Source organism: Xiphophorus hellerii, chromosome 19 (genome assembly GCF_003331165.1).
Source record: "Xiphophorus hellerii strain 12219 chromosome 19, Xiphophorus_hellerii-4.1, whole genome shotgun sequence".
Taxonomy (NCBI): domain Eukaryota; kingdom Metazoa; phylum Chordata; class Actinopteri; order Cyprinodontiformes; family Poeciliidae; genus Xiphophorus; species Xiphophorus hellerii.
Window position 1 is genome coordinate 3,324,517 of NC_045690.1, and position 101,281 is coordinate 3,425,797.

Below are 101,281 nucleotides of genomic sequence, written 5' to 3' on the forward strand. Positions count from 1 at the left end.
AAATAAAATGGCACACTTAAATACCAATCTGCATTTCAAAATCCAGTTTTTTCTTTTAGTTTGTGCCTCCTGTAAGGTTAAAATCAACAGCCATGATAACACTGGAATGATGTAAGCTAATTACAAGTTATGCTAATGATAGCAGGTATGTTACACCTATAAGGTAGCTTAGGGATGATGAAGCACTTTGAGTTGAGTTGTTGGTGAGGGACTCCCAAATGAAAATCTGCTTAGGGCCCTGAAAAGTCTTGGGCCGGCCCTGACTGTAAAGAAACTCAGATCAAGGTTATGAACTTTATCATAATTCTGTAGTTATCATCCATCTAACAAAAACAGTGACTCCATTCCGCTTCCCCCTCACAGCCTTGATCTACCACTTCAAGGCTGATGATAAAAACTGAGAGGATAAACGTCTCTGCTGTGGTTTTTAATTTAACTGCTTTCAACATTCGGTTCTAATTATAAATATATATATATATAAAAATAAGAATGTCCATGTGGGTTTTTGTCAAGTTTGGTTTCTGATTTGGGTTGGATTTCTTGCAGTTTTTATGGCTGGCTTCCTGTCTTGTTTTATTGGCGTCACATTTTGTGCCACTATCAGCGTTTATAAGCTACAATAAAGAGTTTTCAGTTCTTTATTGTTCTTCATTTGGGTTCAGTGGCTGATCCTGAAATATCTTCCCTCAATGCAAAAACACTTTTGTCTAATTTCTAGTTCAGAATATCTTAGTTTTCTCTTATTACAAGTGTACTAACTTTCAAGAAACGTTTTGGCAAGATAGGAGCATCAATAATATTGATGAAAATGCAGTAGACATTTTCCCATGTTAGAAGTTAAATAATCTGCCAGTGTAACTAGTACATTTTCATCTATATTGAGGAATTATGTACTTAAAATAAGCTCCTGTATGTTGCCAAAAGATTACTTATGAGTTTGTATTGTTTCAAGTGTGTAAGATATTTGACCTGGAAAGTAGACAAAAATATTTGGTAAGATTTTGTGTTTTTACAGTGCTCTGCTTGTCTGCTTGTCTACTTTGGACAGACATGCAGTGAATCCTTCTAAAACTCTTCTAACTGCCCATTTTATTAGTTTAAGCACCAAATTTATATTAATGTACATTAATATGCACAGTGGAAACCTTCCACAGAAGCTAATATCTACAGTCTTTCTTATTTCTTCACTTCGTACAGCCAATCAGAACCCAAGGAAAATAAATGGAGCTCTCCGGTTGGCTGCTTTGCAAACGGCAGGCAGTAGCGTGCCATGTAGCATTGCAGCTAGCTGTTTCAATTCCTGAATTTGCAGGTTTTATTTAAAGTATTCTAGATATTCCCTATGGAAAAATCTGCAAATACAGAATTCTCAAAGAATAATTTGGAGTCTCGTTCCTGAGAAAAAGTTACAAACACTTAAACTGTTGTTATGGTATAAAGTCATTTTAAAAAGACAATGTGCCTGAATTTTTCTCTGGGTGCAATAATGCACTCCTGTCTTTTCCCAACTACTGTACTACACTTTTTCACTGTTCCAAAATTAACAAATTCACCTGTTTAGAAATATTTCAATATATATGATCAGTCATGGTTTGGAGAATCACCCAAATCTGACAAATTGTTTATTATATTGGCTGTAGTTGGAATAAATGTTGTTGTTTTTTGCATCAATAAATTCACCAAAAAATCTAAATTTCCTTTAATCACCTTTGATTGTTGAGCAGTAAGTGAGTAAGTTTTTTTTTAATCTTCCTTATTCAATAAATGCATCCAAATGTAGAAGTAAGCACATGAAACAACAACTTGAACTTTTTTAGTTTAATAAAGGTCAGATGAAGGTCAGGAGCAGCCTAACAGACCGGAGCAGCGCTCACTTTAAAGCAGACGAAGCACAAATCCATCTGTAGTCCCTTTTAAAAATATATATAAAATCAGAATTTGATAGGTGCATCTCGACGTTTCTGTTTTTATTGACAGCAATCAGTTTATGCAGCACATTATTGCTGCAATCTTCAGTATAAAAACCCTATATCATACTGCGAGTTGCATAAGCTATATAATTTATCATGCTGCAGGTATCTCATATCGACTTATGACTTATGTTAACTTAAGGAAGTTATGTTCTATAAAATTATATTAGAGAGCCTTAAATTTACTTTGTTTAGACCTCACACTGCTCATTGTTATGCAGCCTCAACACAAACGTTATAATCAACAAATGTAGAGAAACAGTGTGTGTGAAAACTGGAATAAAGTCTGGCAGGTTTTATCTGAAGAACTTGATCAGTAGTTTTATCACCAATCTCTTTGAATGTCCAACCCCTGAAGATGAATATCAGCTATTGTTGGGTTATAACATCTATTACAAATGTTTATAGCTGTTAACGTCCAATCAGATTGTTTTTTTTTAAGCAGAAATTAACCTCCAGTGGAGCAAGAGAAGCGACTTTGTCATCTTTCACTGTTTGCTGATGTACCAGAAACTTTGGAATCCAAAGTTTCCTCTTGGAAATCTTGTTTGTAAAATTAAATTAAAAAAGTTAATAATTGTGTTAAAATCGAATCAAAATTAGCATGTTAAAGTCCCGGCCATAATAAGAACGCAACATTTTTACATGATCATGGAAATTATGCCAGTGTCTTCATCAAATACTGTGATGACAACATCAGCAAATTAATATGCAGTAATTTATAAAATCAGTTGCTATTGGTCACATTTTCATCACCTATATTTTTCTCTTTCATTGCAATGCGTCCAAACTATCTGCAACCTTTATCAGCATTGGCTCTCACATCTGGGCAGTGTGTGGCTATCTGCTCCATCCAACAGGCTATGCTATTAGCATACAAAGCATCACTTGGAATATAAGTGCCAACAAATATCACCTTTTAAACAGGCTTTTTATATTAACACATCACTGCATGTGCTAAATTTACCCACTTTGAACACAACAGCAGTGTTCATAGTGGAGTATGTTCCTATATGTCAACATGATATCCTTTATGCTAACAATAGCATATTTAAGAAACATTAGCATGTTACCTAATTTGATATAAAATCGGCTAACAAGTTATATCAATGTTCAGTAACATTGATATAATTATCTAGCATTATAAAGAGAAAACGTTTGCCAACATGCTAGTGATAACCTGGAGCATTTTAGCTAACATTAGTGTTTTAGTTCATTTTTTTTTGTGTGTTTTTGCATACTGAATGGACTATGTTACTGTTTGTCAACATGCTATCGTTTATGCTAATATTAGCATTTTTAGAAAACATTACCTAATTTTAATTAAAAGAAAAACTAAGCCTAACACACTGAATCCAGTGAATAAACTGTTAGTTGACATGCTAGCGAAAGACAGAAAGGCAACAGTGCTCCATGAAGCCCAGATTTAAAATATGAGAAGCAGCCCAGTTAGAGGAGAGATGTGTTACTCTGATCGCCCTTGCATTAAATCAGCTTTAAACAGAATGAACAGTAACTTTAATAGTTTTAAAGCTGTAACTATTTAAATCCGGTTAACTATTCCTGATAATCTTCATTTGGGATGTTCATGTGGGGTCACCTGAGGTCATGCTACCCCCTGGAGTGATTTCAGGAACCCTGCGGGGCGTATTCCCAGTCACATTGGACTGGGAAATCCTCTCTTATAAGATCAGGAGGGGAATAACAAGTTAGTGGAAAGAAAAGCAGACAGCAGCAGCTGGTCCAGTCCCAATCAACTAATGCAAAGGACTGGGAAATGTCACTGCTGACATCATTGAGAGTTCTAGTAGTTACTCTGATGCGGTCTTTCTGTTTCACGTAACAGATTGCAGTCAAATGATATTAGAAAATGTGATTTAGAAACATATAGAAAGCTGATAAAGAAGGTCCTGGGTTCAATTCCCGGCCCTGGGGCCTTTCTGCACGGAGTTTGCATGTTCTCCCTGTGCATGGTGGGTTCTTTCCAGGGTACTCCGGCTTCCTCCCACAGTCCAAAAACATGACTGTCAGGTAAACTAGTCTCTCTAAATTCTCCCTAGGTGTGAGTGTGTGTGTGGTTGTTTGTCTTGTCTGTCTCTGTGTTGCCCTGCGACAGACTGGCGACCTGTCCAGGTGACCCCGCCTCTCACCCGGAACGTAGCTGGAGAGGCAGCAGCTCCTCCCGACCCCATTAGGGACAAGGGTGTAAGAAAATGGATGGATGGATGGATGGATGGATGGATGGATGGATGGATGGATAGAAAGCTGATATAAATCTGTTTAGTATTAGATAAGAAATTTGGTGAGTGGCACTATTAACTGCACTGCAAAAACACAAAATCTTACTAAGTATTTTTGGTCTAATTTCTAGTGCAAATATCTTAGTATACTTGAAATAAGACAAAACTAGATATAGGAGCTTATTTTAGCTGAATAATTTATTAATATTGATGAAGTATGCCAGTTCCACAGGCAGATAATTTAATTTCTAATATATGAAAAATATTTTGTTATAAGTAAAATAATGAGCCAATGGAAATAGCACATTTTTACCAATATTAAGGAGTTTTTGACTTAAAACAAGCTACTATCTATATCTTGCTTACTTAGAAGTTTGTTTTTCTTATTTCAAGTGTTCTTAGATATTTGCACTCGAAATTAGACCAAAAGTACTTGGTAAGATTTTGCCTTTTTGTAGCTCTGATAACAGACTGAAGCGTCTTTGTGCATTTGGAAGTTAGTTAATTTTAGAAGCTGAGAATCAGGTTTGGTTTTATGAACTGATGTAAAAAATGCAAATCTGTGTGTCTAACTTTGCATATTTCTACAAAAGCAGGTTCTTCTTCTATTTGTTACCCACCTTCCTGTTCCTGTCGCTCTCTCCCCAGCGGTGCGGCTCGGCTGAGCAGAGGTGAAGCCATGGAGGACGGGAAGCCAGTGTGGGCGCCCCACCCCAGCCGACGGGTTCCAGCTGGGCATCATAGTTGACATAGGAGCCGAATCGCTCACTATAGAACCGCTGAACCAGAAGGGCAAGGTGGGTCATCGCACTCCTGCGCACAAACTGTGACTCTCAAGCAAGTTTCGCTCCGAACATGCAGCGAGAAAGATGATGTGCATCGGTTTGATTTTAGTGCTTTGGTCTCAAAAGTGTCGCCACTCCGCTGTCAATACAAGGTTTTCAATGAGGCGCTTCAAGGTTTTGGAAAGTGCTTAATTTCTGTATAAAGTGCTTGATATTCAAACTGCACAATTTTGTAATAAAGTGCAATTTAACATTTGATTAAAAGCTTAAATTTTGAACAGTTGAAACAAGATATTTTCATAAACCAATTAAAAAGACACAAGCTGCGTTTCAATTGATATAATTCTGCAAATTGGAATTAGGAAAATACATTTTTCTTAATGGAGACACGGCAGGTCAAAAAAGTTTCCGGCTCTATGAAATTAGTGAATTTTACAAAACTGGAATGGAAAGACTTTTTTTTTTCCATCACACGAGTCAAGTGATCAAAAAATGATTTGTGTTACTGGCGGAAGAAGACAAGAGGAAATGATAGAAGGATATTGGCGCGATACGGTTTTTTAATTACTTATCACATGAAAAAATGTATTTACATGTGATTTTTTAATTGCATTTTTAATGTAAAGGAATTGTTTTCACGACGTTAGTGGACTACCGACAAAGTTTTTTGTGCATTTGTATTGAAATTGCTGCTACTGACTTTTTTTTCTTGTTTTAGGTCAGTTAGAATCAGCAAAATTATTTCTATTTCCTAAATGCCAGAAAACTAAGAGAAAACATTTTTTAGACATTTTTATATTCTAACTTTTTTGTATTTGTGTAGTGGCATTTAATTTAACTGTAGCATAGTTTGCATAATGAATATTTATTATTCCTAATGCTTCAGTGACTTATATAAAATATGAAATTTTGCCATTGTTTTGTTTACCTGGTCTGTGCTACAGAATGTATAATACTATTACAATACTACAGGAAATTATATCATATAATAATTTAAACTGTATTTTTTAGTTCATTTGTATTGTTTTTATCTCCAAAGTGGAAAAGATTAGAAAATTTACATTGAAACTCATGGATTTAGGGAAAACATTTTCCCCAAAAAGTAAATTCTGTGAATAAATATTTCTGTAACTTTCCTTCAGCCAGTCTCCAGTGTGATTTCAGGCTTGAAGGCGTCAGCACAACAATGTGCATAATGGGAGAAACACGAGAGACCGCATGTTCAGAAACATAAATAAGTAAAGAGCAGCAGCAGCAGGTGAGCTGATAGCGTTGCCTAGAGAGAGAGAGAAAAGAGAGAGAGCAGCTCATTAGGAGGTGAAGGCCACCTGTTGCACCTGAGTCACCACCGGTCCACAACCTGCAGCCATCTGATGTTTACAGCAGCTGCTAAATGCCTCTTATTCTTTAAATAATTTCATAAATCTTTTTAAATTCTGTCTTAATGTTTTGCTAGGAGCCCTTACTTAATCTGTAAGGTGTCGTTTATACGGAAAAACAACAAATTCAGAGTCTATTCCTAAAATGAGAGTGTGATGTGTTGCAGCTTTTCTACAAACACACCAGACAATTTTATGCTAAATCAGTTTAGCTATCATACAACACAGAAAATAAGATAAGACAAAATAATTTTTTTGTCTCCCGTAGGAGAAATTTGTCTAGGAAGCAGGGGCAAAAACTGCAGTAGAACAATAGAAACAACACATGCAAAATGTACAATAGCTGCGAATAAATACGTAAAAGCAAAAAAAAATAAAAAAGGATTATGTTTGCATAATCTTATTGAGATTTGACACATTAAAATGGAACAAATGCAGATATGTTCAATAATTTAAAATATCCTCAAAAAAGTTTATTTCTATTTTCTACCAGATGTTAATTTAATTATTTACTTTTTGGTCATTTTTAACTTTACCACAAGTAAAAAAAAAAAAAAAAAACACCACCACACACAATGCTGAAAAAAAAACAAGACAAACATTTTTTTAATTCCTCTCAATGGCAATAACACAAAATGTTGACTTAAAGAATTGTAGATAGAAGTTTAAGCATCAGCAAAATCAATAATTTATTTTAAAAATGCTGAAACTCCTATACAAAATACACAGATTCAATATTTACAGTTATAAATTTGAAATAAATAAATTATAAATTATAAATTTGATGGTTATGACTTTCAGCAAATAAAACCCCCAAATTTTATTTATCAGAAAATTTGAATATTACATGTTAATTTTATATAATTTTATTTATTTCTGTATAATACCATCAGCTTGAAATTATTAAAAAGAATGTCATTATATTTTATCAGTAAAATCAACAATATTACATAATAAATAAATTCTACCTAATGGAAACTCCTGTGTTTTAATTGTCATACATTTCCAAATGACTGAAAATTAAAATAAATGTACTTCTATTTTTATTTGATTATGTCACGTCAAACTGACAACGATCAGGAAGTAGAAACATCCAACAGCACCATCCCTTTCTCTCAGCTGAATTTACATATTTTACTTCAGGTAATTTGTTTAATAAGTTCCCGGGACGCCGGCTCTGCATTTTTTACCTCCGCTTTACTGCTTCCTGTCAGCTTTTCCTGCTCCTATGAAAATTATACATTTGCAAACCATCTGAGCTGGAATGTTTTCAGGATAATTAATATTTGTTTGTGTGATGAAAAAATCCCTTTGAAGTTGAAAACATCTTTGTTTTAGAGCCTGATCCCCTGAAACATGTCAGCAGGCTCATTAGCGGCTGTGTTTCTGCGTCACGTTTTATTGGTTAGCCGTTATTCACGCAGTCGTTATCGTGGATGACTGTGTCTGTGTTTGTGCCAACATCCTCCAGGAGGCTCACAAAGCTCCCCTTGTTTATGATCGCCGGCTCCCTGTGGTAATAAACCATGCAGCTTTGTGCAGCCGGCCGGATTTACGCTGCCAAGCATTAATATAGAGATGTGGAGGAAAGCCATTAAATATAATGGAGAATATAATGGAGTTTATGAAACCAAAATATATTGTAGGAGTAAAATTTATGTTTGTCTTGATTGATTTGTCACCATTAATAATAGAGCTGCTTCATTGGTTCCCATGAGTTCAGCTTCATCATCATCAGGGCTGAACAAAGCATTTTTAGGGCCCTGAGCAAATTGTAATGTGGGTCCCCCATTTTAAAATCAACACCAGATCCCTCGTCATTTCTAGGTTACTCTGTATGTAAGATACGCTTCAAAAACACAGTGAATATACCCTGAATAATTGTCACAATAAGCAATAAATCAATTAATCTTACAGTAAATTAAAATTCTCAGTTTCCTTTTGCATGATTTATAATTTTTCTTTTTCTTTCTCTTTCTACCAAAAAGTGGATGACAAAAGTTTTCTATCTGGTTCTTTGGTCTCAACTGGCCATTTTTTTAAGGACAATTTTGTTTACAGAGACTTCAATAAAATGTATTTTATTTGTTATTTATGTTGTTTTGTTTATTTATTTTGCATAAGTAAAATGTCTTCAAGTTCTAGCGTTAAATGTTCATTAGAACTTAAAGTTTATTGATCTTTGAGAATGTGTTCTTGCATTATTATGTCACTAACATTATATCACTTGATAAAATGGTCTCAAAATAACAATATTATCGTTTATTGCAATAACTTTTGGTTGGTTATTGTGACAGGCCTGCCTGAAATACAACACTATTATAACTTATAAGTTACTTTCCAGCACAAAATAGAAGCTTGTTTGAAGAAAATAATTCATTAATATTGATGAAATCGTTCCAGTTCCACCGGCAGGGGAAAAACATTAAAATCATAATAATCTGCCAATAAAAAGTGTGCCATATTATTTTAACTATTTAAACACTGAATTTAGAAGAGAAACCTATTAGAAAAGTACCAACTCTAAAAATAATGCAGTTTTTTTCATGTGTAATAGCATTTATTTTGTATTATTCAATGTTATTCAAAAACAGAGATAATTTTATCACGCTAGCTTTTTGCTCTGGTGGTGTAGAGTCCCTAAGCAGCTGCTTAACTTGCACATGCCTTGGGCCGGCCCAGGTCATCATCATCATCGGCTCCTCACTCAGTCCACTCACCGACTCAGTCAGGTGTTCAGATCCTGTTGCTCTCCCTCCAAATTATTCATCACGCTGCCATGTCTCCCCTTGTTTCTCTCACAGCCGACTTGTTCCATTGAGTTTATTTCCATTGACTCAGACTCAGAGACAAAGCAGCAGAGCAGCAGTAACTAACACATCCATGCGGCATTGAACGTCATTACAGCCGTCTTTAAGCGTGATCAATCATGTTTATGCCGGATTGATTTGATCTTCTCTGTGCTTAACACACATCTGGCTTTTATGCCCCAATAAATATGTTTTCTACTCTGCAAAAATGTAAAATCTTACCAAGTATTTACTACTACTTACTACACTTAAAATAAGACGAAACTAACTTACAAGTAAATTTTAGCAAGATATAGCAGCTTGTTTTAAGTTAAAATTTATTCATATTAATAAAAAATGTCTAATAACATGGGGGAAAAATATTTTAAATGAAATAATCTGCCAGCGAATTAGTACTTTATTTCATGAGTATTCAAAAATTACTGATTTAAACTCGTCTATCTTGCTGAAAAGTTACTTGTAAGTCAGTTTTGACTTATTTGACATATTAACACTAGAGCCTTCACCATAAATACTTACTAATATTTTGTGTTTTTGCAGTGTAGCATCTAATAAATGGTAAATATTTTTTGCATAAGTGAACCAAACACACCTTGTGTTTTTTTTCTTGTAAATGTCGTGGTGTAAATGTTGTGGTTCATATTTCAGACGTTTCTGGCTCCTATGAACCAAGTCTTCCCAGCAGAGGATGATGTCAACAAACACGTCGATGACAACTGTACGTTTCCAGTTTTAAAAATTTCACTTTGTTCTTCTATAATTTGACTTGAATTGTTCTTTTTTTTCTCTGTGTTCAGGTTCCCTCATGTACCTAAATGAAGCCACTCTTCTCAACAATGTCAGAGTTCGGTACAATAAGGACTACATCTATGTATGTTTTTACTTCTGTCTATAATTTACAGCCTTGAAAATATTATGTTTTACTATAACGATTAATAGATCAGGATTCTGTGGCAAATTTTTCATATTTTTCAAAGTTTTGATCTGTTGGTGCTGATTTCTCTGTAATAACTAGAATATAAGAGCAGAATTCAGGAGATTCATCACATTCCTTCTATTTTAAGTATTTTATAAGAAGCAAACTCTCACCTCTTGGAAAAATGGCTACCTTATAAAACACAACATTCAGAAAAATATGAAGAGAATTTTGAAAAAATGCATGTCTTGCATTGCTATATATATATATATATACAGTATATATTAGATAAGTTTCTCTGCTGCTGTTCTTTCAATGTAAAAGTTAGAAAAGATCCTAGCTTGTTAATAAGAACCTATTGTATATCAGTACAAAATCATTTAGATCATGAAAAACAGTCTTCATGTGTTTACAGTGGAGTCCTTGAAAGTAATGGAGGAGACAAAATGTTGCAAAAATAATATAAATATTTGTCAATTTTAATGTTTTTGGATCAAAAACAAAATGAACCATGTGGAAAATGATGGACTTTAACTTTTGACTATGTTTTGCTGCTAACATTTAGTTCTGTGGACTAATAGAAACTAAATAAGCTAAAATCATTAAAAATAGGCAGCTTTGTTTAGCCTTCCTGTTATCTGTTGAAGTCTTGCTCTCTCTTGCTTTCTTGCAGCCTGAATGAATGACAAACATGTGGTATTAATTTCTCTTTACATACACATAGGCTGTTATTATTGTACAAAAATGTTAGTATTGACTTGGGTTAAGTAGCAGATTGCAGAGCAGAGAGACAGGATCTCCATCCTTGACTCCCTTGGGAAGAACTTCCAGGTGGTACTGGGGGGAGGTCAGACCCGGGTCAGACCGGGAAACCCTGCCTTTACCTCACTGACTCACTTAGGAAATTAGAAACAGCTGGTAGATGAAAAATTCAAGACATGAAAAACGGTAGAAGGTGTGTCTTGCTCGCTTTCAGTCCTCTCTCTTTCACTTCTGTTATTGTTTTTTGTTGAGGAATCTAAATTATGCATCTGCAGTGGCTCTAACCATGCATGTGCTTCTCCTGCAGACGTATGTGGCGAATATCCTGATAGCCGTTAATCCTTACTATGACGTACCGAAACTGTACGGGCCTGACGCCATCAAGTCGTACCAAGGAAAGTCGCTGGGAACTCTGCCACCCCACGTCTACGCTATAGGTGAGAACTCGCCTGTCAGACTGACCCCTTGCAGGTTAATGTTTGCAAAAACGCCGTGTAAACTTTGAACTTCCTGCTCAACGAGGATGACACTGAATGTCCACGTAGCAGAAACAGGCAGGAAGGAGGACGGATGCGTTTTGAAAGTCTTCACACGCCGATGTTTGAGTTCTATAAACTTGTTCTATATGTTCTGCACTATAGTTTCATAAGTGCATAAATGCATTATTTCATTTCATAGATTTGCATGGATGGCAAATGACACAATCAGTGTTCCATTTTGTTTGTTGTAGCGGATAAAACCTACAGGGACATGAAGGTTTTAAAGATGAGTCAGTCCATCATCGTTTCTGGTGAATCTGGAGCTGGAAAAACTGAAAACACCAAGTTTGTTCTCAGGTATTTCCTCTTTCTTTCCTTCCTGTTGTGCTCTGATTTATTTCAGGTTATTTTTAAAACAGTTTTCCGATTCTTCATAAAACCATTCATGACCTTCAGAACATTTTTACCTTGAGTGTATAAATGCTTTAATGCATTTTATTTCTATTTTGTGCTGCAGACCAATAAAGAAAGTAGTGCATTGGAAAATAGTTTGTTTTCAAACATTTGAACAAATACAAATCTGAAGATTAAACTGCATTTGTGTTTAAGTAAAATCCATTTGAATCTGCCAGTCTCCTAAGTACATAAAACACACTTTTACTTTTTGAAAGTTTTTTTATCTGACAAACACTTTGGTGTTCAGTTTAACCATAAACCATTTTTAAAAAGGAGAAATTCTTAGTTTAACTCACAATGTTTGAGTTCATTTTTAGAAAAACAAATTTGAAACACTTTTTAACACCTTTAAAACCACTTAATGTTCAAGAAATCTGCTATATTTTCATTATAGTAAAGGTCGACCTCATTCCCACCATATTTGGTTAATTTTTTGGATTAATAAATATGATTAAAAAGGAATTCAGAACAATAAAAACGGAAAAAGTGGAATTTAAGAAAATAATAATACCATGGCACACATTTCAGATTTTTATAAACAAATTTTAACAATCAACAAATTAGTTCTAGTGCTTCATTAAATGGCATCCAATAAAATACTTAATAAGAAGGTTTTGTTATAAAATATAAAAACTTTTTATTCTCATGAAGCTAACAATTTAGACATTTTAAAGATTAAAAAAACTTTTAAACAGATGTTTTTTTTTCTGTCAGTCAGAGAACAAAATCTAGATTTTAAATCTAGAGTTTTATCACCTGAGATGTGAAGTTCTTCCTCAGACTGTAAACCGGCAAACCAAACAAAGACAAATTTACTTACATGAATAACAAAATTAGAAAATCTGAGGTTGGGAAAACAAATCCAACATTAAGACATAAAACTACTGCTTCAATACTTAATAAACATAATAAATAATATCATCATGTCTAACTTCATTGTTGACTGTGCAGCTGATTACCCAGCATGCTTTGCATAACCACCATCTGTGTTTATTTTTCTGCTTTGTGCTCATCCTGCAGATACCTGACAACAACATATGGCAGTGGTCAAGATATTGATGAAAGAATTGTGGAAGGTAATCCATGACCACGTCACTGCTGGATTATGTGTGTTTTTGGAGTAATTCTCACTGTGATTTTTACACTTTATGCTCCAGCAAATCCCCTTCTGGAGGCATTCGGAAACGCAAAAACTGTCCGTAACAACAACAGCAGTCGGTTTGGGAAGTTTGTAGAAATTCACTTCAATGACAAAGTAAGTGAGGATGACTTCTTCAGTTTTGTTTCCATTTAAAGAACTTTTGGTTTAATTTGTAGTGTAAATATCTTAGTACATTTAAAATAGAACAAAACTAACTTACAAGGAACTTGTATCAGAGCTTGTTTTAACACAATAAATCTTTAATTTTGATGAAATAGTGCTAAGTGAAACAAGATGTTTATTCCATATTATAAGTTAAAAATGTCCACTGGTAGATTATTTAACTTATAAGAACTACTTTTTCATCAATATAAGGAATTATTTACTTAAAACAAGCTCCTCTACCTTGCTGAAAAGTTACTCAGAAGGTTTCTTTTGTCTTATTTCAAGTGTACTGGGATATTTACGGTAGAAACTAAACTCAAAATACCTGGTGAGATTTAGCATTTTTGCAGTGTCTAGGTGATTATTCATCAACACACCTGCTGTAAAACTTGTCTTGTGCGTCACCAGAACGCTGTTGTGGGTGGATTCGTCTCCCATTACTTGTTGGAGAAATCCAGGATCTGTATGCAAAGCAACGAGGAGAGGAACTACCACATCTTCTACCGGCTGTGTGCCGGGGCGTCTGAGGACCTGAAGAAGACGTTACACCTCGACTCGCCCGATAACTTCAGGGTCAGTGTGCAACAACCAGCTTCTTACATAAGTGTTCATGTCCTTGAAGTTTGTCATGTTTGGTCTTTTTAAAACCACAGATAAGCAGATTTCATCACTGCGACTATTTTGGGATCCGTCTCTACGAGCTTTATGCATCAAAAGTTTTTTAAAGTTTTTGTTTCTGTCCAATCTACTTTGGAAAATAGTAGATTTTAAATATGCAATATATTTGGGAATTGCATATTTAACCATTTTTCATCATGGGCATGGCACTCCAAGTTAATTGTCCACACCTAAGTTCCACATTTATGCAAACCCAAAATTAAAACACAAAGCTACTCTTATGATTGCTTTAATACCTTGTTTAGTTTGAGAGTTGGTGCAGCTACTTGCAATAAGGACACAGACTGTGACTGACAGGTGAGAAGAAACGGAGCTAGACGTCCAATTAGCTCGTTAAACTAGCATTAAGTGGGATTGTGGGAAATGAAGGAATAAGTCATGTGAATCGCACAGCTCACAAAATAGCTGTGCCTGAGTATATGCAAGCTTTAAGGCAGCGTTTCCCAATTCCGGTCCTCAGGCCCCCCTGCTCTGCATGTTTTAGATGTGCCTCTATTCAAGAACAACTGATTCAAATGATTGCATGACCATCAAGTGCTGCAGAAACCTGTTGATCACCCATATATTCAATCCAGGTGTGTAGCAGAAGGGAAACACCTAAAACATGCAGGGCAGGGAGGCCTGAGGACCGGAATTGGGAAACGCTGCTTTAAGGGAATCTGAATAAAAATGCACACCGCACGTTTCAGATTATTTTTTGTGAAAACCTGTGAAAACCATGCAACTTATCCAGAAACTTAGCAGACAAATTTTGTAGCCAACCAATATTGTGTCGACTGACATTCTAATTTCATGACTGAATATTTTCAGTTCAGCTATTTAAAATATAAAAAGTGATTCTTTATTTTTGTTCTGAGACCAGAGCAAACCCCGCCTCCGGCTGTTCCTGTAAATGTTTACCAGCATCAAATCCCCAACGCCTCTTCCACATCAGCAGAAGCCGCTTCGTCAGGCCGTTTTCTTCTAGTTATTCAGAATAATATTGCAATAAATCAATCAGGATTTCTCACCAACGATGAGTTTAATATTTCCTAATCTTGACATTATTGAACAGTTTTTTTCTGGATTGTTTTTGCAGTACCTGAACCGAGGATGCACCAGATACTTCGCCAGTAAGGACTCTGATAAACAAATCTTACAGAGCCGCAAGAGTGCTGAGGTAACTTTCCTCCTGTGTCCCTCTAATGTTCAATTTTTGGTTTTTCTAGACCATAAATGAAATGAAATATTCTAGTTTCAGCAGTAACAGGGATTCTCTAAAGTGCAAACTTACTTTTTAAGACAAATGATTATGCAGTCTTGAGTAGCAAAGCTTTTTAATTAATATTATAAAATGATACGAAAACCTATTTTCCTCTCCAAGGGACAAATTATTACATTTTTTCTGTAAAAACTGCAGAGTTTTGGTGAAAATAGATGCGTTACGCACAGCATGATGCATTTTAAGGGTTTCATTTTGTTCATTTAATATAACAAATGTAGCTAACAGCTAATGAAAAACCCACAATATATGAAAATTACATCAGACCAATTTAAAAAGAGGCTTTAATGCAGAAACACCGCTGACTTGGAAAACTGCAAAAACACAAAATAGTACAAAGTATTTTTATTTTACTGCGCAGTAAATATCTCAATACACTTGAAATAAGACAAAACTAACTTATAAGTAACTTCAGCAAAATAGAAGATCTTGTTTTAAGTCAATAATTCCTTTATATTAATGGAAAAAGTTCAGGTTCCACTGGCAGATTATTTTACTTATAACATGGAAAAAATGTAAGTGAAATAATCTGCCAGTGGAAATAAAATTTTTATTTATTCCCTAACAACAACCTTGGCTTCATGACTTGCACGCCATATTTTTGCCTATTTCCTGTCTGCATACTTCAAAATAAAAGTGAAAAAAAATCATTTCCTATTGGTCTGATGTAATATTAAAATATTCAGGGAAATTTGGGGTTTTTATTAACTTTATGCCAAAATAACCAGAATTAACACTTGAGATAATTAAATAAATGAACTTTTCAGTGAGATCCTAATAGATTGTTTTTTAAACCTAAAGGATTATATTTGTACCTGTAATAATAAAAACTGTTTCATCTGACATCAGTCTTGTTAATCATATTGTTTGCTTATAATGTCTATAATCAGTAATTTAATGATGAACGTCCTGTGAGCTGTGATGTAAGTAAAACTGATTTATTCGTTCCTGATGATGTCATTTCCTCTCTGTCCCGTCGCTCATAATAAACAGGAAAATAAGGTGATTTGTTTTTCCTCCTGTTTTTTCTGACTTGCCGTCGGAGTTTTCCAGGCTCTCGCTTTTAGTGAAAACAGGAAATGGGTGCATGAAGTTTTTTTCTTTCTTTTCTTTTTGCATTTGCATGCCAGTTTGGATCTGGGTTTGGTGTGGCTTAATTATTCAGCTGTCTTCAGACCTTAAAGGCACGGCTGCAGAACTTCATGCAAATTTTACATGCAGCCATGTCACCCTCTTAGAAAAATAAACATTTTTCCTCCTTTTTTAAATATTGAAGAACAATTCATCTTCAGTGATCACTTTACAAGATTTATTGTGATGTAGAACTATTCTTACATATTCATAGATTATTATTTTATTCTTATTGTAATATTTTGTTGTTTTTGTTGTTCCAAAGGTGGAAAAATAAAGTAAAAAACACATGTAGAGATAAACCTGTTGTTCCATAAAGTTTGCTGAGTTCTGCTGGTGGAGGCATTTCTTTGATTTTCATATTTCAAACCTGTTTTGTAGTATCAGTGTGAAGTTTGAAGTAGGGATGCACAATATATGGTCACTAACATCGGTATCGGCTGATATTAGTTTTAACATATCGGTATTGGTTCAATTAAACATAAATAAACTGGGCCAAAATTAACAATCTTTCCATCTTGTTGCCATTTATTTCTGGAGGTTTGTCAAGTGACGGTAACAGTAGCTGCATTTCCATTACAAATGTGCACAAAACTTCAGTTGATGGCACATTAATGTTAAAAAAATACAATTTCACATTTGCAGTGTTTCCATTAAATACCAAACTCAGTTAAAATCACAAGTGAATACGTTTGTTCAAATCATAAATGAACAATAAACATCATCCTTCAACTACATCCTGTTGTTTTCTACTTCGTCTTCTTGCTGCTAGGCAACAGTGCTACTGTGCAGCCCTATTGTACATAACAGCAGTATTTATATCAATATCGGTCCAGATTTTATATTTGTGCATCCCTGTGTTTGAGTGTTTGACTGAATTTTTTAACTTGACCTTTTGTTTACTTTCTGACTCCTCCATGTTTCTTGCAGCATGTGAAGCTGGGTGCTCTCCGCGACCCCCTGCTGGACGACCAGGGCGACTTCAACAGGATGTGCGTGGCCATGAAGAAGATCGGCCTGAACGACACGGAGAAGCTGGACCTCTTCAGGGTCGTCGCTGGCGTTCTGCATCTGGGAAACATCGACTTTGAAGAAACTGGGAGCTCCTCAGGTGAGAAATGAGCAACAATCAGGAATATTTTATTATTTAGTCTCTAAAAAACAAAAACCCTGGATTGGATAATCAGTTCATTCCACGGCTTTATAAGGCATCATTCATTTCCACATTTGATTTTTCTTCTGGTTTTTATGACTGATGAACATGAAGTAGTTTATTTTGATTTATACCAGCGTTTTTCAACATTTCTTCTGTCATATTTGGACACAAAACTTCTGTAAACATCCATTTTAAAGTCCTGCCATAGCTTTTTCAGTTAGATTGGGTTCTGGTTTCATCTAAACCACTGCATTGTTGCTCTGGCTCTACTTTTTCTGCTGGAAGATTAACCTTCACCCCAGTCTCACGTCTTCGGCAGCCTGTAACAGGATCGTCCAGGATTGTCCTGGATTTACATTTGTTTATCTTTCCATCAACTCTGACCAAATTCTCCTCCACTGCTGAAGAAAAGCATCTTCACGCCATAATGCTGCCACCAACATGTTTCATCATAGCGATGTTTGCTGTGGTCTACATTAGCTTTCTTCTTCTCATCCTCCCATAAAGTGCAGATTTGTGCAGTGCATGACTTAGATTCCCACATCTCAGAGTCGAATCTCTGCAGCTCCTCCAGAGTTGGTATCCAGAAAATAATCTAAATCCAAATGTTTGGAAAAAAAATGTAGGTCTTTATTTGTAAAACAAAAAAAAAAACATTTGAAATTTATGTTTTTTCCCCACGATTATACACTATTTTCTGTTCTAGCTCCTAAAATCCCAATAAAATACTTTGAGTTTGGGTTTTAATACAACAAAATTTCTTTTCTGCAATTATTTTCATGAATAAATTCAAATCAGCTCAACTTCCATTTTGATGTTTAATGTCTTTTGAACAATACTCTACTTTATATCTGGGTTTCGGTTGTGTTTGGTTTTTGTTTCAGTTTTATTTATTGCTTTTGGTTGTCGTGTTTTATTTTGGATTTTTAAAATATCTTTCTGTTCTGGAGTTACGTGATCTTTAAAAAATTAAACTTTATGGTGAACTTGCATTATTATTCTATTATCGATATATTATATTAAAAGTAATATATTGTCTATCACAATAATTTATTGTCCAGTAAAATTTGATATTGTGACTAGCCTAATCTTTCAAAACGTTGTGTATATGTTGCATTTTGTCATGGTTTTATTTCAACTAAGTAGGATAAAAGTTGTCTTTTTAAAAATCTAAGTGGCATTTTCATACATTTTTGTAACCGAAAAGTAATTGTAGACCTTCAATGCCACTGCAACTTAGTCAGAGAAGGTAATAAAAATGGAGATGCTGCTGTTGATCTCTTTACTTTTACTGGCCAGTTTCATTTTGTTGTCCGTTGTGAAGGCCGTGTCTCTGTTTTGAGACTCCAGTAAAAGCAAAACACTGTAAGGACGTCTCGGATTACGAGGTTTTGTTGTTCATTTATTTACTTTATTGCTTTTGCTTCCAGGCGGTTGCACCATTAAGAAACAGTCGGACCAAACGTTGAAGTTCTGCGCAGAGCTGTTGGGTCTGGACCAGGACGACCTGCGGGTCAGCCTCACAACTAGAATTATGCTCACGACAGCAGGGGGCGCCAAAGGCACGGTTATCAAGTAAGAAAACCAATCCTGCTTCAGGCAAAAGGATAAACTTTAAGGTGATTTCAGTGAAATAATAAGAGTTAAGCTAAAGGAGATGTTTCTCTTTTTCCTAATCTGTCTTTCTAAATGCCCTGTGAGTTAAACGAGCATATGCAAATGAGGATATGATATTAACACTGCTCCTCTGTACTTTGGTGGTGATGCCATGTTTGGTAGATGAATATTTCAGAAGGGGCCAGCTGCTGGCCTGGCCTGGAAGTGTTTCCTCCACATCAATAATGCAGCTTTTGTCTGAGGAGGCAGGGGAGCATGGCTGCGGTGCGCTGAAGCCCCGGTGTCTGGGGAGCAGGTGGAGCTTTGTTACCAAGCTGCAGATACATCCAGGCGTCCCCTGGGAGGGAAAAGTCTTTTAACTCATCAGATGAAACATTGGCAGCTGATAAAATTACCTGTCATTGAGAGTAATTGTTTGTTTGTAAGTTTAAAACAAGAAAATCTGCTAACAGGCTGATTGTTTTAAATGGGCTTTTGTATCTTAAAGGCTTTCGGAGCCGAATAACAAAAGGAAGTAGAAGGAAAAGAGATAAAACGGCTATTTTAAATTAAAATTCAGCTTCTTCCCAGCTGGGACAGCTCAGTCGAACTCTTTGACCTGCGCTTTGTGAGATCAGGCAACCTCTGTGAATAATTCGAACATGAATGGTGAGAAAAGCGCCATTAGAGATTCAGGTAGGGTTCAAAGTTCAGGTTTCTTTTAAAACTAAACTCCTAGCTGGAATATTAAGCTCCAAGCAACTTGAAAGATGCCACTTTAGAAATGGGGCTGATTTGGAAAAAGTGAAGACAGAGCGGCGCTGTCCCAGTTAGACTTTCTCTCACTGCCCCATTTTTTTTGTGTCCCTCCAGGGTTCCTCTAAAGGTGGAGCAGGCGAACAATGCTCGGGACGCGCTGGCCAAGGCCGTGTACAGCCGCCTCTTCGATCATGTGGTCAAACGTGTCAACCAGTGCTTCCCCTTCCAGGCGTCCTCCAACTTCATCGGCGTGTTGGACATCGCTGGGTTTGGTAATGACAGATCCGCTCTGAGGACGCAGGCTCACTACGGCCGTTAAAGATGGAATAAAAGGAGTAAAGTTCTGCCAAAAAAGTTTTCTAGAAAAAACATTAAAATGTCTGGGTTTGAAAAGTGGAAAATTTGCGAGAAAGAAAAAAAAAATTGTAATTCATTTCAAAAGTTTTCTAGAAAAACTTGAAGATTTCTGAGCTCCAAAAGTCAAATATTTGCAAGAAAAAAAAGTTGAAAGATTTTAGATTAATCTCACAAATTTACTAGAAAATTTTTTAAAATATCTGAGTTCTGAAAAAAAAAATGATTTCAGAAATTTTCTAGAAAAACCAAAGAGCTTAAAGACGAAATTTCAGGGAAAAAATAACGAGATGAATCTGAAAAAGTTTCCTAAATAAAAAAAATTGCATTGCTGAGCTCCAAAATTAAAAAAAATTCTAAAAAAAAAAAAATTCAGAAATAAATGTCCAGGAATTTTTTGATAAATCTGAGAAAAATGTGGAAATTTCTGAGTTCCAGAAGTAAAAAATTTTAGCTCAGAAATTTTCTTGTTTTTTCTAGAATTTTCTGAGATTAATCTCAAAACGTCTGTGTAGTCTGGCAGAAATGTAATCCCTTTTCTTTATCTTCAGCATCCTTAATACGTTGTTGTACTTTTTACCTGCAATTTGCCAAAATTAGCATTTCTTTTCTCTTGTCTCTTGTTGAGAAGGATGTTGCCTGAGTGTGTGGCCTGATTGTTAATTTAGCTAATGTGATGCGTAAACTCATGCCTCACCAGGCATCTTGTTGGAGAAACTCATTTCCCCGTTCCTATAATTAATATCAGCTTTGCATTTATTTGTCAGGGTTTTAATTGAAATGTATCTTCTGTTTTTTGATCCTCTCAGAATACTTTGAGCACAACAGCTTTGAACAGTTCTGCATCAATTACTGCAATGAGAAACTGCAGCAGTTCTTCAACGAACGTATTCTCAAAGAGGTGGGTGATGAGCCAAACGCAAAAAAAGGAAACATTGTTTGCATGCAGACGATTTTTCTCTCACTTTGCTTTCTTTTTCGCTTTCTACGCCCACATTTCCTTTGAGCTTTCCCATTAAAGTGCTAATTTCAGCTTTTTTCCTCTCCTGTAATGTCATTTAATTAGTGGCTGTCAATTCTGGTTCTGCTCAGTACTTATTATATAAAAGTTGTTAGTTTGAAGCTTGTTGGATTGTTTGAAAACCTGGAAGAGTTTCTTTCAGTGTTTGATTTCTGTGTTTTCGGTCATTACAGGAGCAGGAGCTCTACCAGAAGGAAGGCCTGGGGGTGAACGAGGTGCATTATGTGGACAACCAGGACTGCATTGGTGAGTTTCTGACTGGTTTTAAATCCTCAAACTTTTAGGATATTTACATTTATTTGGCATCATTATTACAGTTATAAATTCATCATCAGTTCTGTTTTGCTCTTTGTAAAATGCGCATCGTTACACTCTGACGGTTAATTTGTTTTCTCGCATATTAATTTTGTAGTAGATTCAGTTACATTGTTCTGTTGTTATTAATTATGTGCTTCACAGCAAGCGATCTCTACTACAAATATGAAAAAAAACCATTATCATCTGTTTTTGTGTTATTGATAAAATTATTTACATATACTCTAGGGCTGCAAATAACAATTATTTTAGCTATTCTTTAATCCATTGATTATTTTTGATGATTTTCTGTTTAAATCTGTTTTACACAACATTGGAAATACATTAAAATATGCACATAAACAAAAAAATATTAAATTCCTTTTTTAAATAAGAAAATAAAAGAAATTAACGTAGCAAATGATGCATCTGCAGCTAAAAAATGTTCCTCATATCAATATGGAGAAAAGCTAATTGTTGATGATATTCCAGATTAAGAGATTAAAAGCTGGACAGCAAAAGATAATTATTAGAAGATTTATAACAGAATTTTAACCAGGTGAAGCTAACATATTTACAAAGTTTTTTTTATTTCATCCTAAATGCAAAATGTTTTTTTGCAGTTTTGGGTAATTACTTCTCTGAATATGTTGTTCACTTTTTTAGCTCCAGTTAATGATTAATCAATTACTAAATTATTTCAATAATCGATTTAAGCAATAAATGATTTCAAGTGAAATGTAATTTCTATGCAAACAGACAAAGAATTGTTTTGAATGTACAGTGAGAGATTTAAAGAAAACTTTTATCCATTGACACAAATGGATAAATCAGAACTTCAAGTATACAAACAAACTGATTTTAAGAAGAAGAAACCTAATTATTCAGAAAAGTCCCCCAAATACACCGCTGCCCAGTAGTAAAAAAAATGAAACAGAATGATGCTGGTTCAATGGGAAGATAAAAATATACATTTTTGGAGTAACTTAAAACAAAACTTTATGGAATAACAATGTTGATGCTTCACATAAAAGCATTTATTGCAACATAAACATGTTGAGCAGCTAACCTGAAATCAGCTAACAGTTCATCTTCCTGATCGACCATCACTTGGTGCTTTTTGATTTATTTTCTCCTCTTTCTATTTGTTTCTGAGATCTCGTGTTTCAAATATAATTTATATTTATACTGTAAATATAACATTTACAGTATTAATGCTGCTTTAATCATGTACAGTGGAAATCATGTAATGGAAATTAAAGTAACAAATACATAAAATATTAAAGCTAACTGTCAGAAATGTTATCTTAGTGTCCATTGACAATAACTATCACTGAGAATTTGACTTCTGCTTTACATGCATGCTAATATTATTAGAAGATGCCAGTAACGAAGCTTAAGAAATAGTGTTTCTATAAAGTGTTGAAATGACTTCATCCCTCATATCCGCCCAGCCACCAGCGTTCACCTGAATCCTTCCTCTGGGATCCGCGTCACAGCCGATAAATAAATACGTGACAGAAACGCAGACGTCCTGTTACTCTCAAAGCGTGCGTGTCTGTTGGACTGAAGGGAGAAGGTGCGATAAGTTTCAGAGGGTTTTACGGCCCTCGGCGCCGTGAGGAGCTCAGATTACGCTTCTTGTTTTGGTTCCGTTTGTCCTCGAATCAATCCTGGAATTAATGAGTTGAAGTCGTCCACGCACCAAGGTGAATGAGTTTGATTTGTATTTCAAAGGTTGTGATTATTCAGGTGTGAGGCTAACTGACAGCAGTGAATAACATTTATGACTTGCAAATGACCGTTTGGGATGGCCATTAATTCACTCATCAATCTTCTCCATTTATGCACAGGTGCTTGCTCATGCTAATTTTTCTAAGGTCCTTGGCTGTAACATTATTCTCTGAACAGCGTGTTGGATGAATAATTCAAACATGTGTCTAAATGAGCATCCAGGAACATATTTTATACTTTTTAAATAATCAAATTCAGAAATGATGAGCAGTGGAAGTCTCAATGAATCCCAAAGTCAGAAAAACATTTTGTGATTTTGTAATTTCTTTGTTTATAAATGATTGAAAACTGAAAATGAAGCCACTGTTGCATCATTTACTATCTAGGAAACAAACTGGATTTTTTTGCACCATCAAGTTTGTCTTTCTTTCTTTTTGTGTTCTTCAAATTTGAATAGTGCATGTTCTTTGGGATCAAGGGAGTGGAGTTAATGTCCTGCTGCAAAAATAGCAGAACAAAGTACATCTAAGCCTGTCACAATAATCAATTAATTGCATAATGAAAATGTGCTCAATAATTTCCATTCTGATTAATATTATTCTTTCGAAGGACAATTTTGATTGCAGACTTTCTAATTAATATTATTTACGGTTCTGTCTGTGTGTTTTTATTTCCTTTTTAGTTTTTGGTTGTTGTTTTATTTTGGATATTTTAAATGTCTTTCAGTTCCAGTGTGGAGTTTTCTGTACAAAATTAAAGTTTACTAGTCTTTGTTAGGGCAAACTTGCATTACTATGCCATTATCAATCGAAAATGGTCTCAAAAAACAATATTATTGTTTATAATTTCTGGTACATTTTTGTTGCTGCATCACCATCTTATACTATTTATAGTTTTTGATCATATTGAAGGATTAACAAACCATCATAGATTAAATTTTAATGCTCCATGAGCTCTAAGTGTTCAGATAATTATTCGTTGAAATATTAAAAAATAGGTCATGTTGGCAGTTTCACTTTCAGTTCCAAGTTTCCAGAAACTTGATTGAAGACGGAGCGCCGCTATCTGTCTTATCTGATGATGAAATTGTTGAGACTGCAGTGATAAATCAAACTTAGGTCAGATTTGGACAAAGTTTATAAGTATATATAAAATACTTTAATAACATTTTAACTTGATTCTGGTGCATTTTTCCTAAATAAGCAAAGTACAAACTATACTATAAAAATCTAAACAATTTTCTTTTTTTAAATGGAGTTGAGAAACAATATAAAAATAAAACAATTTCAAGATGGAATCTAAAACTAAAGTATTGGTTTTGCACGCTACTATTGATCCAATATTGGTATTGATGTTATCGGTATTTTGGATGGAAGTCTGTTAAATTACTTTGGACAGTATCCAGGTAGTTTTATTCTGATGTATTTAGTTTTATTTTGATTAATGTCATTTATTTGACACAATCATAAACCCAATTTATTGAAACTGGTCTGAAAGTTTATTTCAGATGTAAAACTTTGATGTCTCACAATATCAGCAAAGCAAAGCATAATCCCTAATTAGCATAAGTTACTGGACGTTAAGTGTAAACATAAGCTGAATTCTGTGGTGGATCTTTACATTTCGGTCCAGATCTTGTGGAGGCGAAGCTGGTGGGAATCCTGGACATTCTGGATGAGGAGAACCGGCTTCCTCAGCCCAGCGATCAGCACTTCACCTCGGCCGTTCAGACCAAACACAAGGATCACTTCAGACTGACGGTCAGACTTTTGGGCTTCTTTCTTTTGGCCTCATTTCTGGTCTTATTGGTGTTTTGGCAAGATGTGACCTCACTGTATAATAAAACATTCAGTTTGATGGAAGATTTCAAGTGAACGTAACTTTATTCTCATCCACTTGTTGTTTGAACTCGACTTAAACAAGTGGCGTGAACTTTTGGATGAAAAAAATGCTTAATGAGTTAATCTATTTAAGTTGAGTCAATTAAAAAAAGTAAAGTATTTGGCAAATTGGGATTATTTTGGAAATGGTTAATGCTTTATGTTACAGATGTTACTCCATTTCTGAAAAAGCAAACCTGCAAATCAAAGAGAAATAATTTCAGCATTGAAAGATAGAATATGCTCTGATGACACCATGTTCATTTAATGTATATAGGTTAAATACAATGTTGTTGTTGGTAATAATCAATTAATCACATGATAAATTAAAAAGAGATCAATAATTTACATTTGCAGGATTTATAGTTTTTCTCTTTTCTTTCTTTCTACCAAGAACTGGATGACAGAAGTCTTTAGTCTGCTGCTTTGGTCTCAACTTGTCCTTTTTTTGAAGGATATTTTTGCTTACAGAGACTTTATAATTCATTTTATTTGTTGTTTCTGCTGTTCTGTTTATTTATTTTGCATGTTTAAAATGTCTTCCTGTACATTGATCTTGGATTACTATTATATTACTTGAAAACTTTTTCATCCAGAAAAATTCCTGATCATGACAGGTCAGTCTGAGCTTCTGCACAAGTAAACTAAACGTATCAATCTATTTTAGGTTTGCAATACTGAAATCGCACATCGTAACTTCACTGTTTAGTTGCGTGTTGCAAGGATTGATTCTTTTGAGTCAACTGGTTTGCATAGGTTTAAGTACAGAGAGCCTATTTTCTGTTCTTGGTGTCGTTGTGATCAGTCAGTTCTGCAGTTCTGTGAGTGACGCACGGGCCCAGTCCCTCCCCCGGTCGCCGTCTTTGTCCTTATTGTTTGCCAGTCTGCCTGATTATCTGCCAACATAAAATTCTTTAAAGAATGTAGCCTTGACACTTATTCAAGCCCAGCATTAGAGGTGGCTGGCTGCAGCCGTGCCATTGTTGTCTTTTAAATGAAGACTATTCTGCGCATCTAATAGGGTGAGAAATGAAAATGTGCTGTGAGCTAACATTTGTACTCCACATCTTCTGCAGCTTTTCAGAGGCTCGTTTTTCCTCAATCTTCCAGCAATTTCTGCCTCCGATTTTTTTTTTTTTCCATTGTTGGTTCTGAAGAATGATCAATGTTTGGACCCTTTCACAGCACTTAAACTCGACAAGATGAAAGTGGCATTCAGAGCTGTATATTCAAGCACACTCATTGAATAAGTACAACGAGTCCTTGAACAAAGTTTGAAAGAATGCGCGTATTCTTAAAGTGTAGCTCTCTGCTCAACACCAAGGACATAATAACAGCTCTGGCAAAAATTCCTCCAATCCAGATGATGTTAGCCAAAATGTGTGTTTCTTTCCCGCTCAGGTGCCCAGGAAGTCAAAGCTGGCGGTCCACAGAAACCTTCGAGACGACGAAGGTTTTATGATCCGCCACTTTGCAGGAGCCGTCTGCTATGAAACGGTATTTATGACGTAAATACTTTTTACCAAGAGTTGCTATTTGTGTACAAGTTTTAACACACTTTGTTTTTTCATTTTAATGTATTTTATTGAAGTTTGGTGTGACAAAGCAACACAAAATGGCGTAAAGGTGAAGGAAAATAAGCTGAAAAGTGTTGAGCAGCTGCAGGTCTGAGGATCTTTACTAGCTTTGCTCATTTTGAGATTTACATTTTTTGCCGTTACGTTTTGCAAATTAGTTTGGACTCGAAATGTTTGGACAGAAATTTAAGCAATTTTAAAGACTTGCTGTAAATTTTTCATCTGATTTAGAAACATTTAATTGTTTATCATTAGAATAAATTTCTTATGATAGAAATTCTGATTTATCGTCACAATAATTTATAATTAATTATGTTTAAAAAACCCCAAAAACGTCAAGGTTGGTAATTTCACAATTTTGTTCCACTATTTGTTCAACTAGAGAATCAATAAAAATCAATACATTTAAAATATGATTAAATGCAGATACAGTTTTCTATTTGGTGACATAAATCACACTTTGTGGGCTTATTTACACGTTGGTATGTTTTTCAAGAGATGCATCTGAGTTTGTGGGTCTAGAAAGAATTATAAATATTTCTTATGGTCACTTTTGTTGTTATCACAATACTATCACACGATATCGTGTTAAAATGTAATTTATTTTCCCTCCAGGATGAATTAGTAGCTATGAAATGAAATTCATCTCCGTATCGTCCACCAACCCATTTAATCTGTTGATTCTCCAACCTTAGACAGACGGAAATGTTTGCTCAAAATACTTCTGACAACTACTGTGTTCAAATACGTTTAGCAACAGATTCAAAATTGGACTTTGACTAGGCCATTCTGACACATGTATTTGCTTTGATTTAATTAATTTCATTTTAATTAAACAAAAAATAAGTCCGATTTTTATAGAAAAATGAATGTATAAATCACTATAGATCCAAAACGCATCATTTTGAGTTGGTGTGTCAAATCCTGACGTTTGGGGTAGTGAATATTTTGAGTTATTGAATATTTCCGTCACATATAGAAACTTGTTGGTACGTGCAGAACGTATCCCATTCTTCACTGGGTTTAACGCTCCATCAGTATGTGGCAAACGAAGCCTTCCACTACATAAATGAATGCGAATACGCTTGTGTTGACAGACGCGGTTCGTGGAGAAGAATAATGACGCCCTCCACATGTCCTTGGAGAGTTTAGTGTGTGAATCAAAAGACAAATTTGTTCGAGAGCTGTTTGAGAACTCCAGCACCTCCAAGGACTCCAAACAGAAGGCGGGCAAACTCAGCTTCATCAGCGTCGGCAACAAATTCAAGGTCAGTGGCGCAGGTCGCACCTTTCTGCACCAATCAGCAACTTGGAAAAACTCTGAGGTCATAATTTTCTCTTCTTTTTTTTCAAATTAAAAAGTGAAACATCACTGTATCCTGACTTCTTTCATTTTCGCCGGCACAAAAACAAATTAAAGCTGTCATATTTTTGTGAAAGAAGTAGAAAAGATTATTGTAGGTCTGAAAAAGCCTCAGGTGTTTAATTTTTTAACTTTTTGTACTAAATGTTTCCTATTTTGGTGCCAAAAGATGTTTTCAGTTACAAAGAGGAGAATTTTATCCAGGTTTAGTCTTGATTTTGACTAAAAAGTTTGTGGTTCGACTTACTAAGATACAAAAATGAGAGCAAGAAAAACAAACAAACAAAATGACTGTATAATAAAAAGAAACTGTTTAAATGACAAACATCTTCTAACTAAGAAGCTATAAGCTCATCAATGATCATTTTATTTTCTAAAGGGCCACAAATGGCTCCTCGGTGGCTCCTGCGTTAGACAGTATTTTAATCAACACCTGCTAAAAAGTCCCTCTGAGTTTTGTCATTTTTTGCAATGAAAATCACTGAAATTGTGGCGCTACTGTTTAAATATGTGCAAGGAATTATTTTGTGATATTTTTTTCCGTTAAAGCTCATCCAAAATTCACATATAGAAAAAAAAGATGAGAAATTTGTATTATTTAAACGACTTAAGTAAGCTAAATTATTTTTACTCGCCACATCGATCCTTGACATTAAGTAAGACTGAGGCAGCAGTGGAGTAGAAGTAAAACATACTGCCACCTGCAGGTGGGAGGTAGCATCACATAAACCAAATGTTTTAACAATTTTTACAAAGAAATGAGCAAAAAACGTGCAGCTATCCATTAGAGAAAAAGAAGCGTGAGCTGTTGATTTTGTGTAAATTTCTGCAATTGCAAAAAACTGGAGGGACTGAACATCTATCTCAAATGATAGAATAATGAACTTTTATTGTTTAGTTTTATCTGTTTTTGGGTCCAGTTTTTACTTTTTGCCTTTAATAATTTTTTTTATCTGATTTAAACATGAAACATTTCATTTACAGATATCTGATGTTTGTTAAATCAGAATGTGAAATCCACCCATTTTCACTTTCTCTCTGTTTTTTGCTGCCTCTAATCTCTCTCAGCTTCTTTTCAGACTAGTAGAAAGTGAGCTATCTCTAATCCTTCTCTCCTCTCCACTTCCTGTTTCTCAGTTTCTTGTCCTTAGTTCGGACGCCCCTCTTAGATTTCCTCCAGTCTCACCTCTTTCCTCTGAGAAAACCTTCCTTGGTGGATAGGATCTGGAAAAAGTCAGCTTGAGGTATAAAAACAGGGAGTTTTAAAGCAACAGCAATGGAAAGTAAAATAAAACAGTGTTTTTTTGTTGTTTTTTGTAGAAGCAGAAGAAATCAGCTTTCATTCAGATCAGTTGCATTTTAAATAAGCTCTAAGCTGAGCAACACTTATTTTGTCATCAACATTTATGTTCATCTCTTTATTCCTTTCAGGAAATGTTTGTAATTATATTTAGGACTAAAACAATGAATCGGATTAATTATGATAAGTTGATTATTGAAATCAAATTGTTCAAATTCTGTTAAAAAATATTGTATCTTGCTTATTTCCCCCAAAGTCTTTGTGGGATTTTGTAAAAGTAGGCCAGGAACTCGCAGAACATTCATGGAAACTCTGAAAGTAAGTTGGGATCTTGCAGAAATATTGTTATATCTGGCAAAACGAAGGAAGAAGTTTTTGAAGATCTGAAAAAAGCAACTCAAGATCTCACAAAAAAAACCTTTAAATATGTGAGACTTCAGGAAAAAAAAACTTAGGAACATTTATGAGATCTTCCTATAACAACTTAAGATCTAAAAAATGTAATGTGGGATTTTATTAAACTGTTGTGGGATCTCAGAAAAGTTACTCAGGATGTTCACCTGCAAAGACATCAAATCAAATACCAAAAGTATTTTTGGTCTAGTTTTTAGTTTAACTACCTTCTTACACTTGAAATAATACAAAATCAACTTAAAAATAACTTTTCAGCAAGAAATAAAGCTTGTTTTTAGTCAATAATTAATTATTATTTCACTTACAGCACAGGAAAAAGCCAATAAATGAGACTAAACTCTTTTAGGTTAGTTAAGAAAATTATTTCTGTTTACTAAATAACAGAATAAACAAATATATAATTTAGTATTTATTATTAATTTAGGTAGAATTTGGAAAGTTACATACTTCTCCTCAATACACTGCAAAAATACCCTTTCCAAAGCAAATTAAAAACTACAGAAAATAAGAAGTTTTTTCTGTTATAAGTGAAATAATCTACCAGTGGAACAAGCACTCTTTCTTCAACATTAAGGAATTATTTACTTACAAGAAGCCTTTAGATATCATTTTTTCTAGTGCACTAAGTTATTTGCACTAGGCCAAACTAGATAAGATTTAGTTTTTGCAGTTTAATAAACCCCCTTCTTTTATTTTACAAAAGTGACCCAGGATCCCTCAAAGTAACTTTAGTCTTGCTCACTTTTGTGACATCTTTCAAAATTAACTCTGCACTTTAGAGAAATATATCTCTTTTTTCTCCTTGAACTATTTTATTTAATTTTAAAATCTTTATGACTCTTATTTTAAAACTTCTGCCTAAAGTTTTTCGTCTTGCACAAACAGACACAACTAAACCTGCTCCTTGAGAAGCTTCGCAGCACGGTGAGTCCAATGTTTCTTACTGTTGAGTTAAAAATGAGGCTGGTTGTCACCGCAGCAGCCTGAACTGGATCTTCTTCATGATTAATTTTTGTGCAGGGCTCCAGCTTCATCCGCTGCGTGAAACCAAACCTGAAGATGGTCAGCCATCAGTTCGAAGGAGCGCTGATCCTCTCGCAGCTGCAGTGCTCAGGTAGGAGAAGGGAAACTAGTTTATGACAAAAAACAGCTCAGGAATTACATCTTATATAAACGATAAAATGCACATATAACTTTTTTATTTGATATGTTGAATTTAAATTAAAAAGCTGTGGAACGCAGTTACAGCTTCAACTCTTCTGATAAGTTTATGCTTTGGGAAATGCATGTTATTAAACGAAGGTTTTTAAGTTTCACATCAACAATTTATAGAGACAGAAAGATGCTTTTATTTCACTTTTTATTTTCTTTTATTTTGTATTTTATTTCATATCTGCTTTTGTTATGTGGCTTTCATTCTATTTATGTGAAGAGAGAGAAGAAAAAACTTTATTTGTAAAATGTTTAAATCTGACCTGTGACTCTGTCCAAGTTTTTAATTTGGACCCATTTTGGTCCTAAATTACAGTGAAATATTACAGTCGCTCTAGGAAACAAAAAAAAATACACGGATAAGTTATAATATTACAGCTTTATTCTTCTAAGTTTATAATTTTATCCTGGTTTTATTATGACTTTATTCTCGTATTATTTTTGACATTTTTTCTTGTAGTGCTATGATTTTATTTTCATATGAGTTTATTCTTATAATTTTATGACTTTATCCTCACAGTTAATTTTTTTTATTAGAATGGCCCTCTGTCATAGTAAATAGAAGCTTGTAATTTTATTCTTTTGTGATTAAATCTCCTAGAATTGGTAAGTCACTGCATTGTTGCAACTTTGAAAAAAATAAATAATAAAATAAAGATCAGTTAATCAAACATAAATTCATAAACAAGCATCACTTGAATCTGTTGCTGCTGCTAAAATCATGTTTATATGGATTAATAATCCTGCACCAAAACTTCTGTCTTAATAAATTTGGCGAGTCGATTCATCCTGATGCGAACATGTAAAAGACGTTCAGCTGTTCTGCTGTATGCATGTTGGATAGATGAAGGTTTGTTTTTGTGTTTGGATCTGTTAGGAATGGTTTCGGTTCTGGACCTGATGCAGGGCGGCTTCCCCTCCAGGGCGCCGTTCCACGAACTCTACAACATGTACAAGGCATACATGCCAGACAAACTCACACGGCTGAATCCTCGACTCTTCTGCAAGGTCAGCTCATCTGTTTCTCTGTTTAGTTGTTGATTAACTTGTTTGTTTAAAAGTGATTAAAAAATATGTTTAAATGACACATCACTGTCGATCTGATCCTTTACAGGCTTTATTTAAAGCTTTGGGACTAAATGAAAGAGACTTCAAGTTTGGATTAACTAAAGTGTTCTTCCGCCCAGGAAAGGTGATGTTTTACTCTTAACGTGTAGCAGAAATTCGTCTCCATTAAGAGTCAAAGTGTGACGTGTTTCTGTGCCTCAGTTTGCTGAGTTTGACCAGATCATGAAGTCCGATCCAGAGCATCTCGCTGAGCTGCTGAAGAAAGTCAACAAGTGGTTGTTGTGCAGTCGCTGGAAGAAGGTCCAGTGGTGCTGCCTGTCTGTCATCAAACGTAGGTCCACAAAACAGCTGTGGTGTGAAATTCTCCAAACATTGAATTAATGTTTAGTCATTCATGTTTGTACTAAAACTGCTTAACACGTCATATGAGCAATGACTATGAATGAAAAAAAACTTTTTTCTGCTTTTTGCATAAAATTATAGAGGCAGTGTTGGACAAAATCAACTTTTTTCAGTTTTACATTATGTTATAATGTTATTCCCTTTTCTAAAAAGACAAAGCCCCAATTTCAAGGCGTTAAATTACAAAGTTTGATTTATTTTAAGTCATATTTGATGCATATAATCTTTTAATAACCTCTTGATTGTGCTTCCATGTACCTGGAAAACACATGATCCTTCATCTTTAACTGTATTTATGTAAAGATAAATAATTGAACAGATTTTAATTTATGAATAATTTTTAGTTACGTATAGGCACAGAGGTGTTTTTGTTACAGCTCTGCAGTTAAAATGAATTTTTTGTAATGAAAAACACAAGCTGGTATTTTTAACAATCATAAACATTATTTATAGATGATTAGCTCAATTAGTTCAGTTAGCAGGTTAGCTTAATCGCTGATTTGTGTCCCCTGGACTGATTTTGTGCAATAGCTTTTTATTTTTAATTGGGACAGAAAGATTTAAGACAAATTGAAATCTTATCAAAATACAAAATATTTTTAAATAACAACACTTTTTACTTTTTTTTTTTGTGAGGACAAAATCTGTCACAGTGACAGGACCTCAATCCTGCTTTTATTTTATTAAATTTCTGCAATTTTTTCAATAAACACCCAACAAATATTTATTTTAATCAAGGAAATCTGCAAAACCTTTAAGTTTCTTTCAAATAAAACAAATCTGACCACTACTTATAGTTTATTAAACACTTTTACATTATCAAGTTGTAAAAACATCACAATATAAATTGACAAAAAGTTTGGACACCCCTGGATTTAAATTTTAAATCAGAGTAAATATTTCCTGTTTAGTTTGGTTTGAATGCTCAGATTTACTTCAGTTTGCTTAATGCCTGAATGACGAGAGAAAAAAAATCTTTAATTTTAAAGTTAACACAGTAGGACTGCTGTACCTTTAAATTGCTTTGGAAGATGATAACCCAATGATTTTAATAATTTTAAGCTCCTGAGTTATAGTAAAGTGTGTTACTCAGTTGCACCAGTTCTGTCAGAATTACAACAACTACTAGGAAGTTAGTCAACATGTTTGACCTACTGTAAGTCCTTTACTTTAAAGACAATAATACCAAATACTAAGCAAAATTATAGACATTTTTAAATTCTACCAACATTAGAAATGACATCTTTCATTATTCTGTAAGCAGAAATAATTTTCTTAGCCAATCTAAAACATTTAGTCTGATTTAATGCCAGTAATTGAGGGAACAAGTGGTGAGTTTTTAAAAATAATTTTAAAAAACTTAGTTTATGTCTTTAGCGGTGAAGCTAAAGCTGCTAGTTTGTAAAGTTGGTATTCTGTGTGTTTTACTGTAGCATCAAATGCAAAGCGGCCTGTGGCTGTCCGCCATTTTAAATTTACCACTTTTCATTTCTGTCTGAATTTTAAAGCGAGCAGCCTCCAGCCTCAACACCACGGAAAAGCACAACCTGGTTATTTATGCTCAGCACCAAGCTGCTGGTTTTCACTGTTTCAAACAGAACCGCCCGGGTCCAGCTTGTTTTTAAGCATCAAATGACCAGACTCTGCTGCCAAGGCAGACCTACAGCCGCGCATTGTTCTGTTTTCTCACATTTCTGTTTCAGTGGAGTCAGATTACATTCTCCTTAAAATCAAAGTAAGCAGCTGATGACACTGAGTATTTTTGTTTCTTTGCAGTGAGGAATAAAATGTCTTACAGAGCGTTGGCCTGTATTAAGATTCAGAAGACGGTCCGCATGTGTCTGTGTAGGAAGAAACACAAGCCGCGGTGAGTTTCCTCTTTCCTTTCTGCTTTGTTTGCTTCTAAGGCTCCATTCACACCAACCACATTCAGTCCACTTTAATCCAACTCCAGTCTGTTTGCCTGGAAAGTCCGGTTCGTTTGGGAAAGTGTGAATGCGTAAAAAAGTGAACTCTGGTCCACCTATAAACCTCGGTCTCTGTTCAGTTGAAGTGAACTCTGGTTCGATTCGAATGCATATGTGAACACCAAGCAGACCAGAGACCGCTCCAATCTCAGAAAGTGGACTACAGCGCAGGGCATTCTGGGTAAACACAACCAAAACAAACGTGTTAGCCTAGCGCTAGCAGGAGAAATGGCTTATGGTCTTTAGCCAAAAACTAAAGAGAAATCCTACAACTACTCAAATCTGATGCCACTCCATTTTTATTTACATTTCATGAAGAAATTTTTGGAGGTGTTTGTGTCGTTTTCGTCAGTGGTTCTTGGTGCAGCGCCCCCACAGGCGAGGAGGAGAACAGGTTGCTCAAAGGGTTTGGTTTGACTCAGAGCAGAGAGAAAGAACCACAGCAGCTGGAATAAAAAGCAGTTTGGTTTGAACCCAAAACAAAAAGGTCTTTCCTTTGTTATTGTTTATTTTGTTTTGCGCAGTAATTTTATTTACTCAGTTACATTTACTTGAGTAACATCTTGGAAAATAAAAACTTTTAGAACCATTTTTATACCCTGTACTTTTTACTGTAACTTGAGTATTGTTATAATGAAGTAACTGTAAAATGTACTCTAGTTCTAGAGTAGAGTATATTTAATTCAGTTCTATTAAATATTAACAATTGTAGATTTTATAAAAGAATCCAAAAAGGACCTGAATTCTCCTTTGATTTGTTTATTTCGATTTAAGTTGCGTCTATATGATTTTAGTAAATGCTTTGTAGCAGACTTTAAATCATGGAACCATTTTTGATATATAAAAAATAAAGTAATCAGCTTTCTGCTCAGTGATCTGGTTAAAACACTATAAATACAGGTTATTGATGCATTTGAACCATCTAGCAACATGCCCACTGATGCATGGCTGATTTACTGCTAACATTTATTTGCATAGAGACGTTAATTATATCTGAGTGCAAACGGAGTTTAGAATAACTTTTAATATCCAAACAGAAACCGATTGAAATGAAACAAACATAAAATGCCTGTAGTCCTTCTTTCATTACAGAACATCTATATTAAAATAAAGGCTTTTTATGAACTGTAAGTTTCATAAAAAGGTAATTCTTTTACTCTGTTGATTCAGGATTGAAGGTCTGGTGAAAGTCCAAAAGCTGAAGAAGCACATGGAGCGTTTCAACGAAGTGGTGAACAGACTGAAGGAAGGGAAGCAGGAGATGGCCAAGCAGGTTACAGAGCTGGCCACAGCCATAGATGCTCTGTCAGCGAAGATTAAGGTAGAAACTGGAACTAGAAGCAGCTTTTTGTGTCAATATCCAATGACATTTATTGTATGTGAAACTAATATTTTAAAAGTGCACAATAACAATTTAGATTTGTATTTCAGTTTCATTATTGATTCCTCTCAAATCTTTGCTGGTTTGTGCTTCTTTTTCCAAGTTTCCTGATTCTCTGTTTTTGGTTGTTTTGTCCTCAATATCTTGTCTGTTTCTAACATCCTGCATCTGACTGAAAACTTTTAACATTTTTGACTTTTTAAAGTCACTTAAAGCTGATTTTACATTATAAATAGAAGCTTTGAACTTCCTTAATAATTGTTCTCATGGTGTATTTTAAGTGGAGCAGCCATTTGAATTTATTTGAAGTTATTTATCTGAACTTTAAACAGTCAGAAATTTGCAGACATAATGTGTTTAATTTTTTCTTTTCAGGTAATCGGGTTATTGATTGATGTATCTAAAGTAAGGCCTTAAAATGTCTGAAATTTATTTACGTTTTTAAGTAAATCGGCCTTTAATATGTTAACCAAAGGTCTTAAATTTTGTCTATAGGACTTTTCCATCTCATATATTTCATGTATTTTTTTCAGTCAGGTAAAGGAGTAAAAGTCAGACATCTACATGCATTTGTGATGCAGTTGAGGCTAATGCTAACTAGCTGCTAACATACCATTGCTAGCTAGCAAGTTTTTTCTGCAAATTTATTGCCAGTCAGATGGACAAAATTCATACATTTAGGTGGAAATATAGGTCTTAAATTCCATCCTTAATGGTCTTAAAAAGTCTTAAATTTGGCTTGGTGAAACTTGCATAAACCCTGAATGTTTACATTAAACGGTTTGAGTTTTAAAAACATATTTATTCATGGAAGAAAAAGGTCATTTTTTTCTTTAAGCCTCTCTGACTCATATTTATTTGATTTTATTTTCTGTACATTCGGAGATGCAGATGTAGACGAAGCCCTCATCCTTGTATAACAAACCATAACCTTTTTTAAGTGTTTTGTGCCCTTTTCTCATTCTTTCTCTGAGAATCAATGTTTTCAATCACCTGAGGCGGAGAAAAGCTTGTGAAAAAGACTCCAAAAATTTAACTTATTGAATTTGTTTTGCTCAGTGATCAATCACAGTTAGTTAGGTAAATCCCAGCTCTCCCCATGCAATATGCCCCTTTTATTATTGAACCCTTAAGGTGCAGCAAATAATCAGAAACATGATTTCATGCTATTTGAATTTGGTGCTCAAAATTCTCCAGTAGCAATGATACCATTTTTGTGCGCTGCAGCTTCCTGTATGTAATTACCAAATGTAATTATGGTGTTCATTGGTATCCTGATTGACACTAAGGAGCCACTGACCTGGTTTCTTACTCTCTCTCTCCGCTCCAAACACTTTTTCCATTCTAACTGTTGATTTATTAGCATCCCTGCTGTCAAACACACATGTTACTCTGAAGGTTCAGCAATTGCTGTTGGCGTGGCGTGAATAATGCATCAGATGCCAATGGCTGTGGTTCAGCCCTCTATACATCTGTCATCTCACCTCTTCATGACACAGTTAGAGACTCATCCTAATGAATCCCCATAATGCCTTGCAGATATTTAGAGGAACTGGACACCACGCCTGCAAAGTGCAACTGACAGACTTACTGTCACTCTGTAACACATGGCCTCATGGGAAACATTTCTAATCAATACGGCTATTATGATTGATCTCCGTGGTGTTTAGTCCTACAAATTCAAGATAACAATGTTATATCCATGTAATATTTGAGTTTAAAAATAAAAACTAAATGAAATTCTTGTAGAAATGGTCGATATGACTGAAAAATGTATCACATTATAAGCCTTTCATATCAGTCGATATTGACAATTATTGATTATTTTTTTCTTTTAAATATTCTTCATGTTTTAACCACAGTTTTCACTTCACTGTTTATTTTTAAGTAGGAAAACTTAAACTGCTGCTGCAGTTATTCAACAGGTTGTTGCTAGGTAACCAAAGAGTGAGTGTGTTGCTAGGTAACCAAAGAGCGAGTCAGTTAGTTGGTGCCACCAACCTTCCTTAGCTCGCCGTTAGAGGTTGAGCAGAAAAAGTCAATTTTTAGATTGAAAAGTCAAAGATTTGCTGGAAAAAAACTCAGAAATGTTGAGATTAATCTCAGAATGTATTTATTTATTAATTTATCTTTCTTTTTTCTGAGTTAGGAATTTTTTGACTTGGAAATTTTCTAAGCTTCAAAAATTTACATTTTTCTACTTTTGAAACTCAAGTTTTTTTCTAGAAAATGCCTAAGATCTCAATTTCTGACACAAAACCCTCCAAAAATGTGTTTTCCATTTAAGAAAGTATTCTGCAGGAGTTTTACAATCAGTGGAAGAGCTACTGTAATTATACTTTATTTTTAGTTTTCAGGTTTTCTGGCTCTGAAACATTTTGATTTTTAGCCTTCAAGACTGAATTCTTCAGATTTTGGCTTGGTTTTGTTTTTATTTCCTGCTGCTTGTTTTGTAACCGTGACCTTTAATTTGCGCCTGTTTGACCTCCAGGCCACGGTGATGACCTGGAAGCAGATCGACACCGAGTACCAGGCGCTGGTGAAACGCTCCGAGCAGCTGCTCACCTCCATGCAGAAGAAGAAACGGGAGGAAGAAGAGACGGAGAGACTGAAACACATCGAGGAGGAGATGCAGAAGGAGAGGAAGAGGAGGGAGGAGGAAGAGCAGCGACGTAAACAGGAGGAAGAGGACAGAAGGCTGTGAGTGGAAAAGATCCAAATATAACTGATGACATGTTTGTAAATAAATAATAAGTAAGTGATGGATTTGATTCTTTTCAATGAGAAAAACTTTTTGTTTCAACATTTTAGAAAAGCAGAGATGGAAGTGAAAAGAAAGCAGGAAGAGGAAGACAGGAAGAAGAGGAAGGAGGAGGAAAAAGTTATTCAGGTTTGAAATGTTTTGTCTTTTTCAACTTTGACTAAAGGTTTCCATGCAATGCTGACAAAATTAATTTTAAAAAAATCTGATTAATTAGTTTTATTAATTCCCTGCTTTCAGCTTTTTATTGGCCTCTTCTGCACAGCAGGGAGAATAAAACTAGTGAAAGAAACCTGTGGAGTTTAAATATTACTGTAATTATTACAAAATGTCTGACACACAAAGCAGCATCAGTCATTTTACAGGAGCATGTTTCTGTAGCTCAGTGGCTCCAAACTTTCTGCCATTAGAGCCAAAACTGCCGTGCTGAGAAAACCCGAGATCCACATCATGTTTTTAATATTTTAATGAAGAAAAGTGGTTTAATTTTTGTAGAAAAATGAATCTGTAAATCAATCAGGTTTATTTGTGAAGCACATTTCAGCAACACGGCAGTTCAAAGGGCTTTATGTCGAGAAAACATTAAAAACAAACAAACATGTTGTATCATCAGCAGTTGTGAAAACTAATAGCGAACGTTGTCTCTTGTCATCAGTACACATTGAATATGTTGGTTAATTTTCTATTTATTATGGTTGTAAACAGGCAGGTTTTTAGCCTTGATTTAAAGGAACTCAGTGTTTCAACTATTTCACAGTTTTCTGGAAGTTTGTTCCAGATTTTAGGTGCATAGAAGCTGAATGCTGCTTCTCTAAATCATTGTTGATCCAAAATATAAACCAGGTTTTTCCACATTTTCTATGTTAAATCGCTTTTTAGACTTTTGTTGAGGTAGATAAGATCGGCTTCACGATCGGCCGATCGCCAATCTCTAAAAATTAAGAAAATTGGTGCACCCCTCATAAAAATCTCAAAATGAATCTCAAATTCGCACCATTCTTGTATTATGACTGAGTGGCCTAAGAAAATCACCTAGCGGGCCTCAAGCAGCCCCTGGGCCACACTTTGGACCTCCCTGATGGAGGTGTGTTTTGTGGTGTTTGTTTGCAGACAGAACTGGACGCGCAGTTGGCTCTGGAGCGCGAGGAGCAGGTCCAGCGCGCCGCCATGGTGGAGCAGGAGAGACGCGACCGCGAGTTGGCCATGAGGATCGCTCAGAGCGAGGCCGAGCTCATCAGCGAGGACGGCCAGGGCGACGCGGCCCTGCGCAGGTAGACGCAGCCGACGCACGGCGCCGCATGCACGACGCCGCATGCACGACGCCGCATGCACGACGCTCGCCCAGGCCGACCTGAGCGAGCAAAAGTTACTGACCTCTTCCTGTTGCTGTGTTTTCTCCAGCGATGAATACTTTTCAGGTCTTCCTGTCTCTTCATCCTCAGCCAGACTCATGTAAGATACCTGAGCAGGTGAAACTAACGCCAGTCGTAGTCGCTCACTTAATCCTAGACTCTCTTAATCCCTGCTGTCGCACCACATCTCTCAGCTGCCTGAAATAAATACCAGATTATAATCCACCAGTAAAATTACTCCTCTATAATTATTCAATCAAATTATTGAGGTTAATAATCAACATTATTGATGATTTAATGCAGATTGTTTTGTTATTCACAATTATTTATCATAAGGCTTGTATATTTATTATTAAATTTATTTAAACTAATCTGAATATGATGGAACAATAAAATGACTCCTTTTTAATTGTTCAATCAAACTATTAAAATTAATAATCCACATTACTGATGATTTTATGCAGATTTTTTGTCATTTATAATTATCTAGCATAGGACTGGTACATTTATTTTTAATTTTAATGAAAGTGAAATCAGAATATTATTTATGATCACATTGTTTGTCTGATTGAACTGGTGGTAAAAGTATGTCTTCAGGCTTTTTAGGACTTTCTAGTTATAATATTTTTGTTTGTCAAATCAAATATTTGTGCAGCAGAAACATTCAGATGTCTCTCGGAGAAGATCTCTCTTCCTCTCGTTCTCTTCAGCCAGGAGTTTTCCCTTTAACCTGCTGCCAGGAGCCGTTGCTCCACTTCCACTTCTCCCTGTGAAAAAATCAAGTCTCCTTTTCAGATTTACAACCATTCCACTCAGGCACAAGTCGCAGCCAGGAATGACAATGATCCTGAATCCGTTTCATCTTTCCAGTCAATAAGATTTCTAAGAGATAATCCAATGATTCATAGATCAGCAGCCAGAGACACTATGCTGACTGTAATTAGCAGAGGCAAATCCCTTCATTCCTATTATGGAATTAGCTGGTTCCACTCAGCAGGAGGGCTGCAGACATGAGATCAGAACAGAGCAATCTGTTAAATTGCTGAAATTACATCTGGTGCTATTAATCTGATTTATATAAAAGCACTGCGTCTTTTCCCTCGCTTTACTGTCCCACAAAGGGGAAATTCACCTCTAACAGGAGCGTCAGGGTGTAAAGGCTCACACAAAAACAAAAAACTTTAGTGTTAAAAAAACATATATAAAAAAATAAGATTAACAATAATAGTAATATATTTAAAATTCTGCGATCAAAAGGATGTGCAACTGAGTTGGATGTTTACTGAGCACTGAAAAACATCGACTATTTATTGTACGATCCATCAGTCCAGGAAAAAAACTGCTGAAATGTTTTTTTTTTTAAAGTAAGAACAGAATGGATTGTTCAAACGCCAGCATGTGTCTTAAAGGGGCAGTTTTGAGTAAAATCGACTTTTTTGAGCTTTACCTCATGTTATAATATTATTCCCTCATCAAAAACAAACCTGGTGTGTTGCTTTGATTCTTCCATGCATGTTTGAGAAATCCTTTAATCTCCATGGCAACCAGTCAGCTGGCAGAACGCCTGGGTGGGCCTAGCCCCGCCTTGGAGACGCAGCGCCTCTTCTGAGCTGCAGTTTTCAAGTTACTGAGCTTCTACCTCACAGAACAGCCACTCTGCTCCTTCAGACTAGCCAGCAGCAATTAGCAATTAACACTTGGTGGAACATTTCCTCTGCTGGGCTCAGTATAGGAGCCACTCCTCAGTGAAACGCTGATTAACACGAAGTTAAAGTGTTAATAAAGGAGCCATGTTGTGATGACTTCCTGAAGGCGGAGTTTCAGAAAGAGCAGAAGTTTTTTTTTTTTAAAGAGACAGAGACCCAATTTAGAAGTCAAATTTATTTTTAGTCATATTTGATATATAACTATTATGTATTACTTTAACCACACTGAATATTTCTTTTTAATCAATCACCTTAGTGTAATGCAAAACATTTGCTTTTTCTCTACTAATCTCATCTTTCCCAACTTACCTGTCTGCATCTGTTCCACCTTTCTCACACACCTTTGTCTGTTCCTAACCACAGGGGGGCTCAGGTGCAGGCGACCAAAGCTGCTGCCGGCGTGAAAAAGTACGATCTCAGCAAGTGGAAGTATGCTGAGCTGAGAGACGTCATCAACACTTCCTGTGGTGAGAATCCTGTTCAGCTCTCAATCCTCCATTACGAGCAGATTTAGGTGTGAGAGCTGTTCATGAAATTGATATTTTCCCTCCTTCATGTTAAATAATTCAGCACCAGCTCATATTTGGCACTTAATGATAACCAAATTCATTCGGCGCTATCTTTCTACATCTGTTTGATGGGTTTTTTTTTTAGTTGCCAAAGTGTCTGTTGAGCGTCTTCGACTCCAGCTGTGAACAACATGTCTTGCCTAAAAAGACATCAAAAGAGCAAAGTTGAGGATTTTCTTGCATCTGCTGCTCATTTGTGTGTCTTTGTGATGAGGAGAGGAAATTGTTACCTCAGTAAGAGGATTGTTAATTTTTCCTTTTCAGTCTGAGGCAACATGAAAAGCTGACGACCTTTTTCTCATTTTCATTGATGCGTCTCTTCATGCTATACTTTCATCAGGCTTGGCTTTCCAAGGACATCTGGATAATTATCACAACCGTGTCGATGATGTTTCACCAGGACCTCATTAGAAATGTAGCAGATTCTCATCATTATGTTATTTATTAATTCATTTCAATGCATTGATAATTTGTCCAGAGAATTTAAGTGAAATTCCTGTCATTACCCTACAAAAGTATTCATATCAGCAAAAACTTTTCACAAACTTTAATATAATTTAATTTAAATTTTTAACCAATTCAATGTAAAGTGTATTTTTTAAACATGTAAAGATATGAAGAATATTAATTTGTGTTTTTGAGTCCAAACTTTGTAGAGCCACTTTTCACAATAAATTTAGCTGTGAACGTTTGAAGGTATGTCTTTAATGTTAATGAATTCATCTATGATGACAATATTATTTGTAAATGATTTTATGAGTGACGTCAGCGACATTAACAAGTAAATCTACAATAAATCAGAAGAATTTGAAATAATATGAGTTAATACAACATTTTGTTTCTCTTTTGGATCAATAAAGTATTTTTTAATTTAAAATACATTTGTATACAACATCAATTCCTAAATTAAACATTTTAGTGCAAGTAAATAAGTTTGTTTTCTTCCCGTTCTGTATTGAAAGGGGGGAATCCCACAGCATGACGCTGCCACCACCATGTTTCATTAATTGTGTTAGGGTTTCCCCCACATCGTTTCCCATGTAGGTTAAAAATGTTGTTTTTTTAGTAAATGTTTTATGAATTTTCTTTCAACAATGTCTTTCTTCATGGAAGCCATATTTTTAAAATGACAATAAAAGTCCAATCAGGGTTGTGTTTGTAATATGATAAACCATGCTAAAGAATTGTGAATATTTTACACTTAGATTCATTTGGCAGGTGTAACTTATCTCGGCATATTTTGGGAATTTTGTTGCTGTGAAACAAACCAGCAGAGAAACCAGTTGGAAACTTATTTAAATCTGCAAACTAATCTAATGATCAGCAAGAGTCCAAATCTGGAAGAATTTCTTCTGTTGTATTTTGATTTAATTTTTAAATTGATCACTTTAGAAATGCATGGAGGTAGAAGATTAACCTGAAGATCTTGAAGTTTTAAAATGTTTTCTAGAGTGTATGACAATATATCCCAGCCTATCCTTTTAAATGTAACAATTTGTGTGAGTTTTAACAAACTTTTCTTTGTTTTGAAAGACATCGAGCTGCTGGCAGCCTGCAGAGAGGAATTCCACCGTCGTCTGAAGGTTTATCACGCCTGGAAGTCCAAGAACAAGAAACAAAATGATGACGGGAGCGACATGAGGGCTCCTAAATCTATCACTGACTATGGTTGGTAAACAACATTATTGTTCCTGTCACCCTGTTGCTCTGACTGCAGGAAAAATAATCCAGTTATAGTAAACAGCTCATAAACCTGAGGAGCTCTCATAATTTTTTTTCTTGCTTTTTTATTTTCACATCTAGTTCATCTTTACAGATAGAGACCTAGGTGCTGTAGGTTGAATATTTTTAAAGGATTCCCTCAATGGACAGATTAAACCCATATTTTATGTTTAATTTGGCTTTAATAAAACCATAAAGAACATCAATACTGCTAAACTGCACCGTTATGCAGATGACACTCTGCTTTCCTCTGTTGGCTCTAATACAGGTGATTCTCAGTTTTAAACCTTATTTAAGTTAAAGTTATTAAAAACATTGGGAACAATATTCCCACAGTTGAAGTGCATCTGTATGCAGATGACACCACAGTTTACTCTAAAGCTTGTCAATATTGTGATATAGGTTATAGCTGCCCAGGCTGATGTTTTAAAAAGGAATTTTCCTGCAGCAAATCTCTGCTCAGTTGCTGCTGAAGGATTTACTCTCTAACATGGCGAGTCTAGCCAGAATAAATATATGGGACCACCTTTAGCTGACGAGGCTAACACCATAGCATTGGTTTGTAGGTTCTTTCAATATGATGGACAGAAAAAAAACAGATGTCACATGCTAGTTGTGCTAACGCTGCAAGCTAGTGCTATGATGCTAATGTTTGAGAGCGACTATAAATGTTAGTAAACCTCCCAGACAACGTAAGCCAACACCGTCTGTTTAAATATTAACTTTGTGGATTTAAGGAGATAAAAAATTTGTTATATTGAAATTAATTATGTTTTATCTTTACTACAGAGAATCTTTTTCCTTCAAAAAATGTAGTTGCAGTATTGAAAATGTTATCAAAGTGATTCCTTTAAAATGAATAAATATGATCCAAAAATCCCTCTCATATTTCAGATAATGTTAGTTTTTCTACTTTTAGAGTAAACCTTATTGAAAAGCTAAAGATAGCTGAATATTTGGATGAATAGCATCCTTCCATTTGGAGTGAATAGTAATTTTTTTTAAAAGCCGAAGCTGTGCTTTTATTGTCAAAGTAGGAAACAACCTGTTTTATCAGTCAAGAAAAAACTTTTTCAGGCTACATTTTTGAACATTTGTGACATAAAGTATAAATCTCCCTTTTTATGCTTAATAAACATTTGTTGGGAAAAAAACAGCAGCACCGAAATACTTTAAAGTACCAAATCAAACTGTACAAACTCTCCTCTTTTTAAAGAACTTTTAAATATTATTCTTTGATTCATATCAGACCAGACAGCTTGCTTTTCCTCTGGATTTTACTTTTGTTGTTGAAATAATTGAATTGCAGCTGAGCAGAACCCGGCTCCTCCAACACCGGCCCAGCACCAGGAAGTCGCCATGAACCGCCAGCAGCGATACTTTCGGATTCCTTTCATCCGACCCGCTGACCAGTACAAGGACCCGCAGAACAAAAAGAAGGGCTGGTGGTACGCCCACTTCGATGGGCCGTGGATAGCCAGACAGATGGAGCTGCATCCAGACAAACAGCCCATTGTGTTGGTCGCAGGTGAGTCATCAACTCGCTCTTTGTTTCCTCAAAAGGTATTTTTTTAGGAAAATCATGTCAAACACACAAAGGAAATTTCATCATGTTTGGTCACTGATGCTGAAAAATTATATGAAAGAAAATCAAAGTCTTCAAAAAATCAGTAGAAAAGATGTTTGTAGTTTTCTTATTGGATTGATAAAATATGCAAAAAAAGTATTTATTTTAGGTCTTTATTTGTATCCCTGTCAGTTTATCTCTTCCCTAACTACAAATCTCCAATAAGTTTCATGAAACTAATGAATTAAAATATAATTACAAAACATATTAAACTCTAAAAATTTAATTTAAAAATCATTTGATATAGAGTTGATAGAATATTGTAGCAAAAAAATTTTAATATTACATCAGAATAATAAACTGTCCAGAAATTTGAGCTTACACTTGGTTGGGGCTCCTTTTGCATGAATTACTGCATCAATGCAGCGCAGCACGGATGTAGGTTCTGCTGAACCTCAGGAGGTTCTGTATGCACTGTACAATGGCTGTTGGAAAAGATAAGTGTCTTGTAAACCATTCCAGAAACCATTTGCTGTGTTCCTGTTGGTTGTGCAGGAGGTCCCACTTCTGCTTTTCAAAGATGTATGGTTGTAATTACACATCTGTTTACAGCCATTTTTCATGTGCGAGAGTAAACGTTGAGTTGGGGGCGTGGCCAGCAGCAGCTTATTTGGATTTAAAGTGACAGAAACCCTAAAACAGCTGAAAATCGGTAGATAATGAGATCCAAGAATAATTTTGTGCAAAAAATGTAAAGTAGGATGTTTTGTAGCCCATAATTTCTCCTAATGTGTCCAAGGACTTATAATAAATCACTTTTAACTGGGAGGCTTATATTTAGTAATTCAATCATGTTCTCATTTATCAAGTTTTTCTTCTTAATATTTAGCGCTGGGCGTAAATCTCTCTGCTTTCTCATCCTCCTCCACCATGAAGGTAAAGACGACATGGAGATGTGTGAGCTGAGTCTGGAGGAGACGGGTTTGACCAGGAAGCGGGGCGCTGAGATCTTGCCCAGGCAGTTTGAGGAGATCTGGGAGCGCTGCGACGGGATCCAGTACCTGAAGAAGGCGATAGAGAACAAGCAGGCCCGGCCAACGTACGCCACCGCCATGCTGCAGAGTCTCCTCAAGTGAAACCATGCTTCTGCGTGAGCAGTTCACTGTCTCTGTGCTTTGTGGGAAATTAAGGAAATAACATGCAAAGATGCTCCCTGTTCATCTCTAAATGCTCACTTGATGTCAATTCTTATACTGATATAATTTTCTATTTTTTATTCATTTGCAGTGCAACACTTTAATTTAGTAGCGTTAGCAAACTGGTTGTTTTTCCGAAATCTATGCAGAAATTCAAAATCCCACTGAGGCCTTAAAATTGCACCACATACGTCTTAATTGGTTCATCCTCTGTAGCTGTAAACTTAAAACCCAAACAGTGACACCAAATTAGAGCTTTAACTGTCTTATGATGCCATAAAATTCATACTTTATGGTTTTTGGGACTATAAACGAGGACAGTCACCATTTACACCGAAATATATGGTTTCATAAGTTTTTAGCAAAGTCAGAATTCAATTTTTATTCTTCAAACAAACTCATACCGACTGAATTTGATCATTTTAATGTTTTATGTTTTCAGTTATGGGAGATATCATGTAATGTTGCAACAATGTGATGCCTGTAAACAATAGTTTGTTTTTCCTGGCTGCACATATTCTGTAGCTGGAGTTTTTTTATTGTTACTCATTTGATATGGAAGAGGGAAATGTTTTCATGTTTGCAGTTTTGTGCATACAGGATTGTTTTACAGCTAATAATGTTGGTGTTTGTGTTATGGGTTTTTTCTCAATGGTTAAACAATCAAGTCTTCATTTACCTGAAAAACAAAAATCCCACTTAATACCAAAATCTGAGTAATGAAAACTCAGATTTTGAAGCATGACGGCTTTCTCTATGGAAAAACTGTAGAAATAAACATTTCTGAAAAATTCCCAGTTGATTTGTCTTTTAGTTCTATCAAGAATTTTGGTTTTGAAATTACAGCAGTAGTTTATAATTAATATTTTTAAATTAGTGGGTTAATGTGTTGTTCTGTGTTACATAAAAGCTATTAGAGGTTTTATACTTATGAAGTATATCAGATTTTCACACAAGCATCTAACAAAATGTAACTAAATCAATTTTAATATTTCATTTCATTTCAAAATTAAGTTGTGTAAATATTTTTTTTATTTGAAAGGGTTGCTTCACACATTTTTTTCTTCCACTTAACTTTCCATTAATATGCTTGAATAGAGCAGGATGAACAGCCATCGTCTTGAGCTGTGATCTTTTATGGCTAATCCCCTTTTTGAACATTTTTGAAATTATTTGTCAGACAATAAATTTAGAAAAAATTGTAATCAAAATGAAAAATGAACTAAATATTTTAATGTCTAGTAAACTTATAAAGTTTAATTTAATTTCTTCCAATATTAATTCTAACACTAGATTTTAAAAATAGTATTTACTCCAAGAGCTCCACATTTTTTCTTCTATTAAACACTTTAATCATATTAAGTGTTCTGCTTATAAGTTCGGTATTATAATAAATCATTTCCACCATTTTTTCCATTTAATTTGATTCTCCAAAAATGTGTGCAGTTGCATCTGAATACAGTTTAAACTGACAGAAAACACGCAGCTTGTTCTTCTAAAAACCTTTATTTTATTTGCTTTACATGAAAAATGTATAAAAATATGTCCAGATCAAACGGTTATTGATAAGTTTGTGAATGGGAGTGACTGAAGCAGCCAAGTCAGTAGCTTATGCAGTACATTCTCTTTTTGGGACACAAAACACGTCAAAAACAAAATATATTACTTTATCTACACATACAGTGAGATACAACCATGTGCATCTTTCTGTAAATAATAAATACCTCATTGTGAGGAAAGACCAACCTTTGCCAAGCGTGTACAGGAAATGTTCCTACCATTTACAACGTGTAATAAATATTAGTTTCCCCTCGAGCGCAGCCTCATCTGCAGAGCTCTCTGTCTAACACTATGAACGTGAAACTGCAGCGTTTTTTCCTGCTTCGCTCCGGATCAGGTGTCATCAGAGAACTGTGACTTCGAAACAGTCGCTGTCTGGCGCCCGGAGCAGGCAGCACCTCCCGTACTCACTGGACAGTCGCCACGTCTGGAGGAAACGAGATGCAAAGAGTCAGTTTGTCCCCGGTGGAGAGACGCTTCGTAATTATCATTCATATGGGAGACGGTGATTTTCACACAGAAATTACAAAAGCTTGAAATCACAAGCTCTTCATTTGGAGAATGTTTCCCATTGTGCAACAGTTGTTAGGATTATTTTTGTGTTGTTAAAACTGCAGTAGGTAACTTTTTTTTTTTCAAAATCAGCTTTTTACCTATTTGTTAAATCTGTCACCATATTGTGTCAGTCTGACATTCTGTGAAAAGATCGATCTCCTCCACCTCCATCCTGAGCTGCTATTCCTATCTGAAGAAATGCATAATTCCCGACCAAACACAACCAATCAGAGCCAGGAGGCGGGTCTTAGCGCCGTCAAACAACCTCTTGTACTTGCTGGTAAATGTGCTAATGGGGGGAAAACAACTTATCATTAAAGTAAAACTGTTTATCCGCCATTGTTGGTAGCAATGCTAACTAGCCTTAGCATTTATGACAGACTATGCTAGTTGCAGCAATGATGATTGAAGTGATTGACAGTGCTAAACCCCGCCTCCTGGCTCTGATTGGTTGTCTCTAGTTAACACTAGGAGTTGGCAGAGGAACTCAATTTTTTCGCAGATTATCTACCTCATGCCAAACCGTCACGACTTGGGGACGAAAACAAAATATTTTAAAAAAGGTTACTGCAGCTTTAAGGGAAAACTTTGATCACAAAAACGCTGCAGTGATTCTGGTAGGTGAGTAAAATCATCACTGATAGTTTTGATGGACTTTTACCTTTGCAGGCGTCAAAGAGCTGGAAAATATTTCATCAAGTTATTTATACTTTAGCAAAATGATTTTCAACTACAGTGAAAACTAAAAACGGTGCAAATTTTATATTATTGCATCACATTCATTTGAGTAACAGCAAATTACAAAACATTTTTGAACCAACAGAGTAAATACATAATTGTGGAGCAAAAGAAAAAAAGCTACATTACTTGTTTCTAAATAAAACATTTATAACAGGATAAATATTAAATGTATTCAGTCAACGTGACAATACTCTGGAGAAACAACTTTACCTGCAGTTACAGCTACAGGTCAAAGTTCAACTCCGGCCCTCCATCCAACCCTAACGCCAACCATCCGTCCATTTTTCTATTTTTGTGTTTAATCAAAACACCACAATTGAGAAATTGTGTTTTTTGGATATTAGTGGAAAACTGATGTTTTGTAATGGAATCTCAGTCAATGTCTCAAGTTGAAAAACGTCTCACAAGGAACTTTAATAAAAAATAACTTCCAGATTTGCAGACACATTTAGAACAAAGTTGCTCAAAGCAGTTTATGCCAGTCTTACCTCACTGTGTGGCAAACTGTGATGGAAACCCACCATGTCTGACACTAACGTTTCTGATCTTGTTGTGTAGAGTTGTCTGGGGATCTGCAGAGAAGAGACACATTTTAACGTTTTTCCTTCTAAATAAAGATGATTAAAGCAAAGATTTTACACAAATCTACCCTAAATAGTGATGAAATTCATCAATATTAAAGATTTAAAACAAGCATCTATATTATAAAAGTTACTTATATGTTAGTTTTGTCTTATTTAAAGTGTATTAAGGTATTTGCACTAGAAAATAAACCAAAAACATTTGGGAAGATTTTGTGTTTTTGCAGTGAAAATAAATCTACGCTCTACAGTCGGGGTGTCCAAACGTTTCCTAACAGCCAAAATCATCAACTCAAAAATACAAAAACATTTTCCAAAAACTTTTACTGAGATTTTTTTTCTGCTTAACAATATTTCAAACATGAAAGTATTTTGATTAAACAAAGAAAATAAAAAAATGTTTGTAGCTCCAAAACTTCAAAGGGTTTCACATGAAAAAATGTATTTTGGGCTCAATTGAAGAAAACTGAAACAGATTTCATCTCTTCTTCTGAAAACATAATGTCATTGACTTTTTATTTGAAAAGTTTAATAATGTAATTAAAAGCTTTGGTCGGTGTTCCTATCTAACATGAAAATAAAGAGAAAGCAGAAAGTTTGGTTATTAAAAGATTAATACTTTGAAGGGATGTAACAATTCAAGCACCTTGATTATTAAAACTCCTCGAAGCTTCATTAAATTATTTAGCACCAGGTGCTCTGGCTGGATAATTATTAAAATATTTTAATGTAAACTTATAAAATATAATTTCAGCTTTTTAATTACTTAAAATGAACGTCAACTAAAATCATCCTATTAAAATATTCTTGTACACAAAGGTCAATGAGTTTTATGATTGGTAATTTATCTTTATACATCTACTGTATATATTCCAACATTAATTCTAACGTTAGATTAAAAAACTTCATCACATTGATTTACTCCATGATCTCCACATTTTTTTCTTCTATTGCACCTTATTATAATCTATGGATTAAAACCCTTTAATGGTATTAAATCTACTGCTAACCAAAAACCTTTGCCTGCTTTTTCCCACTCGGGTTCATTTTCTGAGCTACAGAAAAGTAATTGTACATTTTTAGTACGACCCAAATATTTTATGTTGTGAGAAAATTTAATTTGTGAGTCATAGTTTTGTCCTAATTGTAAAAAAAAATTAAGAAAAGTCTCTCCGTCTGCATTAACCAGCTGAACTTATGGGACAAATTTGACTGTCTGGCTGCACTTTGGACACCCCTGTTCAACAGCAAATGCCTCTGAGGTCAAAGGTGAAACCTACAAAGCAGAGTTAAAGGTGTGTGGACGAGAGGCTCAGAGCAGCAAACCGAGCCAACCTGAGGCGGTTTTCCTGCTCTGTAGATTTGAGGTTAGTGTTTAGTCGGGTTAGGTTTTAATGCCGATCCTCTCGCTGTACCTCGATACTCAGGCGTATATTTTCAACCGAGGCAAAATGTTCCTGCTCAGACTGCGAAGAGGCAGAGCTTGAGGCACACGGCAGAGTGGAAACATGAGTTAAGACACCGTCATCATTCTCAAAAACCGGGTTCTCCCTCAAAGTGTTCTCAAAGGCATACGGTGCATGGGTGTGCCTGCGATGCAAACGCACACAAACGCATTTACAGCAGCGGCGCCGGCCGACACCCTGAGAACGACAAGGATGGGTTATGCAAAGCGAATGCAAAGCAGGGTTCTGACTTACACCAGAGCCACGGCCTTCCTGGTCCTTATGCACTTCTTGTTGATGAATATTAAAATGCCGATAACGGCGCAAACCAGGCAGAGGCTCCCCAGCAGGCAGGTAGTAATCAGAGCCGGGTCCAGAGGCACCGACACCAGCTCGCTGCAGCGCGCGCCGTGGTAGCGCCAGTATTTACCTGCAGGGCATCTGAAACAAAGGAGAACAGAATGAAATCCCAGACACTTTCCTGAAGAAAAGGAAATTAATAGTTTACCGTTTCTTTCTCTGCAGGAGTGATTCAAAAACAATTTAGCACTTCCAGGTCTGAAAGCAAATGTTCATGAATAAATCCCCCAGAGCGCAGAGTAGACACAGACGACATGCATTTCAATTTAGGCCTGCAATCGAGCATTTATATGGTGTATTTCCAAAAGTTTTAATGCAATGTACAATAAATAAATAGGAATACTGAAACATTTTGTACATCAGGTAAAGGTAGATCTGTTCAGTATAATTCTGTGCGTTATTATTCATTTTGGTAACATTTTAATGCAAAGATGACATTCTTAACGGACTTTTAATGCATTAAAAATGTCATCATTTACCAAATGACACTTCATGAGAACAGGCAAACGTTCATGACGACTCCTTCATGTTTATAACACTGGCATGTCAGATATGGACACCCATTCAAATAAACTGTTATATTTAAAATTCCTATTGGAAATTTCAGAGTTTAAAAGTCAAAAGTTTTGGATGTTCGAAACTCAGAAATTTCTGAGATTGATATCAAAATCTTTGGTGGAAATTTACTTTTTTATACATTTATACAACGACCCTAAAATGGCTTTACAGTACAGATAGAAATAATATATTATGTAGCGTCTGAAAATTAAACATAATGTTCCTCAGTCAGTTTATGTCAGTCCAAAGTTTTTGGACCAAAACTGAAAAGCCCAATTTACTTGCATGACAGTAAAATAAAAAGAAAGATTAAAATAAAATAAACCAATTAAAGTTTTCTAACTTTGGGGGGGCTTTAATAAACAAATTTATTCTGTTACAAGAAAAAGATTTGAGTCACTTTCTTTCAAAACACTTGTTATATTTATGCAAGTTTAATAACAGTTGAGTTATGCGCAGAAAAGTCTTTACATAAACATTGTTCTAAAAGCTTGGTTATAAAAACTTAACTTTTTCTATTCAAATCAAAGTTAATTCAAAAATATTTTACCGAACCCAAAAAGAATTTAAATAATGTTGGTAATTTACCCAGTTTGCATTTCCCGCTGTGATGAACAGGGACAAACTTGCATCGTTCTTGAATTGCAGCTGGGGGCCACAAATGGCCCGCGGGCCGCTCTTTGAACACCCCTGGTTTGTGCGTACCTGCAGGTGACTCCGTGGCCGGGGATTATCTCACACACGCCTCCGTTCAGGCAGTAGTCCGGCTGCAGGGAGCAGGCGTCCTGGCAGGGCCGGCCGTCCACCGCGCTGTAGCCGGGGTCGCACAGGCACTCGGCCTCGCCGCTCCAGCTGTTCACCACGCAGCGAGAAAACTCGTTGCAGGCCAGGAACTTACACGGATCTGCTTGGTCAGCTGCGGCCAGCGGGGCAGAGGAGGGAGATGAAAGCAGGAGCAGAGAGGCGCCGGTTAGCATTAATGAAGAGGAGAGCTTACACAGCGTTCTGATTCATCTCATAAAGCAGCATTTCAATGAGAATACAAACCATCACACAAGAAAAGGTAAAACAGGAAGAACCTGAAGTCAACTACTTTTTGTTGGAAAGTTAACCTCTATAGAGTCGAGATTCTGCTGAACAGAACCCGTCTTGCAACACAAAGTAGGCTCAACGATCTCAAAATAAAGAAATTCACAAACAGATGAGAAACAAAATCATTGATACTTTTCAGTCTGATGCGTTTTAAAGATGCCAAACACTGAAAAAATACAAAATATTACCAAGTATGTTGTCTAACTTATAGTGCAAGTAACGCATTACACTTGATTAAAGACAAATTCACTCAAAAGTAACTTCAGCAACATATAAGAGTTTTAGAGTCAATAATTCCTTAATATTAATTTTAAAAAATACTTATTCCATTGGCAGATTATTTCACTTATAACGTGGGAAAATCTTGTTCTCTATATTTTTACAGATTTTTTGCAGTGCTTTAATCATTTTTATTTTAATATGAAAGCTTTATTTATCTGCTAAACTGTCACTTTTGACACTGGAAAGTCCAGATCAACATAAACGTTTTCCAACACTGTAAAAACGCAAAATTTGACCAATTATTTCTGGACACAAGTAACTTTTCAGCCAGATATAGGAGTTTTAAGACAACTATTCAGATTATTTCATGTAAAACGTGGGAAAATGTCTCATTATAAGTAAAATAATCTCTGTACATCACTGAGACAAAAGCAACAAACTACAGAGTTGAGTTTGTGTGATTAAACAGTTTATGGCAGACAGAAACTTAAAGCTTCCTGTGACCACTTTTGCTAATTTCACCCTGAAAATTGAAACGTAAATGCGGACATTCTTTCTCAAGCACCAAAACAAGTGAAGAAATAACAGAATACAAGCCAAGACTTCAGCAAGAACTTCTCACCTGGTTCAACCTCCAGAGAGCGACTGTCAATCTCGATGTCAAGCCGATTAGACGCGGCGCTGCACAAGTCCTCCAGCACACAGCGCACGGCTTCTGTGACGTTGTTCGGCACCGGCTTGTCCAGTTTCATCCTGCTGTTTACCACAACACTCCCATTCCTGAAGTTGAGAATCTCCAGCTGCTTAAACCCAGTCAGATTGGACTGTAAATATGGCAGAAGCTGTGCAAAGATAGAGGGGGACAAATTCATCAGCTGCTGCTTTTCAGATGCTAATTACAAAAGGATTAGTGTTGGAAAAATCTATTTGCTGCAGGGAAGCAGATTTTAGCTGTTAAAAAAATTAGAAACCTGAAGTTTTACTTTATCTATGAAAATGTAAATTAATAAACAAAGCTGAATTTATTATATAGAGATGACAAAAAAACTTAATTATCCTCTGTTTTTATCCTCCATCAGTGACAGCGCTCAAGTTTTATTATTCAGGTCACATATGAATAGTTTGTAATTAAATTTTGATGTGAGCATGAAAGGATGAGTTTTCTGTCACTGATTGTACAATTAGATGCAGAACAAAATTGGAGTTTTGGTTTCAAAGCACCGGTGCCACAAAAATGCTAATCCTGGAAATTAGAAAAACTGTGAAAGGATAAAATAGTTTAATAAAAAGAATGTGTACTGCAAGTAAACAGTCTCAAACAGAAAATTAATCCACAATAATACTGTCCTACATTTATCCTAAGAGGTTTGCAGGAACAGAGTCACTCAGTTAACTGTAGGTTTAAAGAAATCAACAGGAAGAAAATATTTCCAGTACGATGTACAGTATGCCAACAGCTAAAGTCACGAACTGAACCAGGAGTTTCCTCAGCAAGATTGAACAAAATAGGTTTTAAATATTTATCTTTATTATGAACATTCTTGGTTTGCTAAGAATGTTTCTGCTGAGGAAGAAAATTGTCATTTAGGGAGAGAGGGGTGTGAATACTTTCTAAAATGATGGTTTGTTGAAATCAGCCATGATTCAGCGATTTGGATAAATTCTGCAAACAGGATCAAAAACCTAAATAAGACAGGAACTAATCAATCACTGTAGCTGCGTTTACATTGATTATATAACTGCGCAATTTGACATTTCAATAATAAATTTGCTTAATGGAAACACAGCAATTTTGAAAAAACATTTGTTTTTCAGTAAAAGGTTTTGCCGATGAGGTCGTTTGGTCGTATCAAAATGGGTTCATTTCATAAAACTGCAATGGAAAAGCTTTTTCGCATCACGCCAGTCACATGACCGACAACCGGACGAAACCAACGAAGAAGACGACAGGATGAGGATGACGCGGCTTGTTTTTAACGGCTTAACGAATGAACAAACTTATTCACATGTGATTTTAATTGTGTTTTTTATTTAATGGAAACTAATGAAATTGTGAAACTGTGTTTTTTTTTCGTTTTATTTTTTACATTAGTGGAAATTTTACAAAGGTTTGTGGACATTTTTAAAGGAACCGGCTGATTGTTGAAAAATCTGTTCTCAGCCGGCGTGTTTTTGATCAGTCCACGTTTTTAGGATTTGCTGCAGAGAAAAATCATCTTCTTCCTTAAACGAGTTTTTACAAATTAACACTTTTTTTCAATTATATTTTATTGTACAGAGACATGCAGATGTTTTTATTAAAGATAAGATTTTCCCTATTTGACTCAATTCATGCTTCTCCTTTATTTGTTTTTATTATTATTATTGTGACTCTTTGTGTCTCCAGAATTCTTGGACAAAAGTTTTGCATAACTGTGAAGATGTTTGTGTTGGAAAATAGTTTTCCTTCTCAGGCTGCAGCCAAGCAACGAAACACACTCTGCTTTATCTAATTTAGTCATTTATCGTTTTCTAAATATTTCATGTGCATGCCTCGTAGTCGTTCATGTGAATAAGATGAGGGAGCCAAGACAAATAAAATAGTCTCGCTCCGCACAGCGCCATCGCTTCCTAAATCTAACTGGATTAACTTGATGCAGAGACTAAATTACATTAGAAATGTATCAAACTCCAATGGAATAATTTAAAGTTGCTACTTCAAACATCTAAAGCAATAAAATTACTTTTGACTCTAATTTAACCTAAACTTTAAATTTAAATATATTTGAATATGACTTAGACGTGCAGTGACTTATAAAACTGTTCATCTCCCTTCAATCTTCAGGGATTAGTTTTGGGATTAGCCCAACATGGGACAGCGAATCCCTGGGCCAGAAGGAAAACAAAAGACAGTTTTCAATGTTTTTCAAAGAAAAAACAGGAAAATGTTTTGCCCCAAAGTTTAGATTGACGGATTGGGGTTTCATCTGCTAGCTAGTTAGCTAGCCAGCTGAGCTTTGGTTCTCTGCAGCTCCTCCAGAAGTCGCCTCTTGGCTGCTTCTCTGATTAATGCTCTTCTTGTTCAGACTGTCAGTTCAGATCAGGGGTGTCCAAAGTGTGGCTCAGGGGCCATTGGCAGCCCATGGACTGACTGTGTGCGGCCCCAAACAACTTTAACTCCGAGGCTCAGGTGTTCAAAATGATCTCAAAGTAAAACCTTCCGTTCCGACAATGAAAAAATACCGGCTACAACACAAAGTGTTTGTCTTTAAATAAAGATCTTTTTTGCATTCTCTTGCCAGGACCAGTTTCTGTTACTCAAAAGCAAGACTTGCTGACCTCACATCTGTTTTTAATTAATTTAATAAACTTGGCTAAATACAGGAAGAACTTTCAAAGAAAAATCAACCCAAATCCAGATATTATTGTTCAGAAATGACTCAATTGTGTTATTTTAATATTGTAAACCTGCAGAACTTTTTAAAGTTTTGGATCTAGAATAATTTACGCGTCCTTTTCCAGGAACAAATCTAATACTTATTTTAAATAAAGTATTGCATGTTTAGTTTGTTGTTGAGTAGATAAAAAAACTATTTTTTAGCACTCAATTTTTTTTAGACTTGATGAAAATGTTTGGACCCTCCTGGTTCAGTTGGACGCCCATGTCTGCATAAGTTTGACGGTTCTGTTTGTTTTATTCACTAATTAGGAAACATTTGAAGGCAGTTGAGGTTAATGGGTTTTATCTAGGAGTGCCAGAGTAAAGGGGGAGGAATAAAAATGTACGACACACTTTTTAGATTTTTATAAATAAAAAAATAAAATAAAAAACACAAAATTCCAAAAATATACATGAAAGTTTGTGATAAAATATGAAAAAGTTATTGGAATAGTTTTACAAATGCCTGCACTGTAAAAACACAAAAACTTACCAAGTATTTTTAGTCTAGTTTCTAGTACAAACATATTAGTTATTGAAACAAAATAAAAATAACTTACAAGTAACTTTTTAGTAAGATATAAGAGCTTGTTTTAAGTAATTAATTCCTTAACATTGTTGAAAAACTTCTAGTTCCACTGGCAGATTATTTCACTTATAGGATGGAAAAGTGAAATAATCTGCCGAAATAAAACTTTTTAGTCAATATTAAGGACTTATTAACTTAAAACCAGCTCTCATATCTTGCTAAAAAGTCACTTGTAAGTTATTTTTGTCTCATTTCAAGTGTAATAAAATAGTTGCACTAGAAACTCGACCAAATGAATATTTGGTAGGATTTTGTGTTTTTGCAGTTTGGAAAGCCAAACTATGAAGGAACTGATGCAGGAGGTCAGACAGCTAAAGAAACGGCGCTCCATCAGGGGTCATTGATCTGAACGGTTTCCAAGTTGAGCTCAGATGAAACTGCTGCAGCGTGAGGGGAAGAGATTACGCTACTTTAGCAGGCCTGAGCGGTGGAGGAGCGATAAGAAGCCTTAAGGCGCTCTGCTCAGGACAGGTGAGCGCACCTATCACCTGCCAACACTTCACCCAGAGCCACTGCTCTGACTGCGCTGCAGCTGCACCTGGACCAGCAGGGAACGACTTGCAAACAGTTTACAAACACAATAATTGTCACAATAATTTGTAAAGGATCTCTCTACTGCAAACCACAGAACTTCTACATCCACAACTTGATGGTTTCATAAAAAGTTACGCATGTATCTACTGGTTCTGTTAAAACCAACAGGCCTGGTGCAGATGTCACTGCAGAGTCACAATGAATATTAACCAGCTTAGCATGTTTATTTTCATTCAACATAAAGAAAAAAACACTTTCTGAACTCCATGTCCAATTTTTTTTGGTTGCTTCACAAACCAGTAGGTACAGGAGTAATCCGAGCCACAATGGGCCGACAGAACATACATATACACAGATATGAGCATTCGGTGTCCGTTTAAATGGGCTCATTAACATGATACTCAGCAGTTATTTATGATTTCTGATGAAACCAGGTTGGATCATTTAAAATTAACAAGAAGTCGCCCATTTAAAGGAGAATATAGCTGCGTTCCCATTGACCTTAAAATTGCGCAAATTGGAATTACAAAAATAAATTTGTAATTCGTTAATGGAAACAGGTTTTCAATAAAAAGGTTTTGCATAATGATGAGGTGGTTTTCCTGCTGTATTGAAATTACTTTGATTCACAAAACTGCGACTGAAACACTTTCGCATCACATAAGTCACGTGAACAACGACCGGATGTTACTACTGGTGGAAACCACAAAGAAGACAACAGGAAGTGTAAGGAGGAGGATGACGCCGCATGTTTTTAACAACGTATCACATTAACTTACTCAAATGAGATTTTAATTGTGTTTCTTACTTAATGAAGAAACAACAATTAGAAAATTATTAGCAGAATATCAACAAAGTTTTGCGCACATTTGTGATGGAAACGCAGAATATATTGGTAGCACTCAGAGCGGTAAATACTTACCGGATCAAACATCTGAAATCTAGTTTTGCCAGGAAGCTCAACAAATTAGTTAACAAGCAAAGTCCAAGGTTTGAGCAACCACTAAAAATTGGAGATGGAGTGTTGCTTTTACCAGCTATTCATTGCTTTCAGCTTTTCTTTCAATAGTTTCTCTGCAGACAAGACAAGTTACCCTGTGAACAGAAACGAATCAAAACCAGCTCAACACATTTGTGACAGTCCATCGTTTATCCTTGCAGAAATACGTTTCAATGCATCTGCTCATATTAAACATGCAAGCATGCTAACATACCAAACCCTAATGCCGATTTTTAAATACAGCTTAATAAAAAAATAATAATAATAACTAATGTTTCAAAACTAAAAGTGAATTGATTGTTTTTATTCCATTTCCTGTGGTACATTCAGTTATATTGCATGCAGATACAGTAAGGAGATTGAAACCAGCATTAGCACAAAGAGTGAGATGCAGGAGCTGATGAGAACCTCTAAGCTGCTTACTCCACGTCACAAACCGAAGACTAAAACAGGAAAAGGTCTCCTGACCTCCATGCATAAACTAACTCTGCTTTAGCAGTACAAAAGCATAAATCAGAAAAACATCCCGAAAGTGTTCACAAAGCTCATTCACTTACTATTCTAAGCCAAACTGATTAATATTTAAGGCATCAGACATGCAAATAATGTAACATCGTAAATGTGAAGCCATGCTGCATTTTTGTCTGTATAAGTAGTAAAATAAACTCCACAATCGAATATAGATCATGTTAAAATTGCATTTAGTCATTTAACAGTTGCTACAAATAAGAAGCAACATTCACCATACATTTTTTATGCTACACATGTTTGCTAGCACCACATTCAAAGCAAGTTGAAGTAGCAAAATAACTAATAAGAAAACAAAAACTCAATAGTTTTGTCTATAATATTGAGCCTTAAACGATGATTTTACTTTTTTGCAACGCTATAAAATCACTTCTGCAAGCACACAGAGTGGGAGGAGCTAACGTTACTTCACTGTATATTAAAGTCTGGAAAGTTTTTCTTTAATTGGTTTTAGTTTTCAAACCAACATGTTCTGGAAACTGAGCCACAGTTTCCATTAAACTATAGAGCAGTTTAAAAATAACCAGAAAATTATGAAAACAAACAGCAAATTCTAGGAAAATTCAATATGAAGTTGCCTAAAGGTTACAGTAAACTTTTGTTTTGTAGCTCATATTTATTTTTTAAATAACCAGTAAGTTATTTTCCAAGTAACTTTCTGGAATTCTGTTACGTTTCAGAAATCATGGGGTATATTAAAGGAAAACAGCCAGAATGTCCGGGAATGTATAAAATAAGTTTAATCAAAGATCCAGGAAAGTAACCAGTAAGTTGTAAAATGTAATCGTGCCCAATAAGTTCAAGGAAAACACTCATGTTTCAGATTTCAATGCATTTATCCAGCAAGTTAAAGGCAGATAACCATCATGTTGTCAATTAAGATACCAGTGAATTCAAGGAAAGTTCCAGAAAGTAACCAGTAAGTTCCATAACAGAAAGTAGTCAGGAAATGTCAGCAGTGTTGTGTAAAAGTAACTATGAAGTTTTAAAAAGTCCTGCTTAAGTTTCAGGAAAGTAATCAGGTGAGTTCCATGAAACATCCACGAATATATGATGTAAAATTTTTGAAAAAATGCAGTCAGGTCTGTGAAACTTCTGTAAAGGTAACGCCATAACTTCCAGAAAAAAGTTACAAGGAAGCTCAATGCAAGCAAGCAGTAAGTTCAAGGAAAGTTCAGGAAAGTAACAAGTAGGGTTTGAGAAAATAACTGCTAATGTCCTGAAAAATATTACTTTCATTTTAAAAAGTCATTATGATACCCACCAAAGGCAGGAAAATAACCAAGAATGTTCTGCAAAAATGCCCAGTAGAATAGAATTTTATAAAGTGTGTTTTAAAAAGTACCAGTAGGTCTCCAAAGAATTTCCCAGTATATTCTGGGAAAATAAAATCAAATAAAATCCATGGAAGTTCCATACCAGTAAGCTCTGAAAGGCGGAGAGAAGTTATCAAAAAATAGCCAACAAGTTTTGGCGAAAAAGGCCCGGAAAGTTTTGGAAAGTAAGCCTGTAAAAGTTTCAGTAAAGCAGCCTCTAAAATCTGTTTTATGAGACGATACTGAAAAATGCAGGTAGCACAGGATGAGAATCAGGGCTACAACCACTTTTAATCTCCCTGCAACTCTGGTGGTTTATGTGAAAAACAAACTTTTCCCTTAAGTAATAGAGACGTTTTTCACTTCTTTATATTCTTACCACATCTGACAAGCAAAACTGATACCATTCGGGCATTTTGTTAGAGTTTAAAGCTTGCTAAGGTTGTGTTTTGTATTGAACAGTTAATATGTTCTCAGCTGTTTTATGCACTGTAACATACAGAACAGTTCACACAGTGAAGATGAGAGAAGGGATAAAATCAAATATTCGACCGGGTTTGTGTCGAGGTCAACGCTCTGGACTAACATTGTCCACACTAAAGCTTTCAGTGGCTCAGCAACAAAGCACAAACCCGTTTCCTGAAACTTTCCCTTTTCAGTTAAATCTTCTGCTGCTGAACTTTCATCAGATCTCTCTTACTTTCAGAGTATTTACATAAATACAGCGAGCAAGTTTGGGACCAGGCGAAGCCTCTTTAAGGTTAACGCATTTCGTCCTTATTTTCCCTCCCAACAATGTGTGCTAGATAATAACTTTAAAATTACCAGTTGAAATACTTAATAGAAACTCAGAAAATAAAAATATCTTACAAAGCTGCCACAAACCAAACTCTAACAGCTCAATGCAAAAAAAAAAAAAAAGAAACCTCTGTTCACAGTTGAGCAACAATTTGAGTGTTGCAGACTTTTAGTTATGTAAAAGTCCTGCAGACTGGATTCATCCTGTTTGGCTTTGCAACCTGTGAATTTCCTCTCATATCCACTTACGTCTTACATCATTTCAAAAAACTCACACACAAAAGGAAAATACAAACAGATTTTACAAGAATGTGTGCTTTTTAAGATAACAAAGAAACATAAATACAGACAAGCAAATCAGCAGCAGCACAAACTGAATGTTAGTGAAATATTTTCAGGACAGATTTAAAAAAAAAAACTGCAGTGTGACTCAAAAGATTAAGGCAAAAAGATGAGAAGCACAGAAAAGAATAATCTTTTTCAGTATGGAAATGTGTGAATGTTAGGAAGATCAGGTGCTTCTGGTTTTACGTACTGCATTTTTCACGTTGTTAGTGAACAAACTGAGGAGGAGAAGTTCCAATATGGAAACAGATAAAAAGATACCGGTATGGAGGCTAACGTTGTCTGTCTCCCCAGCCCAGATTTACTGGAAGCTCCAGGGTTTGGCTGGTTTCTGGACCCAAAGTGCTGAGTCTAAGTGAAACAGAACAATTTCACCACGATTGTTTCCACACCGTCAACATGGCGGCTCCTTTGAAACAAAAGTGTTAGCATACTGCAGGTTTTCGGTTTGAAGACATCTCCCACTTTTACAAAACAAAAACAAATATAACAGCAACAATATATTCTCTTCTCTATACTGTGAGGATAAGACTTACTGCACAGCACACAGAACTCCTCGTCTGTTCCTGTTTTCCCTCCACAAAAATGTTGAGCAGTGGTGCAATAAGTTTTCTACAACTGCAACGTTTTTATTTAAGATGCAGTGTGAGGGCCATAGTAAGAAATACCATGAAAAAAAACAAATTACAAGAATAAAGTCAAAATAATACAAGAAGAAAGTCATAATTATTATAATAAAGTCATATAATGTAAGAATGAAGTCATAATATTTCAAAAATAAAATCATATAGAATAAAGTCATAATAATGTAAGAATGAAGTTATTTGTCAAAATATGCTTGTCATTATTTCTGACAAGCATAAAGCATGAAGTCAAAACAATGAGAATAAAGTCATAATACAATAAAAAGTCATAATATTTCAAAAATAAAGAAGCACGAATAATATCACCATTATTATTATCTGTGATAATAATAACACTAGAATAATGTCATATTATGACTTTGTTCTGATAATATATTTACTTTATTCTCGTAATTTTTAATTTTTTTCTTAGCACGGCCATATTTAATCCGTCATATTTATTATAGTTTAGCCTGGTTTCATAATATAAGGTAGGACAGTGAAGCATGCAGAAGCATAACATCCATCACAAAAGCTTGAGTACCTACCAGTTCCAGAAAGGTATTCTCCAGTGACTTATACTCTGGGGAGCTCTTGTTGAACAGGTCGTCAGTAAACATCATGTTAGTGACCCTCAAGCTAAAGAAAACCACCAATTCTTTGCTCTTCTCCACAGCGGTCATCACAGGTGTGCGGGCTTGTCTCATCGCAGGCGCGGCTGTAGATCCGTACGGACCTTCATCAGATTCTGACGCAAATCCGCTCCCGCTCTCCTCTTCCTGTTGCTCTGTTACTCCATCTGCGGTGTGTGAATAATCTCCAGGAGCGGTTTGGGTGACCGGGGTCAGATCTGATCGACCTTCCCCTCCGTCCTCAGGGGACGGTAAAGGCTTCACGTCTGGTCCAGGTTCGCTGCCCTGGACGGCGTCCTCAGCAGATGAACGGGTGGAAACCGGGTCAGTGGGAGCTGTGGGTGGATCCAAGTTCACCTCAGCAGTTTGATCTCCTTCAGGCCTGGAGCTCGAACTTCCCACCAGCTCCAGATCTGGTGAAAGGACACAAAACAGCAGAAGGGTCGCATTTACATTTCTATATTCAAAAACACATTACACTTACAGTTTTGTACTTATATTTGCATTTCTACTTCTTCTGAAACCGGAACAAGGGCTTTACAAAAAAAAAACATATTTTTGGCAATAAGGTAATGTTGTTTTGGTGTTGAGCCACATTCGAATGGCACAGCACAGTTACCTAGCAACCCCAACTAAGCCCAGCCCGTTACCTAGCAACCCAAGCGTAATTCCAGCTCATTTGATCAGCTGGTTTTACCACTGTATGCGCTGTACAATGGCTGTTGGAAAAGACAAGTGTTTTGTTGTTGACTTACCATCAAGAAACCACTTGCTGCGTTTTTGTTGGTTGTGCAGGAGGCTTCCACTTCTGCTTTTCGAAGATGTATGGTTGTATAATTGCGCATCTGTTTGCAGCCATTTTCATGTGAGTGTAAACGTTGAGTTGGCCAGACAACATAGTATATCAATTTGTGATCACGCACCTACATGTACAGTTTGTGCTACAAGAAGTTGTTGTTTTACTCATAGTTCCAGTTTCGTAACTGTTGTGTTTTGCTAACTTTGTTTCTGACTTAGCTCAGAAAGCACACAGGACAGTAGATTTTAAACTGCTGCCTTCTGGATACACAGTAAACATCATTAGCTGTGCCTCAACGCAGGCGGAGAACATGACGTTAGCAGAAGTGAGCCCACCACTGGTTCTGGGATTTACAAAGCGAGACGTTTTTCAAACATTTCTCAGGCAGAGGATTAGCAACTCACTCATGTTCCAGTTTAATTTCTGAAACTGTTTGTGTGAATACTTAGATTATGAGGAAAACAGTCAAGAAACTAAAGGCAGTTTGTTTGTTTTGCATTTTCACATATAACAGTTTTAAAGGTTAATCAATATTTGATATTATGTTTCTAAACGTTCATTCTAACTGTGTTATTTTCTGGCCAGAGCTGTAGCTGCTTCTGTGCTTTTATTTTTATTAATTTTTTTAAATGTGTCCTAACTGTATGATTTATGCCTGTTTTAATATAAATTATCCCTAAACATTAAATTTCGCAACTCTGGCAGCTCATTTATCAAACATGACAAACTATTCTTTTTATTCCCAATCCAAACACTTGGTGCTGACTTTATTATATAAACATTCCACCGTGGAATATTAAAGTTTTATAAATTAACCATTTTTATTAAATATGACATCTGTAGCTGCACCAGAGGTTTTTCACACATTTCTCTAAAGTTTGGGTCTCAGTCGTCAAGGTGGGAAAATGTTGCTGTGACTTAATGAAATGCGTCTGTGCAGCGCAGCGTGACTTGGTGATGACTGGACCAGAGGCCGGCCGGCCCCCTGCTGATGGAGCTTTTCCAAGGGTAAAGTGACAACACCAAGTCTAATCATGCTGTCATTTCTATTTCCTGGGTCAATCAAGGTTGCATTTAGATGCTGTAACTGTATAAGATTATTTTTTACAAACTCTTACGTTTGTGTGTCCCTCCCCGACACTGTGACAGAAATATCTGACTTGATTTCCGTCGGATGTTCAGGAGCAGGAGGAAGATATGAGACCATAAAATAGAAAATACGAACTTTAAAAGTGGTCCCTGTAAAAACCTAAAGTCATTTTAGTACCACTGAAATACTAAAAATAATAAAGTTATTACAAAAACTGTTCCTTTCTTCATACGTGCTCTTTGTTTTGATCATTTAGAGATTCAGCAGCATCTTAAAAAATCATAAAATATTTATCTGATGGTTTTTAAAGTCTTCAGATTTTCCATCACTGGTCTTAAATTTCACATAATTTGTGTCCTATTTATTTTTCATTATCTGTGTAATGTGAGCAATCATTTGCTGTGTTGTTGCATCCTGCCTGAAGGATTAGAGTGTTTTTATGCCGTGGAAACTGTGAGGCTCACAGTGGGAGGCACCAAACAGCCTGTGAAAGAAATTTGCCCATAAATCTGTCTTATTGTTGTTTGTTTGGGGAAGTTAAATCAAAGGATCCTTGTTCTACTATCCAGCCCCCTTTGCTTCAGGAGATTTTATATTTATTTACATTTTTGGGTATTTTCACAGCTGATAATCCAGTACAGTTAGATTTGGGACCAAAATTGCAACATTTGTTGCAGTTTCAGATGCTGTGGTTCTTTTTCTCACAGACTGAGCCAAACCAATCAAATCCTTTAAAAATATGTTCCCCTCCTCGCCTGTGGGGGCGCTGCATCAAGAACCACTGAAGAAAACAACATGAAAACCTCTAAAGAAAACACTGAGCGCATCTTCTTTCTTCATAAAAACGTAAACAAAAATGGAGTAGCGTCAGATTTTAGCGGTTGTAGGATTTCTCTTTTGTCCACAAGTCATTTGTCTTGCTAGCGCTAGCCTAGCGCTTTTTTTTGGTTGTCTTTAGCCACAGTGCACTGCGCTGTAGCCCACTTCCTGCTTTTGTAGAGGCCTCGAGTTCACATAGACATTCAAACCGAACCAGAGTTCACTTCAATGAGCCGTAGGTGTTAAAATGGACCAGATTCACTTTTTTTGGAGTTTTAATCAAATCGGACTTTCTAGACAAACAAACTGGAGTTTGATTAAAATGGACTAAACAGGGCTGGTGTGAATTAAATTTGCTAAAACCTGTTTCATGTAACCATTTGCTGAGTATAAAACATGTTAAAATTTCACCATTACAGTCTAAAAGCAAACGGGCACCAACTAAAACACACCAAGAGAAGTTGGGAAAGAAGCATTTAGCCTAAGATAATAGCCAGGTTGAATAAAAGTTGAGTTCTTGTAGGTCTGAGGTTTAAATACTCATGATTTTACAAACATGATTAATTTAACCAGGTGGAACTTGTAGAAACTTTGCTGTTTTTCTACAGCTGGTTTCTGTTTTACTCCTTTATGTTTGGATGTTATTATTTAACTCTGCAGATCCGCAGCCAACAGCTCGAAACACGGAGCCAACACGACAACTGATGCGGTTTTCATTTCCAGAGCTCTTCTCATTACCTCTCAATAGCTTTAAATGGAGTCTAACCACAGTTTACTGTGTGGTTAATCAATAAAGCTTTAAATTTTTAAACTTGGCTCTCCTTGACATTCTGCTTTATGAGCTGGATTCACCGGAAGAAGGGTCATCGTCTGTCACCTCAGAGCCTCGGAGTCTCACTCACCTCCATCTTCACCATCACCCGGTGGAGCCTCCTCTTCCTCTATTCCCTCCTCTTCCTCCTCAGTGGGCTTTTCTTCTGCAGCTGCCATTGAAGGAGTCCCATCAGTAAAGCTAGAGCTGGTCTTTGGGAGGATGATGGGGATAAAAGGCACAAAGGTGTTTGATTTTGGTCTGACAGTGGCTGAATCCCTCAGCTTGTTTTCCAAAACTCCCACAGTGGGGAATAAACTTTGGGTGGGTGGGTTGACATCTTCTGGTTCCTGTGTGGACATGGAGTCCACAACCGGATAAACCATGGTCACTGCAAAATAACAAAAACAGCTAAAAGCCACAATTTATGGTAAGATAAAACAACAGGAATATTCACGTTTATTTAGAGGAAAAAATGTTAATTAAATTAATTTCATTTCCAAGTTAAACATTTAACTGGAGCGATTCAGTTCTAATAGCAGCAGATTTTATATAAAGGCCCTCAAAACCCAGCTTTTATTTTGATAATCCACTTCCGCTTATCAGCAAGCTAATTTCCATATAATCTAAATATTTGGCTGGAAACTTACATATTTAGTTGGCAAGCTAAATATTTAGTTTGAAAATTAAATGTGTGGCTTAGAAAAATATTTAGTTGTGAAATAAAATGTTTTGAAAAGCATTTATTTGGCAAGATAAATATTGAATTTGGAGCTAAATAACATTTTCAACAAAATATGATGTTGGCAGCATATTATACCAACTGTTTTTTAATAAGCAAAATGTTTAGTTAGCAAAAAAAATATTTAGTTTGAAATCTAAATATTGAGCTTACTCTTAAACGTTTAATATGAACTAAATATTTAGTTAAAGAAATACATTTATTTGGGGTTAACTATACAGTTAACAAAAATAAATATTTAGTTAGCACAATATTTAGTTTCTAAACTAAACATTGATGGTAAGATAAATATTTAACTTAGACTTAAACATTGAGCTTAGAACTAAATATTTAACCTCCTAAATAAATATTTAGTTTGAAAGCTAAACTTTATAGCTTGTGAAATAAATATTTAATTGGAAAATCTGACATCTATAAATGTATGGATAACATGGTGAAAATATGACTTGGAAACATTTTTTTCTCTCTGACAGACTAAATAAAACAAAACTGTTAATGTTTTACTGTGTAGCTTTACAAACACATCCCATAATAATCATTAGACTCAGGTAAAAATGATTACCAGCCTCAAAGCTGAGTGTCTGTATGTCCAGCAGCAGCGTCGGCTCCTGCTTCAAGGCCGTAACGATGATGCGTTTCAGTTTCGGCGCATTCACATCTTCGTTTGTCTCTTTTCTCTCTTCCATCTCCAAACTGTCAAAGTCTTGGTTTAGCTCCGTTTCTCCGTTAAAGACCACAGCGTAGCGCACAGAGAGATCCTCTGAGCTAATCAACACAAATAAAATCCGTTAAGAAAGAATCAGAACAGACTGAATGTTCTGCAAAGATCAATCCAACAGTTTTAAATCCCTGACTAATTTAAATCCCAATCTCTGTTGATGTTCAAATTGTGAGCTATTATTTGGCCAATTTCATCTAATATGGTTTTACAAGCTGTCAGCTTTATTTTGTTGGACTAATAATCATAAGTTACATGCTAGCATTAGCCTAGCACTTAAACTTCTGTTGTTGCATGTCTCAAGTTAGAAATATCTTTATAAACAAAAGGTTTTCTGTTGCTTATAAAGATATAATACCAATACTAATGTACAGAGGTGTGACCAAGTCACTGTGTTGCAAGTCTCAAGTAAGTCTCAAGTCTCTGTCCTCAAGTCCGAGTCAAGTCTCAAGTAAAGACAGGCAAAAGTCGAGTCAAGTCTCAAGTCAGGAACCTTTAATTTCAAGTCATTTCGAGTCGTTTTTATTTTATTTTTTTTTATATAATTTGCAATTATACATAAAATTCAAATATTAGACCATTTGTTCTTTTTAAAATACGTATTTGAGGTTCATTTGTGATCCTCTTATTCATCTGGTATTCTTCAAATCTGTCAGAAGTAAACAGATGTCAGAAAATAAATTACAGCCTTTCATGAATTACATTTGACTTCAGTTTACTCCTTCTATTCATAAATAAACATCAACACTACAACAATCATAGTTTTCAAAAAATGAAATAAGTATAAATGAAGTTATCACAAGTAAACTCAGGAAGGTCTGGTGCATTTATTTTTCTGCTTTTATTTCTAAGTATGTTAGTTTCAGTCCTCCGTAAATATGGGACAGATATTCTAAACACAAAATTTATTTGGGACAGTCACTGTATTTGGTCTTTTTTTTTTTTTCCCAGCAAAGCTATACTACTTGGAAATGGGTTCTGTGCGACATGTGACAGTCACGCTGGTCAGTGCATTAAGTCAAAAACAGTTGACTTAATGCACTGACTGCAGTAAACAATATATTGTCAATATAATTTCCCAACGTAGATGTCTTCAAATACACCAACCATCCTTAGATGATACTAGACCCGGCTCATCATCATGATGGGACAGAGAGACTCTGTTCCCTGTGTTCAGGTCCAGAATCTGCTTTCTGTTCCGGAGCCCCGCTCACTATCCACCGGCTTCCTGAGCTAACACGGTGCACATTATTTGTGGAGGCATTTGAAGGACCGGATTTATGGTAAATCATCACCAATTTAACCCGGAGTGCACATGCTAACCCGAAGTTAGCTAAAGTCAACTATCTTACAGCAAAAGAAAAGTGCCACCTACCGATCTTTGTGAAGCTTCAAATGCCGGACAAAGTTGGACGTCGTGGCATCTCCATCCGATATTCTCTTCTTGCATGTTTTACAAGTTGCAGTTCGTTTTTTAGTCGAAAGTTCATAACCTACGTAGCCAAAAGAAATTACTCGCGGAAGCATATTCGAGCGGTTATTTCGTATTTCGTTCCCTGAGCTCTGTAGCTTTGCCGCGTTTTTTTAAACGTCCAAATCCTGTTAATTTGATTGGTTGTGCTGCAGCTACGTACACATACATACATAAGGAGAGAGGAAAACCATAGTGACGGTCTGCGCATATTGATACGGAATGAGTGAAATTAATTAATGACGCCACTTTATAAATAATGTGTTTTAAATTTTAAGACTTTGAGTAAAAAATATCAAGTCTTTTCAGGTAAACAGCTTCAAGTCGAGTCAAGTCCCAAGCAGTGTTGTATAAAGTACTGAAATCTCAGAGTCAAGTAAAAGTACAAGTACCTCTCCAAAATATGACTTTGGTAAAAGTCGAAGTCACTGACTGAAATGTTACTTGAGTTAAAGTCTTAAAGTATCTGAAACTTCTTGTACTTAAGTATGGAAATTACTGTAAAAATGGATGTACTCAAGTAATGTAATGAAAAGTACAAGTAAAAAGTAAAACAAAGCAAATGCAGTTTGAATGACATTTTTTATATTTTGGTAAACTTGTCAAATACACTTAAAATAATGTACACAACCAAGTGCAGGCAAAATTAAACCTGCTAATAGATATACCTGCAGGCATCATTTAGTTAAGAAAATTAGGTGCTTTACCGATAGCACAAGGTTAACTTAACCTGCTTTACAACTGAACCAGCTTCTTAGTATACCCTCCAGGACAGAAAATACAAAGTTTTTGTAAGCCTTAAGTTTTCCCTTCAAGTAAGGTCAGTGCTGAAAATGAGAAAAATAAATAGTACAGAAAATGCGGCCAACATGAAGAAAAAGAGCTGTTACGATTACTCTACTTCACAAATCAGTGAATCAGTCAATGCTACAGTCAGTAGGTGGTGCACACAACTGGTCATTATGCAAAAAAAAAAAAGAATTGGGAGGGAAATGCAGCTTATTGGCATCTGTAAACCTGGTTTTGAACTTGCATGCCTTTCCTATATTCGTTAAATTTAGTCTAAATTGCTATCGCTATGGCTTCTGTCCCCCCTTGAACAGAGGAGTCTAGGTAGCCTGCTACAGTCAACATTAGGCCTAAGCTAAATACACCACGTGTGGAACTGAAACAATGCCAAACAAAGTTCATTTATGGTCAAGATTTCACAATACAGTAGTGCCTAGTGACCAAACTATAGTTACTGACACAGGAGGATTATAACCATTTCATAAGAAGTTACCTCGATGTGTTTCTTCAAGTTGGACGGGGAGTTTTTGTAAGATAGAATTTCCATGTGACTGCTACTGATTGCGAGACTTGCTTTGTGTTTAATGGGAGAAGCGAAACAGGTGTATCCTAATTAAAAGTAAAGAAATCAAGAAATGGCAAAAAATGTGGAATGAAGATAAGAAAGGAAGAAGATTATATGAAGTACAAAAGTCAGTTTGAATTCGAAGCATTAATGAACGAAACAGAAGAGAAGAAATAATAATTAGTAGATTAAGAGTAGGTCATACCTACTTAAATGACATGCTTTATAAAATAGGGAGGAAAAATAATGATAAATGTGAGAGATGTGGAGAGAAAGAAAATGTAGAACACATATTGATGAACTGTAAGTCAAATGAACTCGAAAGGGAAGAATTAAAGAGAATAGTTAGAAATATGGGGCATGAATGGAATCTTAAAGGTATATTAGGAAATGAAGGAAACATAACAGATATTCACAAATTAAGGAAAGCATTGTTTATTTATCTTAAGAATACAAAATTAAAAAGTAGAATTTAATAGATATGAAGTAATGCTTCTACACACTCATGTACAGTAGGTGGCGGTATGCACCTTAAAGTTGCTTGTGATCCGCCATAATAGAAAAGAAGAAGAAGAAGAAGTATCCTATTGGTGGTGATGAACAAGCCCAGGCAAGCAGGCTACGGACTTTGTTCGGTAGCCTGCTTGCTACTTGCTAATCAGTAGGTGGGGTCAAAACACTTGCGTTTCTCTCTCTCGCTTTTTTGTAACGAGTAACTAAACCACACATTGAAAATGTATCGGAGTAAAAGTACGCAATTAAGCTCGGAAATATAGTGAAGTAAAAGTGAAAGTCATCAAAAATTTTCATACTCCAGGAAAGTATGAAGTACTCCAAAATATACTTAAGTAAAGTAGTGAAGTATTTTTACTTCGTTACTATACAACACTGGTCCCAAGTCAATGGCATGAAAGTCAAAGTCAAGTCCGAGTCTTTGAGCATTTTTTCAAGTCAAGTCTCAAGTCGTGATTTTAACGACTCGAGTCTGACTCGAGTCCAAGTCATGTGACTCGAGTCCCCACCTCTGCTAATGTACACCCTATATTATGTTTTAAGTTTCAAATAGGGACTTGGTATCATTAGTAAAGTTACAGTCAAAAATAAAAGACAATAATTTGGGTTATTTAGTCTTGCATGATAAAAATAAATCGGTTTCAATTTCATTAATATTTTACCACGTTATTCATGAATAGTACCAAGAAAAATGTTTTATCGAGCTAAATATTTGGTTCCAAATAAAATGTTCAATATCTAGTTTACAAACCATATTTAGTTTGAAACTAAATATTTAGATTGCTTAATAACCCAAATTACTGCTGTTAATTTTTGACTGTGTAACTCTTTGTCAAAGGCCCATTTTTATATAATTTAAACTGGTAGGAGGAAATTCAGATGGGGAACCCTAAAATTCAGTAAACTTAATCACAAAGTAAAGTAATTCATCAGTTAGGTCATTTATTTAGATTATGCAACAGATTTTCTAAGCAGTTAACAATAAACTGTTGGAAAATCTGAATACTTTCCCCTAAACTAAGTCATATTTATTAAGGAAATGCAGTTGAGTTTGACAATAGAACCCATAAAACAGAAGAAATAACTGTAAACACATTTTCTTTATTTTAGTTGATTTGCTTCCAAAACATTTATTAAACTCACCGAAATCCAAGAACACGTATTTCTTTGAATCCTGGAACTTTTTCAAACACGTGAACCATCTACAAAGAAAAGAAAAAACTGAGAATTGAAAAATGTCAAAAGTGCAGAGAGGTTTTGTCTCCAGGTTCATAGTTTTAATCATCTTACAGGTAAATTAGAATGAGTGGAAATATAAATAAAAAGTTAATTTATTACTAATTTATTTTTAAAAATTAAACTTATGTTATTAAGTTTTCTTCTTGGCAGAGTGATAAATTTAAAGGATTCACATTGCAAAAACAAAAAGTTTTTTTCTGGTGGAAATATCTTAATACACTTGAAATAAAACAAAACAAATTTACAAGCAACTTTTCAGCAAGTTATAGGAGCTTATTTTATTTTTAGTCAGTAATTACTTAATATTGTTGGAAAAAAATTAGTTCCACTGGCAGATTATTTCACTAATTACAAAACGTTTTTCTCATGTTTTAAATAAACGGTGTTGCCGTCTTGCCAAGTCCATCTTCAAGAAGAGATTGTAGATTTCAAAGAGGTTTTTATCTTCCTAAATTAAGGTTATTATTAAAACTAATGTTAAAGTAGCTTTTCAGCAAGATACATAAACTTGTTTTAAGTCAATAATTCTTAAAAAGATTTTTAAAAATTACTAATTTCACTTATAATGAGACATTTTTTGAGTTTTAAGTGAAATAATCTGAGACAAGTACTTTTTGTGTCTATATTCAGGAACTATTATTATTTTGCTGAAAAGTTACTTTTTTGTTATTTCTGTCATAATTCAAGTGTACTAAAAACATCTGTAGAAACTAGACAAAGATTCTTGTTTTTGCAGGGAATAATCCTAGTTCTGTTCTGCTCTTAGTCACTAATCTCTTTGCACTTCTTAGTTTAGATCCTAAAGGTTGAATCAAAGCTGTTAAATCAATCGGGGAAAGGTTTCCTCTTACAGTACAATAAAATCTGGCCTTTCCCTCCTGCGTTGTTATTCAACCCTCCCTGGGAGAGCCGGCGCTGCTGCTGAAGCGACCGCAGGCTGCCGGCGTTTGCATAAAGGTGAAGACAACAGCTGGGAGGAGAAGTGCTGACATTTGCTGCAGGCGGGTGATCTCACCTTGTCTCTGAGCTCTCTGGTGACGCTGTTGTAATGCGGCGCTGCGGGGTTGCTAAGCATTTCGCTGTATGTCGGGTCAGACACGGTGATGCTGAACTCAACAATGTATTCCTCGTAGTTCTCCTTAATCAGGTCTTTAACCTGGGGAGCGAAAAGATACAAACAGTTTAGGTATTTCTGGAAAACTGACGGTGAATTCTGATGGTGGATTTACCTCGTCTGTTTCTGCTGGAAGCAGAATGGGAGGAGGAGTCCAACTGCCTGAAATTAAAGATTTTTACAGAAAAACTCTTACTTAAATCCACAGATTTACAGAATATGGATTAATGAACGAAGGCAGGACTTACATTCACTGCTTGGCTCTTCCTTAGCTGCAACAAACCTACAAAAAAATAGAACATCTTTTTTTACTGTGATATTTTTATTTGGGTGTTTTTCTGAATATGTCACAATTTGAACAGTATTGCACAGAGAGAAAATAAAATTACACATGTAACAGGGTTTTGTTTTGCCAATATTGTGGATGTGAAGTTTGTTTATTCTTTGAATTTATTTCGTTTAGTCAAGAGGTTGCTTCTCCAGACATTTATTGTTGTATTTTAAGTTTCGTTGTGCTGCACTTGACAGTCGGCGGTTACCATAGCAACCAGTAACTGACAGAAACTCCACCCCCTTTTTCTGTTGCCTGTAACTGTGATATGTACTGGGAATAACTTTGTGTTTTCTTTACAAATATTATATTTAATCATATTTTAGACAAATTGAATCATATACAGTGTTTGTTTTTTGGGGGGGGTACAATGATTTGACTTTTTTGCCAATTACATTATTCAACAGCAGAAAATATTCAAGTTTTTTTCTTGTAAGAATATGATATTATCCTTGAAATCTCAAAGTTTTGGATAAAAGTTGGCCAGATTTCATTATATTTTTTCATCTATGCTCCATCATAAGTCTGAGTTGCAATAAATGCAGCTTTTCCTACTTGTTCCATAAAGATTTTTAAAACATTCTTTAACTTTATGTTGATTCCCAATAAATGTGAATCATGTCTAATATACAAAAATCTCCTGCTACTTCATTTAGCAGGAGACTCATCCTTGATACTACAGTGATATATTATAAGACAAATTTAGGTAAAAACATTGACATAGTTCTACTTATCTAATATAATATTCAGAGGACGATGCCCCTACCCTTCTCTTTCAGCCTCTTCTACTCTCTGAAATGAAAAACAGAAAGTGGAATCCATAAAAGTTTAATTTTAATCTTAAAGGTAAACAAGTTGTGATGAAATGTGAGTTTCATGGAGCTGCTGTGAGTCTGCATTGCTCACTCTGGCCACCAGGTCCAGATGCTCCTGAGAGCTGCTGAAGTTCTGGGCCAGGTCGTCCATGCAAAGGTTCTGATGCTGGCAGGTGAACACCCAGGTCCGGTACTCCTCCGGGGCCGGGACTCTGTCCAAGAAGATCCGGAACGCTTCCCAGATTGCTTCCTGACAAACTGACGACAAAATCCTTGGTTTAAAACAGAGAATCTTCAAAAAGCACGACTGAACGAGGCGTACGCTGTTCACTGCAAAAACACAAAATCTAACCAGGAATTCTTGTTTTGATTCTAGGTCAAATATTTTAGCACACTTCAAATAAGAGAAAACTAACTCAAAAGTAACTTTTCAGCAAGATAAATATGCCAATAGTTCTTTAATATAGAAAAAAAAAACTAGTTTCACTGGCAGATATTTTCACTTGAAACAGGAAAAATGTCTTGTTATAAAATTTAAAAATCTGCCAGTGGAACTAGAACATTTTTATCAATATTCAACTTAAAACAAGAGTATTATTCATTAACAAGACAATAATTTAGTATTTTTGCAGTGTTGAAAAGGTTTTTGTTGTCCTTGACGGTTCTGGGTAACTCAGGGTCAAACGTGACAATTTAACAAAGAAATAAAGCAATAAAAGTAAAATAACAGTATTAAAAGATAACCTTCTGAAAACAAACAAATATTGAAAACAAAACACTTTTCCCATATTATAAGAGAAAAAATCTGCCAATGGAATTAGTACTGTTTTTATTAACCAAGAAATTATTGAATTAAAACAAACACCTATTTCTTAGTGAAAATTACTTGAAAATCAGTTTTGTCTTATTAAAGTTCTCTAAGATATTTGCACTGGAAACTTTACAAAAATACTTGGCAAGATCTTGTGTTTTTACAGTAAGGAAACCAAAGAGTAACTATTTAAATTACTAAAGTACAAGTGCTCTAGAATAAATCAGAATATGACAGAAATGATTATTGCTGTTCACAAAAAACAAGAATTTAGTTAATCAGAAAATAGTTAAACTATGTAACTGCTTATTAAAACAATATGATAGCTGTACTAAACTTTGACATGAGTAAATAATTCTGCAAAGATTAGAATGATTTATTTTCATTATACATCCTACAATCATTTTTCTTCATGTTTCCAAAAGAGTGAACTGTATATTTACGACTTGTTGATGATATTTTAGTGAATATTTAAACGTTTGGAGCAGAGGACCAGTAAAGCAGCCACATGTTTCAGCCTGTAATGAGCGCCATATTGTCCAACGCCTGTGGGAAATGTATTCTGCCACAAACCCATTTGAAACGATGCTATTACCTCTAATAGAACAATTTAATCTGTCTCACGTTGAAATGACACGCTGCAGCAGCTGCTGGGATTACTTTGATGAGAAGCCATTTGCAACCGTTGCATCCCCGTTTAATTCCCCTAAAACACCCACAATGCATGTTGGAGGATGTTTGTGCGTTTCGTCAACAATTCAAGTGCCTCTGTTGAATTTTATCATCAGCATTTTTATTTTGAAAACCCTCCGAGTTGACTGTGACATCATAAAAATGCTTTATAATGTGTTTTTTTGAGCAGCCAGGTCATGACTTTATATAAAATTCATTTTAACAATCAAAGTGGATCTACCTCTGAGTTTGTAGTAGGCGCGGTGGCTGCCAATGACGGTTTTCATCGTCTCCTGGGGACACACTTTGACGCCTGTGGTGTGGACGGCGGACCTCTTCACCCGCTGTCCGTCCTGCTCGGATCGGACGTTGGTCGCATGCCTGATGGGTCGGGAAGCTTCCAGAAAATGCCGGTACTTCACGTCTCTGAGCCCGGAAAAGTTTATGTCATTCAGTTCTGCAGGAGGAGAGACAAAAGAGGAGGCAGGAATGTTTCAACAAAACACTGGATAATTACAGCAAACGTTAGTTATTTTGAACAGGCTGTCATGTTTATGTCAGTTATTTGATGAGAATTGGTGGAATTACAAAGTAAACACAAAATGAAGTTTGGGCAAAGTCTTTCTGGGAACATTGTTGGTATTATTTTATCTACCTGAATGGAGATTTCTTATTGTTGTTGGTTTATCCCATGTGCTCTTTTGACCTTCCACACTGGCTCCCAATAACTTTAGCCAAAAATTAGGCAAAACCAATTAGCATTTTTATATAACAAAGGCAGTTTTTCTGCATTGAAATTCCAAAAGGAATGACACAAAAAGTACCAGTAACTTGTTTTCAGATCTGTTTCTCTTGTCATTACTTTCAACCAATGTGCTTTTTTAAAAAAAACAAAAACAATTATCTTTAATTTTAATCCTAAAAAGAGAAATAAAATGCTTCTACAGTAGTCTAAAAAGTTGTCTTGTTTCAAAAAGTCGTGATATTTGCAACTTTAACCGAATCTTATTTGGTTCACTGCAAAAACAAAATCTTACCAAGTATTTTTGGTTAGTTTCTATTCCAAATATCTTCGTTCACTTTAAATAGGGCAAATTAACTTACAAATAGCTTCTATTTGTATCTTCTATCAGTAACTCCTTAGTATTAATGAAAAGAACTACTGTAGTGCCACTGGCAGATTATTTCACTTTTGGGGAAAATGTCTCGTAACAAGTAAAATAATCCGCCAGTGGAACTAATACTTCTGTTTTATCAACCTTTCAGACTACAGGTACACCAAAAAAATCGGCCCCAATTTCCTTAATTTTGGGGGATCGGTGACCGGCCGATACTTACATGTGAAACTGATCTTATTTACCTCAGCAAAGGTCTAAAAATCAACCACTGCCTACAGCCATCACCATCTTCAATAACTCTTTGAAGAATCTGAATTAATGAGATACAACATTTAGTTTCTCTTTGGGATAAATAAAGTATGTTTGAATTTTGATTTTTGCAGTGAGCGAGGTTTGACTGACAAACCGGACCACCAGGTAATCAGTCAGAAAACTATTCCAGGCCTCTCAGGTCTTCTGGTTCCGGAACCAGAACCAAACATGGAGAAACTGCATTCAGCTTCTATGCTCCTCTAATCTGGAACAAACTTCCAGAAAACAGCAAAAATGCTGGAACATTGAGTTCCTCCGGAGCTGGCTGTTTTTCAGACGGACTTATCCCAATATCGCCTTATGGTCAAATCTTTTGGTAACATGTTGCCGAGTCGCACCATAATTAAACACAAACCTTCTGCATAAAGTAATTAGATCCAAAAATGTACAAAACAGGAAAAGTGGCAAATGAAAAGATTTGTGGGCTCTGGGTTCGTTTTTCTCGTGTGAGCATGAATAAATCTGACGTTAATCATCATGGCAAACAGCATGTTAGTGAATCTGTGGTTGGTTTCTGTTTACATCAGAACTGGGTTAAATGTGGAAACATTCAGCTGCCATTTTCTTCTCAAAGCGCGAAACAGTAAAAATATAGATACAGGCTTTAAATAAGATTCACTGTTTGTGGGAACTTTAACATCTCATTGCTGCTTTTGTCTCTTTGTCTTTCCTTTAAGTTGAAAAAAAAAAGGTTTATGACGGTGAACTTAATTAAGTTTAAACTAAAAGTTTAAATTACAGGAGTGAGTATTAAAACATTAACCTTTGTCTGTCCCTTGGTGTCAGGAACGGGTCAGCCAAGGCTCACTATCTGTCAGGAGTATTTAATTTGCTCCGCAGTTAATCCAACAAAGTGACTTACGGCGTTTGCTGAGCAGTGCTAGTCTCTGCTGCTTCCTTTGTGAATGTGTTTTAACAGAATTTTAACGTTTGCAATGAAACATATACTGGTTTATTTTTGGACTAAATGACACACAGAACTCCTCTGTGGGTGTGGGTGTGGGTGTGTGTTTGATTTCAGGTGCAAAGTCATTTAGAAACTTTTACGTATGGAAAGTTTGGAGTTGATGGTTTGTGGTTGGAAGAAGTTATGCAAAAGTGCAAAAAATAAATGAAAAGGAAAAATGTAACACTTTGTCTTGAGGTGAAAGAACAGTTGCTACTGCTGAGCAGCAAACGGCAGCAAACGCCGTTTGCTGCTCAGCAAACGGCGTTTGCTGAGCAGTGCTAGTCTCTGCTGCTTCCTTTGTGAATGTGTTTTAACAGAATTTTAACGTTTGCAATGAAACATATACTGGTTTATTTTTGGACTAAATGACACACAGAACTCCTCTGTGGGTGTGGGTGTGGGTGTGTGTTTGATTTCAGGTGCAAAGTCATTTAGAAACTTTTACGTATGGAAAGTTTGGAGTTGATGGTTTGTGGTTGGAAGAAGTTATGCAAAAGTGCAAAAAATAAATGAAAAGGAAAAATGTAACACTTTGTCTTGAGGTGAAAGAACAGTTGCTACTTGGCTCTTTTGTCATTTTTGACTAAATACAGCAGCAAAAATATTTTTAATGATATTTTTCTGACACCATTTTTAGACAATTACATTTTGTGCCTTTCTGTGTTTTTAATTGTTTAATACCATTTGATTTTTTTGTTTGTTAGTCGTCTTTCGTTTTAAATCCCTTCAGTGTTTTAAAATGTGCTTGACATATTTCTAATATGCAGCAAGAAGGTCCTGGGTTCGATTCCCGGCCCAGGGCCTTTCTGCACGGAGTTTACGTGTTCTCCCTGTGCATGGTGGGTTCTTTCTGGGTACTCCGGCTTCCTCCCACAGTCTAAAAACATGACTGTCAGGTAAACTGGTCTCTCTAAATGCTCCCTAGGTGTGAGTGTGTGTGTGTGCATGATTGTGTGTCTTGTCTGTCTCTGTGTCGCCCTGCGACAGCCTGGCGACCTGTCCAGGTGACCCCGCCTCTCACCCAGAACGTTAACTGGAGAGGCAGCAGCACCTCCCGACCCCACTAGGGACGAGGGTGTAATAAAATGGATGGATGGATGTTTCTAATACATGTAACAACCAAAGTAATTCAAATAAACATAGAAACCAACACAACTGACTGAGAGAAAACGTACCAAAGACATTCGGTGCAGAAACATACCGAAAGTCAAAAGAAACCAATTATTGTTTATTTATGTTTATTTGATGGGGAAAATGTCTTGTAACAAGTGAAGTAATCTCAGTGGAACTGGTACTTCTTCTCAGTATTATTTACCTAAAGCAATTTCCTATGTCTTGCTGAAAAGTTACTTGTAAGTGAGTTTCGCCTTATTTCAAGTCTTCTGAGATATTTGCACTAATAACGAGACTAAAATACTTGGTAAGATTTTGTGATTTCTAGGGAAGCAGAGAAAGAAGGGGAAAATGAAAGCAGCGTGTCAAATCAAGAGCTGATTGTCAGAGAGATGCTTCACATAATGCAGCCTGAATTACAGATTAAATTACCTAAAAATAAGAAAAGCTATTTTGTTTACCTTTAGAAGCTCTGCCAGAACTTCTGTTGTTCAACAGAGTAATTTTGCAGGGAAACAAAAGCCGGCATGACGATCCTAAATGTGTGGGCCGGCCGCCTTGTTGAATAATTTTAGAAGAAAGGCCTGATTGTGACGCCAGCTGGCAAATCTTCCAGGACTTCTTAAGACAATAAGCCAGGATTTATGAGCCCCAAAACACAGACTGGAGGTCACTGCACCCAAATAAACTATCATAGCTCCTGGATTAGGAAACTGAGAGAAGGCTGAACACAAACCAAAGGAATAAGTGAGTGTAAATAAAAAAGTTTGTGCATAAACATCTGTAACTTAAGCTACCAGTATTAGGTCAGCTTAGCTGCCTGGGTTTTACTTACATAAAAAAATATCAAAGAATTATTCAAAATACAGACAGAGGCCGAGTGATATGCAGTATTCCAACAAAGACGTACAATTTAAAGGCATTTTAAAATTGATTTTGAATCAATTCAGAATCCCCAGCACCAGGAATTGTGATTTGATTATTTTTTTACTGCACCTCTATTTTCTATCAAATGAAAAGCTGTTTAGTGGCTTAATGCAATCCACTGTCGCCACATGCTTGCTCAGAAGGAGGGATTGCTGAAGGTCTGTGAATTATGCAATCGGCTGGGCTTCCTCTGATGGAAAACATTTTATATCAACCGTCATAAACTGAATTTAACTGCTTTAGGATACACCAATAAAATGAACTGAATTAAATTAGATTTAGACTGAAGGCAATCTCTGTCTCTTCAATTAAATTTTGCTCAGGCGGAGTATTTCTGGAGTTCATCATATCAGCCTATTCTCTAAGCTAATCAAAATAAATTATTTTTGGGTGCATCATCGCTCAACCCTCCTGAATCAGCTTTCACTTTTAACTTTTCAGTTATAGAAGAAAGACTTTATACATATTTTTCTTTATCTTTTAGCAATTTTTATGATTTTTTTAGTTTGTACATAATTCAAACTAATTCTGTAAAATCCTTACAATATGTAAGGATTTTATTTTTTATGAGCCCTGTAAGGAATCCTTACATTCTGTAAAATTAAAATCCTTACATTTTACAGAATCCTTACCTTTTATATTACAGAATGTAAAAGTAAGGTTTTTATATGTAAAATATAGATATATTTTACATCTATGCTGTATAGATGTAAAATATATCTATATTTTATTTATGTTACACATTTATTTTTTTTATTCTTCCTCTGTATTTCTCCATGTCTGCAGGTGAAGAAAGAATATTTTGATTCCTTAACTTTGACTTTACTGTTAAAGAAAACATTTTAAACGATTTGTCCTCATAAAACCCAAACGCTAAAACAGAATTACAGGAGTTTTGTTAGATATGCGTTTTAAAGACCGAACTTTAACATTCAGGTCAAATACAAATAAACATAATTTTATGCAGCTTCATATTGTTGAATTGGCTGGGGAATTGGCTGGGGTCTACTCTGTAGATTCATAGAAAACTAATATTTATTGATTTGGTTTCAAGTCAGCTGCAGATGTATTATACAAAATTTATTTTTTACTTCCCTTTGGTATCTCCTGCTGTTCTCAAAACAGCCCAAGTGCTAAAATAAAAAAAATATCACCCAGTTGTTTTTGGTAATAAGTTAATGTTTTTTGGAATGTGGAAAATGAGTCGTTTCAAAAACCTCTGGATTGCAACACGTCAAAGCAGCAACCATTGTCCCTCACCTAGCAACCCCAGGGAAGCCCAGTCCTGTTACCTAGCAACCCAAGCTGAGCTCCAGCACGTATGGTCAGCTTGGTTTACCACTGTATGACCTGTACAATGGCTGCTGGAAAAGACAAATGTTTATTTGTTGACTTACTATCCAGAAACCACTCGCTGCATTCTTGTTGGTTGTGCAGGAGGCTCTACTTCTGCTTTTCAAAGATGTATGGTTGTATAATTACACAAATGTAAAGTGACGAGAGGCTCTAAAACAACTTATTCTGAAAGGAGCTCAAAACGGGCAGAACTGAGCAAACTAAAATCTCATTATCCAAGAACGATTTTGTGCAAAAAATGTAACGAACATGTTTTGTGACGTCCATAGAGGTATCCTAACCTGTTCACGGAAGCATAATAGGTCACCTTTAAGACAATTTCCATCTGCTTAGAGTCGGTCAGCTGAGTCCCTTCAACAAATCATCTCCCTAAGCTGGCAGCGGCCGCACACATGCAGTGACACAAGGCGCAGGAGGACGGACTGTTAGCGAGTGGACATTATCGCCTGAAAAAGGCCCCACTAGAGAATTACAAGCCAGAAAAGATTAGCGTCCCGCAACAGTGAGAACAAAATGGCTTTTGTTTGCTTTGGGATAATGAGCTCACCCCGGGGCACATCGTACCGAGCGAGACAAACGGAAAACATTTTCGCTCTGCTAAAACTCTCCATCCTGGTGAACAACTCTCATATGTCAGGCTGACTGACGGAAAATGTTCATGACCTTAAAAACTCATAGCGAGCTGTTTGATATTTGCTTCACATCCAAAAATCTAATATCCCTGAGATGGAGCTGACATTTTGGACTTGTGATGTTTACCTACTATTTTATTGACACAAACACGCCTGAATTGGGCTGTCATTCAACCACATACGAAAAGCAGCACACAAAGTTTCCAACACCACTGCAAAAAGCACTAAATCTTACCAACTATTTCTGTCCAGTTTCTTGTTCAAATACTTTAGTTTTAACTATTTAAGTGCAAAAACTTGAAAGTAACCTTTCAGCAAGATACAAGTTTTACTGTTTAAACTTAGAACATGGAGAAAATGTCTTGATAAAGTAAAAACTAAGTGATAACTTATTTTTTCAGCAATATTAAGGATTTTTTGACTTAACACAAGCTCCTATATGTAGCAGAAAAGTTACTTGTAAGTTAGTTGTATCTTATTTGAAGTGTATTAAGAGATTTGCAGTAGAAACTAGACAAAAAAAATACTTCGTAAGATTTTGTGTTTTTGCAGTGTTGGAAAGGTTTATGTTGAGCTTGACAATTCTGGATAATTAAGAGTCAAATGTGACTCAGTTAAGTAAATAAAGCATTAAAATGAAATGATTAAAACTCTGCAAATGCCTTCTCAAGACAAGTTAGAAAATATAGAAAACAAGACATTTTTCCCCATGTTATAACTGAAATAATCTGACAATTGAACAAGAACATTTTCATCAATATTAAGGAATTATTGACTTAAACTATTAACTTATAAGTAACTCGTTGCTGAAAAGTTACTTGTGAGTTAGTTTTGTCTTATTTCAAGTGCAATAAGATATTTGCAGAAGAAACTAGAGAAAAATACTTGGTAAGATTTTGTGTTTTTGCAGTGTCAGAGTTTCTGTCTTTCTACTTACCTTTGATTCGACTCGCCTGAAGAGTAAACAGACACAAGGTGAGAAATACTCCTGACTTTAAAAGCATGATGGGCTGAATTATGTCTCTACCACTTCCAACGTGCTCATGTGTGAAGAAAAGGTGTCAAACAACAGAAAAATACAGAATCTCTTGACGTCAAGTCCATCAGGAGGCGGTGGCGTTTCCCATCAGGCACACTGCTCTGCTCCTGCGTCTGTTCCCCAGAGCGGCTCCTGGTCCGGCTGCAGAACTGGCTGCATGGACGGACGGAGCACGAGGGAGTGAGGGAGGAGGAAGGGGAGTCCGGGTCCGAAGAGAAGTTTGGGTCTGGGGTTTCCTTCTGCGCTGCCAGGGTGCCAACAGTGACGAGGTTAAAAAAGCAGGTTGTGTTTTCGGTCTAATCTCTTTACCTTCTTGTTGCTGCTCGTAATCCCTGCTGGGCCACGTGGTCGTTCACTCTCATCCTGTTAGTTACCTTCTGGACCCTCGTCTGTCTTTTCAACAAACTTGGTGTTTGTTGAAAAGACAGACGAGAAGCAGAAGCTTAATTACAACTTCAGAGTCATTTTATAAATCCGTCAAGTTTTCTTCCGTTTATTTCAATAAAATGCTGCATGGTTTGTGTACAATTGAACAGGTAAGAAAAAAGGGAATACTATGAAATGCATTATGTTTCTACACTGCAAAAACAAAAAATCATATCAAGTACTTTTGGTCTTGTTTCTTGTGCAAATATCTTAGTACAGTTGAATTAAGACAAAACTAAACAACAAGTAGCTTTTTTAGCAATATATCAGAGCTTGTTTAAATCAATAATTCAATGATTCCTTAATATTGACAAAAAGTACTAGTTCCACTGGCAGATTATTTCAGTTATAACATGGGAAAATGTATTTGCTTAATTGAAAAAATCTATCATTGAAACCATTTTTTTTTCAACAAAATAAAAGAATTATTCACTTAAAACAAGCTCCTATATCTTGCTGAAAAGTTGCCTATAAGCTGCCTTTGTTTTATTCCGAGTTTACTAAGATATTTTCATTATGAACTAGGCGAAACAATCTGGTAAGATTTTATGTTTTTGCAGTGCGGATGAACCATAAAGTGCAAGGAGCTTTAAAAACCCCTCTGTGTCCTTTATCGTCAAGCCCAACTGTTCCAGTAAACCTGGCCAGTTTATGACCTCAATCCTTCAGGATTACAGTCGGAGTCACACATCAGGTCTCCGCTAAGCTGTAAGTCAGTAGTTTGGAGGTAAAGATTAGGAATAAATTTAACAAATCAGTTCAAGTTTAGTTTTAAAGATTTGTGAAAATTAGACTTTACAACTATGTGTTTCTTTCTGTTTGTCTATAAGGTAAAATTCTGTTTAAAGACATTGAATTTTAGGGTGGTGACATAAAATCGGCCTTGTTCACACAAATTCAAATGCAGTTGACAAAATCATCATCAGCCTTAAAGCTTTCCAGCATAATTAGCTCTTAATGTTATATTTTATGAGCTGCTAACTCCATTAAAATGACCTAATATTCACAGTTAAACTATACTAGTTGCTACCCTGTTTACCGTTGGAAAGTTTACAGATAAAAAATAAAAAAAACAAGAATTATAAACATTTTACTAAGAGATTTAAAAGTGTTATCTTTACCAAACTATTTTCTTCCAGGCTCTGGAAAGCAGAGGACATGAAGGCGTCAGGGTTTGCGATCTAAAATTTGAGTCACGTTAGCCGTCATACACCACTTACACGTCTTTGGGAATATCCACTCAGGCCTGATTATCGCTGTGATCTAATAGACATTGAGCAGCAAAAGTGTCACCGTCAGTGTGCTAAGTGCCTTTTGCTCACATCATCCTGCAACTTGGCACCAGCAGCAGAGGTTGCATAACCTATTATGCAGATCAGGGCTTGCACAAACAGGTTCAACACAGCCTGATATCCTTTGGTCAAAGAGCATATTTAACCTCAACAACATGCTAAGCTGAGTCATGAAGTTGGGTTTTAACTCTGTTAACAGAGGATTTCTGAATCCTACAAGCGATTTAAAGTGAACCCCGTTTCCTAAAGATTACCAGCTGTAAAGTAAAGCAAAGTATAAACTATTGGCTAAGTGGCTCTTTGGAGCTTCCACAGTGGATCTTAATATTTGGGTAACATTTTATATATATAGTTAGATATTTACAAAATGCAGATTTTAGCTTTGTTTTCTGTTTCTTTTTTTGCATAAAATAAATCTTGCATTGAATTTCCACAACAGAAGGATACAAGTATCACAAACATTTTTTTCCTTGTAAACTAAGTGCTTTTTTTTGTTTGTTTGTTTTTTTACATTTCCCACAAACTTCAACATCCAATAGAAGAAAATGCATCAATCCTATTTTTGTAAATGTTTTATGTTTTTCTTAGTTTTAACCTAAGAACAGAAATAAAATGGTGGCTCTTTAAAAATGACCATACATTTTCTGAGTTAGACATTGATTTAAAAATGTAAGTTGTCTTGTCACAAAACGTTATATAAATTCCCCAGATTATTAAACCGGAACATAACCAAACAAGAAGTTACTGTATAGTAAAATAAAAGAAATAAACAATAAACTGAGACTTACAGTGAGATGTTCATACGGAAGAACCGTCTATTGTTGCTCTTGAAGGAACTTGGCTCCGTGAAGCGCATCAACTTGCGACAAAAGCAGCTTTGCTTATTGGCATCACGGGTTTTTCCATCATCTACAATTTTTCTCAGTTCTGTTTTTCTGTGATCACATGCTCGCCTTCGTAGCAAATCCGTAATTTTTAATTGAGAAGTTGCCGCTGCTTCGTCACTGTTAAGGAAGGAAAGTTATTAGGTTAGCTTAATTTTGGAAAAGGCATGGCTCTCCTCTCCTCCTGTTAGCCGGGTCGCGAGCGGATGACATCACGCTGGCAAGGAGAAGGCAAGGCACGATGACGTCACAGAAATACAGAGTTTAATCTCATAAAAAGCAATGAACAACAAAGCTGCAGAGGAACAAAGATATGCATTTTCTCATGAAAATAAAAACACACAAGGGAAGACAAACGAACACAGAGACAGACAAAGGCGCCCACGTGGAGAAAAGATGGTAAAAAACTCTCCCTTCTCCGGTGTTGACCTGAAACTATAAACCAAAAGGGTGTTTCCCTATTTAATATATGCAAAAAAGGCGTTCTGTTGTTTTGACCAATCAGAGACCTGGTTCAGCCTCGAAGGTGCTCTGTTTTTTGTCCAAGCAAATCGGAGGGAAACCCCCAGTCCTGCACGAATATTCCCCGCACCGAAGTCCTGTTATAAATCTCGCCGACTCTCCTGGAGTTTCTTCCTACCACATTCCAGCTGCCGTTTCCATGGAGATGCTAATTTTATGGCTTTTGTATGCTCTTAAACAAACAGTTGAAGGCGTCTGCTTGTCTCCTCGGGCCTCTTTCGAAAGGTCACCCAAAGCCTGTTTTTTCAAATACGAGTGATTAACACATGTGGGAAGATTAAGTGTATTTTAGCATTAAATAATCATTTTCCTTAGCATCACGCAGCTCGGCTGAATAAAGAGCTGTTCATTTGAAACTTAAGGAGAATGTCGAGTGTTTTTATTTCTAAACAGAGCCGCATAAAGTTTCTTTTACCTCCAACACTGAACACTGTTTTGACCGCTTTTCTTTACGGTTCAGTTTTAGCCGCCATCTTTGTTTCTGTATCAATGGCTCTGCTTAAATGGCTAGCCGCGCCCTCTGCTGGATGGAGGCCAAACTACAACACTAAAAGTCTCACTGGACGTTTTTTCCAGTAAGACCGATTTTATCGAATTTTAATATAATAAAACGACATTATTTTATTAAATAAAATAAAAAGGTTTATTTTACTTAATAAAATAAATTGTTGGTCACTATTAACCAACAATTAGTATTAATTAACAGTAAGTCGATTAATTGATTGCATCCCTAATCAAAACCATTTTCTATAAATGGAAAATCCTAAAAGACATTGTTTGACAATCATTTTAATCCTAAATTCAAGCACAGTTGTGGAGCTGGACAATCATGCAATACATAACAGCAATCTACTTCTGAATGGTTCAGAAAAAGAAATAAAATCTGCAGGTTTTTCAAAGTCTGGGAACAAACCTGACTGAGATGCTTCACATGTTAAATTGATTTAAACAGAAAATCCTTCACTATAGTTGAATGAAAACAATTTTGCAAGGAAGAGTGTATAAAAATGTATTCAGATAATCTAAGAAAATTAATACAAATGCACAAGCATACCACTAAGGAAATAAACATATGACATATAGCAACAATGAATCTAATGAGGATGGACAACAAAAGGAAAACCAAGACAACAGTAGAAGAACATGACAGAAGAAACATAAATTTAGAAAAATAAAATCAATGTAGGCTTAAGGACAAGCTATAAAACTCGACATAAACCAGCAAAACTAAACCTAATGAGCAAGAAATAAAAGAAATTAAACAAAATGTGAAAAGACATTAAAATAAAACAGAAAGAGAGCAATCTAACACACAAACAGAAATAACCTAGATAAGCTATTCAGGAAGTGGAACACCATAACAACCTACCAGGAAGAAATAAACACTGGAAGCAGGAAAACAGAGATTTTCAGAAAAATAAAGTGACTTTTTGATAACTGAAATTTGCAACACGTCTGTGAGCACTGTAAAATTTAGGGCTGCAACCAACGATTATTTTAGTAATTGATTATTCTGATTGGATTAATCACACAGAAAAAAGTTGCAACATTCTCCAGATTTTTCATTTAAGCAATTTTATACAAAACTAGAACTTCATTAAAAGATGCAAATACCAAATTATTAAATTCCTTTTTTAAGTAAGAAAATGTACATTTTATTGCCCAAAATGCAACAGCATAGCATTTCATTAATGAATTTGAACCAGGTGAAGCTACACTGCAATCTTACCAAGTATTCTTAGTTTCCAGTGTAAATATCTTACAATAATTCCTTAATATGAATGAAAACTACTAGTTCCACTGGCAGATTATTTTACTTATGGGAAAAATGTCTAGTTATAAATTAAAAAACCTGCCAGTGGAACTAAAACTTTTCCATCAATATTAAGGAAGTATTGACTAAAAATAACCCCATATAGTTGTTGAAAATTTGCTTGTGAGTTAGTTTTTGTCTTATTTTAAGTGTACTGAGATATTTGCACTAGAAACGTAGCCAAAAGGACTTGGAAATATTTTGTGTTTTTGCAGTGAAAGTAGCGAGAATGATCCGTTCTGTCCTTGTTCTCCAGGCGAGGTGCTGGAGAACACCTCCTGGAGGCAGGCGGGCTGCAGGCAGGAGTCTGAGCTCAGGGGAAAATAAAGTCTGGAACAAGGAAAAAACAGCTGAAACTCCTGTTTCCGGTCAAAAAGCAGCAGATTATCATGTTCTCTGCTGGCTTGTTTCACATCATCCCCTTGGAAAAGATGGATGCTCAGGAAAGACAGCAGAGGAACTACGGACGTGGGAAAGGAAAGGGAGAAGAGCATGTTAAACAGACATGAAAGGAAGAAGCAGAGAAACAAACTTGGAAGAAAGGTGCTGCATATGGCAGGGGAACAAACAGGAGAAGGAGGTCAGGTCAACCGACTGAACATCAGGGATGTTTTTCTGCCCCTGCTGGTAATCCTCACCTGTTTACAGCAGCATGATGGAGGCAGCATGAAAACCTCTGACACATTTAAACTGTGGCAACAGTGAAAAGAGGCATTCATGAGAACATGACTGAAATTTAGAAACTGACCTGCCAATCAAATTATGTAACACAGCAGCATAGATTCATCTAAGAATGCCATAAAATTGGCGATTTGAATTCCTGTTCCTGCTGATTTTGGGCTTCCTTTTACATGAAGTAGGTCAGATTTTAAAGGTGATCTATTACACTTTCTAACATTAATAAACTTAGATATGTCTATAAAACATAACAAAATAAGATCCCGTCAACAACAAAACACTTGTCTTTTCCAGCAGCCATTGTACATCGCATGTAGCAATAAATCTACAATAAATCTTTGACAAATTTTGAAATAATATGAATTGCAACAATATTTTGTTTCATTTTTGGGATCAAGCATTTTTTAATTGAATTTCAAAACCAGCTCACCAAACATCGTGGAGCTTCGCTTGGGTTGCTAGGTAACAGGTCAGGCTTTGCTGGGGTCACTAGGTGAAAGTCTGATTACATTCCAAAAGTTTTTGAAACAGCTCATTTTCCATACACCAAAAATATTAACTTATTGCCAAAATACTGCTGGATGAGGTTTTTTTAAGCTCATGTGGAGAAACAAACTGTTTTTAGAAGCAGCTGAGACCCAAACTGAAGTACAAAAACATTTAAAACGAGAATTTTAAAACCTGAAAATGAGCTGCTGAAGCTCTCCAAAGACCAGATTGCCCCTTTTTAGTTTAAAGAGACTCTGCTCTGCTGAATTTTAAATTCTGACCATTATGCACCTTCTTATTCATGGAAACATCCAGATAATAAAATGAAACCTGTCAATCATTTCAAATCCATTCTAGCATAGTAATTTTCCACAAAGAGAGATCAGTTTTATGAAAATAGCCTCAGATTAAACTTAGCGTTTTCTCTTTATAACCCAACCAAAGCTGAGACAGGCAGAATGAAACCTCCACCTTGTAGATTAGAAAAGAACCAAATCGATTCAATCGGGTTTCCAGCCGTCACTTCACAGGCCTGCAACATTTCATTTAGGTGATTACATGGACAACATGCTGAAATCATGTCAAACCAATTACTTCTAAGACATTAAATGTGTTTAGTTGAAGAAACAAACAAAGCAGGGCTTAAAATTTTTTGCTTTTACTATTTACTTCATCCTCAGATGGTTTGGCATCTGCTGAAAACTTGTCTGTGTCTTGAAAGGAGAGGAAGGTGACCTGGATAAGCAGCTGAAAGTGGAAAGCAGCACGCTCGGTAAATAAACTCGTCTGCATCCTCCTCCTACTCGCTCTGTGATGATGGCTATAATTTGGAGGTGGAGGAGGTGGAGGAGATGGAGGAGGTGGACGTTGTTTGGTTCGGCTGGCGCCACAATTTCTATAAAGGTTTAATAGAGCTGAGAGTCTAGGAACATTTCTGAAACCTTCCTGCTTTGCTGTTTGATTCCCCAAAAGGGAGAAAGAGCCAGATATTATAATTTGAGGAATTAAAAAGTGCTTTTATTATATTCACTTTGGCTCTTTTTCTCATTCTTCAGCTGTTATCTCACTCTAAAAGTTGCATTAATGTGAGAATAAAGTAAAGAGAGAATGAAGTTGTGATTATTTCAGAGTACAGTCTAAATAATACCACAATAGATTGGAGAATGAAAACATAATAATATGAGGATAAAGTTGTAAAAATAACAGTAAAGTTGTATTAATATGAAAGAAGTAACAGAAAGAGAATAAAGTTGTATTATTTTTATTATTTCCCTTATTTAACCAGGTAAACCCCATTGAAATCTACATATCAGAAGTCTGTAATGCACTGCAACCTGGTTACAAAATAAAACTAATTAATACATATGCACAAGTGTAAAACAATAGAAAAAATTTATAAGAATACAGTTGTACTAAAATGACAATAAAGTTGTAATAATACCTAAAGTCTCAATAATAAGAGAACAAAGTCCTAATTTTTCAAGAATGTAGTCATAGCAAAAACACAATAAAGTTGTATTAATTCAAGAATATGATAATAAAGTTGGAATAAAATGATGATAAAGTTGTAATAATATGAGAATAAAGTCGTAATAATATGAAAATAAAGTTGTAATAATATGAGAATAAAGTTGTAATAATATGAAAATAAAGTTGTAATAATATGAGAATAAAGTCGTAATAATATGAGAATAAAGTTGTAATAATATGAGAATAAAATTGTAATAATATGAGAATAAAATTGTAATAATATGAGAATAAAGTCGTAATAATATGAGAATAAAGTCGTAATAATATGAGAATAAAGTCGTAATCATATGAGAATAAAGTTGTAATAATATGAGAATAAAGTCGTAATCATATGAGAATAAAGTTGTAATAATATGAGAATAAAGTCGTAATAATAGGAAAATAAAGTTGTAATAATATGAGAATACAGTCGTAATAATATGAAAATAAAGTCGTAATAATATGAGAATAAAGTTGTAATAATATGAGAATAAAGTCGTAATAATATGAGAATAAAGTCGTAATAATATGAGAATAAAGTCATAATAATATGAGAATAAAGTCGTAATAATATGAGAATAAAGTCGTAATAATATGAGAATAAAGTTGTAATAATATGAGAATAAAGTCGTAATAATATGAGAATAAAGTCGTAATAATATGAGAATAAAGTAGTAATAATATGAGAATAAAGTCGTAATAATATGAGAAGAACCGGTCTCCTAACTTGGCTGCTTTTTTGCTTGTTTCCAATCCAAAACTTTAAAATTTTCAACCTAACAAAAAGCAACAAACTGCTGTGTTTTCTGCCAGTCGAGATGTTGCAGGATGTAAAGTCGATGGCATCCTCCACTGACCTGCTTCCCGCTGACTAACTGGGGCGGTTCCAGTCGGGTCCTTCTGGGCCCGGCCGATCTCTCACAGGGCTTTGGGAGCGCAGATGTTAAGTCAATATGTCTGCCGTTATTCTGCTGGTTGATCTGAGGTTTCTTGGGTTAGAGTGTTTGAAGCATGAAACGTGGTGAACATGATGGCAGCTGGTCGACTCAAAACTTCAAACAACAGGGTGAAACCTGCAGGGCCCGATTTCTAAATAAAATGCACAGATTGAGGTAATTAAGGCAATGAAAAAGTGAAGCTAATGGAGAGCAACAATCGCTCCTGTTAATGTCTGCCTCCCAACGGAAACATAAAGTTCAGTGGGTCTGACCTTTGAGCTCAAATGTCAGCAGAAAGCAACACGTCTGGCTGCCAACAGTTTTTGTCCCCATTACACATCAGATTATTAGTTTGTTTTGTGGTTTGTCTGTTTCCAGTCTGGACAGCTACAGTTATGAGGCGCCGTTTGTAAAGTTACACAGTAAAATACTAACAGCAATACTTCTTTTTTATTTAGTCTATCAGAGAAAAAAATGGGCGCTTTAATTTTAATGTCATATTTTCACCAAAAATTCATAGATTTATAAATATCAGACTTCCAAACTAAATATTTAATTCACAAGCTTTGTTTTGTTTGCAAAGTAAATAATTAGATTCTTAATTAAACATTTAAGTCTGAGATAGCCATTTAGTTTCTAAATTAAATATTTAATTTGAAAGCTAAATATTTAGTTTCTAAACAAAATATTTAGCATTGAATTAAATATTTAGTTTGCAACTCTCACATTTATAAATTCTTAGTTTATTCAGTTTATAAACAAAATATTTAGTATGTGAATTAAATATTTAGTTCCTAACTGAATGTTTAAGTCTGGGATAACTATTTAGTTTCTAAATTAAATATTTTATTTGAAAGCTAAATATTTAGTTTCTAAGCAAAATATTTAGGATTTGAATTAAATATTTAGTTTGCAACTCTCACATTTATAAATTCTTAGTTTATTCGGTTTTTAAACAAAATATTTAGTATGTGAATTAAATATTAATTGTGCAAGATAAATATTTAGTTCCTAACTAAAAGTCTGAACTAGTTTGTGAACTAAAATTTTAGTTTACAAACTAAATATTTAGTTCCCAACTAAATGTTTATATCTGAGCTAAATGTTTAGTTGGCAAACTAAACATTTAATTTAAAATTTAAAATTTATATTTAGTAAATATTTAATTTGGTTTTTCTGACATTCTTAAATGTTTAGTTTATTTAGCTTGGAAATTAAATATTTAGCTTTCAAATTAAATATTTAACTAAATATTTAGTCTCAAAGTTAAATATGTATTTTGGTGATTAGGGTGTAAATCTACACCTCAAGCTGTGACGCCATGTAGAATAAATTTATCTCCAACAGGAAGTCAAAATAAATCCTGTTTCCTGTTTTCCATGAGCCAAGTAGGAAACAAACAAATGGAAGAGTCTCTGCTCAGATGAAACCAAAATAGAACTAAATTATTGGCAGACTAACACTGCAAATAATGGGAATACGCCACTTCCCCATGATGCATGATGATTCCCAGATATGTAAATGACAGCAGCAGCATGAAGACCTGCAGCTGTAGCAGCAGCACCAACATTTCTACAAAATGTTATTCAGGAGGACAGAAAACAAACGGAAAAAACGTCTTTCAGATTTTCTGCTGTTGAATTATTTGAAAACATGTGTGTCATTTTCTTTTTGCTTTTCAATCATAAATTCCCACTGAAACACATTGAAGTTTGCGGTTTCAAGGTGAGCAAAAAAACGCAGAAAAAAATTCAATAACTCCTTTTGCAAGGCGAGTTATTGTTGCACTGAGCCAGTTGTGGTTGAAGTTCCTGTTGTTGAGCGGAGCGGTGTATTATTAGACGTGTAGGTGAGCTGGAGGAGAAACTAATGCAAAGTGCTGTGAACCTTTAAACACTATAAGGCCGCTGAGATGCTGTAAGGAAATAAAATAACACACACTGCTGAAGGTTAGGCTTTAACACACACAGGTGATAAAATGCAGGAAGAGCCTGAGCTGTCTGTGGCTGTAAACGAGGCACTTCACCTTCACCGATATCCTACCAATAGATTGTCATTAGAATCATATTAATTATGTAAACTTTAATCTATTAGGGCTGCTATATGTTTGCAATAAAGATGTTCATAATCTGAAAGGTGTGGAGGACTGATTTAAAATGTACATTTTATCAGGAATCTATGAAGTTCGATGCTGTGAGATAAAAGATTACTGAAAGTTAGAATCAGATGTGGCGTTTCATTGTTTTGCAGCCGTTCTCTCCAAAGCCGTCTAATAGATTGCTTAGTGCGTTTACTAACCACCAAGGTCAGCTGCGCTCGCCCAGCCTCAGTTCGTCATTAAGAGCAGGTGGCCTCCCTTTTTCAGGCGATGAATGTTTTAAACCTTCCCTAATCAGAAAGGGTGAAACAATAAAGCTGCTAACCAAACTACATGCAATAAATTCATATTTTACAGCTTCGTCATCAATGTGTTTGGCCTCGGTAAGTGTTGTCCTTCACTAGCAGTCAGATGATCAAAATAAATAAACAAAGCAATATGATTATTGCACGATGCAATTGTTGTGTTTGAATAATCAGATAATGTGCTGCAGCTGCTGCGCATGAGTCATTCAGTAAATCACAAACCGTTTACTGAGCATAAAAAATGATACGGTTTCCTCTGGGTGACTCATTCGCTGGAAAATTGTTCTGCTGCTGCACGACTGAAGAGCAAAGGTATCATTTCTGATAATACACATATTTATGAGTTCTCATTTTGTTTAACAAAGTTGGATATTTTCCCCAAACACCTGATGTATGGAGTCCCATTCTGGCCGATTGAACTCTGGTTCTACAGATGGCTACACTGCAAAAGCTCAAAATCTTAACAAGTAATTTTCATCTAGTGCAAAATATCTTAGTGCACTTGAAACAAGACACTAACTTTTCACCAAGATGTAAAAGCTTCTTTTAGGCCTTAATATTGATGGAAAAGTGCTGGTTCTGTCAGAACATGGAAAAAATGTTAGAATTTCTTTTGTTTTTGCAGTGTATCTTCAATATTAAAATTATTTTTGACCTGAAACATTTCAGTTTTGCTTTTTAACATCAGTGTAAGAATTGCCAATAAAAATCTGTTAAATTTTTTAAATTGTTCTCTGCTGTCATCTTTGATTGATAAAGTTTGGAGAGGCTGCATTTTCTTTTTTTTGGTAAATTTTCTGTAAGTTTAGTTACTTTTGCCCATGAACATTTATAAATAGCTCATTAAGGGAAACATTAAGTTAGGATTTTCTCTGTTCAATCTCTGTTTTATGCAAATCTTTTCTTGGCTTTGCTGCATTCTTAATCTGTTCTTTAAGTAAGAACTTGTTTTATGTCATAAAAAAACTGAACATTTCGCACCATTAATCTTGTTAAACACAAGAACATCAACTGTTTCCTGCAACAACACAAACAATTATTTCAAGACAACAATCTTGTCTAGTTTCTAGTGAAATTAGCTTAGTACTTGAAATAAAACAAAACTAACTAGAAGTAACATTTCAACAAGAAATCGGAGCTTAATTTAAATAAATAATCCATTAATATTGATTAAAAAGTACTAGATTCACTGCCAGATTATTTCACTTATAACAAGACATTTTTTCTGTCGTAGGTGAAATAATCTGTCAATAGAACCAGAACCGTTTCATCAATATTAAGGAATTATTGACTTAAAGAAGTTTTTATGCGTTTTCTGAAAAGTTAGTTTTGTCTTATTTCAAATGTATTAAGATATTTGGAATAGAAATTAGACCAAAATTCCTTAGTAAGATTTTAATCTGTATTTTCTGTAACTTTAGTTACTTCTGCACATGGACATTTATAAATCGTTAGGATTAAATAGGATTTTCTCTTTTCAGTCTCTGCTTTAGTTTAATCTTTTCTTAGTTTTGATGCTTTCTTAATCTGGTCTTTAAATAAAAACTTATGCGTCGTGGAAAACTGAACATTTTGCATCATTAATCTTGTTAAACACAACATCATAACGATTATTGCAGGAAAATTTCAAATTCTGCATCTGCTGTTCCATTTTCCAGCCTTTCTATGAATGTCTGAGACTAGTTCTCTAAGCAAGAGCTTTGTTCAAATATACTCATCTTTCATGCATATTAAAATTCTCAAACAGAAGCCCATGGGGAGGGGTGTGTTTATGCGTTTGCTGACATTATGAGGGCAGAAGAGCTTCTCCCACCATCATATCTCAGTGATATCTGACAGCTGCTGATCAAATAGATGTGTGCTCCTCCCAGAGGGAACCGAGCAGAGAAATTAGACGGACTGGAAGACGGTGGAGAAACCAAACAGTATGAAAATGAAATCTCCTGCTTTCATTCTTCATATTTTCCCAAAGCATTTAGAGCCACAAGACGTTCCTTAATATGATTTTTGCCATCATTTTTATTATTCTGAGGGCAGTAAGCTCTCATTTACAGACATTAAAAAGCTTTTATTTCACAAATTTACACCACAATATTTAGTTTTTGAATAAAGAGAAATAGTTTTTTCTATTGCACTTCCCTTCAGGTGGGACTCTGCAGCTGTAAGGTTTTACATACAGGTTCACACATGCTCAGTAAAACAGGGGGATGTTTGTTCAGCAGAATTGAAGTCATCATGGCACTCAGCTTGGCAAATATCAGATGAAGTGTTTTTTTGTTTGACATCGGTTTTATGTGAATGTTTTCCTGCTGCAGGGTGCAGCCTGCAGGCTTTTGGTTCGGTTATTTTTCTCCATTTTCTAACCAGATGATCATTGAGTGGAGCAGAAAAACAGGCTGTGATCGTGAGCAAAACAAACGTAAACTTTGGATTACTTTAACGTTGACATTTACAGGATGTTTTCAGGCTTAAAAGGCATCAACCAATCTGAAAAAGATCAAAACGGACCAGTTTCTCCTGCAATTAGCACCAATCGATGGTCAATATCTCAAATAAAATGTTCATTCAGCATCAATCAGCAGCATGCACTGTTATGCACCTTGTGGAATTTGATAACTAAACTGTATTAAAGGTTATCAATACATTTTGTGGTGCATGAAAGTAGGCAGTTTTGGATTATACTCGAATTAAAAAAATATCAAAATCAGCTAATCAGATTTTGAGGAAAGCTGGAACGGGGTTGATTTATGCATTTTTTGAGACACTGAGCATTACTAGAACATTTAATTAAAATAAATCTGTTTCATTGAGCCAAAAAAACACAGAAAAGGCATCAATCAATCTGAAAAAGACCAAAATCGACCAGTTTTCCTTGTTGGTTTATCCAATCAATGGTCAATATGTGAAATAAAATGTTCATCCAGCATCAACAGCATGTACATGTATGCACCTTGATGAGATTGATAAATAAATAACATCAGAGTTCTCACTATTTTTTAAAACACAATTTAAAAAAAATAAATGATCACATGACCTAATGAATCCTGTTAGTGCGGAGGAACAGAATGATTGATGCGTTTCCTGACAGATCTTTGTTTGAACATTTCATTAAAATAAATGTTTCTGATTGAGCCAAAAAACGCAGAAATCACAGAATATTCCTGATCTGGGCTGATAATCAGAAGAAACTGTTATATTCATAATATTCATCATCATCATCATCATCATCATCCCTTCTGATCCATATTCACACACAGACTGTGAAAATAGTGACTCATTTCTACACATAAAAGCAACTTTCAGTTCCATTTTCTTCTTTAAAATTTGCTCAAATTCATGATAGATCAAAATAGATTATCCTACATTTTATTAAACGGCTGTAAATTATAAAGATTCTTTTTTGCTCTTTGTGATTCACATTTTATATCCATTCCTCTTGTAACTAAACCTGTACAAGGTCATAAATAGCAAAGTGGCTCCTTTGCCATTTCATCCTTTTTCTAGTCTTGGATATGTGCTGCACATTTTCATCCACAAACCACAAAATAATTATTTTATGTTGCACACATGTGTTGTGGAAATATGATAATATGACTCCAATAAAGGTAGCAGGAGGTTTCATAGGGGTCATAATGTGTCATTTTTTCCAATCCCTTCCCTCATAATGTAGCCGCCTGTTTCCATTTCCTCCTTTCCTTCTTCCATTTCATATCCACGTTCCTAAACCACTGGGAATGAGTTTATTCTTGGCTATAGTTTATTATTTTAATTATTCAAAGTGATGAAAGGTTATAAAAATGGCAAAATTCCATCTGTAAATTAATCGCTTGTCAATTCTTCTCCATTCTACGGAAGAGGATTAGGGCCACTGGAATAAAAAATCTGACTTAAATCTCAGAACTTTTATAGTTTTTCTCAAGAAAAAGTCCAAAAGTCAAAATTCTGTTCAAAGAATTTCTAAATTCCACACCAAAATTTGGAGAAAAAAGTCAAAATTTTTAGATTAAAGTCAAAATTCTGAGACTTAAGTCAAACTCTGAGATCAAGGTCAGAATTCTATCAAAATTCTGAGAAAAATTTCAAAATTCTGAGAAAAAAAGTCAAAATTCTAGGAAAAATCATCAAAAATTACGACACAAAAAAAAGTCTAAATTTTGAGGTTAAAGTCAGAACTCTAAGATCAAGGTCAAAATTCTGTATCAGAATTCTGAGAAAATGTTCAAAATTCTGAGAAAAAAAGTTAGAATTCTGAGAAAGAAAATCAAAATTCTGAGGAAAAAAAGTCTAAATCTTTAGATTAAAGTCAAATCTTTTAAATTAAACTAAGAATTCTGAGTTAAGGTCCAAATTTGACATCTAAATGCTGAGAAAAGTTAAAATTTTAAGAAGAAAATCTGATTTCTTTTTTTAGTGCAACCTAATCTTCTTTCTTGCTATTCTCAATATTTTAAATAAAGTAAAACAGATCATGACCCCTTATGACCTCCAGTGACTTCCGGCTTGTAGATGTTTTCACTGGATTCATGCATTTCCATACATTACACAATAATAAATAACAAAAAAAGACAAGAAATTCTGTACCAGAAAGAAAACAATTGAGGTCTGAAATGGCAAAATGGTGAAATAACCAGCAAATAATCAAAATAAATAGAATTGAATTGGCCCAATAGAATTTATTGAATTACTTGAAGCTTTTTTGAATGACGTGTTATCTCCATGAATCATCAAAATATTGAATTACTCCATAAACGTATCCGTCATGTCAAGTCAGTTTACAGGTATGAAATGGAAACAGTTAAGGACGAAATGGCAAGATTTTGGTTTTTTTTTGCTTTTTATACATATACAAAACAAACTTTAATTTGGAGGATCAGTTCAGGACCTGCAGCATCTGAAGCGCACTAGTTTTTGGAAAGCCTTCTTGAAATCCTCGTTGGACATGGTGTAAATGATGGGGTTAATCAGAGAGTTCAGGTATCCCAGCCAGGTGAAGAAGTCGAACAGCTCGGGGTTCAAACATGTCTCACATGTGGCCACCAGCAGCGTGTAAATGAAAAACGGAAGCCAGCAGACGATGTACGCACCGAGGATGATCCCCAGAGTCTTGGTCGCTTTTCTTTCCCTGGCCGCGGAGATGCGCTTTTTCTCCAAAAGCGCGTCGGACACCGTGACTTTCACCTGGTTCTCGCTGGTCGACGACCCGGTGTCGCTGGACGGAGTGTCGTGCCTCGCGTACTGCAGCGAAGTCGTGGACGCCACGGATCCGGGAGAGTTAGTGACCAGGTGCGCAGAGGTCAGTCTCTTCCCGACCTTTTTTGGAGACTGTCTCAGAATGCGCTTCCGGGCCTCCAAGTAAATCCTCCAGTACAGCACGATGAGCAGCAGGGTGGGGATGTAAAACGCCCCGAAGGTGGAGTAGATGGTGTAAAAGATGTGGTCCGTGTTGACGCTGCAGCTGGTCAGCTCCTCCGCCTTCACCTGCCTCCAGAAGAGAGGCGGCAGGGAGATGGAGATGGCGATGACCCAGGCGGTGGCCACCATCCCGGCCGCGCGTCCCGGCGTGCGCTTTTTGGAGTACTCCACCGCATCCGTGATGGCCCAGTACCGATCCAGCGCAATTACGCACAGATGCAGGATGGACGCGGTGCAGCAGGTTATGTCGGAGGAGAGCCAGATGTCGCAGACGATCTGGCCGAGCGTCCAGGTGTGGATGACCGTGTACAGGACGCAGATGGGCATCACCAGGATGGACACCAGGAGGTCGGTGACCGCCAGGGACGCGATCAGAAAGTTCGCCGGAGTTTGCAGCTTCTTCGATTGGGAAATGGTTGCAATGACGAAGGCGTTGGAGAGCGTGGTGGCGAGCGTGATGACCGACAGGACGGCCGCCAGAGAGATCTGATAGGCGAGGCTCTCCGCGCTGTCAGGTAGGAGAGAAACGAAGCTGTCATTGGAGGCGTTCACCGGCTGAGTCGCTTCCAAAAGCTCCATCACTTCTTCCACTTTTACTTCACCCACTGATGCTGCCATCCGGTCAGAGAAACATAGAAACTCGTCTTCATTGTTTCTTTTTTATTCGTGTTCGGCTGGAAAAATGTAGAACCAGAATTCCATAAATCTTTTCCATTATTAATTAATTAATTAATTTATTATTATTATTA

General features: G+C 35.6%; 3 protein-coding genes across 6 annotated transcripts; 1 reads left to right on the top strand and 2 right to left on the bottom strand.

Moving 5' to 3' along the window:
• The first annotated feature begins 4,863 nt into the window (after positions 1-4,863).
• On the top strand, positions 4,864-47,321 carry myo6b (myosin VIb). The gene is given in 34 exon segments (XM_032548121.1): positions 4,864-4,928; positions 4,930-5,007; positions 9,833-9,902; positions 9,982-10,055; positions 11,170-11,299; positions 11,593-11,698; positions 12,818-12,873; positions 12,955-13,052; positions 13,512-13,676; positions 14,860-14,940; positions 16,036-16,044; positions 17,104-17,284; positions 18,760-18,904; positions 19,799-19,956; positions 20,848-20,939; positions 21,233-21,305; positions 24,720-24,847; positions 26,369-26,464; positions 27,642-27,812; positions 30,507-30,545; positions 30,642-30,735; positions 31,711-31,841; positions 31,948-32,025; positions 32,103-32,232; positions 34,080-34,170; positions 35,441-35,591; positions 38,143-38,351; positions 38,463-38,541; positions 39,523-39,683; positions 39,814-39,864; positions 41,834-41,937; positions 43,573-43,707; positions 45,071-45,289; positions 46,265-47,321. Coding segments are annotated over 34 exon segments (3,822 nt in total). The 5' UTR covers positions 4,864-4,889; the 3' UTR covers positions 46,465-47,321.
• Positions 47,322-48,011: 690 nt separating this feature from the next.
• impg1b (interphotoreceptor matrix proteoglycan 1b) lies at positions 48,012-84,868 on the bottom strand. Of its 4 annotated transcripts, XM_032546345.1 has the most exons (19): positions 84,065-84,868; positions 76,962-77,177; positions 75,329-75,495; positions 75,189-75,214; positions 74,340-74,374; positions 74,207-74,253; positions 73,993-74,133; positions 72,882-72,940; positions 68,245-68,447; positions 67,032-67,331; positions 63,338-63,834; positions 62,428-62,517; positions 54,261-54,480; positions 53,030-53,240; positions 51,662-51,847; positions 51,377-51,551; positions 49,869-49,952; positions 49,301-49,319; positions 48,012-48,511 (listed from the first exon to the last, which is right to left on the bottom strand). In XM_032546345.1, the coding sequence occupies exons 1-19, from the start codon at positions 84,129-84,131 to the stop codon at positions 48,492-48,494; spliced, it is 2,763 nt and encodes a 920-aa protein (XP_032402236.1). In that variant the 5' UTR covers positions 84,132-84,868; the 3' UTR covers positions 48,012-48,491. The 4 variants fall into 4 exon arrangements, 3 of the variants coding, with proteins under 3 accessions (XP_032402236.1, XP_032402235.1, XP_032402237.1); XM_032546344.1 differs by lacking the exon at positions 49,301-49,319; XR_004336693.1 differs by lacking the exon at positions 51,377-51,551 and having other exon boundaries at positions 48,438-48,511.
• A 12,247-nt stretch (positions 84,869-97,115) lies between these two features.
• On the bottom strand, positions 97,116-101,256 carry htr1b (5-hydroxytryptamine (serotonin) receptor 1B). Its single transcript, XM_032546373.1, has one exon. The coding sequence runs from the start codon at positions 101,148-101,150 to the stop codon at positions 99,996-99,998; it is 1,155 nt and encodes a 384-aa protein (XP_032402264.1). The 5' UTR covers positions 101,151-101,256; the 3' UTR covers positions 97,116-99,995.
• Between the last annotated feature and the right edge of the window lie 25 nt (positions 101,257-101,281).

What these genes read in the sequence shown, in the direction of transcription:
- impg1b (XM_032546344.1), bottom strand. Translation starts at nt 84,131, where the DNA reads ATGCTTTTAAAGTCAGGAGTATTTCTCACCTTGTGTCTGTTTACTCTT. An exon ending in GACACTCAGCTTTGAGGCTG is followed by an intron (nt 67,332 to 68,244) that starts GTAATCATTTTT and finishes GTTATTTTGCAG; the next exon opens with TGACCATGGTTTATCCGGTT. An exon ending in ACAGTTTGCCACACAGTGAG is followed by an intron (nt 48,512 to 49,868) that starts GTAAGACTGGCA and finishes CGTTTCCTCCAG; the next exon opens with ACGTGGCGACTGTCCAGTGA.
- htr1b (XM_032546373.1), bottom strand. Translation starts at nt 101,150, where the DNA reads ATGGCAGCATCAGTGGGTGAAGTAAAAGTGGAAGAAGTGATGGAGCTT.